The following is a 121,896-nucleotide window of genomic DNA, read 5'->3' as shown; positions in this document are numbered from 1 at the left end:
ACATAATAATATCTCTTTTTGATCCCACGAGTATAAATCTACTTTAAAACCTTACCGGATACGCTTTCAGCCGGATATTTTACAGATTATTGCAAAAAATTTACACGCATTGCTTTTGTTGTTGAAAGTTGACTGCATACAAAAATATAAAATCAAATTTTAATGTCTGGTATCTTGACGATGGCACACTAGGAGGTAAGGCAGGTGTGGTTCTTTTAGATCTATTTAATTATCAGATTTTATTTCCTCGTGTCTTTAAAATTTTATAAATGTGACATATATCTCCATGTTGAAAATTAGGACACCGAAGACAGAATAAAAAATATTACCTTAGCCCCAAATAAAAATCGCTCTATCTATTATGGGCACGGATTTTCAAAGAAGCTTTTGAAGATCTCACCGTCTTCTAGATACCGCACACTCTGCACTGTTAATTTTAAAATTCTTTATTTTGAGAAGAAGACAAAATGTATTAAATTTGAAACTACAAATGTAAAAAGTAGTCCTTCTCAAATAATAATTAAAGACGAGGAAATAGACTTTGTTGATAGTGCGGTGTTCTTGGGAATTACCTTAGATAGTAAACTCCAGTGGGGCCAACACATAGAAGATCTTTCGAATAGGCTAAGTTCTGCAGCGTTCGCAGTGAAAAAGATACGCGATCTTACGGATGAGAATACAGCAAAGCTCGTTTATTTCAGCTATTTTCATAGTATCATGTCATATGGTGTTATTTTGTGGGGTAATGCCGCTGACATTAGTTCGATATTTGTAGTGCAAAAACGGGCTATAAGAGCGATCTGTGGGTTGTCCCCACGGGAGTCAGTCCGAAATAAGTTTAAGGAATTAAATATTTTAACTTTGGCAAGTCAATACATTTATGAGAATATTTTGTATGTGCGGAAAAATATAGATATCTTTAAAAAGAACAGTAGCTTCCATAATTATAGTACTCGTAATAAAGACAAAATTAGCGCACCAACCACAAGGCTGCATAAAACGAGTAATTCTTTCCAAGGCAATTGCATACGTTTTTTCAACAAAATCCCTAGTGAGATACAAATATTGTCAATAATAAATTTAAATCGTACACTAAAGTAAAACTGCTTGCTAAGGCCTATTATAATATAAATGAATACTTAAACGATCATAGTGCTTGGAAGAATTGCTTCAGTATAAATAGGTAACGCGACAGAATCTCTCGGCTGCATTTTCAGACTATGGGGCGATCGTCGACATCTACGACTTTTTTTAAATGTAAAGTGGGAACAAACCGTGATTCATGTGGTATCAAATTATTTCAGTATAATTAGTATTATTACTATTTTCTTGTGTAGCCAAGTGCACATTTCAAGGATCGTCATGCTCACTCAAATGTCATTGCTTGTGGCGGCGTCCATGCGTCGGGTTGTCTCTCTCCCTAAAATATGGCGAGGGGGCCAATGCCTGGCCATGCGTCTCGTGAACGGGTGCTACTTGTGGTGACTGGTCGTACTTGAATTCGTGTTTGCGGTGATATTAGTTGTTTATACTACGTCTTTGCGTGTTGTTCTCACGAGTACGTAAGTGCGTGCTCCTATTTCACCATGCCTCCTGCTGATAGAGGACAAATCTTTGTTTTTATTTTTTTTTTATTTTTTATTCTTTATTACTCAATATGTCATATGGAACATGGTGTAGTGGTTGCAGCTCCTTACAAGCATTGTGTAAAAAAAAAACTTGGCGATTAAAAAGAGTGGCGGAGAGTTTATTGCCAGTTCTTCTCTTCCGTTCTACGCCCTTGATTTGAGAACTGGCAGTAAATGTAAAATTAAATTCATTTAATATTTCTTTTTTTGACGTTCATAAGTGTACATTGTTACCTACATGAATAAATAAATTTTGAATTTGAATTTGGTATCTATTTTTAATGTTCGTAGTACCTTCTTGGAATCAAGCATCGTTTCTTCCAAGGCGCTTAGGCGGATTGAATTCGAACAACAGACCGCGTAAGGTTGGTAGTTGTGGGGAAAAGGTAAGCCGGTCATTGGCTTAATGCTTATCCTTCGCCACACCCTGGCACCCTTTTGGTCCCTGAATCACTTCGCATTGCCATCAGCCTCCGCTTAGTATGTAGGTACCCATAAGTGGTCCTGTTGCTTTGAAGTAAGTAGAGTTGGACACCATGGCCTACATTGCCAAAACAGTGCAGGTCGTTTTTCTTGCCACGTTGCGCTAAACGACAATATATGCCGCTCTCTTGCCTCCATCAATGTGTCGGGAATTTTGGAGCCAACAGGCATCGAGAGACGATGGCAAGCGGCCGGATCGGGTGTCTTTGATCCGGATTGGACGGGCTTTAATATGAGCTTCTTTTGTGGACACATTTGCCCAGTCTTACCTCCTTCGGACTGGAAAGTCTTTAAAACTAATTAAATTTAATTTGGCGCCTGGTGCTTTTCTAGCTCAGCGAATAAGTATCGCAATACAGCGAGGAAATGCTGCCAGGATAAAGATACATTGCCACGGGGACCAAACTTCTTGAATTTGTTTTGATTTTCTTTTTAATAATTTTAATTATTACTTTGTAGGTAAAGGTAATTGTAAATATTGTTCAATTGTATATATCTGATAAAGGCTAATTAGGAAATAATAAAAATTATATAATTTAAAATGCCCTGATAGTAATTTGAATTTGTATTATTTAATAATGACCCACTTACAAAAACATTGCGATGCCGCCAGGTTGGAAGGATTTGTTTCCCCAGTCCAATACTAATATTACTGATATTCGTCCTCTTTGGTCACCCTTAAACCTCTATCTTCGATCTTAAACCAATATTTATTTATAAAAAACCATAAATAAAAATATAATTGCAACGAAAACGGTTCCGTTCCGTTGAATCGTGATTTTGTGCGTAGTTAACCTACAAATTAGAAATTTCGTTCATACAACATACAATTTTCGTTTAAAATGATATCGAAAAGGTCTGTATTGTCATCTTGTCCGATGAATTGCCGGCAGGATGTAATCCCGCACTATTATTTTGTCAGTGGCTTCGACTCACGGCTCAGTGCCCTCACACAAGTACACGTATTGTATTACGAGACGCACGTTGACCTACGAATAACATAGTTCCTAAATTTTTAACATTGCGAATCCGCGGTCCTTAGTGAAACCCTCTCATCTCTGGAGGGATGCAAACCGCGTCACAGAAGCTTGCAAAAGTTATTTCTTCACACGTAGAATTATCCGAATTATTGCGGAAGGGAAGCTATGTACATGTAAGTAATTTTAAAGATTATCATTAGTCATACTTATAACAATTGGTCAGTGTTCATCAAGCGTTGTAAGAGAAATAATGCCAATAAAAATTGCCGTATAATCTTGTACTGTAAGCTATATAGCAATAGGTATCTATTAATAAAAAAAGTTAACTTTTTAACAGATGCGAGATATCTGTTGAAAAGCACTCGAAATGTCGTAAAGTTATATAATGACGTCTGTAATAGTCTTGTAAAACCTAATATCCTTTATATTGGCTTTTAGAGTGTATATACATTTAAAACCTTTAGTCCTAGAGAGCCAGTTACGGTAGTTAATTACTTTAAAATAATAATAAGGTAGTAATTGGGATATTAAGGTATTTTTTTATTATTTTAACGACTGGAAATTAAAATTTTCATTATATATCAAATAAAATTATAATTCTAAAGGCTGCCTCAGTGTGCACAACTGTTCTATGAAAGTCGCAGCAAATACATATATAAAATGAGTATTTGTTACATGAATAACTCGATTTTTGAGTGTTATAATGTGTATAAACTTTGGGTTTAAAATGTGTACACCAAAGACCTTGCTTTTTTATATTAATCAATGCGAATTCGGGCTGGTTCCTAAGTATAAACACAGATTTAATTCTACATATCCCCCAATCGTCCTGTAAATGTATCTCGATTTTATCCAATCGATAACGTTCACGCTACTGGTAACAAACAATTTTTCTATTAGATCATTTAAGACACCACCAATGTGTAATTGGAATAAAATTGCTCCGTTAATTTACATAGCAAGGATAAATTTTCTTTTAATTTTGAAGGTCCTATAAATTCCTGTCACAAAGATTTCGGGATTTTAAAGGTAAAGCAAGTAGTCAGCGTTCGCCCTTGGTTATGTGGCTTACTTTACAGGTAGAGCAATTTATGGCCACTCTAAAGACAAGAACAAATGGGGTCAACAGTGAATAGATAATTGCGGATGATTGATCTTTCGTTTTCAGTTCAAATATTATTAGCAAATATCCAGATTAAAAAAGAAACTACTGTAATAGGTTATTATGTTGTGTACATAAAATCTAACGAAATAAGTCATTAACATTTTAAGTTCGGCTATATATAAAATATACCAATGTATAGAAGCTTTAAAAAATTAATACATTTGAATCGTTCCACGTGATGCTAATTTTTAACCGACTTCTATTTCTTAATGTCATATGCATTAGGGCATTCGCGTCAGAGTCCTGTTGGCTGTTTTTGCGCCTAAATAGAGGTAAACATTCTCTGTGTGACTCCAATTGGATGAATTGTATCCTTGGGCAAGTTAATATGAGACTTCTTTGGGTTTAGACGAGAAAATAATTAATCAACCCTCTTAAGCCAGACGATACATTTATAATTGCTGATAAGCGCAATGCAAAACGTAATGTTTGAAATATCGGTTACGAACATTTACGACACGTGATAAAGTACACGAGTACAAATTATTCATTACTTGATAAATATTAAAACCCAATTATAATACTGGGATATATAAAGCCACCCACGTGGCGCAATAGTGAATTATGTAATATCGATTTCTGCGGGACAGATTTAACAAAAGGTAAGGGTTGTTTTTTCTTCTCAAACTAAACTGAATTTAATTTTCTTATCATATTTTCAGTCAGACACATTTACTATACAATAAAAAATAAGTTTTACTGTATAAATCATAAATCGGAACATTTCGTCGAACTTACATCGCGTGATATAAGTGACGAATTGACATCGTGCTACGCCTGAGCGAACGGACGCCTGGCCGAAATCGAGTAACTCCGGAACACTTTATAGTGTCGTTATTGATAAATTGCCGCTGAGTCAATTTTCCCCTGTCCAATCCGTCGCTCTGCAATGTACGTAAACGCTAACTCAATTGTCTATAGTGACAAGTAGACAATTTAGAAATAACTCAATAACGGGGCTCTATATACTTTGCGGAGATAAGTGTTTGTAAATAATATTATGTTACAATGTATAAAGAACTCTACAGAACTACTATGAACATATTAAAATAGCAGTAAATGTTTTGTACTGGGAACTTGCATGAAATGTTGTCTCCTACATACACGCCACCAAATTTGCTAAAGTCTACGTACATTGGCTACGAATTCAAATCAAAACAAAAGTAAATCGGCAAGAACCCATAAGTGACCAAATGAGTTAATGAGGAAATAAATAAACACTTGTGTTGACCAATGATTAAGAAAACCAAGAAAAACATTTAAATATTTTGGTACATCCTCTCTGAATGCAACAGAACATCTTTTTTTTTTTTTTTTTTTTTTTTTTTTTACTTGGGGAAATGCTTTGCGCATACCCTTCCGCGGCGCGACTGCTTGGTGCAGAAGGATTATGTGGGACTCGCCATTGTGCATACCCACTAAAACCCCAAGGTGCCACCAACAATCGCCTTATGCGGGATGCGGTAACAGCAGAGCCTTATCCGCTTCCCAACACGCGATGCGGCGGTTGCGTCCGCCTCTTCCCGCCCATTGTTGATTTGTGAGGATGCTTGACACAGCAAGCATCTTTCACAGACCGGGCCATACGCATTTACAAATAGCTAGGGGAGATCGGGTCCAGTACTTGCAGGGATGGGTCATCATCCCTTCTTTTAGACGCATGGACCCCTGCTCCCCGCTTAGGCACTTTTTAGGCGGCGAGAATTTGGTGAGCGCGTCGCGCGTTTATGCGACGGGCCTGCGGTTTTCTTCGCCGTCGCGGATGGGCATCGGGACAAAGCTCCCTGGTCCTTTCCGCCTCTTCTTTTATTTTCATGACCGCCTCGCAGAAATTATAAAATATTTTCCACGGGCCGTCATTTCTCGCGCTCACTAAAACCTTCAATACATTTGGAAGTGTTGCGTCCTCGCCCTGGAGTGCATCCAGCAACGGTCCCCTTTCCACGTCCCATGCTGGGCAGTCTCTCAGCGTATGCTGGGCGTCATCCGGGCTGTCTCCGGCACAGTGGTGGCAGGTTGGTGCCTCTTCACACCCTACTACTCTGTGCAGATAACTACCGAAACATCCGTGTCCGGACAGGATCTGCACAAGACGATAGCTGAGCTGGCCCCAGCGCCTCCTTACCCAGTGTTGGAGCAGGGGTCTGAGGGCTTCTATAGTATATTTACCGGCAGTCGCTCCCGCCAGCTCCTTTTCCCACTCTGCTAGCATTTCTTGGGCTTCCAGGGCTCGCCAAGCGTTTATTTCTTCCAGTGTGGGGTTGCTTCCTCTTTCCCTGGTTTCGGCTCTCCGCCAATATACTTCGCTAAAAGCAACCGCGTCGAGATGCCAGGGTGCGGTACCGGCTATGACACACACTGCGTCATAGGACACAGTGCGGTACGCCCTCGCAACCCTGGCTGCGATCACTCGCTGCGACTGCCTGAGAATCGTGCGATTGTGCCTGGTAAGTTTGTCGGCCCATATTGGGCACCCGTAGAGTGCTTTCGCCCGGATCGCATTTGCGTAAAGGTGGCGACACCCCCCATTCGGCCCGCCGAGGTTCGGCATTATGCGCGAGAGCATGTTTGCGGTGGCGGTGAGCTTAGGGGCAAGTGCTGCGAAATGTGGTCTGAAAGTCCACCGTGGGTCGAGAATCAGCCCTAGGTATTTAAGCGTGGTACCAACCCGGATGACTACTCCACTGACAATTATGTCTGCGCCTTGGGGTGGAGCTTTTCTGTGTCCGTAGAAGCATATAGCTTCTGATTTCTGAAGGGCGACCTCGAGGCCGATCTTTTTGATTTCAGAAACCACCCGAGCTACTCCAGCTGTCGCTCGAAGGCGCGCCTCCTTAAAATCTTGTCCAATAGCGACCACGAGGGTGTCGTCTGCATAGCATATCGTTGACACTCCCGGAACTAGTTCCCCTCGCAGCACTCTATCGTAACCTATGTTCCAAAGGAGTGGGCCAAGAACCGAACCTTGTGGAACGCCGCACTTGATGAGGTGGCTCCCTATGCTATTTTGTTTCGGGAAGATGACACGACGGCCGTTAAGGTACGATGCTACACATCTTCTTATATGGGCCGGTAAGCCGTGGTGGCGCAGGCCATCCAGGATACAGTCCCAGGGCAAGGAATTGAAGGCGTTCGCAATGTCTAACGACACCGCTAGAACTACTCTGCCCCGTGACACCTGCTCCTCGCACACTCCTCGCAGTTGCGCAATTGCATCGATCGTTGACCTGTTTTTTCGGAAACCGAATTGAGCCTCATGTATGTTCGGTCCTATAGTTTCCAAATGGTTATAAATTCGGCCGGCAATGATACGCTCGAAAAGCTTACCGGCTTCATCTAGAAGAACTATAGGACGATACGCTGATGGTGACTCCGGAGGTTTTCCACCCTTTTTTAGAAGAACTAACAGACCTGTCTTCCATGTCGACGGAAAAAGGCCCCTTTTAAGACATTCCGTGAGGAGGTTTCGAAAGCGCATGTCAAGACCAGCGTCGAGGGCCAGAGCCAACACTTGTCCGTGCATGCCATCGGGGCCGGGTGCGGTCTTCTTAGAGGACATGCGTGCTATTGCCGTCTTAAGCTCCGAAGGAGACACTTCAGACACTATTTCTCCGTGGTCCAAAGTCGTATCATGTGGGGTGCTCGAGGCGTCACGTTTAGGAAAGAGTTCTGTCACCACTGTACTGAGCAGTTCCGGCTCCATGTGTGTCGTGAGGGGTGGGGCTCGCGAGCGTAGCTTGTTTGTAACTATTTGGTACGGGCGCCCCCATGGATCCCGCTCGAGCGTGTCCAGCAGTTCTTGCCATGCTTTCTTTTTTGCTTCGGCGATACCTGTTCGCAGCGCCAGTTTTGCAGTTCGGTATGCGCTATATGCTTGCCGTTCCTCTACTGCGCGAATGGGTCGCCTTCTGCGAGTCCTCGTGTAGCCTCGACGAGCTGCAACACAAGCAAACCGCAACTGGGCGAGTTCTGCCGACCACCAGAATACACTGGTCCGGTGAGGTCCAGGGCGGCTTCTTCGCATCGCAGCATCCGCGATGTTCGTCAGTGCGCCACGAAACCACTCTGCTTCTTTTTCAGGCTCTACGGAGGCTGGGCTGGGGCACCAGGCCTGCACAATCGTTGCCAACTCCGCCTGCTCCTTGTTCAGACTCTTAAGTGCCCATTTTGGGCCCAGTTCTGTCGAAACCGGAACAGGATTTGCCGACGGAGGGAGGATGCAGAAACGGATATACCGGTGGTCCGAAAGCGTCTCAACCTCCGTCAGGACCTCCCAGTCCTGGATACAGCATGAGAGTTGGGTGCTCGTGAACGTGACATCCACAATCGACTCACCATTTGCTCGAACACACGTAGCATCAGAGCCTTTGTTAGCCACTACCATACAGTGCGCTGCTGCCCAATCCATCAACGCATTTCCCCGTGGCCTGGTCACCGGCGAACCCCAGGCCGCGGACTTCGCGTTCAGATCCCCAGCGATGACTAAATGTCTCGGGTGACTCCATTGCACCAGGGTTTCCAGTTCGTTTAGGAAGGCCTCAAATTCAGCTAGGGAGCGATTGGGGGAGAAGTAAGTGCTCACGATACACATGTCGCTACCCAACTTTGCTGCCACATAGCCGTGGCCTTTTCGGACTGGGCCAATGCAGGGCGAGCTGTCTGCCGGAGTAACGATAATTGCGGCCAGACCGTCGAGGTCGCCAATGCAGTTCGTTTTTTCGGGTATTGAGTAAGGCTCGGAAATAATGCCAATGTTGATATTCCACTGCGCCAGACTCTGGTACAGTAGGTCTTGCGCAGCAGCGCAATGGTTTAAGTTGCTCTGGAGAATCCGTAAGGCCATGATAATTTACTGCGGTTTAAATAACCTCCATGCGCGCATTGTTACGCGGAGACTTTGCGGGCGACTTCTTTTTAAGTGAGGGGTGGCGTCTGGAAAATTTCACACTGGGAGCCGTGCAACTATTTCCCCCTAGCCTGTGATCCGCTTTCCTACCGGCCTCGTCGCAGAGTAGGCACTTGGGTTTTGCACTGCAGGAGGCTGCTCTATGGTCTGCTTGACCGCAGCGAAAACATAGTTGGCTACGATCAGTGTCGGACATGCAGCGGCTAGCTACGTGCCCGACTTGTAGGCATCGAAAGCACCGTAGCTCTCTTGGCTTTGCAACACTAATATTTGCCGCTACCCAGCCGACGAGGAATCTCCCCGCTAAGAGTTTCTTAGTGGCCGTTATGGGGCAGTTAACCCAGGCTGCACCAAGACCCGATCTGTCCTGCCGTATGTTGCTGATCCTAATTTGATCAGCCAGGCACTCTCCTTTTGCCGCAATCGCTTCGCGCAGTTCGTCCGCTGTGATAGAGTCGTCCAGGCCAGAGATTCGGACATCGGCGCATCGGATGGGCCGACTAATCTTGACTCCACTGTCACTCAGTACTGTTTTGAGGCGCTTGGCAAGAATGTCAGCCTTTTCCCCGCTACCAGCTCCAGGGATCTGAATTATAGTGGCTCCGGTTGCCGCTCGGCGAAACTTAACACCCTCAATGCCAGCCTCTTTCAGATCTATTTGAGCGCGCGCTTCTTTAAGGGCAGCGGCATAGGTTACACCCTTAGCTTCGGCGTCTTTAGGCAGAGTCAGCACAATTGCAGCGGTGCGAGGTACTTTAAGCTTGGGCAGCGACCTGGCCGGGGGCTTTTCAGACTTTGAAGCTGTCACATTTTTTTGTGTTACCGTTGCCGGTTTTCGCCTTTTTTTGGTAACCATCGTCCAACCTTCTTCATTGTTGGTAGCCAAAGAGGGTCGAGTGGGTGGTAATACAATGGCACTTGCAGGAGAGGAGGCAGGGGTATTTCCTCCAAACATTTCCTTTCTCGGCACTTTTGCCAAGCTGTTTTGCTCTTCCTTTCTAGTAGCTTGCGCCTGCACGGTTGCCTTCTTCCGCTTTGTCTTCGGTGCTGCTGAGGAAGTGAGGGGATCCCTTGACCTCGGTGATTTGAGAGGGGGCTTCCCTTTTTTGCTTTTTTTACTATCTACAGTTGGAAGGGGAAGGAGTGGCGGCTCCAGGTTAGGTATTGAGCCGAGATCCTTTAGTTGAGCATTAATATGCTCACCTACCTGGCGGAGGATACGAGCCTCCATTTCTTCTACATTGACAGTTGGGTGGTCCTTCGGGGCCCCCTTCAAGATCAGCCTCAACTCGCGCATCTCGCCTTGTAGTAAATTAAGTTGTGCACGGAGGCGTTCATTTTCTAGCTGCAAAGCTCGAGTTTCATCCGAAAGCGTTTTCTCCGCCAGACTGTCAGCATCCTTTCTGATTGCTGCAACTGCCTTTTTGAGAGCGGCGACAAAGGTACCTTTTAGGTTCATAGAACACCTGGCCACTTTATCTACGGCAGCCAGGTTTTCTTCGATGCGTTTTCTGGCGTTTCCGACCGTACCCGTCTCGGTGGGTTTCTCGTTAAGAACCGCGAGTTCCGCCTCGGCTTCACTTTCTCTCTCCACTCTTCGGGCTCTTTGGTACCCCGGTTTCGTGCGTTCACGCGAAAGATTAGGGGTGTCGCTGCAGCTACTCTCCTCGTCGTCCTGTCTCGTTCTCTTTCGGGGACGCCAAAAGCGCGACTTCTCCCCTGGGGTGCAAGGGGCCTCACCTAAGCCTCGAGGACGCTGTTGAGTGTGTGTCGAGCTTATGCTCAACATGGAGCCGGTTGAGTCTGAGCCCATATCGTCAGCCATCGCGTAGGACCAGGTTGCACTTTGCACCGGTGATTGACATCGAGTGCGCTGGACGGTCTCATTGTTCTCCCTTTTTGCGATCTCTCCTTGTGTAGAGGGCGTTTTAGAGGCGCCTGAGCACCCCTCCAACGGCCCGCTACGATCCGTAAGCTTGATCAGTATTTCCGTATTATTGCCAGGTCGTGAGTTTTTGGGTTCTGTCGCATGGTCGTGGTCCGCCCCCAGAATACGATGCGGACCGGATGCCATGACCTCTTGGTCATGGGAGGGATTTGACCCTCCTGGGGTATTATTATCTTTTCCGTTACTTTCCATGCTTTGTGGTGCTTTTAATTTAATTTAAGGAGGGGTAGCTCCCCTCCCTGGTGCCCTAGTGACCGGGTTTAAGCCCCCCCGGTCATGCATCCCATCGCCGGGAACCGAAACTTGGGATTCAGGTGACCTGTATACGGACAAAGTATACATGAATAGTACACGTTGTAGTAATAAGAATTAGAGATAGCGCGGGTACGGCGGACCAATGTAGGCCGAGAAAGAGACAGCCGCGCATAGGACGCACGGAATGAATAACCGCTTGTCCTCCACCTTGGCGTCGCATGTACCGAAGCAACACAAGAACATTTATACAGACGGACGTGAAACACCACTCTCCCCAATCCCCTTTAAGGGAGTAGGAAACACACATAACACCAACACAAGTAAACGCCGCTCCCGGATAAGGGAAGCGGGATACAATAAGTGAGCACGCACACAACGCTCCGCAAATCAGTCTGTTGAAGTCCTGGAAGCACGTTGAGACACGAACAAGACAAAACACAGATCGCTAAAATGCCCAGGCACCTAAAGCGCCATCTATCCGGCCGCATCTCACATGGTTCTTCTAATGAGAACCTGTCGGGAGCGGCTAATTACGTCGTGGTGGTCCCATTTGCTTTCCAGCAGCACGTTCAGGTATAAGCCCCGTGCTGCCGGTACTGAGCCCTCCCGCCACGACAAGGCTGGACCCCGCGGAACTACGTGTTCCGCGGTGGGAGGGAAGAACAGAACATCTACTGTAGACTTCTCTATCGCTTCTTAACTCATATGCATTATACACATGAAAGTTATTTTTTAGCCGTACTGCTATGCAATTACTTGTCGCCATAAATATGAATTTAAGATAGGTATCATATTATGTATTAATAAACAAATTTTTCTCTCTGTTTGTTGTAATATTTTCGTTTTATTTTTTATTAATTAATTGTATTTCTTTTAATATCTAAGGTTAAAAATATTAAAAAGAAACAAAATTATAGCAATATAAGCAATATATATATATACATTACATTACATTATAAATAAGTTATGTCATAAGTTACAAACTATTACACAATATTGCACGTCAATAATTTTGGACAGTGACAAGAATTCATTTTGTTTCCACCATTCGGCCATGAATCCTTCACATTGTCAGCGGAAGTAGATATACAATTTATTATTATTTACTATAATTGTTATGTAGGCTCGTGGTAAATAAAACTACCGGATATTTACAAATCAGTTATATTAGCAGGAACATGACAATGTTACGTATTATTGCTATAGTTATAATACTTTTGGACTTGAATTACAACTTTGGTCATACATGTCGAGAATCTATTAAAACTAATATTTAATTTATTTCAATAACTTAAGACGTTGGAAAACATAGGAAATGTCCCTTTCTAAAAATATATACCAGATTTTTTTTGAGTCTATAAACATTTTTTAACCTTAACTTATATGAGTTTAACTGATAAAATTTGGGCATCTAAATGTTTTAACAATAAGATTGAATTACTTATACAATCAATTTAAATTTTAATTTAATGACTGCCAAATATCGCCTAATATGCCAATAGGTCATTCGCCAGTCCTAATAGTCCTCATTAGATACTCAAATGTCCGGTTCACATGGTCTGCTCTAATAACAGATAATTGAGTCTACAGTCTATATCCAGGAACAATACAGGATATAAACCTTAAGTGAAAAAGTGATTATATTTTGAGATAAAAGTGTTTTGAGTTTCGACAAATCTTACTTCGATGTTTTTATTCGGCAGAATAATGAAAATGATATAACTAAGTTAGGATGTAATCAAGTAAATTCGAGGTTAATGATCACTTTAACGCGACAAAGAAACTTGTTTGTATTTTTATTACAAGGTTTTACTGAAATGTTAAACCTGTAAATATTTATAAAAAATAAGGAAATGTTAAAAACTTAATGTTAAGAGTTCTAAACTTAATAACACAGAAACACATTTTTTGTAGGACACTTAGATTCATAGACCAGTTTAAGGGAATACCTATATTTATAAAGATTGTATATTTATTCAACTATGTATGATATTGACATCCGAAACCTCTCTCGAATAAAACAATAAAAATATAATTGTCTATGAATAGGAAAGCAATTTTACTATTATGGTAAAACAATATGTTGTAGTTATTCTTATACAGATATTACGCAAAAAGTTTTCGTGTAAATTAGTAAATTCGTTTTACAGGTCGTATTTACGTATACAGGGCGTCCCACGGCGATGCCACACGGAGGGAAAGTACCTTAAATATTAATGATAGGATATTTTACTGAAAGAAGACATCGTTTAATTTTTAATAATAAGTAGAACTGCATTCACAGATTTTTTAAAAATCGCCTACCTCAACCGGGAATCGAACCCGCCAAATGTGACAGTAAAATTACATGTATTTTATAATAGCGTTTGAAAGGGCTACACATAAGCATTATTTTTCCTTAATAACCTAGCATATTAAATGAAGCTAAAAACATAAAATTTTACATTTTATTAAAAAAAAATAATTTATCAAATGCTCAAAATGTGATCCGTTCTGTTGTATACAAATTCTCACTCTTTTAATAATTTCTCTCCCTTCATTTTGTAACTCCTGCACACTGTTGTACCGATTCCTGTAAACTAAATCTTTTTTTTTTAATGAGCATTTTCCTTCCTGGATCGGCACTTTTGGACAAATTAGATGGCCACCGAGATCCCCAGATCTAACCCCACTTGATTTTTTTTTATGGGGTTATGTAAAAGATTTAGTTTACAGGAACCGGTACAACAGTGTGCAGGAGTTACAAAATGAACTTAGACGTATTATTTCAAACATCCACCATGCAAAAATAAGTAAATCGATAGGGAGAGAAATTATTAAAAGAGTGAGAATTTGTATACAACAGAACGGATCACATTTTGAGCATTTGATAAATTATTTTTTTTAATAAAATGTAAAATTTTATGTTTTTAGTTTCATTTAATATGCTAGGTTATTAAGGAAAAAATAATGCTTATGAGTAGCCCTTTCAAACGCTATTATAAAATACATGTAATTTTACTGTCACATTTGGCGGGTTCGATTCCCGGTTGAGGTAGGCGATTTTTAAAAAATCTGTGAATGCAGTTCTACTTATTATTAAAAATAAAACGATGTCTTCTTTCAGTAAAATATCCTATCATTAATATTTAAGGTACTTTCCCTCCGTGTGGCATCGCCGTGGGACGCCCTGTATATTAAAAAAAAATCCTACAAACCAAACAAGTGTTGAATGTGAAATGAAAAAAACATTTTCTAGTGTTAATGTTCAGTTTAGTAGAGTTTCTTTTATGTAAGTGTAAAATATTGTAATCAGGCTGTTATTCGACCATAGTATGTAGATTTTTAATATAAGCCTCCGACTTAATCACTATCTCCTAAACGTCACACGTTTGTTTGCTAAGTATTGACTATTTTAAGATTTTATCTTAATTGTTTATACTTTAATAGCTTCCACAAAAATGATTAAAAACACAACCGTGTTTTTTAGTGTAATTCTATTATGGCGCTTCTAAACGGGCCATGTTTTTCTGCAATTGATGGCTGCACTATTGGCAATTAATTGTCCGGCCATCACAAAAATGTTTTAATGCAGATGATGGCCGAGCAATCTATGGCCGGGCCATGTGTTGCAATATGTCAGCAATAGTATGGCCCATGATGCAGACTCCTAAACGGGCCACACATACCGGCAACAATGGCTGATGAAATCACACTTGTCGCAGCAGCTTATATTAATTTTAAAAGAACAGAAAAAGAAGAGATTGAGGATTCGACCTTATTTAAATAGGCGTGAAACTGTAGACAATTTGAGTCTAGCAGTAATAAGCCTTGATAATAAATTATTCAAGAACTTGGCTAGAATTTCAAAAGGCGACTTTGACTTTCTCTTAAACAAAATTGGACCAAAAATAAAAAGAAATGATACAAACATGAGAACAGCAATACATGTTTCATCGCCATCACGAGATTTGCGATAACTCTACGGTTTTTGGCAACAGGAGATTCATTTAAAAGTTTTATGTACCTGTTCCGTGTTAGATGTTAGATTTCAAGTAGAGTGTTAGATTTCAACTTTTATACAAGAGGTGTGTACAGCTATTATAGAAGGATTAAAATAATACATCAAGGTAAGTTAACATAGGTTTATTAAATATGTTACGCATAGGTAGTAACTATTATGTACTTTTTAAATTTAATAATAATAGGTATCTAGTAGCAGCATATTCGTTTTTATTTTCGCCAGCATCGCGTATAATATTTTGAGCCTTTTAGTACGTGGTTTTGGAGTAGTATCGACGGCTTCCAAAGTGTCGGTTGTTTCTGATTCTACGACTTCACGTGGGTCAGCACTGATGTCAGTATGTAGTTTCAGTCGCCTGTGAATGCATAAAATTTTTAGTATATCTTTAAGCCTTTCAGATGCCGTCAGGAGTAACAGAATAGAAACAAGTTGCAAAAGATTTCGAGGGAAGAAGTTCAATTTATCAATCGATATGATACATACGTAATACAGAGATATGTACATTTATAATGACTAAAATATTTTATTAAAGATACTTACGTTAGAAGTTTTCATTTTCACTATGTAATCCTATATTCGTGGTATTTTGAGTAAAGAGAAACGATATCGCATCTTAAGCAAACCACTTTACTGTTTTACCGCCAGCACTACCACTTTTCTTCTTTTTCTCCTCATTATTTGCGTAAGTTCTTAGGCTTCTGAATTTTTTATAAGCCTCGTTACTTGTTATGCCAAACTTTTCAGCGATTTCATTCCATGCATCTTTTTTAGAATTTCTATCTTTGTATGAGCCGGTTTTTATATCCCACAACTCGGGGTGCAAATGTATTTCTTCAATAAAATCAGTAATTGTCTTGTTAGACCAGTAACCATTTTTACGTAGTTGTCAAAATGCAGCTGATCGCAAAACACAGAATATAGCAACAGGCACACTTCACTCATAGCAAACTTCATGTCGCGTAGAAAAGGATACACTATGCCATAACAAAGAGAGTGACTGAAACAACAATAGAACTGGCTGTGCAATATTGCAGTTGAATTCGATAGCCTAGCGATCGTTCGGCAACCCATCGGGGCCATATCGGCCATAAGTGGCTACACAAAACATGTTTGGCTATATGGCCGGGACATTACTGCAACATTGCATAGTGTGGCTGACATTGTTTGCAATGTTGCCGGGCCATGTGTTGCAGCCATCAATTGCAGCAAAACATGGCCCGTTTAGAAGCGCCATTAGATAATCAAAAAGTAAAAAAACACAGTTTAGTTTTTTTTGATGATCTTAATTTATACATGAATATTTAAAATTGCACAAATTGACGTAGGGACTGCTTTCAAGCCATCGGATGATGAATTGAAAATGTAATGTAAACATAAAAAGAGAGGGAATGAAAAATATATATATATATATATATATATATATATATATATATATAAATAATTTAATATTCTATATATATACATCTATAATTTAATATTATAGATTTTGGTTTTGTCATCCAACATTAAAAACAATTCGCGTGAACATCTACTTGTGTGGTGTTAAATCTCGAATCCTTAACCAAATAATATTTAAATGTTTTCTCGTTGTATTTACTGGAAGATTGCTTCTGTTGACACGGCGAGGCCTGCTTTTTGATATATATCCGTCGCAGTATCATTATTATTCACACTCGCACGAGTGTGTCTCCGTCGAACCAAGTTCATCCCATTCTTATTCACTCTCGTTCATAGCCAATTCGTTGGCGGAACACTCAGACTCCATCAGCCAAGAAGAGGCTCATCAGACCGACCGGTAAGTGACCTATGTTAATTTGCAAAACACGACATCTACCAGCTACTGTTCCGTCATTAACACGTTTAGACTCGTGAATTATCTTAGCCTTTACAATTTAGATCTTAGTGTTATTGTAATCTTCCATGAATCACCTGTCCTTTGTGAATGTACGATGTTATTTGACAAAGTTGCTATTCATCAACGTTATTTGTTCATTATAAAACAAATACTGCAATTAAGGTTTTGTGAATATTTTAATTATTCAAAAAGAGATGTATTTACGTCTTTAATGTAGGTTTTTAACCTTATACAAGGTGAGACAAATTTCGTTGATACCAATTCATTATCCATCTCATACAGAGTTTATACTTTTATGTATTTAAGTGCACAATAAAAAAGGCCGGCAACGCACCCGCGACCCCTCCGGCATTGAGTGTCCATGGGCGGCGGTATCACTTAACATCAGGTGCCTGCCCGTTTGCCCCCAGTTCTATGAAAAAAACCAATATCACTGATAGATTACAATAAATAACTTAAAATTGTAATAGTAATCTACCCTGAGGTTGAAAAAAAATTTAAATACTCAATGCGTCTAAACCATAAGTGTTCAGTAAAAACGTGAAATATGTTTGAAGAGTATGTAGTTCCAAGTTTAGTCGCAATATTTTCGGACTGATATATTTATGTAACCGCGTCGTAGGTAACATTGTTAGATGAGATGATATTTGCTTTTACAAATTTACACAAGATAAGTGTCATTTGTTGACTAGTAGTTCGGTAGCTGACAGGCTGCATCCTTCAGTTGATCACGCATAGCTCAAATATGGACCAAGATAACATGGATCATTGTGTCAATATGAATTTCGACATCGCTGTATCTACGTAGATTTCTATCTGGTTTTATATAGTAAGCATTTTATTGAACAGGCATCATGTATAAGGTTAACTATTATCTAGTTGACCTTGCTGACTTGGTTAACACGCTTAACCAGGGCTCAGGTTTCGATTCCCCGTGTTTCCCATTTTTGATGTTCGCAATAGAATTCCTAACGAATTTTATTACATTTAAACTAAATTAATATGTGTGTTTGTAGATGAATCAATCTGTTATCCACGAAGGCTGAATATTTGTATAAGAAACAAAAGATGATCATGATTGATAACAGCATTGTAGTTAGTATTTATTCATTATAAACGCTATTAAATACACTCTTTTCTTGTACTTGCGTCTCTTTCTGTCAATCTGTATTTACACTATGATGAAAAGAGACAGTAGAGTACTTATGTAGAGACAATGCATTTAGACTCATTTGTTTTTTTAATAAGACGGCAATATTTTATATCCCAAAACTAATGTTCTCCTTTCATAAGTAACAAATACGTTTTAAATTACGTGGAAATAATGCAAAAATATTACATGTAATTTTCCGAAAATAATTCACTAAATTCATATCGTCTTTGTATTTAAACAGGCTTAAGAAATAAATTAGCTATTACAAGACTAACTTATCATATAGTTAGCATGTGTATTGGAGGGATTTGCATACCTACTGATCTCATTAGTAACAAAACATAAAAAGATAGTAATGAGGGTTCAACTAGGTCGAGGTTTTTATTTTCTACCCCTTTTTTTGAGAGTAAATGGAATGTTAAACTCATATTTACTTTGAAACCTAAAGATTAAAAGTTTTTTTAACACAATAACTAATTAAAAATAATATTTTAGGTTAGTTTTTAAATAGAAAATAAAAGCAAATCAAGAATAATTAAAAGTCTGATTCATAACAATAAAAACTTGTCTAAAATATTTTCATATAAAACTATTTTTGTCATCAACACAGATTATAATTTATGCAGATCTGGTAATAAAAGACCCAATTTTGTTTTAGTCTTTTAACATTAATGCAGGTACACATACATTCAAGTTTTGACCATTTTAAATATAATCTTACAAATATTTATTGCAAATATATAACTACAGCGGTCATTGGCCTAGTAGCCTTAATTACTTAAATAAATATATATTTGGAGAAAGTATAACGTCAATAAATATAAGAATGAGTTTTTTTTTTTTTTTTTTTTTTTTTTTTCTTGGGGAAATGCTTTGCGCATACCCTTCCGCGGCGCGACTGCTTGGTGCAGAAGGATTATGTGGGACTCGCCATTGTGCATACCCACTAAAACCCCAAGGTGCCACCAACAATCGCCTTATGCGGGATGCGGTAACAGCAGAGCCTTATCCGCTTCCCAACACGCGATGCGGCGGTTGCGTCCGCCTCTTCCCGCCCATTGTTGATTTGTGAGGATGCTTGACACAGCAAGCATCTTTCACAGACCGGGCCATACGCATTTACAAATAGCTAGGGGAGATCGGGTCCAGTACTTGCAGGGATGGGTCATCATCCCTTCTTTTAGACGCATGGACCCCTGCTCCCCGCTTAGGCACTTTTTAGGCGGCGAGAATTTGGTGAGCGCGTCGCGCGTTTATGCGACGCGCCTGCGGTTTTCTTCGCCGTCGCGGATGGGCATCGGGACAAAGCTTCCTGGTCCTTTCCGCCTCTTCTTTTATTTTCATGACCGCCTCGCAGAAATTATAAAATATTTTCCACGGGCCGTCATTTCTCGCGCTCACTAAAACCTTCAATACATTTGGAAGTGTTGCGTCCTCGCCCTGGAGTGCATCCAGCAACGGTCCCCTTTCCACGTCCCATGCTGGGCAGTCTCTCAGCGTATGCTGGGCGTCATCCGGGCTGTCTCCGGCACAGTGGTGGCAGGTTGGTGCCTCTTCACACCCTACTACTCTGTGCAGATAACTACCGAAACATCCGTGTCCGGACAGGATCTGCACAAGACGATAGCTGAGCTGGCCCCAGCGCCTCCTTACCCAGTGTTGGAGCAGGGGTCTGAGGGCTTCTATAGTATATTTACCGGCAGTCGCTCCCGCCAGCTCCTTTTCCCACTCTGCTAGCATTTCTTGGGCTTCCAGGGCTCGCCAAGCGTTTATTTCTTCCAGTGTGGGGTTGCTTCCTCTTTCCCTGGTTTCGGCTCTCCGCCAATATACTTCGCTAAAAGCAACCGCGTCGAGATGCCAGGGTGCGGTACCGGCTATGACACACACTGCGTCATAGGACACAGTGCGGTACGCCCTCGCAACCCTGGCTGCGATCACTCGCTGCGACTGCCTGAGAATCGTGCGATTGTGCCTGGTAAGTTTGTCGGCCCATATTGGGCACCCGTAGAGTGCTTTCGCCCGGATCGCATTTGCGTAAAGGTGGCGACACCCCCCATTCGGCCCGCCGAGGTTCGGCATTATGCGCGAGAGCATGTTTGCGGTGGCGGTGAGCTTAGGGGCAAGTGCTGCGAAATGTGGTCTGAAAGTCCACCGTGGGTCGAGAATCAGCCCTAGGTATTTAAGCGTGGTACCAACCCGGATGACTACTCCACTGACAATTATGTCTGCGCCTTGGGGTGGAGCTTTTCTGTGTCCGTAGAAGCATATAGCTTCTGATTTCTGAAGGGCGACCTCGAGGCCGATCTTTTTGATTTCAGAAACCACCCGAGCTACTCCAGCTGTCGCTCGAAGGCGCGCCTCCTTAAAATCTTGTCCAATAGCGACCACGAGGGTGTCGTCTGCATAGCATATCGTTGACACTCCCGGAACTAGTTCCCCTCGCAGCACTCTATCGTAACCTATGTTCCAAAGGAGGGGGCCAAGAACCGAACCTTGTGGAACGCCGCACTTGATGAGGTGGCTCCCTATGCTATTTTGTTTCGGGAAGATGACACGACGGCCGTTAAGGTACGATGCTACACATCTTCTTATATGGGCCGGTAAGCCGTGGTGGCGCAGGCCATCCAGGATACAGTCCCAGGGCAAGGAATTGAAGGCGTTCGCAATGTCTAACGACACCGCTAGAACTACTCTGCCCCGTGACACCTGCTCCTCGCACACTCCTCGCAGTTGCGCAATTGCATCGATCGTTGACCTGTTTTTTCGGAAACCGAATTGAGCCTCATGTATGTTCGGTCCTATAGTTTCCAAATGGTTATAAATTCGGCCGGCAATGATACGCTCGAAAAGCTTACCGGCTTCATCTAGAAGAACTATAGGACGATACGCTGATGGTGACTCCGGAGGTTTTCCACCCTTTTTTAGAAGAACTAACAGACCTGTCTTCCATGTCGACGGAAAAAGGCCCCTTTTAAGACATTCCGTGAGGAGGTTTCGAAAGCGCATGTCAAGACCAGCGTCGAGGGCCAGAGCCAACACTCGTCCGTGCATGCCATCGGGGCCGGGTGCGGTCTTCTTAGAGGACATGCGTGCTATTGCCGTCTTAAGCTCCGAAGGAGACACTTCAGACACTATTTCTCCGTGGTCCAAAGTCGTATCATGTGGGGTGCTCGAGGCGTCACGTTTAGGAAAGAGTTCTGTCACCACTGTACTGAGCAGTTCCGGCTCCATGTGTGTCGTGAGGGGTGGGGCTCGCGAGCGTAGCTTGTTTGTAACTATTTGGTACGGGCGCCCCCATGGATCCCGCTCGAGAGTGTCCAGCAGTTCTTGCCATGCTTTCTTTTTTGCTTCGGCGATACCTGTTCGCAGCGCCAGTTTTGCAGTTCGGTATGCGCTATATGCTTGCCGTTCCTCTACTGCGCGAATGGGTCGCCTTCTGCGAGTCCTCGTGTAGCCTCGACGAGCTGCAACACAAGCAAACCGCAACTGGGCGAGTTCTGCCGACCACCAGAATACACTGGTCCGGTGAGGTCCAGGGCGGCTTCTTCGCATCGCAGCATCCGCGATGTTCGTCAGTGCGCCACGAAACCACTCTGCTTCTTTTTCAGGCTCTACGGAGGCTGGGCTGGGGCACCAGGCCTGCACAATCGTTGCCAACTCCGCCTGCTCCTTGTTCAGACTCTTAAGTGCCCATTTTGGGCCCAGTTCTGTCGAAACCGGAACAGGATTTGCCGACGGAGGGAGGATGCAGAAACGGATATATCGGTGGTCCGAAAGCGTCTCAACCTCCGTCAGGACCTCCCAGTCCTGGATACAGCATGAGAGTTGGGTGCTCGTGAACGTGACATCCACAATCGACTCACCATTTGCTCGAACACACGTAGCATCAGAGCCTTTGTTAGCCACTACCATACAGTGCGCTGCTGCCCAATCCATCAACGCATTTCCCCGTGGCCTGGTCACCGGCGAACCCCAGGCCGCGGACTTCGCGTTCAGATCCCCAGCGATGACTAAATGTCTCGGGTGACTCCATTGCACCAGGGTTTCCAGTTCGTTTAGGAAGGCCTCAAATTCAGCTAGGGAGCGATTGGGGGAGAAGTAAGTGCTCACGATACACATGTCGCTACCCAACTTTGCTGCCACATAGCCGTGGCCTTTTCGGACTGGGCCAATGCAGGGCGAGCTGTCTGCCGGAGTAACGATAATTGCGGCCAGACCGTCGAGGTCGCCAATGCAGTTCGTTTTTTCGGGTATTGAGTAAGGCTCGGAAATAATGCCAATGTTGATATTCCACTGCGCCAGACTCTGGTACAGTAGGTCTTGCGCAGCAGCGCAATGGTTTAAGTTGCTCTGGAGAATCCGTAAGGCCATGATAATTTACTGCGGTTTAAATAACCTCCATGCGCGCATTGTTACGCGGAGACTTTGCGGGCGACTTCTTTTTAAGTGAAGGGTGGCGTCTGGAAAATTTCACACTGGGAGCCGTGCAACTATTTCCCCCTAGCCTGTGATCCGCTTTCCTACCGGCCTCGTCGCAGAGTAGGCACTTGGGTTTTGCACTGCAGGAGGCTGCTCTATGGTCTGCTTGACCGCAGCGAAAACATAGTTGGCTACGATCAGTGTCGGCCATGCAGCGGCTAGCTACGTGCCCGACTTGTAGGCATCGAAAGCACCGTAGCTCTCTTGGCTTTGCAACACTAATATTTGCCGCTACCCAGCCGACGAGGAATCTCCCCGCTAAGAGTTTCTTAGTGGCCGTTATGGGGCAGTTAACCCAGGCTGCACCAAGACCCGATCTGTCCTGCCGTATGTTGCTGATCCTAATTTGATCAGCCAGGCACTCTCCTTTTGCCGCAATCGCTTCGCGCAGTTCGTCCGCTGTGATAGAGTCGTCCAGGCCAGAGATTCGGACATCGGCGCATCGGATGGGCCGACTAATCTTGACTCCACTGTCACTCAGTACTGTTTTGAGGCGCTTGGCAAGAATGTCAGCCTTTTCCCCGCTACCAGCTCCAGGGATCTGAATTATAGTGGCTCCGGTTGCCGCTCGGCGAAACTTAACACCCTCAATGCCAGCCTCTTTCAGATCTATTTGAGCGCGCGCTTCTTTAAGGGCAGCGGCATAGGTTACACCCTTAGCTTCGGCGTCTTTAGGCAGAGTCAGCACAATTGCAGCGGTGCGAGGTACTTTAAGCTTGGGCAGCGACCTGGCCGGGGGCTTTTCAGACTTTGAAGCTGTCACATTTTTTTGTGTTACCGTTGCCGGTTTTCGCCTTTTTTTGGTAACCATCGTCCAACCTTCTTCATTGTTGGTAGCCAAAGAGGGTCGAGTGGGTGGTAATACAATGGCACTTGCAGGAGAGGAGGCAGGGGTATTTCCTCCAAACATTTCCTTTCTCGGCACTTTTGCCAAGCTGTTTTGCTCTTCCTTTCTAGTAGCTTGCGCCTGCACGGTTGCCTTCTTCCGCTTTGTCTTCGGTGCTGCTGAGGAAGTGAGGGGATCCCTTGACCTCGGTGATTTGAGAGGTGGCTTCCCTTTCTTGCTTTTTTTACTATCTACAGTTGGAAGGGGAAGGAGTGGCGGCTCCAGGTTAGGTATTGAGCCGAGATCCTTTAGTTGAGCATTAATATGCTCACCTACCTGGCGGAGGATACGAGCCTCCATTTCTTCTACATTGACAGTTGGGTGGTCCTTCGGGGCCCCCTTCAAGATCAGCCTCAACTCGCGCATCTCGCCTTGTAGTAAATTAAGTTGTGCACGGAGGCGTTCATTTTCTAGCTGCAAAGCTCGAGTTTCATCCGAAAGCGTTTTCTCCGCCAGACTGTCAGCATCCTTTCTGATTGCTGCAACTGCCTTTTTGAGAGCGGCGACAAAGGTACCTTTTAGGTTCATAGAACACCTGGCCACTTTATCTACGGCAGCCAGGTTTTCTTCGATGCGTTTTCTGGCGTTTCCGACCGTACCCGTCTCGGTGGGTTTCTCGTTAAGAACCGCGAGTTCCGCCTCGGCTTCACTTTCTCTCTCCACTCTTCGGGCTCTTTGGTACCCCGGTTTCGTGCGTTCACGCGAAAGAGTAGGGGTGTCGCTGCAGCTACTCTCCTCGTCGTCCTGTCTCGTTCTCTTTCGGGGACGCCAAAAGCGCGACTTCTCCCCTGGGGTGCAAGGGGCCTCACCTAAGCCTCGAGGACGCTGTTGAGTGTGTGTCGAGCTTATGCTCAACATGGAGCCGGTTGAGTCTGAGCCCATATCGTCAGCCATCGCGTAGGACCAGGTTGCACTTTGCACCGGTGATTGACATCGAGTGCGCTGGACGGTCTCATTGTTCTCCCTTTTTGCGATCTCTCCTTGTGTAGAGGGCGTTTTAGAGGCGCCTGAGCACCCCTCCAACGGCCCGCTACGATCCGTAAGCTTGATCAGTATTTCCGTATTATTGCCAGGTCGTGAGTTTTTGGGTTCTGTCGCATGGTCGTGGTCCGCCCCCAGAATACGATGCGGACCGGATGCCATGACCTCTTGGTCATGGGAGGGATTTGACCCTCCTGGGGTATTATTATCTTTTCCGTTACTTTCCATGCTTTGTGGTGCTTTTAATTTAAGGAGGGGTAGCTCCCCTCCCTGGTGCCCTAGTGACCGGGTTTAAGCCCCCCCGGTCATGCATCCCATCGCCGGGAACCGAAACTTGGGATTCAGGTGACCTGTATACGGACAAAGTATACATGAATAGTACACGTTGTAGTAATAAGAATTAGAGATAGCGCGGGTACGGCGGACCAATGTAGGCCGAGAAAGAGACAGCCGCGCATAGGACGCACGGAATGAATAACCGCTTGTCCTCCACCTTGGCCTCGCATGTACCGAAGCAACACAAGAACATTTATACAGACGGACGTGAAACACCACTCTCCCCAATCCCCTTTAAGGGAGTAGGAAACACACATAACACCAACACAAGTAAACGCCGCTCCCGGATAAGGGAAGCGGGATACAATAAGTGAGCACGCACACAACGCTCCGCAAATCAGTCTGTTGAAGTGCTGGAAGCACGTTGAGACACGAACAAGACAAAACACAGATCGCTAAAGTGCCCAGGCACCTAAAGCGCCATCTATCCGGCCGCATCTCACATGGTTCTTCTAATGAGAACCTGTCGGGAGCGGCTAATTACGTCGTGGTGGTCCCATTTGCTTTCCAGCAGCACGTTCAGGTATAAGCCCCGTGCTGCCGGTACTGAGCCCTCCCGCCACGACAAGGCTGGACCCCGCGGAACTACGTGTTCCGCGGTGGGAGGGATAAGAATGAGTTTAGCAGAAACGATTCTAACTAAATCATAGAATACTAGATACGGTCGCGAGGCTAACACTTTATTATGTACGATAAACTGTAGATCTTACTACTTTATATATATCCCTTACTCTCGTGTTACTTTGCAAATAATAAAGGAGACAAGAAATACTTAAAATAATTCTACGTAAATTTTATTGTCTTTGGCAAACAATTATGTAATGTTACAATATTATCCAATCACACACGCACTAAGGTTGATTAAGAATCAAAACTTAGCGCTAAGAGTGACTCGTGTGTGTCAAAAAGTATTGGATTTTAAACATACTGCAGTCGTACTTCCCTCTATGATTTCTGAATCTTGCCCTTACTCGAATTAAGTTTTTTCAGTATTTTTTACCATGATTTTATTTTAATAACAGCGTAACCATGGCAACAAGCAGGGCGACAAATCATGTTGTAATTATTACAATGTTAAAAATAATAAAACTCACTTCTATCACTAAATGAGAGCTACGTAGACATTACCTTCACCTTCACAGACCGGTCTACTCATTCACGAGACACCTTCGGAGGTCAGCTCGATTGATTACTTTTAAATCAGTGTCATGTCGACCCGTCTGTTAACCAGTTATTGCATTTCCTAGGTACCTATAAACTATTGTTACACCTAAATTTAGTGGTTAAAAATATTACGCTAGCAAAAATAAAACGAATAAAACTGCAACACGCGTAAATACACATATTAATTTTTATATATTTTACATAACCATGAAAAGAAACGAAATGACCTTTATTTAAGAAGTTAAGATATAAAAAAACAATACCATCAAACACCTGTAAATCTAATCTTATCTATTTCGTTACAACATAACGACCTTTCGTCTGAAAAGGGAGTCCATATTTGTTTCTTAGTGGTTATCGTTTGATACCCAAGGACAGCTCGATTCCCGACAAAATAATTATTGTTTCGCATAGGAACACTAGGCTTCTTGCCTGTACATTATGTATGACGCGTGGACATATTTTTTATAGGGCTTTTAAGTATTGTTTTTGTTGCTAAATGAATTTAATAACTACATACAATTTCAATTGAACAGTGCAATGAAACTACTGTTTTGTCGTTGCAATTATGCGAAACTGTACTTCATGATCCACCAAGCTGCCGATGTTTGAACCTTGAGTCAACCGCTACTTTCTAAGGACAAAGCTTTGTTTACAAAAGTTGTTTTAATATATATCACTTTTACATGTTTATTATGCTTCTTAGACTTCAGACGAAGTTTTAGTGTGCTCGTGGGAGTTAGTTATGAAGACAAATAACATTATTTATACAAAATGGATCTGTAGTCAATCTTCAAAACGTAACACTCCAGGTATGTCCAAAAAGCCTGTACGCTCCTTAGTACAAAATAAACTCTAGACCTATTTGTTTAGATCTTAAAGTAGATACTTATTTAATTAGGCTATTAATAACATAACATCAACAATTCTTTAACCACAAGCAATTATTACGCGATTCGTATATTCATTTAAATATAGTCATTTTAATTGAAGTAATTATATTTTAATGAATACTCTAGATAAAGCATAATTGAAATATCTTTATTCCAATATAATATTAAATCTATAATAATTAAGTTTCATTATTTACAAATTAACTCTAATTAGTTTATCTGTCCTATAAATTATAATTTGAGTAGTAACTTTGTTAGAAATCTTCATTTAAGCATAACACTTAATACATTTAAAGGTGTACAACTAACTTCATCATTGCAGCAAATTTATAGAGTTTTAAAGTTTAAATTACAGATATTAGGGTCCCATTTTCAAATTGGTTTAGTCTTTTTAAGTTATCATTCACAATACAATGCGTACGGATATTATGTTCGTTGATTTCGCAATTGTTTTCATAAGCAACCCTTTGTTCGTTATTACAACGCTGACAATGGTACATTTGTAAAAGTGTATTATTTTAATTTTATTAACTCATAAGAGTCCTAATATTATTCACATTCTTCAAGAAGAAATGTTGAAATATAATAGGAAATGAAGCGAGTATTACCCATACTACTTTCATAACCATCATGCTAGAGACAGACATTTTAAGTTGCCACAAACATGTGATACCAATGTAATGTATGTAAACGTCTCGCTTATTTTGACGCTGAACCTTCAAGAATCGGAAGATGCATTTTGTGTATCGAAAACGTCCTCAGGTGGGGCGGACAGTAAATTTAGCAAACAGTTTAACAGAGCCTCGACATAACCCGTTGCGATCTCACTTTGATAACACGTCTCAGAATCGATTATAAAAATAAAATTGTGAGCGAAATTTTATTGACTGCCAAGGCTCTATGCACTTCTGTAGGACTGAGAGTGACGTGAAATGGTTTACCCAAGTGATATTTGATAAACGTTTTGTTCTTGTGCCTATTTGAACTTGAGGAGATATGCCATATTTATTCAAGTGCTAACTTATATGCTGTTCCATTTCTGGTAAGAATGCTACTTGTTGTATGCTAATTAATGCATCAAGGCATATACTGCTTGTAATATTTTTGGACTGTAACTTCTTAAAATCGATGTTTGTTAATCTGTCGATATGCTTTAATAGCAGGAAAGCCTGTTTATGTGAAAATTAAACACAACGAGCAAAATTTAGTATTATCGAATAAGTGAATTTTTGATAATAGACTGTTATCAGAAATAAGTAGTATTTATTTACTAAATTATGTGTAATAAAAATAACTGAAATATTAATAATGTAATTACAATTACACGTTCCAATAATGACACGTATTTCTTAAAAAAAATATTTTAAAATTTATTTATTTTTTAAATTAAAAATAGCAGTGCAGTGTTGGCCTAGTGGCTTCAGAGTGCGACTCTCATAACTGAGGTCGTAGGTTCGATCCCCGGCTGTGCACCAGTGGACTTTCTTTCTATGTGCGCATTTAAAATTTGCTCGAACGGTGAAGGAAAACATCGTGAGGTAACCGACATGTCTAAGGCCCAAAAAGTCGACGACGTGTGTCAGGCACTGGAGGCTGATCATCTACTTGCCTATTAGATTTAAAAATGATCATGAAACAGATTCATTAATCTGAGGCCAAGACTTAAAGAGGTTGTAGCGCCACTGATTTATTTATTTTTAAATTTAAAAAAAGTTCGAATAAGAATATAATGTTAGTGAAACTCTGGTGAAATGACATCTCTCATGGTACACCTAAGGAAATTTCCTTAGGTGTACCATTGTAGTATGTAGCATTGTTGAAGTGTCTACTGCGTCTACTCTAGCACTCGGTTGTACACACTTATCACATCTCTTGCGTGGCCCTTCCCTCTAGTACTAGAAAGGGATAGATAGACAGGGGGGTTGTTCGCCGTGGCGAGGCCTGGACGACTTATTTCGTGGTTTAACTTGGCTAACACATTCTGTTACTGCTTCTCTTTATAGAGAATTAAGAAAGCCTAAGGGTGTGAAGTGAAATATCTTGGTTTGAAACACAAGTCCACTCCTTAGCTGCAAGATTTAATTTTCCGGATATTAAATACGTTTTGTTTTAACGGAATCGTTTTATGAAAAATCATAGTTATTTCTAATAATTAAATTATTAATATTTATAATGTACATTAATGTTGATGAATTTTGGTTACGATATCCTATTTCAACCCAAATAATGTTGCGCATATGAATTAAATATTTAGCTTTTTTTATACATGACCCACTTTCACTGTTAATATTGTGTTAGTATATTTATGGTCAGCATTTTAGCGAGGTGAAAGTACCGTATTTTTTTTAACACGTATAATTGAAAATGTAATAAATTACCAATATCCGACAGAAATCTGATCACCTGACTTAACCAAGATAACAATCGCATCTACAACATTATTTTTTAATATTCTTAAGAATAAATAAAAGAGATCCACGTTTATTACTGATTGCTGAATTTTTATTTTTTTAATTATAATTAATTACTGAATGAAATTTACTTACTCGTAACAACAAATGTTTTATTAACGTTACAACTTCTTTATTTTTGCCAAAAAACAGTGATTCAATTTTTATGGATGATGTAAAATGTCGCTCACATTTTACATCTATGAAACACCTTTAAGGCTGACAGGTTCATAGTACGTAGGTACTTTAGATTCTAAACTATACAATACTGTCACAATTAAACTTGTTAGGTATATAACATAGTTTATTAATGTATATTTTAAATTTATGAAAGCCATTGTTTTAAATTATTTTCAAATCATTAATATTTAAATCATGATTCTACGGTGTCATAATTAATACCAATTAAATATGCAATTATTGTTACTCTTGCATATTATTTAAATAATCAATTAACATTTATGAAATATTAATAAGATTAAAGCAATCTCAATTACTAATATTTAAATAACTTTAAATAAATGTGTTCCTATTAATTCTTCCGTATTTGTTGCGTTATCGAAAGTTTGAGTAGTCAGGTATGGAAATAAACCTACGGTTAAATCACTCTTAGCACTTAGAATGCTTCCTTTATGTCAAACGTTTTCAAATTGATGACATGACTCTGAATTTTTTTCATTTATTTATTGATCGTTACAAAAATCGGTAAAATTAAAATAATTAAATAATAAGGAGGGCAGCGGGCGGATTATTCCACCAGAAAAAGTCAGAATCTACACGACGACATATGGGAGTAACAGTTTTCACTAAGTTTGTGTGTTAATCTCTCTTAACGCTCCTATCTACCAATAATTATGACGAATAATTTGATTAAGTTTATCCGTAAATTTTCCTAAAACAAGTATGGATAAGTGCACACACGTTTAATTAGCAATGTTAACCTTCAATGAAAATTAAAGCAATTTAAATATTCCGATAAATAAAAGAATAAAGTTACGCTTATAGAAAATTTAATATCGTCTTTCTAATATATCTTTTTCGTTACGTTTAATTGTTCACAATAGAAGCAATATAATTTGTTACGAATAATAGTCAAATTAACCTTCAATAGAATATTTAATGTAATTATGTGTGTGCAGTTTTATAAACAATGTAAAGGAAAATAAGAAGAAAATATGTCCGGCGTTATAGAAATTTGTTATAGAAGTTTATCAAAAGAAACTGTGAAGGATGAATTGTGGAAGTTCCTCCAAGGACTTCCTCCTAACAGGCGCAGACGAACTAACTAGTCACCGGCAGAACCCGAGGGCCCAGTGACAAAGGACTAAAGTAGAGAAGTCATATCTTGCTAGCAGGCGGAATAACTGCGTTGGCGCGTTTCAGGGTATGGCATTATCGCAGTGACTGTAGCCGTAGATTATAGATGTCGTTACAAAACGTCAATTGTAAGGATAAAGCAACTTACCAATGTCGTTTTAGGCAGTTTAACGTGTGACCTGGATTTCAAGCGGAAGAAGGAGTGTAATCTGTAGCTATTATATTGTTTACATCACTCTAATCTAATTCTAACATAAATAAATATATAATTTACGCGTTTATGAATATACATAATATGGTTTTATTAATAAATTATATCAAACTAATAACTACGATGCAAATTATTACTTATTAAGTACTTTGTAGCAAAATCTAAGTAAATGGCGTCGCCAAGAAGGTGTTGGTTCATAGAGTTTAAGCTGTTAATCGTGGGTTCGCTTCTGGCAAAACAATTGTTTACGATTTGTATGTCACTTACTTGACTTAAAATTACATAGACGAAAAATCTCAACCCCAAGTTTCGTGTTTATGTAACTGCAAACGCATTACGCTTTCATTCATGATTCACTGAGAGATTTAAAACTTCAGTTCTTTTTCATACTTAGAATGCATCTGTCATACCACAATCACTTCCTGCAATCAATTGCTACTCTATAGGGAAGAACATAGTAAAAATTTCATTACAAGAATGATTCACACGTTGTAGAGGTTGTTATGATAAACTACTTTGTAATTGAATGAATTATTTTTCTTACGATTTTTATCAACGAATGCTTGTAGGATACGCGTGTTTCAATCTATTGTAATTAAAATGAGAATCTGATGACAATCAGTAACTCGACATTCGTGTCAACTTTAAACATTTTTTTACCTAATTAAAATTGTGAAATAAAAAAATCTAATCAGTAAAAACTGATATCCCTCAACTAAAGAGCTTTTAAGACATTTTCTGCACCTACCATGTATTTGTGAAACTGCGATTAGCGACTTTTTTGTTGGTAAGCAAGGTTATCTGCTTAATCTTTGTTCTCAGAACCATTAATAAATTAGACAATTAGTATTTGGAGAGATACAAATGAACCTGCAATAATTAGCATGACATAGGCGATGAGTATTGATTAGTATGACAGAGGCAAGGTTTGGCTAAATATATATAGAGTGAAGAATACTCCACTTTTACATACAAGTATTAATTTGACGACAAAAATAAAAAAGTCGGTTTTACTTAATACAAACTTGAAGGATACAAAAGCCATTCATAAGAGGTAAAGTCTGAAGCAAATTTAAAAAATCAAAATAACAGTTAACACTAATGACGAAACTAAAATATAAAACTGAAATGTTTTTTAAATTAGTGCAAAGTTTTAAGGAATTTATTTAAACACACAATCCACAGCCACAAAGGAATTTTGTGCAACGAAAAAACGAAACGCTTTACAAACAGATAATAGCAGTAAATTTGTCGATGGTCTAATTTCAAAAAGGATTGAATTTTTAAGCGGTAACGAGATTTGTAACGGATCTTTAACCGTTGCTTGAATATTATGTTTATGCAATATTCGTGTGCCTATAGCTGTTTTGCTGATGTGTCCTTGTTTATGAACTTTTTTACTAAAAAGAGTAAATGAGCAGTTCGATTTTCCTTTTGGTGGAATAAACTTTGAAGACAAACAATAAACAAGTAATTTAAAAAGCTTATATGTATAAAATTTCGAGTTTACATGGCATCTAAAGCATTGGGCCTTAAACTTTTCTAAGCCTGAAAGTCCTTGTTTCGATGTCAGGTTATTTTTTTTGAAATCATTATTTAACAACAACAATTAAAATACCTAATCATATTTTGCATTAGAGCGTTGTAACATATATGTTAATAAAAAAATAAAGAGAATACAAACAAATTATTTGAATTAAAACTAAAAATAATGACAGCTCATCATCTGCTTTGATACACAAATATAAGCTCACTATCAATGTATTCATCAGTGTCGGGCACCCTTGTTGCGATCTAGTATTTACTGGTGCTTTGCAGACGAAGTAGGTTTTACTGTTGTACTAACATTGAAAAAACCGCAATGACTTAGTTGCATGATAATTGCCAAATCGCTATTGAGGACACCTATGTATAATAAAATAAACAATTTCAAAATTCTGTACATGAAGTTGTATATATGTAGAAAGTATATACTAATAATTTGTTTTTTGAAATCAATATTACTACGCAAAATGCAGTGTTTTTTTTATTTTGCAAGTAACTTTAGCTCTGTAGACTCTATTGCGCATCATAGGAGCGACAGAGGGCTATGTAATAAATCTTAACAAAAGTTCGCAATAACTGAACAGGTTTTCAATGTTTATTTTTATTGTTTAAAAGCCGGTCTTATTACCTAGTGGCGAGTACTTTCCTTTAAATACATATTCTTGTGACAAGACAATTTCGTTATTAAAAATATTAGCTTTTTAAAATTATAAATTAATTTTTATTGAATGAATATACAGATATATAATAAGCCATCGATCAAAGTACAAAAAACAATAATCATGACCTATTAGTGAACATACCTATGCAAATAAACAATACAAATTACCTCATTTTACGTATCTATGGTCACCATAAAAGTTTAATTTTTTTTTTTTTTTAGACGAGCCGGGCGCCGTTGGAATCGAACTCCGAGCCAGTGATCGTGTGGTTGATCGCAAGCCGCAAACATACATAGTTGCCCGCACGCATAGGATGGTAGAAACTGACCCTGGGCCCAAGAAACCTCACAGTAAGACTTCATTCATTTATTAATATTATCATGAGCTTTTATATGTATGTGAAATGTAGGCCCCAATTCATATACAATCCTCAAATTTTTGTTCTATGACTTGCCGGTTACCTTACGATATTTTTACAAGTTAGCAAGTCCTAAAAGAAAAATGTTTGTTCGCAAACCGAGTTTCTACACGTGACCTCAGGGTTTAGAACTGTGTCTAAAAAAGTTAGAAATTTAACTGTATAATCTATCTTGTGAAATAATTATTAAGGCTAAGGGTCTGTTTCACAATGTCCGCATAAGTTCCAAATAAGCTATTTATTACTTATTTGTAGGATAAACAGTATTTTTGCGTTTCACGACTGCCAGATAGCGCTATTAGTCATGAAATGCCAAGTATCTTATTCGGAACTTTTATATTTCGAATAATTTATGTGTTGCATAGCTATTTGGCACTTTATCCATACATTGTGAAACAGGCCCTAAAAGTTTTATAATTTATTTATAACTATGACGTTCGAATCAATAGAGATTTTCCATTTTTCCAAGTAAACATGCAGCTTTTAACTGTCATATTGACCTTGCATTTAACTCGTGACACACACCTATCAACATAGATTACATAAATTATATTAATTAGTTTTTTAACTCTTGTCTCGCGCCAAAACGCAAGCACAACTCACGCACATAGCTTATAAAAAATATGTTGTCTGGGTAACTATATTCTGTAAATTTTTGCCCATCGGATTAATGTTTGAAAAAATACTTATGGCCATTTAAAAGATTAATAACAAAAAAAGTTACATCAAAAAGTAAAGTTTTATCTTCAGACTTTTTAAAGTCGATTAAAAGTGCAGTATTAATAGATATAGTTTAAATTGTTTATTTCGGAAAACAAGGTTGCATAACTATGTTAGTAATTTAAGGAAGCGTTCCTCATGTATTCCACTCAAAACTCAAAGTTGTGTGTCAAACTCCAATGGCAAGTCAAACATATATGAGGTTAAAGCACCACCAGTTTGGAAATTTTCTTATTGTGTATTTTTTCTTCTTTCGGGTAGTTCTAAAGCTATTTAAGTACTTTTCTAATATTACTATTTTTTTCTAGATTGTGATGTAAAAATTGACCACCAGCTTAACGGACCAGGTTCCAAAACTACCGAGATTGGTAAGTGATAAAAATTAATATTGAATAAGCCGTTATATATGTAAACTATACTAATCTAAAATCTTTGGGTTTCATCAGTTGGTTTCAATCCAATTTAGACAAGCCAATTGAATGTCTAGCGGTTACAAACGTCATTGCTCCTAACCTTTTTCAATGAGTCGTAGTTTGAAACGTAACGTTTTTTGACTGGATATGTTTTGAAGTTTATCCATTTTTCAGTCGGCCACTCCCAGGTTGAATTATAGACTAGTTTAGTAAATTCCTCAAAAATTTAATACATATTCCCAAATTTCAACCTGGGACAAAATTGTACTCGTGAAAAATCGTTTATTCAAACTACATTTTTGGTCTTAATTACTATGATGTCTAATTAGGTTTTTTTTTTAATTCTATGAATATTTACAGGAATCTCCCCACTAAAATCTCCAACAAAATTCGACCCGGAAAAAGGCGGCCACACTGAGAAAGCTGACTTTGAGAAGGCGATCGAACTAGCCCGTGAGTAAACAACAACAAACGACACGTGTTGCTTACGAGAATTATGATAAGCCTTCGGGAATTGTTTTGATCAGATTCGAGGTGTTTCTTTATAATAATTATCCAAGTCAGAGCATAAATGTTGAGTATAAAGAGAACTTTTGACCAAAAGTTTTTATGACAAGTGTGGTAAAGATATTAAATATGTATTCCGAAAATCGTATTCTAGAAATAGTTGAAACTTTTAAACTAAATAGTCTCAATTTCATATACTGACAACGTTACAATAGTTGTAATGGATTTGTAAGCTTCGAACACAAAAATCGTGCGAATAAGAAACTTCAACGACAGTCATAATTATTTAACTAAAAAAAAGTCACTAAGACAAACAAGTTGTAAAGTAACTTGTTAAGACGTACACAAAAACTCACATAAACTTCAGCGTGTCCGTAATGAATAAAAAAACATTAAAATTGAAAATTCCCAGACCTTTAGAAGCCTTCAAGTAATGTTGTTATGAATGAGTAATTAATGAATGAGGCGTGCAGAGCGCTCACGTAGCATTTCCTTAGAGTACGAGACTCGTAGGCCTTCTAAGAAATAGTTTGACACGAGTAAGCTTTGTTTACGTACGTACAGGATACAGTGGCGTGACAATATTATGGTCGGGTATCTGCAGAATTCGAAATACGATAGTTTTTATTGGGATGTTCTCATACTAAGCGTTTCAATTAACAACAAAAACAATTAAATTTTATTGCAAACGATTTCGAGGATCCAATTTAGATATAAATTATTTATTCTTCACAGACCTATCAGATGTTTAAAGTGATTTAATTTAAGTGAAAAAGTTAATAGGACGAGACATGTGTCAGCTTTCTATTACAAGTTTTAGGATCTAATACATTGGTGAATATGATTTAGACACACAAACTTAGGCTAAACAAATTCACTGCCCTTCTATACACACTTAATATATTTAGATACAATTTTTTACACTGACGAAACAACTGCATGTTTAAAGCACTTTTATCTTAATAAAAAAACTGTCACCATAGTAGCTTATCTTTAAAAAAATCAAAAACACGCATTACTCGAGCGAGTTTGCTTATATTGCCAAAGCCGCGGACATATTATTTGAAGAAGTCTAATATGTATGAGGGGCTGCAATTAATTAACCAATTACCGTCTAAAATTCATAATATTAGCGGGTTTAAACAATTCAAAAGGATATTAAAGTTACATATCAGAATGAGCCTAGTAGACTAAAATTAGGACGGCCGGCGACGGCGTGTGTCTCGTTCGTATATCAAGTTTCTCATGTAAATTATTTTTTTTTGTAATGTGAAATAAAGTTCTTAAAACATTGACTTTAAAAAAACTTGATATATTCCTTCAAGAAGGTACATATACAAGATTTTGAATATGGAATTTCAGACTATGGCCGCTTCCATTACCTGCTGCTGGCCGTATGCGGCCTCGTCAGCACCTCAGAGGAGATGGACGTCATCTCCATGTCTTTCATCCTACCATCAGCACAGTGCGACCTAGATCTTACCACTCAGACAAAGGTAAGGGCCATTGAGTATTTTATGAAAAAAATTAAGGTTTTAAAACTTAAATCAATGGATTGGCCTTGGTTTTTATGACTTAAGTTAAATTTACTATATAATATAGGTAAAGAATAGATCTTTCCAATGTGCGTCAGATTACAATGAACATCTGTACAATGTAATTAAAATGACTCAACAAGTGTGTATGAATACATTTTAAACTAGCTCCTAAATATATATATTATTAAGATTTTATTAACCTACCAGGAATTGATTTAAATATTTAAAAAAACGTTTCTAAGAATAACTATTGTCAATGTTTGAACAATATGTGTTAAAAAAGCTTGTAAGGTTGTGGTTTTGCAGTTAAACCTTTTGGGAAATCCAGTCATCGTGTACATGACGATTTCGTCAATGCTTCAATTTATTAAAATGTGTCAGTTTTACGTTTCATGACCATCAGATGTAATAGTGATATCATTATGTAAACAACTTTGAGCCGTGCAAATTTTAGAACTATAAAAACAATAATATATTTATTTACGTAATATATTGTAGCTACATTTGATTTAGTATTTGGCGGACATCTCTTATTTAAAGGTTAGTTCATCTCATACACAAGTATAGTCTAATTGTCGCAGCTAGTAATAATATATTCTATATATTAGAAGCAATATGTTATATATTAGTAGCGACTTAAAACTTAAGAACACAATTATTTTTTACTCAAAGATTTTCTTACAGAAGACCATATTATGTGACGTTAAATATTTATATTGTTTGCATACAGGGATGGCTAAACAGCATAATCTTTATCGGCATGATGGTGGGCGCGTACGCGTGGGGCTCCGTAGCAGACACTTTAGGTCGCAAGCGGGTCCTCATCGCTATATCGATCATCAACGCCTTGGCCATCGTCGCTTCCTCCTTCAGCCAGAACTATGAGCTTTTCATGCTGTTCAGATTCATGAACGGAGCAGCGTAAGTATATTCATGATTTTAAGTGAATATTTCATGCATTCAGTTGCTGACAAGTTTATATTTTAATAGATAATATTTTCGTGCCGCGACGTTTTTACCTAAAATGTAAATCAAATCATTTATTTGCTCGTGTCAAACGTATAATCTAGATATTCTTTCACGCTATAAAAACACTTTGCCTTTAAAAATGTAATCACCTTCCCCTTGATAATATGAGTAGCGATAATAATGTAAATATTATTTTAATTATGCTGAAAAACACGGTTTCTTGCGCAAATACGTTTCACGCTATTAAATTTAAGAGAAAACATTGTCACTTAATGGCTTATATTATATGGCAAAACATATAATAAAATTTTCTCTTTTTATGCAGTTTGGGAGGTTCAGGCCCGGTCATCTGGTCGTACTTCGCAGAGTTTCAGCCGAAGAAAAAGCGTGGTGCTATGTTAAGTTTTATGGCTGCTTTCTGGACTCTTGGCAACCTCTTCGTGGCGGGACTCGCTTGGGTTATCATACCAAGTGGTGCGTAGCCTAAATACCTATAATTTAACCTATTATAAAAGGTATATCAGATTAATCTATAATCTGATATACCTTTTTTTAATGAGAATATATTTTGACAAAAATCTAGAATATACCTATCTATTAATATTGTTATATTAATTTTAAATGAAGTTTTGTCTAATTTGTAATCTCCTCTTGTTAAACAGAGATCGGCGTACAATCTGGTGCCTTCATTTACAACTCGTGGCGTATATTCCTGCTTGTGATGTCACTACCATCGTTCATAGTGGCTGCGCTCTTATTTCTTTTGCCTGAATCACCGAAGTTTTTGATATCCACCGGTCGTCATGAAGATGCCTTAGAAGTCTTTAGAGGAATCTATATGATGAACACTGGTAGGAGTAAAGAGGAGTACCCAGTTAAGCAACTACTAGTAGAAGAGCCAATGCATCCTAAACAAGAAAAGCAGATTGAAGCTAAAGAACCGAAGTCTAAGTTAAGGAAAATGTTAAGTGATATCGTGGAACACAGCAAGCAGTTATTTGTACCGCCTATTCTTAAGTTTACGGCGATTTCTATCACAATTAATTTCACTTTCCATATTGGGTACGTTATATTTTTATAAAAAAAATAGTTTAAGAACATAAGCAATTTTGCTGTATTTTGAACTTATGTGTTACTTGAATGTACTTTGAAGGCCTGTGAATGAAATATGTGCTGGATTTTCAATTTATTGACGAACACAGAAATCAATTCAGATATATAATCTGAAGTTACATATTTAACTAATTCTAGAATGTTTCTATTAAGGTACTACGGACTAATGATGTGGTTCCCTGAGATGTTTAACCGCTTCGACGAGTGGTCCCGCACACACGATAACGCTGAAGCCGACATTTGCCAAGTGACAGCTTACGTCACCAAATACGGAACACATTCTGCGGAAGCTCGCTGCGACTCCCACATAAACTCTGATGTCTTCATGGAGTCATTAATCACTGTTGCAGCAGCGATACCATCTAATATTTTCGCAGTTCTTGGAATGGATAGACTAGGCAGAAAGTTCTTCTTAGGTATGTCTAATTTTAGCTTGTAATTTGCCTAGTGCTTGCGTGTTGAGAAAAAGTTCTCATACGTACATATGTCTTTAGAATAAAAGTGCGAAGTTCAGTAAACCCTAAAGAGGAGACACATTTATTTTTATTGACTTACAGTGCCCAACTAAAGCCAGGTTACACAACTTCCAGTGAAGTGTAATGTTCACCTTAATTTCAGTATTCGCAACATTCTCAGCGGGCACATGTTCTGCTGCCATGTACTTCGTGTACAATAAGACTAACAACTTGATAGTCAGCGCCATCTTTAGTTCGGTAATATCTTGCGGCAACGCGTCACTCGACTGTCTCATCACTGAAGTCTTCCCTACAAACTTACGGTAAGAGAAGTGAAAGAGGTACTTTAATATATGGCATGTAATTGATTGATAATTGACAAGATTCTATTTTCGCTACAAACTCTCCATATACCCGATTACTGAAAAGTTATATTGAGAAAATCAGTTTCTTTGAATTTTCAAATATAGAATTTTGTTTATGTTTTTTTTTATTTTGTGGCCCAGCCCTACTTCGGAGCGTGTTTTAGTACTATAGGTAACATTTTTAAGATGTTCATTACAATTACAGAGCCACTGGAGTAGCCGTGTCTATGGTAGCGGCGCGTCTGGGAGGTATTATCGGGAACGTGGTGATCGCCACTCTACTGGATACCTACTGCCCTGCCCCTACCTTCATCGTAGCCGTGCTGTTGGCCAGCGGCGGTCTGATGTGCCTCTTCCTGCCTAACACTACACGACAGGCTTTACAGTAACACACTCTACCGTGAGTCATAAGCGATAACGTATTAGCTGTATCATATTTCTAAAGAAATGTAAATTAGGAACCACGTCTCAAATCCATGAACCCTGAACTTCTACGAACAACTTTAAATATTGTTTATAAAAAGCATTCGGTATATAGCACCGTTTTTGTGAATTAATAAGGTTCATTTTGTGGTTTGATCTTGTTAAGTTTCTTTCACGGACAATGTCTATATTATATTTATTTCGAATGTTATTTATGATAGCATTGACGGAGTTCGTCAGGATTCATTATTCACTGTATTAATACGTTATTAGCTATGCAACTCGTTGTATTCAAACTTGAGTGTTATCGATAAGTAGAAAGTTATTTTAACAGTTTTAAATGAAATAAGGTAATTTCAATTAATTTATCAACGTCTTCAACAAATTAAAATTGTTTACGTCAAAGTCATCAAATATTATTACTTTAACTTTAATTTAAACGTTAAAAGAAACTTGCCCGTCGCTCTACCATTGAGATTGAATTATTAGACTTACGTAAAATACGTCTCTATAAAGTATTGGAAATTTCATCAGTCATAATAGAGCTAATCTTCACAAACTATCGATAGTAACTCAATTTGCATTGTGAGCCTTTCGTATGTGATATTTTTAATTATTGATGTAGATAGTTGTACAAAAACTTTTTTACTAATTATGTAACAGTATTTAAGAATCGTTAAAGATTTGGCATTGTTTAATAATCTGTTAACCAATCTAAAGAGTATTTTAGGTAAAACTTAAGTCAGAAACTGTACAATTATATTGTTACCTACACATATTTAAAAACGAATTTATAAATTAGTTATTGTTACTTTAGTGTGTAGTCATAGTTAAGTTTAACTCAGTAACCATACCCGAAAAGTATTGCAGTTTAAAAAAATGACGTTTTCGAAAAAGTAGAAAGGAACTTATTTACACGGAATATAAAACATTATACAAGAATTCAAGTGTTTTTGCTTGACCAAACAGTTTAATACCACGTAGTACCTATCGCCTGTTAGGCGACTTAAAATGTTCAATGTTTCATATTATTTTGTATATCATAGTCGCATACAATTCCTTATAGGGATGAAACATTATATGTATGTCAAATAATGTGATATTTTCAGATACACAAAAAAATAATTATACATTTCAGGATTTATTTATATAACTGCTTGTCAAGCCTTGAATTAAAAAGAATTGTGAGAATAGATATTTAAACAAATAAATACTATAACATATTTCGAAGTTTTATTTTTTCTATTATGTCTTATGAACTACATTTTAATTATACTTTAATGTTCTTTATTCATTAATCTTAATAACAAAATATGATTGATTCTCTTAATAAATCCACCGACCTGATTCATATCAGAGTTCGGTTTCCAAAATGCTTGTCGTAGTTACTCGTACTAGTACTTAGGCGTTCTTTCATAGAAAATTACGATAACCTTTATGTATAATAAACAATATATTGCCTAATTATATTATATATATTGACGTTATGTTTAATACTAAAACAAAATCAATAAATGGTTTAACGAATTAGTCGTTCAGTAGAAAGCAAACGGATAATAAACATAAGAGATACAAATAAAACGATACATACAATGTTTTTATTTATTAAAAACTTACAACTACATAGATGTTCACATTATGATATTACACATAACAGTGCACTTGAAACTCAGTTTACAAATTACATCAACAAATATTGTACTTAATATTTCTAGATTACGATAATCATATTCTAACAATTCGATTACCAAATTCTGTCTATAAATGAGAGAGTATCATCGAGACTATATTTATCATTTATCGTATGACTTAGCTACATATTTCCATCACTTTATTTGCTTAAATGAGATTATATTGGCTGTATCGACATCTAGTGTCATCGTGAACTAATTTAATACTCGTAAGAGGCTAGTTAACATATAAATAATTATGTCATATTCATAAACACTTTGAGAGTGATTAGTGTATAGCTTTTACACTTGCGTCACAATAATCTAGTAATCTACAGCTATTGAAGGTATAGTAAGTTTGTAAATTAAGATTTGGCTGTGTAAATTAAAAACGTGTTACTTTAAAAAAAGTTAAATATATATAAAAGTATGAAACATACTTATTTCATAATTATTTACACAATCAACCTTCGAACTTATAAATATGGTGGTCTAATATTCTTGTCATTTCAAATTGAACCTAGCACTAGTAGGCTTTAAATATTTATTAAAATCCACCATCAGGCAAATAAACTAACGCAAATATATAGTATTTCCATAAATGTTTCATAATTTATAATTATGGTAATAATAATTTATAAATGTCTCGATGTGTAAGTATGTAATGCTAATTTATTCACAATTTTGATTGACATAAAAAAATATTACAATATAGCTAACTTTCATATATTAAAAATATGAATCAACAATATCATATAGTTATAATAAATTTTTAATTTACATTTAAATTCCTTAAGAGTAAACATGCATTGTGCATTTATAATTAATATAAATGATGAGATGAATAGCTCCATCAATGATCAGTCACACTTTATGAAATATTTACATATTTTGTGAATGTTTCTAACACGCACATTATATTAAGCCATTATCAATACCAATTTGTCCTTTCAACTGTGTAACATTAGCATAAAACCAGATCACATGAATACATGAGTCGGAAAACTTTTTTGATCAAGTGGTGTCTTCCTATTGCACCTTAGCGTCCATAGCTCTCTATCAATCTTGTATTAGCATTAGTTAGTTATTAACTTAATCTTTTAACTATTATTATGAGACAAATCACTAACAGAAAGCTGAATTGAGGGCTGCAGTGGGATCTCCACTGAAGTTTCCGATATATCTGATCCGGGAGTCAGCAACCTTCGGGGCCACTGACTACCGTCTTCCGTTTCGGATTCTCGTACGTCGATAGACGAGGGCGAACCTACTGTCGATTCTACAGACGATATCGTTCTTTCCGTTATCTCGTCTATTAATATAGGCATAGATTTACCTACGGAATCCTCTTCCGTTAAAAGAGGCATAGAAATAGGGCCGACCATCGACACATCACTGTCTTCAGTAACCGCAAAAGTCATCTCTGTACTGGGCGATGGCAACAGCGACGTTCTGTAGTTACTGTTACTTAAAGGGTCTGTAGTTTTAGGTGCTATGCGCGGATCTGTGACGGTAATCGGCAACTCCAGAGACGTAGGTACAGTATGAGGTGTCACGCCAATCACAGCCAAACCATCTTCTAAATTAGAAGGCACGGCTGGTTCAGAGTCGACATTTGACGGTACTTCGACAGGTGTCATGATTGGCTGATTTAGCGTAGTGCTAGTTTCCGACACTCGGCAGTGAACGGAGACGTTAGCATTGAGATCTCGAAAATCTGGTGCCTCGTCGCGTGTGGTGTCAGCGTGAAAAACATCGCTGTTAGCTAGTGCTGCCTCTAAAATATCCCTTCTCTCGGGTTGAGGAGGTATGACGGGAATTGTTTCCGGCATTGGAACTAGTTGATTATTTTCCAAAACTAATGGGCGGTTATCAATAGCAGTAAAAGTGCCATTTTCCTCAACACAAAGATAAAAGGACCCCTGAGGCCCCCCAAAATGCTCTCCGGGCACTGCCAGCAGTTGCCCATCGGACAGAGGCGCCGAAGGAGGTTGTGGGCTTTGTTCTGTCGGAACGAGAACACTCTCAGCAGGACGAGCGATTGCTGTTGTCGGAAGTAATTCTTCGAAATTGTCCATGTTTGAATAAGGGGTAGAAGTTGCATTGGTAGGGACATTATTGTTGGTTGCAAGTGGCAGATTGGTTGTGGTAGAACATATTGGTGTAAGGGCCGGGACAGGTACAGGAATTAGGGCAGGAGCAGGTGCATGTACAAGAACAGGTGGTGCTGGGGCAATGTTAATTTCATGTTTAATTTTTTTTGTCGGAGCAGTCGAATCGGTCTGCTGCTTGCGTGCTCTCGGTTTCTGAGCCGGAACTATCGTCTCGGTCGGTGACATTGTAATTTTCTTCTGAACTATAACCTTTTCTTGTGCAGGAACTTTTTGTATAATTTGACCTGTTCTTTGCAAATGTTCGAATTGAGATGCAGTCAATTGCATTACCGTACCAGATTTTTGCAGGAAAATTAATGGTTCCGGCGATTGTTTCTGAATCATAGGAGCGATCTTTTTAGGTTCAGCAAGACGCTTTGTAGCAGGCCTAATTTCTGGTAGAGGAGCGATATTTTGAGTAGAAGGTGCTAATCGTCCACCTACTATGAGTTGCCCTTTAGAGGTTATAATAGCACTTTTTTGTGGCTTTGAAACAATCCTTGTTGGAGTCTTTGCAGCCGCTACGGACGTGATAATGCTTTTTTGCTGTGTAGAGGCATTTGTAGAGATAAGGTGTGTAATCGTTTTTAACTGCGAAACATTTGCTTGTTGTTTGTTTGGGAAAAGAATTTTCTCATGTTCCGGCGTAAGAACTATTCTTGATTCCGTACCTTGTTCATTGGTAATAATCATAACAGTATTTCCAGGAGTCTTTGAGTCTGCAGATGACGGTATTAGCTTGGCCGAAACAGGTTTACTCTCAGATATAGGTACATTTACTGGTCCCTTCTCGACTACAACGTGTGCTTTTCCAGTCTGTGGGTCAATGACAATTTTCTGGGTTCTTGCTGGTCGCGGCGAGTTAGTTTTAGGTAAAATAACAAATTTCTCAGATTTAGGACTATTCTGGGGAGTTTGTATTAGCTTTTGAGGTTGTTTCATACCTTTATTAGCAGCATCAGACTTGGTCATGATTAATTTTTGTTTTCCCGTAGCTTTATCTATCACTAACATAGTTTTGGAAGACCTTAATTTAGATGATTTAGATAATATATTTGGAGTCAATTTATTGACATCATTAATAATATGATGGGTAGACATTCCTTTATTATCCTGTTTATTCGAAGACGACGTAACTGTTATTTTTTCACTTGTGATAATTTTTTTATTGTTTATTACCTTAGACGACGACGAACTAATTATATTACCATCTGACATAACGATAGGCATCTTTTCAATGCTTTCTGGCGTTAAAACATCGTCAGATAAAACAATCGGCATAGAATTTATATCAAAAACGGTATCAGCTTGGTTTCCTGACTCTTTAGATAACTTGTTATTAATTATTGTAGGAACTGATGTTATTTGTGGTTTAATCTTCTGCAATTTGGGAGCAGTTTTTGTAATTTTTCTTATTTTTGGCTGAATTATAATAGTGTTTTTCTCCGTTTGGACATTAGGTGATGTTTGAATAGTGTAGCTCTGTACTGCAGATCCATCGGCGGTAGCTTTATTGGTACGTGACAAAATAATTTTATCAGCAGTTGTGACTTCCGTAACATTATTAAGTAACTTGCTTGGTGTCGTACGTCTAATGATAATTTGTTGTTTAGCTACCTGCTTAGGTTTGATCACTGATTTGTTAGCATGAGTATTTAAAATTTTTCCTTTTGGTGGAGGAACTACTTTTTTATTAACAATCGCATTATTTGTAATAGTGACTCTAGAAGTACTGGGTTCTTCCAATATTTTTAAGAGTTTCGATGTTGTTTCAATTTTTGCTGTGTTTCCATTCTGTTTATCATTTTCCTTCACACTTTCATTTAATAGTTTAATAGGGGTTTTATCACTGTATCTTTCTTTTTTAATATTAACAGGGTCAACGGGACCCGATTCGTTTTTGCATGGAGTTGTAATCTCAGGTATATTTATTTTATGATCAATTGATTCTGACATTTGTACCAAGGATTGAGCGGCATTCAAATTTTCACTTTTTTCTTCTTCACTCTCGAATCGGATGTCTTTCGATAGTAATGGAACAGAAGTAACTGTTTTATTATCTTCAATAACCTTTTCATGCAAGTCGGTGTTAAAGTTTTCAATAACAATATCTTTCGAGATAACATCTTCAGTTGGTTTACTTTCAAAATTTTCTGCTGACGATATTTCATCTGTATAAGCTAAAGATATATTTTGCATGGTTGTCGAAGGTAAATTAATTAAAGCTTCTGCAATTTGCAAGTCTGATTCAGATGGTGTATTTGGAATAACTTTTAGTGTGTCGTCGTCTTTATGGTTAAAGTCATCTTTATTTTTCTTTTTATCATAACCATTCCCCTGTATTTCTTCGGAAATTGGTTCATTATTTTCTACATTTTCATCGGTTTTCGGTAAATCATCCATTTGGATACCAACTTTTGATAGATGAGGTTCAGAAAGTTGTTGAACAGTTTCTGTTTCAGAAGTAAAAGGCTTATCTGATGTGTTTGTATTAATTTCTGTGGCTTGATGAACTGGGGAGTTAATCCTTGGTATCTCATTGTCTATGCCATTTGATGATATCTCGCATGTGTTAATATTAGAAGTTACAGCACTTTCTTTGTGGTCATCTTCAAAGAGGTCTTCTGGAGGATCATCACTAATAACTTTTGTTACTCTATCAGCTTCTCTAGAAACGCTGAGTAAGGCATCAACGGCAGAGGCAGTAGATTCACTCATATATGATTTATATTGTCCTTCAATAACTTCTTGGCCAGTTTCTACATCTTCCTTCATATCCTCCTTATCTGTTTTTGTGTAAGTAAATTCATGATGACTTTGGATAACATCTTTGGATTGCTCTTTTTCAGTAAATGATTCTTCTGGGCTGTTATTTACTTCAGTGTTCAGGTTTTCAGCTCTTGACATGATTTCAGTGGAATTTGTATTACTTACTTCATTTGAAGGAATATCATTAAAACTCTCTAATAGATTGATTTCAGTTATATTTTTTTGATTAGTTATTTTTTCTATTGTATTCTGAAGAATCAAATTTTCATTATTAGAAGATTCCTTTTCCTCGCCGCCATCTTGAAGTTGTTCTAACTCATACTTTTCTTTTTCACGCAACTGTGCTGCTTCTGCATTCATTTTTTTAAGTTGAATTTTAGGAGCTAATCTAGCAACCTTTACGTGTTCTATGGGAGGGGAAATAATGGGCTCTGGCGATGGCGACCTTTCTGAACCATTTATATCATTATCAAGCATGTCCAGACGCTCGGCTGCATTTAATTGTTCTGCGACATATTTTCCTATTGCATCTTGACTTCTTGAATGTCTACTACGAAAAAACGTTTTAGTTTTAAAAATAGGTTTTTGACTATTAGCCTCACAACTGACTTTTTTTTCGGGTGGCTCACCCAATCCCGGAGAATTTTCAGTTTTTTTATCCGGAGATTTTACAATCGAAGGTTCCGGAAAATTTTCTTCCACTTTTAAAGGCTCAGGAGCAGATGGTAACTCGGGCACATTGGTTTTTGTTAGTAATTCTGCTACTTCTCTAGCCACATCACTTTCATCTATACTGACGCTCTTCCTGTCTTCTTTTCTTTTTAACGGTTTCACGCGTGGAATTTTCCTCCCCACATCTGCCTCTACAGGCCAATCTTCGTCCTCACAAAAGTCATATTTAGCATCGTTAGATGATTCTGGTTTATCTGAAGGTAAAAGTTCAACCTTTTTGTTGTCTGTCGTTTCCTGTTGTTCACATTCACTTGCTACTTGATCAGTAGGCAATTCAGCAGATGTAGGAACGGCTGGGGAACCGGCAGCCACAGGAACATCAGGAGAACTAGCTGTGGCAATGGTTTCTTCCTCATTCAAATCCTCATCTCCATCGTCCCAATCAGCTAATAAGCTGCTCTTAATTTCTGCGTCAGTTTTTACTTTTTTTGCATAAGGTAAATTGTTGTCAATTCCATTATTTTCTGCATCTCGTTTCTGTCCTTTTTTATCTGTTTCTTTATCTATTTTATCTTGCCGGGGTTTACGAGGCTTCGAAGATTTTGGAGTGGCAGATGCAGATTTTAGTGATCTGCTTGTTTTTAAGGGTTTCTTTTTGATTGGTGTAGGTATATAAGGTGTAAATGTTGTGCTGTGAGTTTTGTTATGTAAAATGAGAACATTCAGACGAGAAGTAGAAAAGGGACACGAATGACAAGCATAAATACCAGAACTTGACATTGTGGGAGTGCTACTTGAAGGAATTGATTTTGAAGGACTACTGTCTGTTTCCATTGGCTTTTCTTCAGGTGGTTCTGAACCAGCTCTACTTGTAGACGGCGTCACTTCTTCAGATACGTTTGGCGTTTTAGAACCCTGTACTAATATGTGTACTTGATAATTGGTCTTCTCTTTAAGCTGAAATTTAGCAAAATAAACGATATAATATTGAAGTGGAATTTTGAAACTACAGAAATTAATACAGAATAAGTAAATTAAAAAAAGATTATTACACTGAATTTTAGCAGACATAATAGACTATTAGTATATTGTACTTGTATAATATTAAAATAATATATATCTTATTTACTCTAGTATTGGCTAAGAGAGCTTATTTCACTGATAAATACAAGATACAAGAGCAAAAGGCAGCATTTAACAGCCAAAAAAATCAAAATGGGTATGTCAGTTAAAGTTTTTTAATAACAGGCTCTCATTACCATTAACTTAATTTTATATTACTGTAAGTAATATGTCCTCCTTTGTAAATAATTTTAATTAAATGTTAAAAAGGAAAGCAAAGGCGTCATTCCTTTTAGGTGGATGTATCAGGAACACTGACTACAGGTTATTTAATAAGATAATAATTTTATGTTTAATAATTATAATAAATTACCGTTCTATTTGGTGTTGTAATCTTAGAAACATCAGAAGACCTGCCCTTTGCATTCTTTCCTGAAAAAAAAATTAATTATTAATTTATTTATTTATCTTAATTACAACTTATTTATAAAAATAACAAAAATATTTGAGTAATTGGAATAAGATTTATACTAGCAAACTATCTAAACACTGCTTAATTTGATGTCCCTTAAAAACTGCTTGATTAATTTTAATAGAATCAAAAGTTATTTAGTTCCTTGGCAAATTTTAAGAATTTGAAACAAAAGTGTCTTGCTCGCCAGCATGTGACAATTTGAAGTCCAGGCTTCTCTTCTCCTACTCCTAATTAAAAGCGTTTATCATGCACCTGTTGTTTGTTTACATATAAGAAAATGATCTGTCAATTGTAAGTAAGTAGGTAAGTTCACATTTCAGTCTTCTTTCAAACATTAATAAGTTCCTTTCAAACATCATGTTGATGTTTTAAGGAATCATGACAACGATAGACTGAAATTGCTCACTTATAAAACGATTACAGTCATGGTTTTAAAAAAAAATGTGTATAATATTATATATATGTTATATTAGATTTGTTAAAACATAAAATATAAAATTATGAACTTTATTTGAGTCCTCTCTCCCCCTTGTGGTTATTTTAAACAAGTCAACTGTAATTAGAAAGATTCCAATTTATACCTCTTATATTTTTAAGATGTATAAATGTAAGTTAGAAGGTAAGTTTTATACAGAAAGATTTATTATTAAATTGGTTTCTATAATTTAGTATTAATATTTGTACTCATAGTTGGCAAAATGCAATGCCAGCATTAATTTGGCATTTTTATTAGGTACCTAAAGCTTTTTGGAAAAAACACTTATCTTTACTGTGAGTTTTAGGGTATACATGACAAGGCACATAGCCTCAGATACATTTATACCTTTTTTGGTAGAAGCAGGTGTTTTTCTTCTAGGATCAGCAAAAAGATCAGCATAGCTTTCTTTTTTTGTCTCTTGAAATTCATCTCTTGTCAGTATCTCGATATCGCCCCCTACTGCTGTTTCTGCACGGATAACATCCTCAGGAAACTTCTCCATAGGTCCATGTTTTTTTCTGTACATATCTGTGAGGTATCTATTTATTAGTAAGGTAGTCTTTTTTAGACAGCTTCTATTATTAAATGAATTAATTTTCCTACATTTGACCAGACATGAGTCTATTGAATCCACCATAATATTGTGTGGCCTAAAATTAAAATATTTTAGGCATAGAACTATCATTGATTTTATTCACCTTCATTAGTCTTTCATGACTAACAGTACAAGTACTGTAGTTTATGTTGTATTAACATTACATTTTCTAACTACTCTTGAATTTTTAACAGTGGTGAACATATAAACAGTAAAAAATTAAGTTAAAAAATTAATTAAAAAGCTTAATCATCGCATCTTATCAAGACTTACCCAAAAAATATCATATACATTTGTGAAGTGATTTCATACATCAATTTTTAAGAACAAAAAAGTATAACTACCATATTTTACTTACCTAATCCTTTTAGAATAAATTCATTTTTGCGACTGCATTCATATTTGTAAATTCCACAGTGATTCTTCACATACTCACTGAAATAAATCATATAATGGTTAAATGAAGTTGTATAATGTAAAAATGTATAATGGTCAAGATGGCTATGATCTGTTCTCGGTAGACAATCTCTTTATGATTAAAATTGTTTAACAATTTCCCATAATTAAAAATTAACTAACAGAATGTCTTGTAGTGCTAACTTGTAATAAGTCATCTTTGTTTGTTTTTTTATATTTTAAAAAAAACTATTAGGTATATTGTAAAAAAAGTAGCGCGACGTTATAACTATAATGTTTTGAATTATATAATATATGCCATGCTTACTATGTATCTTCTTGAAAGAATTTTACAACTGCTATTGGTGGCTTCTTAAAAGACGTGATGAAGTCGGCGGGTAGCTTTTCTATGCCAACGACTTCTCCAGGCCAAAAGCAAGATCCCAATTTTACCCACACAACGTCTCCATCAGCATAATTTACTTCAGTTTGGTCACACATCTTTTTCACCAGAATTCAAACAACACACACGACCATATTTCTTCAGTTACCCCAGCAAGAACACTGTCACCATAACATTCCGGTTTTCAAATATTTATCTCAAATGCACCTAACGTCTCATAAAAATCACAAAGAGTTAAATCCAATCAAAATATACTGTTTCTCAATTGTCATAGGTTGCAAAATAATAGTTGTAAATAAATTCACCGACTGCGTACTCATATACCTAAATTGTATTGGTTGGTCAGCCTGATGCAATAAATGAGTTACTTTTAATTTAATTTATTGAAAGTATGCACCAACATAGTTCGAACTCTTCTATAATATTTTTAAAAATATTAATTTTTAAATTAAAAAAAGATTTTTATTTTAAACTGTATGAAAATACGACATGCTATAATAATCTGAATAAAACGACTTACGGATGTAATTAGGAGGACAGCGTCAGCATGCACCAACGTTCAGAAAAATCATGAGATCGGACAATATTACTAGTCTGTTAACGCACAGTATATAGTGACATATTGTAGCCTATGGTTTTCTTTAATTATAAAACTTCATTTTCCACAGACTCTTAACTCATTTAATGTCGATACTTACAGAAATTACTATAACAATTACAATTATCTTTAAAATAAAAACATTTAAAATAAATCACATGCATTTTTTTAAATATTTTTTGTAAGTAAATAAATATGAATCATTAGTAATTTATTAACGAGGCTTAAACTCACTTTCTTGACTGAACTTAAAATAGAATGACCACTACAATTACGGCAATTAATTAATTACCCTTACTTTACTATCCAGTATTTATTTATCTAATTATTCTAATCGATTAAACGTTTACATACATTAAGAGTTTATGGTAATGTTGGATAAGACATATTATAATATCAACTTTACTTAAACTAATATATAGTTCATATTATTCTAAGACAAAAATAAGAATCAGGCAGTTATTTTTATACAATTTATTGTGACAGCGATAAAAATATAGACATTAAAGCCACTTTTCTTAATTATGGATCAAACTAGGTTTGTTACGCTAACATTTGTTATATGATTTAGAACAGATCTAGAACAGAAGTTGTAACTAACTATGCTACTATAAATCTAAAGACTACAATATTATAATATTAACATAAGGAATGCAATAATGATTTGAGTTTTAGTTTAAATATGGAATATGGGTGGAACTTTGCTGAAGTCAATGTTTTTTTATACAATAAATTACAATGAATAATAAGTAATAATAAGAACGTGGAAATTACCTATTCATATTTACATTACATTACATATTTTCCCAGATAAATTTTAATAATTTGGGGATTTGAAACGTTTTAATTAGCTAAAACTGAAACTTTTCAAAACAAAATTTACCTTAAAATATTTTGTAACTTACCCTTTTTCTTTTAAAAAATGTGAACTTCAATTTAAGAAGTAGGTCGGAAACAATAAATAAAAACTAAACTAAGCTACTGGTAGTTCTTATTCCAGAGAAGGTAATAAAATGTCATGAGTGATGGAATACTGTATGCGTACTTAGTATAATATTCTATATTTATGATATTTCGCAAAAACTTTCATTATTAATAATGATACCTCTACGGACAATTTCCCGCGTTTATGCTACAAAGGCTACGTCTTGATTTTTGTCACGTCTCATAGTCATAATGTACTTTCATAATTATAAGTATAAATATAAGTATTTCCTTATCGTTAGCTAATTCCAGCTTTAGCCAGAATACTGACGTACAATTTTAGCCCATTGTTGTGGGAAGTTTCTTTGAACATACGAAAGCGTACGTTGTATTTGTTTTGTTTCTTGCGGCGAGCACTGGGGACATGCTCCTCGTAGGACCAATGGTGCTAATGCTGTAAAAAATTATATTTATAAAAAAATAATGAGTTTAACGGCTATTAATGATATATTTGAAAATAAATAAATAATATAAACGTACTCTTTAGTCTCTTCCCAATTGGATCACAGGGCGCTTCACCAAGCGCACATTTCAGCTGTCGTTGTATGAAACGCTTATCATTGAGAGCGTCATCTAGTGCTGTATCTGAGACTGGCGGCCGTTGTGTCTCGGCGATGCAAGTAGCTACTAATGCACATAACACGAATATGTGTGCGGCCTGAAACAAACAAATAATAATTGTGACTTAAAATTTAAATTATAGTTTGAGATCGCAATTGTTATAATTAATAAATATTTTGTGTAAATAGGTTTTGCTTAGTTTTAACGCATTTGACCTCTTTAGATTATAGTCCGAAAGTTACCTCTTCGTAGAGATTCCTAGAGAATGTACAGAGACTGATTTTTGACCGCTCTAGGCTATTTATCAGGATGCGCCTCCTTATTTTTTTTTACGGAGTGTGGAGCGCTACTCCTGCGCAAGTAACTTTTTACTCTTTTATGTGCTGGAAAAGACCTTTCGCCGCTGCAGTTGGTAACACTCATTGTCAAAAAAAAAATATTATCGTCACATTCGGGAATATGTATGAATTATTAAAACTTTTTATTAACTGCAACAAACCCTTTGGGATTTTGGCAGAAATATATTACTCGGCGACAGTGTCACATTTTAAAAACTGCGCCAAATGGACCGATTCTTCTGCAAAATTTTCTCCTAAATCAGTGGCATATAGTTGTTCTATTTTGGTCTCTTAACTTTGATTTTACTCGACTTTTGAAAGATTTTTAGTACCGTCGATTCTTCGTCTAATTTGAATACTAAAATGTGAAATCTGCTTGTAGCTCTCAGCTCTTTAGTGTTTTGTCTCGGTCTTGTTGAAATCTGTAGGGGATGATGCATCTAGCGAAGACGAAATTTTAGCGCGCCCGCGCCCCCTTACATCGTCAAGCCCTAGGCTGCAGCCTAATTAGCCTAAGAATTAATCAAGCCCTGAGATTGTATAAAGTTAAAGAAAGAATTTATATTAATTAAAAACAAAGCCTTCATAATTTATATAACATTGATTCAACTACGTATAAACCATTTTATTTAATATACATTTAGGCATGTAGTAACATTTCTTTATGATGTTCTTTACATTAGCATTTATGGGATTTCCTCGAGCGTTCATTTGACCTCGCTTAGTAATATAGTCGTATCCTTTGACACACAATCTAAAAGTCCAAGGCAGATCTATGACCCGAATCTTCAATGACGTCATAGTTTATCTGGGCCTATGGAGTAACATTAATATTTCATAGAATTTTGTCTTTTGTTTCGTATAATTGTAATGATCCCGCTCGATTCACAATATATTAAATATATTGAAATCCAAAAAGCTAGCTCATAAACAAATACAGTATCTGCATGGTGCTCTACTTTTTTAAACATCGTATAAAACTAGAAAAATATTTTTTATTACATCCTAACGACTTAACAATCATTGACACCGTCGCCATTTGGATACGTAGTGTATTACGTGCTTAGAAATTAAATAGTTGAGTAATCTTCGATACGTGTATTGACCTTGACGCAAAGCAAGCGGTTGTGTGAAGTTTTATTAAAATAACCTAGTAAATACAAAGTGAATTCTATTAAAAAGTGTATCCCTTACTATATAAAGGTACTATAAACAACATACATTGGAGATCTTTCCCATACATCCCGATTTATTGAGAAATTAGTGAGATATGAAATAAATATGCAGTGAACAACCGTTATTGATTTGGCGACGAAAAATTCTACGCGTAAGTCAACGTCATAAGAAACTGCGAGCTTATAAATTAGTTCTTATTCACTAAAACACTATACGTATGTAATTGGAAGTACAAATAGCATATGTAAAGTTGGAATTAGACCAAAAATAAAATTGCTGCTAAAGTGAACTTTGGCGGTAGTACAAAAACTACCAGAACAAAAGAACGGTGACCCTATTTATGTCAGCATAAACTCAAAAATACATTTTCGTACTGACTGGGATTAAGCTACGCCCAACTCAAGATTGCGTAAAGAGAGAGGGTCCGGACCAAACTAAACTGTCAATGTCCTGTTTTAAGAATAATACAAAAACTTGGGAATCGTGACTAACTGGTGGCTGAAAGGAAAACTCAAACACAATTCAACCGAAATAATAAGACAACAGGCCAGTGACGGCAACACCTCTGCAGAATTATGAAATTTTGTGTTTTAGAAAGACTTTATGTTTATAACTTTATGTAATATAAATGTAAATATAAATATTGTACAGGAAGCTAGGTCATAGCCCTGTTGGTTATAAATAGCAATATATAAGTTATTGTATTGTTGTGAGGTTTCCAAATTAGAGTCCAGATTTTTAACACATGGATTGAATGAAGCTGTATTAATCCATCTCACTTTTAAATTGATAATTACTGTGCAAAAAGTAAAAGGTTGAATTGTGTAAGTATAAAGTTGTTACTTTATGTTTATAACTTTATGTAATATAAATGTAAATATAAATATTGTACAGGAAGCTAGGTCATAACCCTGTTGGTTGTAAATAGCAATATATTAGGTATTGTATTGTTGTAAGGTTTCCAAATTAGAGTCCAGATTTTTAACACATGAATGGAATGAAGTTGTATGAATCCATCTCACATTTAAATTGATAATAATTACTGTGTAAAAAGTAAAAGGTTGAATTGTGTAAGTATAAAGTTGTTACACCTGCAAACTTCAACTGTCTGTTTTAAACATTTGTAAATTACATAAATTTGTCTAAAAGAAACCTGACTAAGCAACTGGCAGTAACAGTTATTTATGTAAGAAATTAACAGGAATAGTGTAGTATTGTCACTACTAGCAAAACTGTCTAACATTTGTACAATAAACATTCATACATCAACTGTAAGTGAAGAGGTGATGTGCAATTTCTATCACAAAGTTTAACGTCGCTGAACAATAATATAATTATAACAATACTGATACAACCAACACGTCATTTGCGCAGTAGTCAACGGTTGAATTACTTTCCAATAGACGATAGATATACGCAAAGTAGAACGTTTTGTTGCAACAGGATACTACATACTACAGGAATGCAAGAAGATATGTTGAGGTTATTTGAAATGATGAAATTAGAACTCCATGAACAAACCGCAACTATTACTAAGAACGTAACTGAAGGTATCATGCGCACCATAGATGAAAAATTACAACCAATTTTAGAAGAAAACAAATGCCTAAAAACCGAGATACAAAAATTGAACGAAAAGGTTAGACACTTAGAAGATAAAAATAAGAAAAATAATTTGATCTTACACGGTATTAAAGAAACAGAAAAAAATCACCAAGAATTACTTAACACAATAAAAGAAACCTTGAAAAATCTAGATATCAACATCAATAACTACGAAATAAATAACTACTATAGACTGGGAAGGACACAAGACGAGAAAAAAGTAAGACCAATACTTATAACTTTTACGTCATTCCAAAAAAAGATAACAATATTGAAAAATAAAATGAAAATGCCTAAACATACTTATATAACTGAAGATTTTTCAAAGGAAACGATGGAATTGCGTAAAAACCTGCAAGAAAAACTAAAACAAGAAAAACAAAACGGAAAAGACGCATTCATTCGAAACAACAAAATTGTAATAAGAGAAACTTCAGATACAGAAAAAAGAAAGAGAGAAAACTTGACGTCACCTGACAACATACACTTCGGTGGCTCGAAAAAGATCATTGCTCCTCATAAACTGCACAAAACGAACGCATTTGAGTATATGAGGGCAAGATCCTCATCTTTGACTGAAAAACCATCTGAGCAACATAAATTATAGAAATTAGCAGACACCGGTAACGAGAGTAAGATTAAGATAAATAATAACAAAGAAACTTTAAATAAAAACAAAAAAAGCCCCAATACGGCTGGTCACCGAGGGGTTATCGACCGAACCCCCCAAGATCTCATACTAGAGAAAAAACTAGCAAACTTAAAAACTATACGGAAAAACAGATTACGCATAGCAACACTCAACACAAGATCATTAAAATCACAGGAAAAGTTAACAGAACTAGAAGAAGCGTTATATAAAATTAATTGGGATATCCTTGGAATAAGTGACGTACGAAGATCGGAGGAGAAAATTGAAGAACACGAAGAACACATTCTATACTACAATAATGAAACACCAGGAATATACGGCGTAGGTTTCCTAGTTAAAAAATATTTAAAAAAATTTATAATCGAATTTAAAGGAATTTCAGACAGGATAGCTATTTTAAACATCCTACTTCCTGGCCACAAAGACCCGACCTCGATAGTCCAAGTATATGCTCCTACCGAGGTAGCAAAAAAAGAAACTAAAAACGTATTCTACGAAAACCTAAACAAAACAATGGAGAATTTATATAACACCGTTATTGTCATGGGAGACTTTAACAGCCAAATTGGCCAAAGAGAGAAAAGTGAAGATAAAATACTTGGATCCTATACAACCGGCAAAAGGAATGATAACGGACAAAGATTGATAAACTTTGCGTTAGAATATAACTTATCTATTATGAATAGTTTTTATAAAAGAAAACAAAAGAGAAAATGGACATGGGAATCACCAGGAGGCCGAGTAAGAAATGAGATAGATTACTTAATTACGAACAAACCAAAAATTTTCTTAAACGTAGATGTTCTCAACAACTTTAATTTTAATACAGATCACAGGATACTCCGAGGTCATTTACACATTTTGAAGCCAAAGAAATCAAGAAAACATATACAAACCACAAAACAACCTATTACTCTACCCCTACCAAGTAGCGCCTTAGAAATTTTAAAAACCGAGTTAACACCCCTTAAAGAGCTTAGGACGGTCCAGAAAAAATACGACACCTTAGAAGGAAAAATAAAAGACATGAACAGACAACTAGAAAGAGACAAACCATTAAAAGACAAATTAGGATCAAAAGCAAGAGAGTTACTCAAAGAAAGGGCACTTTTATTTGAAAACAGAAAAAACAATAAGCAAAAGATAACTCAATTAAGTAAGCTGATAAATGTAGAAATTAGAAAGTATAGACATAAACGAAGAACAGAAACAATTCAATTTCACATAAACAAATCAGGCGGTATCAAAAATGCGTGGAAAGAACTTCAGCAAAATACTAATTGGATTAACAACGTCATACATTACAAATCAAAAAAATTGAAATCTAAAAGAAACGAAATATTAGAAATAGCAACCGATTTCTACCGTGATCTTTATAACGACGAGCAAAAAACATCAACTACAAGCAACAAGAAAGATTTTGAAGAACCCATTCCAAACATACTAAAAGACGAAGTTCTTAAAGCCATGAAATCACAAAAAACAGGGAAAACACCAGGTGAGGATAACATATCTAATGAACTTTTAATTGGAGCATCTGAAATTATTGTAGACCCACTGACAGTCCTATTCAACGATATTTTAACAACTGAATATATACCTCATCAATGGACTACGTCCACTATAACCTTACTTCATAAGAAAGGGAAAACAGATGATATTTCGAACTACAGACCCATCTCGCTTATGTCTAATGTATATAAAATATTCTCCAAAATAATGTTGGAGCGATTGACAAAGACTTTAGGCGAAAATCAGCCAAAAGAACAGGCAGGGTTCCGAAGTGGCTTTTCAACCATAGACCACATTCACACCATAAAGCAAGTTATTCAAAAATGTAACGAGTATGGAATAAATTACTATCTAGCATTCATAGATTATAACAAAGCGTTTGACTCGCTCAAGCATGGGGAAATATGGGAAGCCCTTGCCTCACAAGGGGTTCATGATAAATACATTCGTATAATTAAGAACATTTACGAAAATATGAAAGCCAAAATACGCACAGAAAAGGTCGGAAAATATTTCCCGATTAAACGAGGTGTCAGACAAGGTGACCCTTTATCACCCAAACTTTTCTCGGCAACTTTAGAATATGTATTCCGACAGCTCGAATGGAACGACTATGGTATAAAGGTTAATGGAGTATTTTTAAACCACCTTAGATTTGCCGACGATCTTATACTAATATGCGAGGACCCAAGAACTCTAAAAATCATGGTTGAAGAACTTGTTCACGAAAGCAAAAAGGTTGGATTATCAATGAATACAAGTAAAACAAAGGTGATGACAAATTACATCAAAACTCCTATTAAACTTAACAACGTTACGGAACTGGAATATGTAAACGAGTATACATACCTTGGCCAAATAATATCTCCCACAGATCTCACAACAAAAGAAATCAAAAATAGAATAAACATAGGATGGAGAAGATACTGGGCTCTAAAAGAGGTCATGAAAAACCCGACTATAACAAACAAAGCCAAAAAGAAAATATTTAATACATGTATTTTACCTGCCATGACTTACGGATGTCAGACATGGAGCTGCACAAACAAAAATATTCAAACATTAGAAACTTGTCAACATCAAATGGAAAGAAGTATACTTAACTTAAAACTAAAAGACAAAGTTCGATTAACAACAATAAGAAAACAAACTAAAATTATAGACATAAAATACCGAATCAAACAACTAAAATGGAAATGGGCCGGGCATTTGATAAGAAGCAATACGGAAAAATGGACCAAAGAAGTTATGGAATGGTGCCCTAGACATAAAACGAGAAGTAAAGGTAGACAGCATCGTAGATGGGAAGATGATATTAAAAAGGTGGCAGGAGCCACATGGATGAGGAAAGCAAGAGATAGATCTTTGTGGAGAACACTTGGGGAGGCCTATGCTGAAAAGCAAGACAATCAAGAAACCGGTGTCTAATGGGAAATTATATGATAATATTTACATTTACCTTAATTTAATTTCGTTATTAAGCATAAGTAGTGTATAGAGTAGAAGTAGGATAAAATGTAACTTAAATGATTGTTAATAAAGGCTATATTTATTTATTTATATTTATTTAATCTTCGAGACATAAATCTTTGGAACCGTAGCGTTCAAATTTTCATGCCATTATTTAGATTTCGAAATATCGTCTTTTTGAAATTATATATTAAATTTTTGCAATGTTGTTTTTCTTAAGCTGTTCTGCTTGCTTGAAGCTATTCGAGCTATCGATCACAATCACGCTTATCCTTAGATAAGGATAAGTGTGATTATTTTTGTACCTAACAAACCCCAAACATCTACGAATTCATACACTAAGACTTCTGCGTTTTATACCACGCACTTATGGTTGAGCCTAGTTAGCTAATTAGCACACACACACACACACACAATTAGTTAGGAAGCCTCAGTGTGTAGATGATATGTAGCCTTACTTAATATACTTAGATTCTCAGATTGAAAATTGGATGGATTTGAATCTAACAGAAAATTAGGAGCTTCATACACTTTTTGACCGAAATGATTTTATTTTTATTTTACTTATTTTCTAATGATTTGTAGAACGAACAATCTTTGGGACATCTTTGGAAAATAAGAAATAATGCGGCCCTGACCTAAGTGTATGCTAGACAATCGTGTGAATTGCATGAAAAAGATAATTAAGCATCTACTGTCTTACCACATCGATATCTAAGATTGTTAGTTTTATCGTTTATTTATTTTAAAATTTAAATAGATTTTTTTAATGATTTACCAGAACTTCATGATAATATTACCTAGGTGGGTCATATCTCTTGTATACACAAGATATACATATGTGAAAATGATAATAAGCCAATGTTCAAATTTAGAACTCTTTATTAGTTATTCACGACAGTCACGGTTATTTATTGGCACGTCTGTCAAACTAGATTAAATAGAAACTAAATAAAAGAAAAACTACACTAAACTAATTGGTTTAATGTGGTGTGTGAATAGACAGACAGGGGGTTCTGTAACTGCTTAGTGGTGGGTACTATCTCATGCTTACAACATGTTAAGGGTGAAAGGTACATATATACGATATACGTTCATACATACGATAATTTATTTTATTTGCTTGATCATTTAGCTCTTTGTCTTATTAGCCTGCAGTACTTCCTAAACATATTCAAAATTTTGTGCAGATTTTAGATACAATCAACGTCTACCATAAAATCAGAATATGTTATACCAATATCTAATGAGATAACAAAATATTGTTGTTTAATTCGTTTGAGATTTTGTTACGAAACCAGTTTTGTTTAACAAAGCCGCTTATCGCATATACGCAAAACCTTGTGTTAAACTTTATAGGATAATGAACTTGGATGCGCTTAATGCTTTGTATTAACTTTAAAGCTCATACATGCATATTTTATAAGGGAACTTACAGATGAATATGGGAAGGAGGCTCAAGAATTGCAAAGAATATGTTTTGGTGCCATACGCACTATTTAAGAGAAATTAAAATATAAATCATGAAAAAGAAAATATAAACCTCAGAAACAAATGGAACTTTAAACACAGCGTACAATAAAATAATCAAAAATTTATTAAATCAACAAAACAAATTATGTTTCACACTCTTTGTTTTTATTTTAGATATCTCTATATTAAGTATTAAAATTTAGTCTTAATGTATGTATAGTGAAATATGAATTTGATACTTTTCCTTTGCGACCTACTCACTCATCAACCTTGAATGAGCGGAAACAATCTATATATTGGGGTTGACATTTTTAAGCCAACTAAATTACAATGGTTTACCGCAAAATGCAGCCTTTGTGTTTAAATTGTTTGAGTATTTATATTGTTATGTAAATAAAGGGCATGACTCATTTGTTCACTTTTAACACCAACCTATCAGTTACATATTATAGGGTCCCAAGGAGATTTGTGAACAAAAATTGTCTAACACAAGTTGCTGGTGTTCTTGAGTCTTTTATATTGAAACACATATACATGGTCTGATAATTTAAATAAAATAGGTTAAATATGAGATCACTTAAATGCTAATGGTTTAAATTGTGAAAGTTGCTTGAGTTTTTTAATCAGGATCGTGCAACGGGAAAAACCCCAATGTTGCAGTTTTTCCTTTTACTTAACGAGAATGGGCCTCATAGGATACAAAAATAGCTCTTATGATTAACGCAATAAGGAAACAAATAATAAATAGGTCATATTTTAATTTAAATACAAGGTATTTAATTAATTTAGTTTAAATTTGTTCTTACGAAATATTTAAAACAGAATTTAATTTTACGGAATTCATTACAAACTTTCTATCTTAAACGTATCTCATGAACATGTTCCACACCAGACATTGACTTAAAAATTGCTATATTGACATGTTTAATTAGTGGAAAGTATAGAACATTGCTCACCTGCATCCTGTCAGTTACTTGAACACCTTTATTCCGGATTTTATTACTTAATATTGCACGTTGAAGTTGTCTGTATTCAGCGTACGCCACGAGAGAATGCCGACCAAACCAAGTTGGTGATGCCGTAACATCTTACTCAACAATCCCCCTCTACATAGGCCCCGTATTACGTGACAAAATAAAAACAGAACTTGTAGTACCCATTTTATTAAGATTTGGCAATAATTACAAAGTGCTTCTTAGAAAAATCACTAAGGAAATCTATTAACAGTCGGTTTATTTAAATTTTATACAAACAATAAATTCAATAACAAAATAGTTCTTAGAAAAATCGTTGCGTCTACTACTACTACTTAATAACGCATTAAATCAATATTCATTAAATGCTAAACTTATACGCCACGGATTAAAAAACTTAAAAAAAATCAACATGGTTTCCTCTTTTTTCTCTTAATCTTAACAGATTAAATATTAGTAATAAGAACTATAGTAATGATCCAAAGTTTTACTATAATTATTAATTACCTTATTAATTCTTTGTAGTTACAAAGTGTCAATATAGGGATTTAAATAAATAGTTAATTAACATGCTAATAAGTAAATATGTATTATATTAGGTTTCCACTTGGCCTTTTCTTCAGCCATATTGACGAACAATCTTTGCCCATTCCCAAGGAAAGTTTCTCTGAACAAAAGCCAAGGTCCGACGAATTTGTCTCGTTTCTTGAATTGAACATTGCGGACATGCTCCTCGCAACACCAGTGGAGCCAACGCTAAAAAACATAACTTTTTGATTGATCTAGTGTTTATTTTTTTTTTAAATATTAGTTGGGTCAGTAAGCGATTGCATTTTTTAAGACAGAAAATTACTAATAAACGTAAATATATAATTAGTTACATTAGTTTTTCTCCTTAAGTATCTTCGAAGGACTTAAAGGCAAAACACATAAGCCACACAAGACTACGTGGGCGGTTATTATTGAATCCCACAATATTTTTTATGAAAATATTGTTGTGGTTAAGGAAAATTGAGTTGAATAAAGAAAACATTGAAATAAATATATATAAACAGACAAATTTTAATTCTTTCATGTTCGGTTTTTATATAATTAAGAGCGCGGTTACACGATGCGTTAACGGTGTCGTGCGGCACCGCTCCGGCGACGCAACATCATCCTACATACAAATTACTATACCATGCCACTCGCCGCGTTACACCGCAAGCGCGTGAGTCGGACTAGTCACTAGTGACCTGCGAGACGAGGCGGGGAGCGAAAAAAAATATTGCCACACTGCATCGCCCGTGTGGCACCCTATAGCTCGAAATAAGTGCGGTGCGGCGCCGCACCGAATCGTTACCGCATCGTGTGGCCGCGCTCTAATTGTGTAAAAAAAATTTAAACGATGCCGATAGCAATAAATTATTTTTAATTTGTTAAAACGTTCTAAATATCGACAGTCGACGTGTTTAGAGATAAGTTAAATATTTGAAGTAGAAATAAACAAAACAATATCTTAGTAAAATGACTATTAGGTTAATATAAATGTATCCTTATAAAACGACACTAGCAATGAAATTATCATTTGGTGCAAATGTTGTCAGTTACATGTAGGTACATACTTTATTTAAGCTTAGCAACTTCAGAACCTACATGGCCTTACAAGTTATAGTCCCCAGACCGCGTCTACGTATGAACGTTTATTTTTACCGGTATAGACTAATAGTGATTTTTGACGAAGGGATCAAAAATCACTATGAGTATAATTAGGCAAATAGACTGAATTATTATTGCAAAAAAGTCCTACCAAAATACAAGAACTACACGCAGGATACACCTGAGAGCTGATAGTTAAATATAAAATACATACTTCGCAGTCGTATACCGACGGTATCACATGGACCTTCTCCAAGAGCACATCGAATATGTCTCTGCATAGTTGGTTTATCAGCTAACGTCCTTTCAAGCTGACCATCGGACATCGTTGCTCCTAATACAACACCAGCACATGCTAATAGTATAATTAAGTACTGAAAAATAATGAATTGAATAGAATTATGAGTATTATTAAAGTTTATTTTATGAAAAAAATATGTTCTGTCCATCGATATAGACTATTTTATTTAAAATGTATGACAAATAGCTTCATTTTAAGTTATTCAATATAATATTTATATATCATATATCGTATGCATGCAAAACGCAACATAACAAAATAAGAAACAATAAAATCGATTTAATTCAATAGATAATTAGTAAAATGTCTTTAGAAATGGCTGCCTGCAGTAAATGTAACTATTAAACAAAATTAATAAAGGATTAATATAATCAAACTTACCTGCATGTCTCACTGAGAATACACGTTTTTTAGCAGGGAAAAATCTTCAGTAATAGTTTTAAATTTAGATCCTGTGAAACAATTTGGGCAGCGGCGGGTCAACGAGTAGATACAGACTGAGGGCAATCTTCATATTAAATAATTCTGGGAATGCTCCCTCCCTCCCTTTGTGTGGTGATTAGGCGTCAACGAGCCTACGATAACGATCTTTACGACAATTCATCCGGTTCTTCATTAAACGATGATGTTTTTATTTAATTATGTATGTGTAGCGGGAAATGGATGTGTTAATGTGCATACTGTACTTTTTTAGGGTAAGTACCTATGCCTACGTTTGTTTATAAACTCTTTAGCATAAAAAATAGCAGCTAAGGAAATTTACGTCCTAACGTCGATTTCCGTAAATTTAATATTATTTGTTTGTTTGACGTAGTCTGCATACTAATAATCACGTAAAGTGAATTCTGGGAATTTTTCAAAATTAATTAATAGTTCATTAATTATGTATAATGTACATGACCAAACAATTAGAAGGGTAGGCAATAAAGTCTAGAAGATTTTATAGCTCCTCCTCTGGGCCAAGGATTCTCTTTCTGGTCATGCTTTCCACGATCTTTTAATAACTTTCTGAAGAATACCTTATCTCTCTTCTGCAATGTTTCCTTATAGCTCCCTGATGTTTTGTGGACCAGGGTGTTACGCTAAGGACTCACGAAGCGGTTTGCACCCGCGTCCGCCGCGGTGGCGGTTTGGAGTATCATTTTCAAAACTCACAAGACTGCAGTTTTGTGCGGTCCTGCGTCGTGAGATATGATTTAATTTTTTACATAAATATCTGTATTCTACAAAGGCTGCGGGCCCGCAACCACGGCGGGCGTCGGTCCAAACCGCTTCGTGAGTCCTTAGCGTTAAAACATTGAATCAATTTGTTATTAGAGACTAGTGACCAGGAATGCCGAATACTCTGTGATTATTGTGAACTAAAACACGTCGAAATGTTACCAGAACCGGTGGGTTCTGGCTTCACACCATAATGCCGAATATTAGTGAAGGAAAACATACACAATATGTTATATTATTCAATATAAAAAAATGGATAAGTAGATATTAGTGGCCCAGTTAAAAAAAACTATTCAGTGATTGATGAAATATTGAAACATGGCAACACTTGTTACCAATTTGTCTAACATTGTGTATTTTATCGCAGTGTCTAGTTTCTAATTAGAGAGAGAAAAATCTGATTTTCTTTTATTAAACAAATAAATGAAACAAACTAAAACTTTATAACATTTTAATTTTTGTAAGTCTTCATCTTTTACGCTTGCCTCATAGAAAAAATCTAATTAGTGACTTGTCAAAGCAATCATATGTTTCACTAATTAGTGATGTCAGTGTTTGTTTATTATTTACAACTTTAGCATTAATCGCAAGTTATTAAGCTGAAACATAATGAATGTCCCTGGAAGCACTGGGGAATCTTCGTGTAAACGACAAGAAAATGGCGACGGCCCTGTGGAACCAGATCGCCCACTAAAGAAAGCTCGTTTTGCTTGGCAAGTAAAAGGAAAATATCACCTAAAGAATGAAACTTGTGAATCAAATACTACGAATACAATGAAAGATAGTGGCCATACCAGTTCGTCAAAAAGTCCTAAAGAACAAAAAGACTTAGTCGGAAACACTGAACAAAATCTTGAAATATTAGGAGACTACTTACTTAAACAGGATTTTAACACACTTGATGCCATAACAGACTCAGATAAAATTGTTCTTCCTAGTACATCTAGTGAAAAGCTTCCTTATCCAAGATATGTTAGTTCCTTTGAAAGTTCTTCCAGTAAAGACAATAGAAGTAGTGATGATGAAAACTCAGCAACACCCATTTCATTGTTACATTCCAATAGTTATAGTGAGGATCAGTGTATTGCCCGATGGCAAGCAAGACAAGTAAGTACTGATAAACAGAGGCCACTTCAATTTACTCAGAAAAATAAATATGAAATATTAATTTGGACAAACTTAGAAATGGTATGCTGTTATGCCATAAAGTAATCAGCTGAACATGATTTAAAAGAGATTAAAAATAAGACTGGCTAACATTTTAAATTATAATTTATAACAATTTGATTTTTTCAGATGGCCAAATGTTTTGTGGACAATACAATAAATCGTGTTTTGGATAACTGGATGATTGCACCATTACCTGCAGAAGTAGATAACAATAGATTTTTAGCATTAGATGTCGCTGAATTTATCAATAATCTTCCAGGAGATAACACAATTGAGAATGAAGGTATACTTATGGCAATATCAGCCCATGGACTTCAAAACACAAGCACAAGTAGCAATCAAGAAGGACAGCAGAAACAAACAATTAATAAAGATATGTTTAATACTCCACCCTGTAGTCCTGTACCATCTGAAGACTTCACATCAAATAGCAATAATAACAATGACCCTAGCTCCTCTAGTGAACTGGATATGTCATGGTCGTATGATGATGAAGCAAAACAGAATGAATCAAATGACATGCAGTTTTCATACTTTCCTAATCATTCAAGTTCATATAAATATTATGGAGAAAATGAACTTGATAGTTCAACAGTAAATAATGACGAAAATACTCTAAACTGTGATAATGTTATGGATAATTATGATTTTCTAGATACTGCTGTTACATTTGCTATTCAAAATAAAGGGCTGGCATCTTTTGGCTCTGAATATGGGTAATAGTAAATGGATCAGGGATCTTAAAGTATTATAAAATAAATCACTATTTAAGGTTATATTTTATAAAATTGTATTATGTATTTTAAAACCTAAACTGCCATAAAACATATTTGTTACCTATAAAGTATAAAAAATGTATGCAACTGTAATCTAAGGAAATGCACACTTTACATCAATTTATGTGTGATTGACGAATTTTGTATATTAATTAACTTTATTGAAAGGATTATTTCATGCTTATTCTGATAAACAGTTATGAAATTGTAAGAAACTATCTTATTAATTATGTTTAATTATTTATTGAGATCTGAAAATTCTGATTATTTTAAGTAAATATTTTGGTGCTTTTTACAATGTATCATTAGACTTTTGCTGAAATTAGTTTTTAATTTAGGTTTTCTTGTCAAGATGTTATATGTTCTAGCAGTATATAAGTGAACTAATAGAATGCAGTTTGTAATTATATTTACAGGCATTCAAAAATATTGGTTGGATACTGAAATTATAGTGATAATACATCATAACTCCTGTGTTGTAAAAATAGAAAGTACAAAACAAATATTTCCATATTTCTGTCAGAGATGCTAATTCTGACATGTAAGTTAGTCATATTCAACACTGGTAATGTCTGTATGATCCAATTATGGTACACAATTATTGCAATTGAGTATTGAAATAAACATTAATCCCTCTTCCGACCTTTAAATTGATATTACTTATATTTGAGATTAGTGTAATTTGTCTATGTCAGAATTAGCACTGTTGCATTATAAGGACAAATACTACAATAAGTTTACCTATAAGCTATAGGACTGTTTACTAAAATAAAAGGATTATAGCAGACTGATTCAACACATTGTATTTTTACTCTAAAACCTTGATTCCATTGTCAAAAGTATCAACAAAGTGTTTTTATATGTAGAACAACTGAATAAAAATTAGGAAAATAACTTTCATTACACTTTGAGACTCAACATTCAACTGAAAGTCAAAACGAGTCTGGTTTGAATGCGAATTGCGAATAGGCTTTTTAGTTATTTTTAAGATACTTGGCATAAAGCTGTCGGTACTGCGGCATATGTAAATTTGCCTTACGAAAATAAAGAGAACTAATCTCAGAAAAACCTTAACTCTCTTATAAATTTGACAAGATAGAGATATGCATAAGTTCATTTTTTAAAGTTGGCTACAAAATATATTTTAATTACATTCACACTTAAAATTTCATTAAACTGCTCTCCGAGACTTTGTTTGATTATTTCTTCTGAATGAAAAAGAACTGGTAGGTATTTAGAGTACATTACAAACTATAACATCTGAAAAAAAAACCGTACTTGATTAAATTACTAGACGCAAGGAATGAGTGAATGTAGGAAAAGGATTAAAGGGTGAGGTAAAATTAAAATCTTCACTAACAATTTTATTATTGCTTGTTATTATTCACATAATACAAAATAAACTATGCACAAGTTTAAGACCACTGACTTAATTCTATTTTGACTTCATAAAATATTCAGAATTACAACGTGTTATTTCATCACAACATGACGACTGTAAAGTTAAACATAAGTATATAATTAATGTACATAGCAGCAGTCTCCCGTAAATAATAATTGTGATGCTCTCACGTATTTTAATAATTTTACATTAATGGCCACATTACACTAGATATATAAATCTGAATAATATAACTGTACAAGTGGCTCCATAATTCATATTATTTACATTAGTTTAATTCGGCAGCTAAACTAGGCGACTTCAACTACTAGTATTTTTTAAAGTGATGGCCATTTTTTTCGAAAATTATTTTTATAAACTAAAATTCATGTTAAACCAGGCCAATTCAATTAAATTTTACAGGTAAAACATTTATAGTATGAAGATGGTAAGAAATTGTATAAAAGTGTATATAATAATACCTATGTATAAAGGTGAGTCGCAATTAAAAATAATGTCATGGTTTTGATAAATAAAATAATCATGTAATCTCATTAAAGATAATGCTACATCCTATATTTTGTAATGCATAAAACGAGCGTTGACTATGAGAATAATCAACAATACTTATTATGGAAATAAAGCCAAAATGTGACGTTACACTGCGGTATTTCATTACAGTTAAATAAAGCCAATATTTAATGGGAGTGTCAGACCAAATGTACATGAAACAAATATGAACAACATAAAAGAACTTGCTTCCTCTTTACCTGAGGTGAACATGTCAAAGATAACTGAAACATCAAATCCATGTAGTAAATAAATTTCACAACCTATCAATAAATTAATATTCGCAAATAAGTGATAGCTGCTTGGTTTAAATATCGGAGTATAGGAAATGGCACAAGGTAGAACATATTATGTTCTAACTGTTTTGATAATTAAAAAGAAATGTCTCAATTTAAAACATTAATACACAATAAGGTTATCAAACATTAAATAATCTTAAAATAAGGCATTATTCACATACAATAGAAAGATTCGGAGATTGACATCAGAGGGTAAGACGGCGTACACCACGCACTTACAATTCACAGCCGCGTGTACCCAAAGTCAATCGAATTCATATAATCTCATTATCTACTCGCTATTATGTTATTTACACAACTTATTTTACAATTTATCCTTAAAAAATCTTCAAAAGTTAAAAAATTGACAAACACATTTTAACACCCCTATAATTAAGAAAGCGTATGGATTCATTATAGTATGTACAATTTCATTAACGCGCTAATATTACATGCAAATAAGGGCACCAAATAATAAGTACATGACTTGCCTAGCACTGGGTTATTTATTTTGATACATTTCACAGACATTTCTTGACTTTGTGGCCTTATTTTTAAGCGTACTGTAAGCTTTAGTCGGTAAAGACTGATTTTTAATACACATTTGTATTTGCAAAGTAGTCTATATTCAGCTTAAAGTATGTTTACAAATACAGATAGTATTAAATGATTAGGAAAGATGCCAAAATATGATAATCTTAATATATCAAACTATCAAGAACTATTAAAATAATTATTGGAAATATAGTTGAAATGTTTAATTCAAATTTTATCTGAAATCTTTCCGCTTGAATAATAAAGCCTTTTAAGTTCATTGTCAAATAATTCATGATAGTGTATGTTTAATTAAAATCCATTTGCAACAATTAAGACCCAAGTTCCAAAACATAGTCAAGCCCCAATTTCTTTTCCAAAATTAAACATTATTCCCATTATCAAGAGAAATCCATCTTTAATACAACCTATGAGGCTATTCGTTGACAACTATCCATATAGGCCATAAAAGGCTATAATAGAATAATCATTGTAAGGATTTTATAGTTTACATGGAAAATGACTTCTATTCTTATGTTGATAAGTCAATAAGCTAAACAAAACCAAAACATTTGATTACAGACAAACACATGAGATAGCTGAAATTGCGTATAGCCCTACAGGTTAATCTTTAACTCTCAGTCTAGACTATGGGTCTTAGTTTAAGTTAATTGCTCATATACATAACTGTTAAATTAATTGGTGAAAAATTCTATATAAGGTGACTTAATTTAAAGCTCATATTGTGTGTGATTTGGTTTGTGCTTTGACATCTAGGGGCAGAGATTTTATTTTTTCACGAGTGTTGTTTGTTTAATTTCTAAAGAGATAGATAAAGTCAGTTAAATTGGTCTCTTTACGTATTAAACCCCTAGCCCTATGGTCTAATCTTCACTAGATGCAATTCTGCATAAAGAAAAATTTTGTAGAATAGTGGTGTGCTTTTTAGTATGTTTTAATATAACTAAAGGCACACTTAACAAGTGTGGACCTGAATCTGAGACTAAATAGCACCAGCTATTTATAACAAGAGAATACCATTTCCGTTTAAATGTAACTATTATATTTGACCTAAGCTATTTTTCTACAAAAATGTTGGATTTGTATTAGCACATCATTAAAATCTATAATAAAACCTGCTGCCACTAGACATACTAGTATATGTACTTTCAAACTAAAATTGAGCTTTACTATTTGCTGAGCAAACTGTTATAATTGTTGAAAGTACACTTAGTCACAATTTTTATAAGGCGGAAGTTGAATCTTAGACTATATGTACACTATGCACAGACTAAAGCGCACATGATGGCGTCTTCATAATATTGCTTAATTCAGATTTAGTTTACTTCCTAATGAAAGATCACATAAGATTGCTTTTAGTATGTATCATTTAACATATATTACCGCTAAGTAATATAAGTTGTGTATACTTCACGATTTGTAATGACTGTAATCGTGTAAAAATGCCAAGTTGGTACAATTAAACCCAGAAACCCAGAATGAGATCCTTCTATGGCCAAAATTCTAAAATCTTAAACCTTGGGAATAGCTAAAACCAAATTTAAAAATGGTTGCAGTTCTCACAGTTTAAAAATTGTAATAGAATATGGACCCAAAACTTATAATTCATTTTCATTTTTTTTCCATTTCATTTTTAATAAACATTTAAAAACAAACTAGATGAAGTGAAATAAATACTTGTGATGAGTGGCAATGAGCATACTCAATGGTGTGGCAGGATAGGCGAAGGTAGGGCGCATCGCTATGGCTTAAATTTTACAAGAGGTATGTTTTTAGAGTGCAGGCACTTGTCACAAACCCACTCCGCATAGACTTCTGCTGTCAAAAGCTGAAAAGCAGGCTCTGTTAGACCCGTGCACCCCCTGAAAATGTGAAATAAAAAGTTATTAATACAAAAATATACTTTTATTTATTTTTTTGGTAATATATATATGTGTATTTATTTAGTTCTTGGCTCTAGTGGTGAGTCTTTAGTGTTTCAGAGTTTTTGTAACAAAGTACATGTAAGAACTCTTTACACAAAGTCACTTCCAAAGCTTACTTTTGTGGCATTTATTTTATATTACTGTAATTATATATACTATTATATATTACTAGTGCTACTACGTACTAGTAAATATAACAAAATTTCTAGCTTTATTCAACTATGTTAGCAAATTTACAAAAAAAATGATGGATTCCTCACCTGTGAAACCAAAAATTGCATCCAGATTCACATAAAATAGCCTGATCATTATCGTGTACTTCTTTGTGACAAACACCACAAGGATATATAGGGGGTGCATTCGGATTCTGTGGGTTGAAAACCATCGGTTGATCTGGTGGATACACTTTCCCCGCACTCACTGGCATTGGCTTAGGCCCAAACATACCCATTCCTTGCCCCATGGGTCCTTGACTTCCTGGCCCTCCCATTGCCATTCCACTCATGCCCGCCAAAGGTCCACAATTACCCATATTTCCTGGGCCAGGACCCATTCCCATTGAACCACTTCCACTCATTCCCATAGGCCCACCATGCCCCATATGGCTATTTGAATATGGCGGACCAGGTCCCATTGAGTTCATTGGACCATTAACACCCATAGGACCACCGCCAATGCCTGAGCCCATTGGACTACCATGTCTCATTGGTCCACAATGTCCAGGCCCCATTCCACTATTTTGCATAGTACTTGGAGACATAATAGAATTGCTTGGGCCCATACTACCATTAGAACAATTCGGTCCCATTGGCCCATTCATCCGGGGAACATTCATACTTGGTCCTCCGCCACCCATGGGCCCATTCATAGGACCATTCATAGATCCGGCTCCTAATGGACTATGCATTGGTGGGCCCATTGGGCTGTTACTCATATGACTACCAGCCATTGAACCCATGTTCATTGGACTTCCCATTGGTCCTGTTGACATAGGAGAACCCATTGGCATAGAGTTCATTGGGCTCATAGGACTCCCCATAGACCTTGATCCTCCCATACCAGGCCCCATACTGTGATTACTCATTCCCATGTTAGGACCACCCATAGGTGACATACCACCCATATGACCCATGGGGCTCATGTTACCCATGGGGCTGATTCCTCCTCTAGGTGGCATTTGTTGATTCATAGGACTTATATTGTGGGGTAAGGGACTCATGTGTCTCATAGGTGGTCCTCCCATACTGTGCATAGGTCCCATCATTCCCATCGGGCCATTTTGATTCATCATGGGTCCATTTTGACTCATCATGGGACCATTGTGTGATACAGTTGAAGGTGAATCATCAAAAGGGTTAGAAGCAACAATTGTATCTCCATACCCTGTCAAAGGAGGAGGTAGTAAATCTTGTACTGTAGGTGGAGTCTGTTGTGTAGTTAAGGCATTGTTGGCATTTGAAGTTTTTCTTCTCTTCTTGGGATTACTTGGTGCAGGTGCAGGAGGTGTGGGTGTATCCATGGGTGGTTTGAAATCTGGGGGGCCCAGACCAGGACCCTGCAACCTGTAGGAGGGCATTCCAGCCAAGTTGTGACTCATATTTGCTTTATTCTGGTACAGCTCTGACAACCATTATGAAGTTTGTTGTAAACTTGTAAAAATTATTTAAAAAATATGACTGTACATAGGGCACCGCATTGTCACAAGAAAGCGCAATAACGTGCCAGAATACTGCTTGTGTCTATTTCTGTAACAAAATATTTATCATGAAAACGTTGAATTGTCACAAAACGTTCGCAATTGTAATAATTGTGATGTATTGGAACTTAATGTACACGTAAAATAACCAACCATGTATATATTATCTGAGCTCGACGAGCATCAATGATTACGATATCATAAAAAGAGTGCAAGATCATGAACCATCTCATTTAATATGCATTAATTAATGCTTCAAGGAATTTTATTGGTTGTGATCAGACTATTTCGATAATTGAATGCCAAATATTGACATATAACTTACTGCATTATCAATTTAGCATCGGAATTACCGATTATTTTTTTGTCTTGAACGAGACCCCAAAGGCGTGCAACATATGATAAAATATCAAACGATTAACACTTTTAGTCAATAGTTCGAGCCGTCAATAAAAGGTTTCCAAACAGATAATTGTTTTACTTTCAAGAATTACACTAACAACAATAATTACTACACTATTGAAGGCATTTTATTTACGAATCACGAAGTACCAAACAACACACGCCACATTCACGATGTATTTTTGTCACAAAATTGCCGCTAGGGGTCAGTATCAGTAATTAAGTGGTGTTACTATAAGATATTTTTAAGTTGCCCGAAACAGTTTACAGAATTTAAATTTTATGTTTATTTTCGTCCATCTATAATCAAACACTAAAAGCCTATGTGAAATTCATCAAGATAATGCAAAATTAAAGTTTATTTTGTTTAAATCTAAATAATTTATAAATAGATTTACTATTTTGTAACAACTTTTAGATATTTACTCTACTTCATGGCAACCTTCATATTATAGAAACACTACTTAGGGTTTTTTTTAAATTTATTTCATAACCGTGGATACAGAGTCCTTCAGTCGGAATCATAGAGATTACAATATCACTACTTAAGGAAATGTAGTAAAATAGCCACATTAAATAAAGATTGATGTTTAGCGATTACAAAGAATTGTCAAAACCCTAAAAATTTCTTTTTTTTAAATATTATGGCAATACTAAAAATCTTTTGAAGTCAGTTTGCCAATGGACTTTGTATCCGGCTAATAAATAAATAAATTTAAAAAAAATGTTGACGTTAGTAGGTTTTTTAGATAAGTCATAAACTCATACTCATAGTATAAGTTTGAGCCTTTGAAGACATTTGGATTTTGGGGTTAAGATTTGTACTTTATAGATTGATAATAGATTATTAATGGATACTTTCTATATCGTTTAATTATGGCTCTTAATAGATTATTTTCGAATCTTGCAATCTCGGCTTCTACTAGTTTCATCAGCAGACGGACTGTGCATGCCAGTGCTGTAACATTTGCTAGTAAGCCAAATCTTGTGAAACCAAAGCCAGGATTTGGTAAAAGTTACAGAAGAATTGTACATTTTCCAGAAGAATACACCGTAAAACCTTTAGAAGTTACAAACTTGGCTGGTAGGGATCCTGAAACAGGTAAGATATAATTGTACAATTTTGTATAAAATAATTTGCTATTAAATAAAAATATTGAAGGTTTCACATCCTTTTTGGTAGGTCGAGTTGTTGCTAAGGGAATAGGTGGTGGTATAAAACACAAATATCATTGGATAGATTGGTTCAGAGACGGACCAACTGAAGGACCACCTCAAGAAGAAAAAGTTATTCAGGTACTGTAAGTATGTTAACACTAATAATGTATATGTTATTATTATTAATTGAATAAAAAATTAAATGTTTCAAAATATCTATCACATTTTAAGAATAGGAGATATTATTTTTTACTGATTTGTTCAATTTTAGGTATTGGAAGATGGATGCAGGACAGCACATATTGCTCTTGTAGCTGTTGGAGATAAGCTCAAATATATTCTTGCTACAGAAAATATGAAAGCTGGTGACATTATTAAAACATCAAGGCTTTTACCTAGAATACCAGGTAACATGCAAAAGTTATAATAATATTATAAATGTATTTAAAGATAAATTCATTAATAGCAACCAAGTTTAGACTAAACACTACATATTAAAGCCTTAAACCAGGGGTTCACATGTTAGTATCAGTTAGTGCTTTATTACAATTACACTACTTAACACTGGATTCTTGAAAATTTCAGTCAATTATAAAATGCTTTGCTATGTCCATTCACATACACTGTTGAAATTAATACTTTATAATTTTTCAATTAAAGTGTATCAATTCATGAAATGTTCTTTATTTTTTCAGTCCGAGCGAATGAAGGTGATGCTTATGTGTTGGGTGCTCTTCCAACAGGAACAATAGTGCATTGCATTGAAAAAGAACCAGGTAAATATGTTTTGATCAAAAATTAAACTTGTTACATGGTTGTATATGTACACTCAATAGACAAAAGTGTCATCAACTAATTAGAATATCTTAAAGTTTTTATAATATTTTGAATATTCAAGTTTTAGAACTTAAGAAATTTTTTCTAATCCCATTAATATTTTTAAAAAAATTTTTTTATAGGACAAGGAGGATTATACATCCATGCAGCTGGTACATTTGGCACAATATTAAGGAGGCAAAATGATAGAATAGTAGTGCAGATGCCTTCAAAAAGGCTTTTTAGTTTTAATGAACATTGTATGGCTGTTGTTGGTGAGTACTATACATTACATACACTATCTAAAACTAAGAATGTAGTATAACTAGGCATCCAGTAAAGGTAAACCTACTATTATTTCTATTTCATACAATTAAAAGTAGAATAAGTTTAAACAAAATGTTTTCTCACAAGGAAACATATATTTTTCTAGGTCGTCTATCCAATGTTGATCATGGTAATACACCAATTGGGTCCCCACAGCGAAACAGATGGCTTGGTAACAGACCACGTTCTGGTCTATGGAAAAGAAAAGATGGCAGACATGGAAGAAAAATCAAGCCACCAAAGCCAGTTAAAGAAATTTTCCACCCGTCAAAGTTTCCTTTGCCTGCAATAAATTTGAACATGAGACCTTAATTGTATTATAAATATTGTAGTTAAATAATATTATTTTGTTTATTTTTTTGAGCTAATAATTCCAATTCACTTAATAGAAGTTTAATTCCGAAATCTACTGAACACATAATTTCTCCACAAAAGCAATGCTGGCAATGGTTAATAGTGATAAATATATGGTAGTGTTAACCATTTTATAAGATTATGCCAGAATTTTATTCAAAGTGTTAAACCATCTTACATCAGATATCTGAAAATGCATTAACTATTTTGTTGCTTAATCTTATCATTCATAATAACAAGTGAAACAAATGTAACAAGAACATACTTTAAGTCTATTTATTTATTTAATCCACTACATTATTCTACCTTAACAGATACTACTAATTCGATAGAACGCCGAAATAAAACCCACACCAATTATCCTATATAAAAAATATATACTTATATGCCTAAATCTTAAAACTAACAATATAGCAAGCAACTCTTGTGAATTCTGCCAGCATACAAATAAAAAGATCTCAATCTCTACCTCAACAACAATACGCTGACACAGCTAGCTCTCTTCTGAGGCTTCTGTAACCATGGGTTACGACCAACTACGTCTGAACAAACAGGGTCGGGAACAAGCGAATACAAGGGATACACTCCATAGTCTCTGGTAGAGGTAGCGAGTGAATTTATTTTGTACTCGCTCTAACATGTATGATGAGAATGTATTTAGCCTTATATGGGGCATTGCGTTGCATTCCAAGTGACTTCTCACTACCGCATTGTACAAAATTTTAATTGCACTCATGTTCGTGAAGCCTCAAGCTATTCGTAATCCGAACCCCAGATTTCTGTTAGGCCTTATTGCATATTTTATCTACGTGGTGCGCAAAACAAAGATTCGTATTAAAACACACTCAGATATTTGACCTCTGAGACTTAAGCCAACGTTATACGACTAATGGTATACTTGTACAGAGTGATCAACCATGCCCTTGAGAAAGATATGATTTTGCATTTCGCCAAATTAAACCCAATGAGGAGAAATACTCCTGCTGCAATTAACCACTTGATCAATGTCTTCCTGCATTTTTGAAGTTCCAATACTTTAGCCGGACTTGACAATATAGCTATCGGCCTATGCTGTTCTAGGAATCCTACTTTAGGAACTGGGATTACCAGACTGCTTTAAACAAATAAATAAATACAATTACAATGATATTTGAAAAAAAAAAAAGTTTTATAATACGTTTTATTGAAATATTATTTTGTAATTATATTAACATACTCAAGCATTTTTAAATAATTAAGTAGGCATGAAAATATCTAAAGATGAAAACGACTAACTGTAGAAGTGATATAATAATGGTCCAAATTTATTCAATGTCATCATCAGAAAATGTCAATATCTGAAAAAATAAAACTTTTATTAATATTCTCCGTCATTCTAAAATATTTTACATTCTGCTTTAAGCTTTTGAGATTAAACCTCGAAAATACTGAACAAAGTTATTAATCAAAAAATAAACTAAAGATCAGATTTAATGTTTTTTAAATTAAGTCAGAGGATTTAAAAATAGAAGTATAAAAAATTCACCTCAGCAATCTCAGCGCTTAAATGAAGTTCCTGTAAACCAGTAATTTCCTCCAGATAAGTACCGCTATTGAAGACTTTTAGAAGAAATTCAATCCCTTCTTTTCTATAATTAGCTATCACTATATCAGAGCAAGCGATACACTGTTTAAATTTGCCACAAGTTGGTGTAACATTTTGGTATGTATGGAGAAAACCTCGGATTGAATGAGGTATTGGGCCAAGAACCCCATCCATAGATGAATCTTCTTGGGTTATATTATATGGGGCTGGGGCATTTATTCTGAAAAACAAAATTGTGGTACACATAAAACTTTAGCATTTTGCACATGTTATAGAATATTTGTGATAAATTTTACGTTTCAAACGATTTATATTTATTATATACATATATATTTTTAATATTGTTGTTGTGTAAAATTGATAGTAATGAATTTGGATATCATTCAAAGTATCTAAAAAACCTACATGGTTCTTTGGAGATTCAAATCCAACCCAAGTTAAGGGTATCTATTTGATTTTTAGGATAGGTTCCACTTTAGGAGATATTTGGCTGTAGATAAATAAAACTCCCTAATAACTTGCCGAGAAGAGGTTGAAGATGTAACTCAGTATATAAGCGTGTATATTGAATCTTGAATATGGAATGAATAATATTTTACAAAAATAGATACATTTGTATAAAAAACTTAGACTATCCTTAAAAGTAGTAATGACATGTTGACTTAAAACGTTCAGCCAATACGCGCAGGGTGTGGTCGTAAGGGATCTTTCGCTACCTGACTCGTGTTTCAACAAAAGCGAGGCGCGGCAAAAATTTGACCCTTTTCTGCGCGCAGCGGCTGAAGCGTTCGGATGTGCTCTCTTGAGATCACTTCGATATGCCTACAGCCTATGCGACAACACTGATAAAACTGTTCTTTTCAGAACACACTTGTATCTTACGCAAACGTACAACTGTTCTTTTCAGAACAATTTATTCGCGTATCAAACGACATAACGTGAACGTATAAACTGTTCTTTTCAGAACAATTTATTCACGTATCAAACGACATAACGTAAACAGCTAATTTGGTCACCTACAGGATTCCCCCTCTAGCGAAGCGTACCGGCAGGCGTATGACGCGGCCTCGGCGAGTTGTCCTTGTAGGTGTTACATTGCTCCCACTGTTTAGTAGTTTCAGGCTGTTATCATTTTGGTGTTTCAGGTTGTCGTTTTGATATTGCTTGTCGTTGTCGTTCTGATGTTTCAGGTTGTTTGATTGTTTTTGTGGTTCTGTTGCACTCGATGTGGTTTGCTTGTTGTCGTTACTTGGTATTGTATTAGTAGGCATGTCTTGCTCAGCGATAGTGTAGGCAGGTTTGAGTCTGTCGATAGATATATTCATTTCTCGGTTAGGCAATTGTAGTGTGAATACCTTGTTGTCTCGTTTAAGCACGCGGTAGGGTCCGTCGTAAGGTGCTTGTAATGGCTTTTTTACGGCGTCTATGCGTACAAATACGTATTCACATGTTTGTAGGTCTCTGTGTATAAATATCGGTTTGGTATTGCTATGAGGTTGGCTCGGCATTGGTTGTAAATTCCGTATTGCGTTGCGCAGTTGGTCGATGTAGGCAGAGTCCATGATTACGTCATCACGGGTTGTTGATAGAAAATCACCGGGTAAGCGAATATTGCATCCGTAAGTAAGTTGAGCGGCGCTTACGCCAGTGTCACTTCGCATAGCGGTGCGTACTCCAAGTAGGACGGTTGGTAGTTCGTTGATCCAGCTTCTTGCGGTTTGTAATCTTGCCTTTAATGCGGCCTTAAGAACACGGTGCCATCTTTCGATGATACCGTTACATTGTGCGTGGTATGAGGTTGTACGCGTTTTTTCAATTCCGAGTAAGCGCGAAAGAGATGCAAATACTCTGCTTTCGAATTGGCGTCCTTGGTCCGTTGTTATTGTTTTAGGACATCCGAAACGGGAAATCCAACCTTCGTACACTGCTTTTGCTACGTCTTCAGCCGATATTTCGCATAATGGGTATGCTTCGGGCCATCTGGTTGCTCTGTCTATCATTGTAACGAGGTATCGATGTCCGGTGGTCGCGGTAGGTAGCGGACCAACGATATCGATGTGCACGTGTTCGAAGCGTTCGGTTGGCGCGAAAGTTGTTAATGGGCTTGATGTGTGGCGTTGAATTTTGGCGCGCTGACACTGTATGCATGCTTTCGCCCACTTGCCGACATCTGCGTTCATTGAAGGCCAAAAGTATCGTTGCGAAATTAGTTTTCTTGTAGTCTTTATTCCAGGGTGGCTAATATTATGTACTGCGTCGAATGCGGTACGTCGGTATTCCTCTGGTAAATACGGTCGTACGTATGGAGTTGATGTTTCGCAGTGTAATTTGATGTTAGACGCGGGCAGGTTGATTTCATTGAATGATAAGTTGCTCTGTAGACTTAGTGCTTTGAGAGTATCGCTATCGCGTTCTTGAGCTTTTGCAAGTAAGTTGTAGTCGATAGGCGATGGACATGTAATAGCGTCTACGCGTGATAATGCATCTGCGGCTGCGTTTTGCGACCCACTGACGTGTCGTATATCAGTTGTAAATTCGCTGATATAGAGTAGTTGTCGGGTGCGTCTTGGTGATTCGCTGTTTGTATTTGTTTTAGTGAAAGCGAATGTCAGCGGCTTGTGGTCGGTGAATATTATGATTTCTCGTCCCTCGAACATTTTGCGAAAGTGTTTGACAGCCATGTAGATGGCGAGTAGCTCTCGATCGTAAGTGCTGTATCGCGTCTGTGCGTCGGTGAATTTCTTCGAAAAGTAGCCTAGTGGTTGCCACGTGTTATTGATGAATTGATTGAGAGCGGCACCAGCTGTTTTATCACTCGCGTCGCTGAATATAGCAAGTGTCGCATGATGAGACGGATGAGCGAGTAAAGCGGCGTTTTTAATGCTCTCTTTACATGCTTCGTAAGCTTGCGTTGATTCAGCGGTCCATTCGATTTTAGTTTTATCTCGCTTCTTGACGTTGTGTAGATATGAGTTTAACGGCGCTTGTATGGTCGCAGCGTCTTTGATATTTTCGCGGTAAAAGTTTACCATGCCGAGAAAACGTCGTAGTTCTTCTACTGTTTGTGGCTTCGGGAAGTCTGTGATTGCCTGTACCTTTTCTTGTGGTGGCTGTATTCCTTCCGCCGTGACTTGGTGACCGAGGAATTTAACCGTTGGCTGGCCGAAAACACATTTTGATGGATTGATGGTAATGCCGTATTCATCTAATCTCTGTAGTACGGTACGTAGGTGTTTGCGGTGCTCTTCCTCGTTGGTTGATGCTACGAGCAAGTCGTCGACGAATGGAAATACAAAGTCGAGTTCACGCAGTACTTCGTGAATGAAGCGTTGGAATGTCTGACCGGCGTTCTTTAGACCGGGGCACATGCGTGGAAACTCAAAAAGGCCAAATGGTGTGATAATGGCGGTTTTCTCCACATCTTGCTCGCTGACTGGTAGTTGCTGGTAAGCACGGTTGAGGTCCAGCGTGGAGAAAATTTTCTTCCCTGCGAGTTGATATGTAAAGTCACGTATGCGTGGTATGGGATAGCGATCGGGCTTAGTTATCGCGTTTAGCCTTCTGTAATCGCCACACACGCGTAACTCTCCATTTTTCTTCGGCACAACGTGAAGCGGTGATGCCCAAGGGCTTTTGCTTGGTCTGCATAACCCTTGGTCAATCATATTTTGGAATTCTTTTCTGACCGTTTCGTAGCGATGCGGTGCAATGGGGCGTGGCCTGCAGTGAAGGGGCGGTCCGTTCGTTTCTATGAAGTGTTCGACGGAATGTTTGGGACTAAGCTTCATTGAAGTGATTCTAGTCGTCCCAGGGAAATCTGCCAGTATATTATGGTAATTATGCTCAATGTCGATACTGCGAACTGTAGGTATGTTTGCAGTACTGAGTTGAGCGTTTGTTACCAGCTGAGTTTTCCCGTCGATCAATCTTCTGTTTTTAACATCAACAATTAGGTGGTGATGCTGTAGAAAGTCTGCTCCCAGTATTGGCTTCGACACATCTGCTACGATGAATTTCCAGGTGAATGGTCTTCGGAGGTTAAGGTTGAGTTGCAGTGTCCTCTCTCCGTATGTCGGTATAACGGTGTTGTTAGCGGCGTACAGTTGGAATGGCAGTGGTTTTTCGTGAGAGCCTTTTTTCTTTGGTAGGACGGAGATATTGGCTCCTGTGTCTACCAAAAAAGTAAGTTTTGTTACCTTGTCGGTAACGAAAAGGCGGTGTGATGCTTCGGTAACGCCAGATTCCGCCGCGGCTAGCGTTACATTTAGTTTTCCGACTGATATTGACCGTGTGCTTGACCGTTGATGGGCTTAAAACTGCATGGCGATGCGCATTTCTTCGCGTCCATACCGTACCGATTATGATAATAGCAGTACGGCATTGGAGATTTTCTACGGCTTCGGTCTTCCATCGGTGATTCACGTCGGCTTTCGTGGTGATTTCTTGATGCATTCCGCGAGCGTTGTTGGTACCAGTGGCGAGAGCGACTGTTGCGATAAGTGTCGCGAGGTTGGGCTCGTAACTCGGCAACTTCCAAAGACAACCTTCTTATCTCACCGATGAGGGTGTCGATGGTTGGTTGTTGCACTGGTGGTGTTGGTGACGCAGGTACGAGAGTTGTTGCGACGGCAGCGATGTGATGAGACGGCGTGTGTACTTCCATCATTTTGTCCGCGAGCAAAGTCAGGTCGTCGAGCGTAGTTTTGATTTTGAATGCTTCGCTGACGGCTAGCACGGAACGGATATGTGGCGGCAGGTGCTCGAGCCACATCATTTATTTTTAAATGTGTTAAGTGAAAGTGATGTGAGGCCGCAGCTCTCGTCGCGGTATAGCGATGGCGAGAGCGCCCTCACCGCAACACCGCACAGGCCACGCCCCTCAACGATGGCGCCACCCGATGAAATGCACCCAACGGTGAGTCCGCCTATTCTATCTATTCAAGAGGAGGAAAATATCGCTCATGGGCAAGACCCGGCTGAGCTGCTGGCCTTCTTGGAAGGCGACCTGCGCCCGGCGCAGCCCGTGTCGCCCCGTGCCGGCTATGAGTCGGATGCGCTGTTTGTTGCGCAGACACTCATAGGCCGGTTCGCAACGGATGGACTCGCGCGCGCCATGTGCGAGTACCTATCGCAGACGCGCAGGCGCCTTCTAAACGAGGGCCTTCTGACTTCGCCGCTATCGAGCGACGAACACGATGCGCTCGTTAAAGTGAAACGAGCGCATCAAGCTCTACGCCGCCCGCCGCCGCCGGACTCAGACGAGGACGCCGCCGGGTCGGCGCCTAAGCGCGTATGCGCGCAGACGACGCCCCCTGGCGTCAATCAATCTACACAACACGCGCAACCGGCGCCGCTCTCTCAGAGGGACCCGCGCCGCCGCCGTTTCGAAGATACGGCCATGGCCACGGCGTCGACAAGTGCGCCCCCCTCCGCCCACCCCGCGCCCCGCGCGGCCCTTGCGACGGCTCAACCTACGCCGCAAGACGCGGCGACTACAAATTTAAACGCGGCGTCATACGCCGCGATGACCGCGTCGCCGACGGTGGCCCGTCGGCCACCACTCGCGCCCCTGCCCGCCGCGCCTCAGACACCGAAATACCCGCCATTTGTAATAGAATCCCTCCCTGACTGGACCACCCATGTCAGGGAGATGAAAAAGAGACTGGGGCGTACGGTGAACGCGCGTGCCTATGGACAGGGGCTCAAAATAACACCAGAGGACGAGGAGGAGTACCGCCTGGTGCAGCGGTACCTTGGGGAGTTGGAGACCAGCGGAGTTAACGTGGTATACTTCTCCTACTCCCTACCAGCAGAGCGGCAGCTGAAGGTGGCGGTAAGAGGCATTCCGGCGGACACGGAACCCGAGGCCATCATGTCGGAGCTGCGAGACCTCGGGTACGAGCCTGAACACGCCCAGCCCATCAGAGCCAGGAAGGGGAGACCAGGGTGTATCTTCCTGGTCATACTCCGCCGCACTCCGGACATCACCCCCGCGATCTACGGCATAACAGAGCTGTTGTGCATTCCGGGGGTGACCATCGAGTCCTGGCGGGGCAAAAGGGGCCCCGCACAATGTCATCGATGTCAGGGTTTTAGACACTCCTCGCACCAATGCCACCGGGCCCTGGCCTGTGTGAAGTGCGGGGAGGGCCACCGTACCGCCGACTGCCCCCTACCTAAGGGGGCCACGCCGAGATGCGCCAATTGCAAGGGGGCGCATCCGGCCAACCACAGCACGTGTCCGGTGCTGAAGGAGGAGGCGCGCAACAAGCGCGCTGGCACGGTGGCACTTGCAGCACGGGGCATGGGCGCCTCCGAGGCGCGCGGTCGACGTCGCGGTGGTCGCGGCGGTCGCGGCGCGCGCGGCGCACATGGCGCACATGGCGCGCCTGGCGCTGGCGGCGGACGTGGCGCGCAGGGCGCATTTGGCGCCCGCGGCGCACATGGCGCACCTGGCGCACCTGGCGCGCCTAGCTCACATGGCGCCCATGGCGCACTTGGCGTCCGCGACGCGCGGGGACCATCTGGCGCACCTGGCGCTCGCGGCACACATGGCGCCACCACCCCAGCACCTACACCAGCTGCCCAAACACGGCGGAGGGACGAGCCGCGCGAACACGCGCAGGCTGACCCGCGTGCTCATGGGCAGCACTTCTCACAGCCGCAGGAGGTAGAGATGGTCACCTACCCCGCGGAGCCTCCCAGCCAACGCCGACGCCGCAGAGGGGGGAGAAGAAGAGGACGCGGGGGGGTACAACCCCCCGCCCCCCCGCGCGCGGAACCTGCCGCGCACGCCGAGGCAGGCCCCAGTAGGGCCGCCGCCGACTCCGCTCCAGTTGCTGGAGCTACCAGAGCCGCTGACCAGCGCGCCGCACGCCCCCGCAGCGGGGGCCCACTGAGGGGCCAGACGCTCCCCAGCGAGACGGCGATCGCTGAGGCGGTTGACAGGGCGGTCACCGCATTGCTGGGCGCCCTATACCCGACCCCGTCTGAACCGACCTACGGAGGACGCCGGTCGCGCAGTCGAGGCGTGAGGCAACGAAAATGAACTTACGCCTCCTGCACTGGAACGCCGACGGCCTTCGGGATAAAGGCCACCACTTGCGTCACATCCTACGCACACAGGACGTGGATGTGGCGCTCATTTCCGAGACGCACCTGCGCCCCACCGACCGACTGCGTGCTGCGGGCTACTACGTCTACCGCGCAGAGCACCAGGCGGCCAACGGGGCGCCCTTTCGCGGACTGGCGGTGATGATACGGCGACGGATCGCTCACCGCGCAATCCCGCCGGTCAACGGCGACAAAATCCTGACGCTGGGGGTCGAGCTAGAACTGGGCGGGCAGCCCACAGACGTGCTAGCTGTCTACGCTCCCCCCGGCTCCAACTTCGCACCGGCCGAGCTGGAGGCCGCGCTCAGCCGGAAGCCGACGCTCCTCGCGGGCGACTGGAATGCCAAGCATATCAGCTGGCAATCCCACTCCAGCAGCTCGCGGGGCAACCGGCTTCTGCAGCATGCCGAGGCTCGCGGCTACCAGGTGTGCGGACCAGATGCCGCCACCCACTACCCGAGAAACAACACCCACAGGCCGGACATTATCGATTTGGTGGTGCATAACCGGCCTGATCTCTACCTGGCGCAGGAGGTCCTGATGGACGAATACCAGTCGGACCACCAACCAGTGCTGTGCCTTCTCGCGGGGGCACCATCCCCGCCCGCACGCAGCTGGAGGGTCACCGACTGGAACGCCTTCGAATCGATACTCGAAGGCGCCACCGCGCCAGGCCCACCGGACACGACACCAGGCGCCGTTGACGACATGGCGGAGTCCATGACGCGGCAACTCCAGGCAGCTCTGGCGGAAGCAACGACCACGCGTCCGCCGGAGGTAGTACGCGAGGACCTAGCCCCGTTCGTGCTGAGGCTGATCAGCCAGAAGCGCGCGCTCAGGAGGCAGTGGCAGCGCAATCGCTGCCCCGTGCTGAAGACAAAGCTGAACCGCCTCGCCGAACGGGTCAAGAACGAGTTGGCCGCCCACGCCCAGCGCTCCTGGGAGCAAGCGCTGGGGGAGGCGACCACCGAGCCCACACGCCTCCACCAACTCTGCCGCCGCCTCTATAGGACTCCAGAGCCGAAGCGTCCGCTACGCGACGGCAACGGCGCCATCACCTATGACGACAACGATCGGGCCGAAATCTTCGCCGAGCACCTCCAGCGCCAATTCTCACCGAACGCCGCGGCATGCCCAGCGCGCGTGGCCGAGGTCGAGAGCGCTGTCGAGGGCTGGCTAGCTCGCCCGATCCCACCCGATGACGACCCCATTGCCTTTTCGCCTTCACAAGTGCGGAAGGCGATACTCCGGCTGCCACTGAAGAAGGCGCCGGGACCGGACGGCATCACCCACCAGGCGCTGCGCCACCTACCCATGAGGTGGATAGTCGCGCTGGCGCGCCTCTTCACGGGGATCATCCGGTCCCTACACTTCCCCAGTACCTGGAAAGAGGGCAAGGTGATCCTACTGCCGAAGCCCGGAAAGGATTACACCCGACCGGAGAGCTACCGGCCTATCACCTTGCTCTCAACTCAGTCGAAGCTGTTCGAGAGGCTGTTGCTGCAGAGGACCTACAAATACCTGCAGCCGAGGCCCGAGCAGTTCGGCTTCCGCGGCGAGCACAGCACCACGCTGCAGCTGACGAAGGTGCTCTTCACTGCAGCCGCGGCCCTCAACAAGAAGGAAGGGGCCGCCGCCGTGATGCTGGACATGGAGAAGGCCTTCGACCGTGTCTGGCACGATGGCCTCGTGCTGAAGCTCGCCGAGTCTCCACTGCCCCGCCGTATAGTCGCCGTGCTCCGCGCCTTTCTCACCGACCGCACGTTCTACGTTGCGACGGGAGAGGCTGCGTCGAGACCGCGACCCATCACGGCGGGCGTCCCACAGGGCAGCGTGCTATCGCCGCTGCTGTACACTACTTACACGGACGACGTCCCCTGCCCGAGCGGGTGTAGCCTGGCCCTCTTCGCCGACGACACGGCGTACGTGGCCACCTCGCTCAACACCAAGGCAGCAGCGGCGAAGCTCCAACGCGCTCTGGACCTCCTGCCAGAGTGGCTGAACAAGTGGAGACTAGCCGCCAACCCTACCAAGACACAGGCGATCGCCTTCGGCCGGAGTTGGTTGCCGCCGCCCCTGCGATTCCTGGACCAGGACGTGCCGTGGAAGACGCCGGTCACCTACTTAGGGGTCACCATCGACCGGAATCTGACCATGCGGCACCACGTCAAGAGGATCGTAGGAAGAGCGAAGGGGGTGTCGAGCAAACTCCGCCCCCTATTCACCGGCAACATACCCATCCGTACTAAGCTCGCGCTGTACAAGCAGTACGTGCGCCCACATCTCACGTACGCGGCGCCGGCGTGGTACTCCTACACTAAGGAGGCCCACCGGCAGAGACTGCGCGCCGTGCAGAACACATGCCTGAGGCGCGCAGTGGGGGCCCCCCGCTACGTGAGAAACGCCACCATAGCGCGAGACCTGCGGATGGAGTCCATCGACGAGTTCGTCGCGCGACTCGCGAAGGGGATGTTCGATCGAGCGGATGGCTCTCAGCATCCCCATCTCCAAAACATCGCGCCATGGCACTCCAGGCCGCCAGATCGCCTGCGGTATCCGCGTGAGCTACTCCCCGCGGATGCCGATACCACCGGACATGACACCAGGGCAGCAGCCGCGGCTTCGACCGCTGGTCGCCTCGCTGGGCCTCCCCCGGGGCTACCGGGGGTCTCACCCGGCGGAGCTTGACCGCGAGCCGCGCAGCGCGCTGCCCGATACCACCGACCACGACACCAGGGTCAAGTCGAGATTACTCCTTGACCCCACACTACCACCGGATTGACACCCCGGACAAGACCCCACCGGCTGCGCGCAGCGAGTCGAGCCATTGTTCCTCGCGCGCAGCAGCCCCCACCAAGGGCTATTAGCCCGCCCCCGTACCGCCCTGTATCAGCAGGGCGCGAACAAACAATCCACCCGATAGAGACCCATACTCGAACGGGTTTAAGCATCCCCCTTGCGAGGGAGGATGTAACAATTACAAGTCGGCTGAAGCGTTCGGATGTGCTCTCTTGAGATCACTTCGATATGCCTACAGCCTATGCGACAACACTGATAAAACTGTTCTTTTCAGAACACACTTGTATCTTACGCAAACGTACAACTGTTCTTTTCAGAACAATTTATTCGCGTATCAAACGACATAACGTGAACGTATAAACTGTTCTTTTCAGAACAATTTATTCACGTATCAAACGACATAACGTAAACAGCTAATTTGGTCACCTACAGATTCTATGCTCAAATTTTTAAATAAGAGTTACGGACAATATATCAGATACATTTTTTAAATTTTTAATTTGCTTAAGGCTTGAACAGTGCTCAAATCGGTCAACTAGCCCTAGTTTAAATTAAATTGTTGGAAGAACTGTCGCTCATATGCTTTTGAAAAAAATATATATTGTGGGTTGAAGCCTACTGTATCGATTGATAAAATCAAAAAAGATAAAAGCAATACCAATTTCCCAAAAAAAAATTTACCATCGGACCGTAGATTAGACATAAATTACAAATTCGCTCCAAAACGGTTTATGCGATTTATTTTAATCTTACACGTATTATTAGATAAAGCATATATTATTATTTTGATAAAAAAAAAATTGTATTAATTCGTTTCCTGGGCATGGAAAGTAATAAAAGGTAAATAAACTCAAGCGCAATGGGCTTCCCTCCGCAATTTCACACCCGCGAGCCCTGCATGCGGCTTGTCTTCAGTCCACCTCAACGCTTTGCGACGGGAGGACTACGCTTGTGTGTCGAAGCCAATAATAATTAAATATTTGCGTATTTTAGTTTTTACCCGCGGATTTTTTTAGAAATGCCAAAATATAAAAAGAAATATCAAGTGAGGCGAGGACATGAACTTCGGAAATTATTGTATGTTATAAGTATATGTATATAAGTACCTACCCTAACAAAACTCAAATTTAGAGTTGTCAAGTTTCAAGTGCAACTTGTACAACCAAGTAAAATAAGTTGCTGAACCTGATACCTGATGGAATCTGAAAGTGGGTACTGGATCTCGAGGATGGTAAGCAGTAGACATACCGTCATTGAGCTCGTTGTAATCAGCTCAGCGAGACGATACTAGAAATGTGACTATATGAACCTGATGATGGACTCCCAAGGTGGGTACAGAGTCTCGAGGATGATAAGCATTAGACATACCATCATTGAGCTCGTTGTAATCAGCTTAGCGAAACGATACTAGAAATGTGACTAAATGAACCTGATGATGGACTCCGAAGGTGGGTACTGGGTCTCGAGGATGGCAAGCAGTAAACATACCGTCATTGAGCTCGTTGTAATCAGCTCAGCGAGACGATACTAGAAATGTGACTATATGAACCTGATGATGGACTCCCAAGGTGGGTACAGAGTCTCGAGGATGATAAGCATTAGACATACCATCATTGAGCTCGTTGTAATCAGCTTAGCGAAACGATACTAGAAATGTGACTATATGAACCTGATGATGGACTCCGAAGGTGGATACTGAGTCTCGAGGATGGTAAACAGTAGACATACCGTCATTGAGCTCGTTGTAATCAGCTCAGCGAGACGATACAAGAAATGTGACTATATGAACCTGATAATGGTCTCCGAAGGTGGGGACCGGATCTCGAGGATGGTAAGCAGTAGACATGCCGTCATTGAGCTCGTTGTAATCAGCTCAGCAAGACGATACTAGAAATGTGACTATATGAACCTGATGATGAACTCCGAAGGTGGGTACTGGATCTCGAGGATGGTAAGCAGTAGACATACCGTCATTGAGCTCGTTGTAATCAGCTTAGCGAAACGATACTAGAAATGTGACTATATGAACCTGATGATGGACTCCGAAGGTGGATACTGAGTCTCGAGGATGGTAAACAGTAGACATACCGTCATTGAGCTCGTTGTAATCAGCTCAGCGAGACGATACAAGAAATTTTACTATATGAACCTGATAATGGTCTCCGAAGGTGGGGACCGGATCTCGAGGATGGTAAACAGTAGACATACCGTCATTGAGCTCGTTGTAATCAGCTCAGCGAGACGATACTAGAAATGTGACTATATGAACCTGATGATGGACTCCCAAGGTGGGGACCGGATCTCGAGGATGGTAAGCAGTAGACATGCCGTCATTGAGCTCGTTGTAATCAGCTCAGCGAGACGATACTAGAAATGTGTTATATGAACCTGATGGTGGACTCCGAAGGTGGGTACTGGGTCTGATTGACTCTGATTTCATTTTCGGGCTTAGATATAACATGCTGCACTCGTAGGTTTCAGAACCAAGAAAAATATTTAAAATTTCAACTGGAAGACGAATCGTTGAAATTGATTATTTTTTCAATAAACTCAAAGAAATATAGTGGTATTATAGTAAATATTACCTAATATTTATTTAATATTAAAAATTAATAAGTTCATATAGTCACATTTCTAGTATCGTCTCGCTGAGCTGATTACAACGAGCTCAATGATGGTATGTCTACTGCTTACCATCCTCGAGATCCAGTACCCACCTTCGAAGTCCATTATCAGGTTCATATAACACATTTCTAGTATCGTCTCGCTAAGCTGATTACAACGAGCTCAATGATGGTATGTCTACTGCTTACCATCCTCGAGATCCAGTACCCACCTTCGGAGTCCATTATCAGGTTCATATAGTCACATTTCTCGTATCGTCTCGCTGAGCTGATTACAACGAGCTCAATGACGGTATGTCTACTGCTAACCATCCTCGAGATCCAGTACCCACCTTCGGAGTCCATTATCAGGTTCATATAACACATTTCTAGTATCGTCTCGCTAAGCTGATTACAACGAGCTCAATGACGGTATGTCTGCTTCTTACCATCCTCGAGACCCAGTACCCACCTTCGGAGTCTATCATCAGCTTCATATAGTCACATTTCTAGTATCGTCTCGCTGAGCTGATTACAACGAGCTCAATGACGGTATGTCTACTGCTAACCATCCTCAAGATCCAGTACCCACCTTCGGAGTCCATTATCAGGTTCATATATTCACATTTCTCGTATCGTCTCGCTGAGCTGATTACAACGAGCTCAATGACGGTATGTCTACTGCTAACCATCCTCGAGATCCAGTACCCACCTTCGGAGTCTATCATCAGCTTCATATAGTCACATTTCTAGTATCGTCTCGCTGAGCTGATTACAACGAACTCAATGACGGTATGTCTACTGCTAACCATCCTCGAGATCCAGTACCCACCTTCGGAGTCCATTATCAGGTTCATATAGTCACATTTCTCGTATCGTCTCGCTGAGCTGATTACAACGAGCTCAATGACGGTATGTCTACTGCTAACCATCCTCGAGATCCAGTACCCACCTTCGGAGTCCATTATCAGGTTCATATAGTTACATTTCTAGTATCGTATCGCTGAGCTGATTACAAGGAGCTCAATGACGGTACGTCTACTGCTTACCATCCTCGAGACCCAGTACCCACCTTCGGAGTCCATCATCAGGTTCATATAGTCACATTTCTTGTATCGTCTCGCTGAGCTGATTACAACGAGCTCAATGACGGTATGTCTACTGCTTACCATCCTCGAGATCCACTACTCACCTTCGGAGTCCATCATCAGGTTCATATAGTCACATTTCTTGTATCGTCTCGCTGAGCTGATTACAACGAGCTCAATGACGGTATGTCTACTGCTTACCATCCTCGAGACCTAGTACCCACCTTCGGAGTCCATTATCAGGTTCATATAGTCACATTTCTAGTATCGTCTCGCTGAGCTGATTACAAGGAGCTCAATGACGGTACGTCTACTGCTTACCATCCTCGAGACCCAGTACCCACCTTCGGAGTCCATCATCAGGTTCATATAGTCACATTTCTTGTATCGTCTCGCTGAGCTGATTACAACGAGCTCAATGACGGTATGTCTACTGCTTACCATCCTCGAGACCTAGTACCCACCTTTGGAGTCCATCATCAGGTTCATATAGTCACATTCCTTGTATCGTCTCGCTGAGCTGATTACAACGAGCTCAATGACGGTATGTCTGCTGCTTACCATCCTCGAGATCCACTACTCACCTTCGGAGTCCATCATCAGGTTCATATAGTCACATTTCTAGTATCGTTTCGCTGAGCTGATTACAACGAGCTCAATGACGGTATGTCTACTGCTTACCATCCTCGAGATCCAGTACCAACCATCAGAGTCCATCGTCAGCTGATGATGATGACTCGGTTTCGGTATTTTAGCAATACTGACATTAAAAAGTTTTAACCTCAGAACGAATTAAACATGTAAAAAAATCATGTATGTACTAGTTAAATAATTGGCAGCCACCATTTTTTCTAGACCAATATTTATTTATAAATTTTTATATTTAGCTAATAATTGGTTTCGTATTCACGTAGTTTTGTTAGACTATTCACTATTTTGTTAGACTAGATGGCGTTAGTAAATTATTGTTTGTAGTAGAGGTCAAATCCTCAAAGTCATCGGCGTATGTTAGAGTCTTAAATATTTTCTTAATATGTAACAGACGATTAAATACTTGCATAAAAGCTTATAAGGTTTTCACAAAAAATACAATAATTCGGATTTTCTTTTACAAGTAAACTTTTTTATTTTTTAAATCCTTATAAAATATATTGAATCAATATTAATATTTTGTTGTAATTTTTAAATTTGTCATTTTCAAAAGGAAGACAATTTTTTTTGAGTACCGGTACACAAGTATTTATTTATTTATTTATTCACACTTCGTTGCTAGAAGAAACACAATATATATAAATTACAAGGGATGCAACGGGCGCCCTTATCGCTAACAAGCGATCTCTTCCAGGCAACCCTAGTAAGAAAAGAAAACAATAAATAAAAAAATGATGAGTGCAAGAAGTGCATAACCAGAAGTTATATAAAAAACAAAATATATTTATATTAATCTATTGAACCTTAATCTAGAGAAAATAAAAAAAAAACAATATTAATAACTAACTAAAACTAAAAAGCTAATCTTACAGATTTAAGAATAGCAAATAGTGAATTACATTTACAAAACGAACAGGAGATACAAGAATTACACAGGTCACGATTGATTAGGATATGATAAGGTTAGGAAATATTTATATAGACGAGTTTTAAAAGACGATAGGGAGGAAGCCAATCGTATAGACTCAGGCAGCTTATTCCACAGCCTAATGGCGGAAATCATAGTTTATAGTTTGGTATAGGTATTTGTTAAGTATGGGTTGTTATGGAACCACTTAAAATGGTAGCTGATTCCAGCAGTGGTGGTAAACGCCAGGAAGTATGAGTCTTGTAAGCCAGAATTAATTGTGCATATAGTAAAACCTATGAATAGTTGGAGTTCTAACGCACTTACCTAGTATTGCGCGTTTTTAGGTCAAAACTATATATTGTATCAGGAACGCTTGGATCAAAGTGTACATTTTTTTTCGGTAGATGGCGCCAAAAATCGCATTATAATCGGATATCATAGTTACCCGAGTGGATGTTGCAACAGCCCAACTAGGAGTTCAACGGCTAACCCGCCAGCGATGGCCGCTACTCCCGGCCGAGTCACTGTACATTGCTGGTCCAATGTACGGTCTTTTACTGACTGTAAATGAATATTAATTAGTTAATACTATTTGAATAAAAATAATTTTACCATACAAATAGTGTTACAACGCCAATATCGCGACTCTACGAACCGCTAGCGCAGATAAATTTAAAGTACTTACATTACCGGGCGCTGTGACGTCATTGCAAAAATAGCACCCAAGTTGAGCACCATCAACATGCGAGTTCTTTACATCATACGGCGCTGATGCAAGCCCTAGCCCATGGCGCATTACTAGGTAACTATCGAAGCCTAGCGCTGCATTTATTGCTATCTAAGAAAATTGAAAAATTACTGTGGCTTAAATTAGTTTTATTATTTATCATAGACCATCTTTTTGACCAAAAATTTCTCCAAAACTTAATAATGAAATAAAGATCTTTTAAAAACTTATATTTAATTTTGAATATACCTTTCCATAATGTGCAGCAATCAAAGTAGGCAGCCATCTTGCTTCCCTTGTGTCCAAGAGGAGAAATATTACATCATGTTCTTGTATAGCATCAATTATTTGTTTTATATTAGAAATGGTTTCTTCTTTAAGAGAGTCACCAATTGGATGACCAGGCATCGGAATGTGTAAAGCTGATCCATGGCTAACCTGGTAGTTGTTTTTATTATTTTCTTTTATAACAATATTAATTCAATATTTTATGTAATAAATATACCAAATTTAAACTTTTGTAGTTTCACTTAATTTAAAAATAGTGTGGTGGTTCTGAATAAAATACTTACAACACTTGGCAATATTTTCTTAAGATTATCTGAGGCAGCATTTGCTTTCATCTTTCCACCATTTAGACAGTCCTCATAATTAAACAAAACTTGTCGCGATGGATTAGAAAATGACACTTTTCCATTGTCTATGAAAGTTATATGTCGGAAACCCCAAGCCTGTAGAACAGAAAATTATTTATAAGCAGTATGTTTAAGCTTATGCCTCAAATAACTATTGAATGTCTTTCTCTAATCGCATTTATCATTTACCATATAGGCAAGTCCACATGTGCCTTTATAATTATCACACTATAATATATTGTTATTTTAATAGAAATTGAATCCTAGACCAAATTCAAAGACTTCCTCTATATATTTAACTTATTTTTTTAGAGAGTGCACCAATAAAATAAGAGCGAATAGGTCATGAGGGGTGTTTTTAAAAAGTGTTAGTTATACATTACCAATAAATCTCTTGCCACATGACAACCCAAAGTTCCTGCACCAAGTAGCAAACATTTAGTATTTTTCATAATATCCACATTAAGTTCGGGAACCAGTCGCCATTGCATCAACCTTATATTTAAATCTGATGATGTATCAGCTAATCTGAGGTAATTAACAGGACAGTTTATTATAACATTTAAATAAAAACTATATAAGTATTTTTTGCATTAAAATTCATAAGTAACAATAAAAAGCTTAATATGTTTTATTTGTAATTAGTAAAGAAAATTTATATAATATATTATTAATTTAAATAGCACAAAATAAATATTTACACATGAGAACATAAATTCTAACCGCAAAGGGTCCATAGATGCAGACATATTTGCTAACTTTGGCCCGAAATTGCCCTTATTGTTTCGTTCCCATCCCACCCAACCTTTACCTGATTCAGGATTCTGAAAGACATATTTTAATTTAATAAGTTGATAAATAAAACCAATAGACTTCTGAATATATAGGTTGCCATTGTAATTTCACTCATTAAATCATTAAAACTAACATGGTAAATAAAAAATTTCAATTATATAACTGACCTGTTGTGCTTTTATAATAAACACTCTACTGTTTTCAACTGAACCATTTTTATCCACCCTTATTCCTACAACTTTTGTAACAGTTCTAGCTAATAATGGATTATGTTCAAATACAGCAGCAAGAAGTATTCTCAGTGGCCATCCTGGATTGTCAGTATTACTTGGATCCATAAATGCATAATACATATTTGTGTATCCTTGACTTTTTTCAAATACATCTGATACTTTTAGTACTTTTAATTTGTCTTCCTCAATAACAATAACAAAGAAGTACTTCTGTGTTGTTTCCAAACTTTTTAATTCCTCTGCTATTTCATCTAGTTGTTGATTATTAAAATGTGCTGAAGCTAGGCTACTTTTTTCTTTAAGATATACTGTAGGTTGACTGGGAGTTGGAAATGCAAACCAATAATAGTAATGAAACTTTTTCAAGTCCTGTAATATTTTACCCTTTTTTCATAAATGTATTAATAAAATAATTTATTACTACTAAATTTAAAACAAAACTTTTATTCGATGAGCTAATTATGATTTAAACTTACAGCAAATGAAAGTACGAAGAAGTTTAACAATGAACTGGGATTGTTAATCCATGATCCAGTTTTTATATTCTGCCATAAAACTTCACCTAAGCTGTTTAGAAGTGATGCTTTGTCAATATTTTTGAAATCTTCAATTGTATTCTTGTTCATTACAGTTCCAGTTACATTCAAATAGCAGTGTTCTTGTTCTGGTGTCCTTAAAAAGTCATGAACTTTAATATAATAATAATGTATTAGATGTTTTCTGTTTATAATAGGGACAAAACCAAAAATTCAATAGCATATAGAATAAAATAAAAATATGGACAGGTGTATGAAGATGAACAATTCTATATATTGTTTTAAATAAATAATCCAAGCATTTCTTAAAAATATAAAACTTACGTGTTGAAAGATGTTCCATCAACTTCAAAAACAGGTCCTATATCATTTCGATATGTGAAGCGACCAAATATTTGTTTTGTGCTTTCGTTTAATCTATCAACGTTAATTTTTAAATTAGTTAAAGTATGCCAGAATGAAGGGTGTACAAAAGACATAAAAGGTACATATTGAATGATTTGATCATCGGCTGACGACATTTTAAACACTAGTTATATAGGAGAGGCTGTCTCTAGTAAAATAAACAATGCGTTGCCTTTCCAAAATAAACATCCCCTGTCTAGTCCGTTTGATAATTTATTGTAATCACAAAATACTCGAGAGTAAATAAAATATTTTATGTTTTTCATGTATTTATATTAATTATAATTTCAATAACCATAATGCAAATTGGCTGTTTCTATCTTTTAAGTTGCGAACAAATACTTTTTGATTTGGCTATTGCATTTGCAAAAAGAAATCTAGCGCTTCATAAAATAAGATTCAGGGTGAGATTCAGAGTTGAGATTGGCGTAAATCAGAATTCAAAACAATTTTGACATTCCAGAGTCTTATAATTAACACTTATTGTGTATTTTAGTCTGTGCATAAAAATACAGATATCTGGCAGCATATAAACTGAATTTTTGAATTAATGTCATATTATTCCGTTAATTTATAATGCTTTCTTTTATTCATTTTCATTTTATTTTATAAATTTTGCTATCGTTATAGTTTAGTGGTGATATTTATGTAGTAGAAAAGGTTTTTTTAATCGTCGAAATTACTGTGAAAAAAATCTGTAAGTATCTCTGTTTCTTCCTGTTAGAGAAATGTTTATTTTATAAATTATTAGTTTAGATTGCTTATTGTAAAAGATATCTAAAGAAATCTGACTTATTGCACTTTCCTCAATACGCGTTAAATACATGTTATACCACCGCAATCCGCACTTCCTAAAAAGAAACAATTTCGGAAACAGCTGAGTAGCTTAAGGATCTTTCCTTTTCAGAGAATTGAGTTATCAATCCCTAATACCTTTATTTTATAGATAACGAATATGGCTATTAATTCCCCTGAGAACCAAAGTAATGACTCAAGGAATTGGCAAGTTTCTAAAAAAGCACCTCTTAGTTATAATGAAAGTATAACTAGTAGTGCTAGTAGTAAACGACAAAGGAAAAATTTTGTATCGCCCTATCTTAATAGCGACAAAGTCAAGCTTCATTCAAGAGTGACCGAAAAAACGGTAGTACAAAGAAAAACTACAGATTTTACGTCTTCATTTCCCTTAGCTGTTAACATATATAAAGCTAACTCGGATGAATTTAAAATTTCTAAGCGGGCTTCGAAGAAAGGCAAGAAATGCGTTCACACTTTACTCAATGACCCTACATCCCAACCGCAAATTTGCACTGTTAGTGATATGAACGATTCAGAATACAACGAAACAAAAATTTCAAGAAAACCTAAACCTAAAGTAAAAAAACGAAGGGTCAATAAAAATAACCAAGACAAAAATATCGAGATTTATGACAGAGATGCGAAATATTGCTCCCAATTCAATATTAATTTAGATAGTAGTTCGTCCGATATGTTTCAACACCTAACCGGCGATGGAAGAAAGGTTATAAAAAAGCCAAAAAACATTTATGGTAGAAATCAAGTCATTGATAATGATGTATGGGCTGTGCTTAGGAATATAAATAAAATGCAGTTCATACCTTCTCCACCAATGTCTGGTACAAGTATAGAATCATTAAAAAATATGTCTTCAAGGAGGCGAACTAGTGATCGCAAAGACGCCAGGTAGCTTGCAAAGAATTTAATCCGAATGTTTTTGCAAAATAGCAATTTATTATTATTGTTGTTATTTTTAGCTTCATCGAGACCTGTCGCACTGAAGAGTTTGCATATATCTCTTATGATAACACTTCGCTTAACAGTCCCTCTAGATCATCCAGTTTTGATCGTGTGACCGTAATAGGTAAGCAAGATGATGTGACAAAAACCTATACTTATACCAAAAGAGGTGTTCGTGACCAGCAGGGTATACGTGAAGTGTTAGGAAATAAAAAGAGTAAGAAGGTGTCAAAAAAAAATTGTAATAACAAAACGGAATCAAACAATAAAAAACTGCAACAAAAACTTATTAAAGAAGATCTGTCACTTTTACAAGAAAATATAATTAAGAAAGATGAAAATCTGTATACAAATTCTGAACAGAAATTAAAGGCACTTTGTGCCAGTGAAGTTAAGCGTAATGCAGCAAACATGCTGATGAAACCTGGTAATTTCTTTGATATTCAATCGAAAACTTCAGCTATCTTTTTTAAAATTGTAATAAGTGCTCTAGGTACCTACTGTATTTTCAGATCCTGAAAAGTCTAGCATCGCATCTGAATCAGAACGCCAAGAGCAATTAAATGGAATTACGAGAGTAGTGTTGTGTAATGGTATAGAACTTCATGATAGTAAAAATGATTGTAAACAGCGAGAAGCCAGAAAGTGCCAATCTAAGTCAACTTCACCAAACGGCAAGAGAACACAAATAACAACAGCTGAAATAAGAAAAAAAATTGCCAGTTTAAAATATCCAATAATAGTAACTGGAAAAGAAAAACTGAGTTCCTATACACAAGTTAATGATTATAAACCTCCACAATTTTTGGGTCTAGATAAACATATATGGCCATTTATGATAAAATGGTTGCCCGAATCGCAAAAAGCTACAATATCTATAGAAAGAAAAGCTTCCCCTGAGATAGCTCAAACAAATAAACTGAGAACAGAAGTTGACGGATTCCAAGATAGAGTCCAACGGAACAATAATGCAAGTTGTAAGTTACATAATAATGACAAATTAAAAAAATATAAAAACCAATTGTCTTCGCAGCCAATCAGTGTAAAGGAAAAACCAATGAGGATATTTAAAGATAAAATGTTAAACTTAATGTATAGTAACAAATACTCGATTTTGCAAAATGCTCAAAGTTATAGCACAAATTACGATGCTGTAAAAGTTAAACATGATTCTTTTAACATTGAAACCCAGACGCCCTCTTCTAATATCTTTATAAAAAAGGATAAATATGCTACACCAGTAGTAGATACAGATTTACCAAATATCAATAGCTTAAAGTCAAAATCAAAGCACTCGTGGTCGAAAGCAAAGTGGGCGAGTGATTTTATAGAAAATGTTATAAGAAAAGTAAAGTGTGGAGTTTACTACGGTCAGGAAAGTAAGAAAATTGTAAGAAGTAAGTACTATCTAACACAAAAATAAATTATTAAATATATTTTAAGATATTCAGTTTCTCATTATTGATTTTTAGGTATATTTTCTGACAGTAAATTAACTCAAACCGATAATTTCCTTACCGGCGTTAAGGGTGATGCTATAGTTGATATAGATGAAGATATTATTTCCAACCAATTAAGTTACAATGGAGTGATCCCTGGTTTTGAAGATAAAATCCAAGATTTGAAATTAGAAACGGTCTCTAAGAGCCAAATTGCAGTTAAACATTGCAACACGAATGTTGTTGTACAGTTTGACATCGCATTTCCGATAGATACTAATGCAGTTTTGCAAAAGAAGGATTCTATATTACTTCTACCTACAGAAATAAATGCTAGCAGAATATATAAATACAAGGCGACTATTACAAATGCTATTTTGCCAGCTGAATTGTGCAGCATATTTCCTAAAATGCTTAGTAATATATTCGATTCGAATATTACTCCACTTTCACCTCAACTAATAATTGATGATATTCAATGCCACGATCTTTTCCCGATAAAAGAATTAACGCTTCACGAATGCCTTAATACGTTTAATAAAGTTTCAATATTTAATATTTCTAACACTTCTCTCCAGATATTACTGCAAAACGGAAGATTTGCTAATGCTATTAATAATATTCAAATTTTTAGACCAAAAATGTTAAATTACCTTCATGGGCATTCAGCGCTTAGTAATCTTTTGCCAGAGATAAAAACAAAAGCTTTATTTGAGAACAATTTGCACTTATATAAAATGCAATTTAAATCAGAGCCTAGTAAAGGCCAGAAATCGGAAACGGCAGGCGATGTTTTTGCCGACAACATAAAGATTAATACATGCACTGCTGTTGTTCCATATGTGCTAAATCAGACTAAAATTTTAGATCTAAGTGATAAAAAAGAATTGAACCCTATTAAAACAAACAGCTATTGGTGTGTTAACTTTGATTTAGGACTCATGAGCTCGTTCAAAGTAGAACGTTTTGGAACTAAGACCGTCGTTTCGCTAAATAATAACACAATGAGTTTTACCGTAAATAACCTAAGAGTGGAAATGATATATAAGTATTGCGAAAATGTTTGTAAAGCAGATTCTTTCTTCTATGACAGCCAAACCGATTCAGACGGACTCCGAGATCAGGATACATTGAAATCTAGTAAAAGGCTGATGATTAAAAAAAATAATAGGAGAAGTAGTTACGTAAAGCTTTGCAAAAAATGCAAATCAACATCAAGTATACCTCATTATAAAAGAAACACTCCGTTGCAAAAGATTGCAAATTTAGATGAATTTTTCCAAGCATTAGGTTCGGCGAAAAGTTTGGCAGATGCCATCGATGGAGATACTGAAAGAAAAATTCTGTTGTCGATTGTTGAGGTATGAATTCTGTCTAATCAGTACAAATTACAGCAGATTTGAAACTGATATGTATCTTGTTAATTTTTTAGATGAAAGCTTGGATAACGGAAATTTCTCCTAGACAAGCGCTTATGATTCTTCTACTAGCAAATAAAAAGGAAACTGCTAATATTATTCGTTTCCGCAATGTCATATTGCAAGGCATTGCAACGAATAGAATCACCAAAATATCAGAATTGGATATGGAAATAGAAGTTATTGAAAGAGAGAATTTGAATAATTCCGCACTAGTAAGTTGACATAGTCAAACAAAAAAAAGTAGTGTGTCGTCATTAGCATGTGAACTTAATTTTAGTTCAGGTTTTTTAATATTATCATTTAGGTTGTGAAACTATCTATCTTAAGTATATAATGTAATAAACTTTTACAAAATCATAATGAACACTGAAATTAGATATATCTTGGTGTCTTCGATTCCTTGAGAATGTCACCTTACAAAAACCTAGTTTTTTTTCTTTAGTACCTACACTTTGCTTTTAGTAGCAAACACATTCACTTTAAATATTTAAACCGGAAAGGTTTCGTTATTTAATTATATAAACTCTGGATGGATATGCCATGTAGTAATGGATTATTGTAATTATAGTTACAAGGAATATCATATGTACCGGCTTCCGCGGAAAATCAAGAGAATTTACTGGAGGAATTGTGCTGGATAGCGAAAACCACTGTAAGTACTACTGTATTGTATGGTTGGTTAAGTCTTTAAAAGCATTGATTAAGCAAGCTGAAACATATTATACGTAGTTTTACTCATTAGTTATCTCTTGTGCACTGTGTCCTCGTGATATTATTATATCCTATGAGAATTCTATATATTCGGGATTACATTAGGTACACCGTACCTACAGCTCCCGTAGGAATTTGGGCTCTTAAAGAGTTTTGATTGGAATTGTATTTCATCGCGCATAACTGAAATAAATTAACATAACAATTTTATTTATAGGCGTCTGACTACCAGAAGCCATTCGATAAAACATCAGAACGGCTACTAAAGTCCCTTCTCGGTAAACGAAAGAAATTGAATGCTTCTTATCTACGAGTTATGGCACGATATGTTGGACTCGGCTTACTTAAATCCAAATGAAGGTGTACCTACCTATTTATACTTTGTCTTGTTAAATAAAAAATTGTCTTGTGATCATTTCCATTTATATTATACACTACTAAATTATGAGCGTTTAAAACTTTCACCTTTTATTAAATTTTAATGTTTAATAAAAACAATTGACATTGCTTGTACCCGCGCCCGCGGTGGCGGTTTGGACTTTTTCAAAAATACAAGACCCACCCAGCCGCCGCGGTTGCGATTATCGCCCGCAAACTTGGCGGTTGATTGTCGCAATACGGGCGGTTTAACCATCAGTTGAGTAATGAGTTCCAGACCGCCATGTACACACACCAAAAACGAGTTGTTGCGTTATACTTATTTTACAGAAGAATTAAAAAAAGGTCTAAAAGATTCTGGGTGCATCTACTGACTGCGGAACGAGATCGTTATGAATTATTTGTTACTCTTATGAGTTAAAGAAAAGGTTTTTAATTGTTTTGGAATGTCTGTATCTAGTTAATAAGAACTTTTAAGAAACTGCTCTTCAACAGCAACAAACTAATATGCTAGATCTTATATATCTGTCCTACCCAATGCGGTGGCCGGCCAACCGATCGCAGAGCGAACCAAACGCACACGCTGCGGGCGTAAAACGCATCGTGAAATGTGATTTAATTTTTTACATAAATATCTGTATTCTACAAAAAATGCAGGCCCACAACCACAACCACGGCGGGCGCAGGTGCTAACTGCTTCGCGAGTCCTTAGCGTTAATACGACATATTATTTTACATAGTGAATCATGATTTTAATTATAACAGTACAATTACATTATATACGTATACAGAATAAATTAATAACTACTAAAACTGCACAAAGAGCAAATTATGATGAAAAAATACCAATTTATCTGCGTTATACATGGCCAGCTTCCGAAAATAATCCTTTGTTTGTTTTATTAGACCCTCGTGTTTGGTAAATCAGGTTGGTCCATTAAACGCCATTGGTGTGTTCATCAAGATCTACATACATACAACGATAAGCCCTGCTTTTGTTCTAATAGACGTTTTTTACCTTTAACTTTATAGGAAAAAGAAACATTAATAAAATTACCATTAACTCTACTGTCTAGAGTTAGGGGTAATCCGGCACATCTATCCGTTTATCGCTAATATAGTCAATTCCACATTGGCCTCCGATTGGTAGCGCCAATTTAAGCTAAATATCCATTAGTTCTTTAAGTAATTAACACATTTCCAATTCATTAATAAAACATGGTCTGCATACCATAAATGAAACCGTTTTTACTTTGGAAGGAAATATTTAGGTTACAGCCACTAAGATATATAATTTCAGGGATTGAGATTTTAGACGCAATAAAAAACTATAGAATTTTTAGTAAGAGTTTATTTTACACATTCACTTAAGTGGTGCGCTCTGATTTGAGCTCTTTGAATCACGAATTGAAGCTGAACGTCTGCGCTTGATCTCTTCTTGGCGACGTACCTGTAAATTAATATAAATATTGCAGTTTCATTTTTAACATCAAAGGGCCCAAATAGCTAAAATATTGCCTATGAATTCATATTATTAGCTAATATAATTTGTGGCTGATTTAATACCTTTATTTACATCAATGGTAAAAAAAGGGGTAAGACACAGCACTTTCTATTACAGCTTGGTACAATTATAATAAATTAAAAGTTATAATTATATGGTACCAACTGTAAAAACAAACTTAAAATAAAAAACCTTAGTGTATTTATTCCTTAATTGATCAGTTTGAAGAAAAACTGCATTAGTCAGTATTTCATTAATTACCTTAGATTCCTTCTTTCTCTGAGCAAGCAACTTAGCATAGTCTGCTTCAGATGCCTTGCGTTTAGCTAGGCGTTTCTTCTTAAGGGCCAGGCGGTGGCGTCTGCGCTGCAGAACCTCAGGTGTTACTAGCCTTTGAATCCTAGGAGCCTGTATAAATATTGTATGTATATTATAATCTATTAGTTATTTATGGTTAGAATAAAAAACAAATAATGCTTTCAACTATAATGCCACTTTTCAGAAATTGATCAATGTTTTTCTTATTATTAAGTCTAAAATTATTGTAGATGTATAAATTACTTAAATGTTTTGCTCACTGTAAAAGTAGACAGACATGATATCTGAATCTTCTGCTCGGAGCTAATTTTATATTCCCTGGTCAAAAATAGAACAAGTTATCATAACCTGACCAGAGAGATATGACCAGGGTTAAATTCAAATTAAATATAATTTCATATGCTTACCTTGTATCTGGGTTTGGCATTTTCTTTGCCTTCTTTAGCAGGCAGCAGACGTTTAACAACATACCGCCGAACATCATCTTGTTTGGTCAAGTTAAATAGTTTGCGGATCTTGGAGGCTCTCTTGGGTCCAAGACGACGAGGTACATTTCCATCAGTAAGTCCAGGAATTTCCTAAGAATAAAAATAATTAGAATTGACATTTCTCTAATGTTGCTAATTTCTTTTAGAATTCTCTCAGATTTACAAGTTTAGAAGATATTAATCATAGGTGTTTGTTCCTTATAATGGAATAACAACAACTCTAAAGTTGTTGCATTTCCAGAGAACAATATAATATCCCCTGCCGCATATAATTACCTAAATTTGAAGATTTAGGAAACAGTAAGAACAGGGTAGAAGTTTAAGGCCAATTGACAAATTACACAAATTGTTTAGGTTAAAAAAGGGTTAGACATATTAATAGGAACTTACTTGAGTACCCTTGCGTACAATAACTAGAGCCAATACAGACAAGTTTGCATCAACAATGCAACCTCGGACTGATTTACGCTTTCTCTCTCCGTCACGACGTGGTCTGTAGCAAGAATGACCCTTGGACATCAATAAACGGACACGACCTGAAATACAGAAAAAAATTAATTACATGGGGAGCCCAATAGTCAGATTGTCTGATATAATCTAAATAAATACTACATAACTACTCTATATAATAAGTATGGTTATATATAATCATTAAAATTTAATTTATGACACAATAAGAACATTCCACTACAATTTTAAATATTACGTATTTAATAGATATTGTTGACTTACTGTTTGTAAGAACTCCCTGTTTCATAGGGAAACCTTGCTTGTCGTTTCCACCGGCAACACGGAGTATATAACCTTTCCATTCGTCACCTAGTAGGTCAGCTTCAACCTCAGCGCCCATACGCTTCTCATAAAAGATACGAAGTTTGTGTTCATCCACCACTTCAAATAACTTCTGGCATCCCGTTGCCGGGTACGAAACGTTTAACTATAAACAACAAAATAAGGTTAAGATGTTGACACCACATAGTAAGATTCCTGTTAACATCAATACACTTTTTCATTGAGAAGATGCCGTATTAATCCACTTCAATTTTCACTACACATTTATCAAGAAAAACTGAAGCATGATGATTGTAGATCACTTCATCGCACTTTACCCAAAGTATCCCAACACCTATTAAAGATATTATTGTTTAATTTAATAGTAAAGCAAAAGAAGGTAATTCATTGCATAATATTTTGTTTAATTTTACTTATATTTATTAATAAAAACATTTTTTGAGAACCTTCATGACTGCAGCTAGCTTCTTTGAACGTCAGCCATGAAAAAGACTCAATTGACAGCTGTCAACACTTAACACTGGATCAGTGTTGCCAACTTGGATTTTGTAAATTACGTAGGCCAGATTAGAAAATTACGTAGATTTAGTAATAATTGTATAGGAAAAGTTCGTAGATCTACGTAGTATTTTGATGAGTGAAATAAAGAGGGTAGGGTAGGTAAAACTGAATAAAATGAGTGTGCTCTTTTAATGTTCAATATTATTTTCTGGTAAATTAAATATGTACATGTTTTTAGCACAAATCCTACCAAATACATGTATTTAATAGTAAGAATTAGGTATTACTTAATTATATTTTTAATAAAAAAAACTAAACCGCCTTTAAATCGTCGGAACTGGACCAAATTTGAATCATCATAATTGGTTCATCCAATCGAAAGTTATGAGGTAACAAAACCAAATATATACACAGTGAATATGAGAACCTTTTTTTGAAGTCAGTTGACAAAATTGTTTTTTTTTACCTACCTACAGCATTTATACGGATTTGTGCTAAGAGTGCTTTTAATGCAATTCTGAAAGCGGCCAGGTATCAACGAACAACATTTCATTTTTTATTTATTTACGTACTATACTGTACGTACCTTGTACTGATTCTGTTTTCGGTTAATAGCCACCATCCGTCATTTTTTCTTACTTCTTACTTCTTATGTCTATTCAGCCTAATGAATTTGGATATTAAAAATACGTAGATTCTGCGACTGGAGTTTGTAGGTTTTCAAGAAAGTCCTAAAATACATACATCTACGTAAAAAGACGTAGAGTTGCCAACGTTACACTAGATAGTGCCAGTTTGAAGTAAAAGTAAACGCGAGAAAAAATAAAGAAACACATAAAAAAAACAGAAGAATAAGCTAGTAAAAAACATAATATTTACATAAATATTAAATCTTAATATTTTTATTGTTTATGAAAGAAGATAATACATTATAATACAATAAAGGATAAAGCAAAAGGCAGGATTTAAGTCGGAAATGGAACATGTAGTAATTGTAAGGAATTCAGACAGGAGGTACGGTCATATTGGGAACGAGAAAAGAAAATATGGTCAAGGTCACCAATATCTTCTCCACATTCACAAATATAACTTAATATTACTAAAAAACACGTTACATGAATCCTTGCTAAATGATGAGGTGTACATACACTACTGTTACGCTGTCTTGACTAGACCCCCTGGAAATTATAAAATTGCGTAGACGGCGTAGACGGACTATGGTATAGATCAGGCATCAGCGTACAGCGTGTGAGATAGCGAATATTATAATCCAACTATTTACAAAGGACACGAAGTGTGGCAACTACCTGACGTTAGTAACATGATTCGCAATTTAGTCGGTTTGCACTGAAAAATATGTTTGGAACCACCAAGCCGACCAAGGGCTCGGTGGTAAACAAATAAAACCCGATACGCAAATAGAGACAGAAAAACTGATATTCTGTTGCGCTTGCACTTAAGTATTTCACGTTAATATCTTCTACCTTTAGTTATTAAAGTTATTTTAGAAGCTTATCTAGTTCTATACTCTATCTACGGTAGACGGACTATGGTTATATACTCTATCTACGTAGAAATGACTATTTTAGAACTTTACAAGTTTTGGTTTCAGACAGATCACACAGTTTATATCACAATATATTAGAATTTTTCGATAAATTGACAAAACATTAACTTCTGATAATAATGATCAAATGGAAAATATAATCATAAAATGTATGTACTTGAAAACAAAAAAATATTAAATAATTATTTTATCAGATTTTTGATAATTTATAATAAACATGTCTACGTCATCATTTGACAATTTTGAAAATTAGACTGTCACATTTGACTTACGGCTGTAGTATATAATGTCTGTCAATTTCATAATAATGCATTATAAAGATATGTTTTTATATTAATCATTAAAGTAAAAGTAAAATTGTCATCTCTTATTAACTTCCTTTAGAATGTTTGAATAAATTAATGCAATACGAAAGTTCCTCTTATCGCACACAGTTGTATCTGACGATATCTTTATATATATATATATATATTTAAATTAATAACAGTTTAAATCTATTAAACCTGCTAAATTATTACCATGAACAACGAAGAAAGTATTATATTAGCTAACCGGCAGCATGGAAAATATTTTATGCGTTTTTTAAATGTTTTGCCAGCGTCTCTTTCTTCTCATGATACCACTAGGTAGCTAAATTTTTATGTATTTTTCGTAGTGAATCGTCAAGGCTGTCATAATTTGCTTATATCATAAGGTACCTCGTTATGGTCCTAAGTAGGACTATTGTGAGTAACATATGACTAGTTTCTAACAGTCAGTTACAGTTTATATGTTTGTAATTTATATTTTCTGTGAAATAATAAGTATTTTTAATTAAATTTCAGGGTAACCATAGCATACTTTGCTGTGTCTGGACTAGATATTTTAGGCTCCATTTCTACTATGTCTCTTGAACTTCAGAATAGGATTATACAGTGGATATATAGACTTCAAGTGCATCCAGATAAAGATAGTGAGTAACTAATTTAGAATTCTTACTGTTAATAAGTCTTAAATTTGTTATCATATATAAATAGGTATCTGTTTTGTCAGTATTATTTGATATTTTGTGTGTTAAGTAAGTTTAAGTACAATAATTATATTAAAATTGGATCTAGAATTTTGTTCTACTTAATGCATACTGACATAAATTGATATTTACATTATTATAATACACCATATTTTATATAGGTTTGCATTGAATATGTAATTAAATTTTATAGTATAGTTTGGGGTTTGGGTTCTAAAGTTTAATGGATTTTTTAAACTTAAGAAGTTGTTTTCGAGTATTTTACGATTTGTACATTTACAAAACATTATCACATTCATTATTATAAACATAGCTCTGAAGAAAATGAGGTCCATAGAATTACAATGTGATATAATTTTATTACTCAAAGACACTCAACTTAAACAACTGAGGGGGTGTTTTGGGTGCTGAAATGGCATTAGAATTAATTTAAATGCTTTGAGAAATGAGCAATTTGACACACAAGAAAGGTTTTGGAACAAATTAAACTTGTATAACAAAGTACTAGTGTATATGCATTTTAACTAAATGTATACAATATGGGAACATAATTGTATTTGCCAGTCATTAACACTTCAAGCTAACTAAGAATAAGAACATTGTAGTTAGTTGCTTTTCTTTCCATTTATATTAATGTTTATATATATTATCATTCTTCATTAAAGGCAAGTAACTAATTATCAAATACAATGTGGTGGTGTTGTTATATAATCCTTTATTTGCTACATTACAAATTTTTTGATGTAAATTTTTGGTAAAACTAAAGTATGTAACATAAGCTTATAATATTTCAAAGGGTTCATCCACATAATAAAATAAAAAAGGTAACCTTTGTTATTAATCTACAGTAAACATAATATATGTGTTTTGTCTTGATTTCTGTATTTATAACTTTCAAAAGTAATAAAAAGAAAGAAGATAAGATAATAAGAGGCAGAAAGTAAACAAAATATCCATTAATTATTTAGGAATACATTTATATAATATATTTATGAACTGAAAGAATCTAATCTATAAGCAGTGTTTGCTCTGAATTCAGAGGCAGCACAATGGCAATATTCCATTGCCTTCTCGCCGTTACGGTGATTGAAATTACGTGAATAAATATTCCATGTCTAAAACCAGGCATATATAAAAACACAACTAATGCAGAATTGTGTCCATGCCCTATTCACGTGCCTTTAAATGTTACGTGGAATACAAGGTTTAATTCATAAAAACATATTTGAGTGTCATGTAAATAAAGATAAGCTTCTGTAATTTACTCATTTACCTTTTCAGAATTAACTTTTATTGCTTTCTTAAAAAAATTAATACCCATGAGGATATAGTCAAATGATATATTTTATGATAGTTTAATATAAATAAACATACGTGAGGATATTTGAGTATGCCATATAACTAACGGTGTATTTACCATAATGCTATTTACGTTTTTGATAAAGTTTCACTTTAATTGCGTTACATAATTAACCGTTCTTATGACGATGCCTAGAATGACTTTAATACATAGTATTAGTATATAATTTTTTTTCCATGCATTAAATATCATTCTAGCAATTTGGTATAAGGAAAATATTGAACACTTGTAACTGCATAATTAAGCGCCGATTTATCGATAATTATTACATTATTATTCTTGTAGACGGAATCTATTCCTGCCATACCGAATTTTGTTTCCTTGATTATTATGTGCTAATGTCGTCAAGGACATCTTGCCTTTACTCTAAAAATATCTAGTATACACCAAGATAGGAAATATTTTTAATAGCACGATTTCTCGGCAGATGTGAATCGCGTTAATTCCTTATTAATTAAGAATTCGCATATGTATTTGTGAAAAACCTTGCCATTATAGGTGTATTGAAATCTGTTACACGGTTTTGTATATTTTCAGCCGGTGACATGTCTGCTTGTGGATTTCAAGGATCATCAACTGTGAACATAGATTTCAACTCACGGAATAAGTTGTATAGATGTGGTCATTTAGCGATGACGTATACCGGCCTCTGTATTCTACTGGCGTTAGGCGATGATCTTTCGAGGGTTAATAGAAAAGCAATTATTGAAGGCAAGTTACTATAAAACGGTATGATTAAGTTTCATTCGAAATTCATTGCATACTTCACACGTATCTTGATGAAGGTCATAATCGAAAGGGACTTATTTATATTCTAAATTTAATTTAATTCATAGCAAGTTCTATTAATCTGCAGTAAGTATTGTCTCCATTGATAAACGAAATTAAGATCCGGGCTAAAAGAGACAAGTTTTTTACGGGGAAAACATTTAAAATGTAAAGAAACTTCTTAGTTTCAAATTTGAGACACGCTCGTCTTCCATCCAAAAGGAAAAGTTTCATTTCATAGAATTCAAAAACTAATTGTTAAAAAAGGAATACCAAAAGGACTTTAATACACCGTCATAAAAAAGTGTACTAACAAAAATAAACATTTAGTATTTAAAAATATTACCTCTGTTGTGGTCATACGTTCATATGAAAAACCTTTATTTTTATATATGATATTCTATAATGCTTCTTTTTTTAGTAATTTAGTCACAATACCAAATTACTTAATAAATACTTAATAAAGTGCTTAAGCAAGAAGTTTTACGTAACCTTCAATTATTTTCTTACAAAGATATAAATATATAGCAGACTCGGCCAAGCGTTGCTGTGGCTAAGGTTTTTGTTATATTACATAGTAGTAAATTAATCAAGGGAAACCGTAGGAGAACTTATGTGAAACGTTGGTACCACGACACGGACCTAAACTAAACTACCTTTAACTCAGCGTCATCTGTTAGAATTGTATCAAATAATAAACAAATGTTAATGTTATCGTAATTTTAGTAAGGATGCCTATGTTTTTTGAAAATGAAATATAGCCTATGTCACTCAGGAATGATGTAGCTTTCCAACAGTGAAAGAATTTTTCAAATCTGCCAAGTAGTTTCGGAGCCTATTCAATTCATACAAACAAACAAACAAACAAAAAATCAAACCTTTCCTCTTTATAATATTAGTATAGATACTACCTCTAAATATACAATAAAACCTCTGTTATTAAATAACGATTATTAGTTAAATTAAGTTTATATATTTACGAGAAGGCTCCAAACTAAAAACTAACCACTGAAAACGGTACCCAGGTAACTAGACTTTCTCTGAAACAGCCTGAAATTTTGTACAGCCTCCTGAAAAGAAAATGACTTTTTATAAATTTAAGTTGCCTATCACATATGATAGAGCTTGAAAAAGTCATGAACTTTGCATTTAGGCTTGCTGAAACGTCTGTTGTCGAAAAATCTAGAAAACACGTCCTTTGATGCGGTTATCATAATTTATAAGCACGCTATGTTTTTGTAATAGAGATATATGTGATAGAGATTAATGTAATAAAAAATACATTAATCTCGGTTTTATTAATCATGATTTCAAATTGTCCCAATGTTCCGGGCCTCTTGTCACCTGTATATTTTTATATCACAAGAGAACGTTTATTCCACTGATATGATTTATTATTATATTTATCTATTGTTAATCTGAACTTTATTGTATTTTTAGGTGTAAAAGCGTTACAAACCGAAGAGGGTAATTTTGCTGCAACCCTATCTGGCTGCGAGTCAGACATGCGGTTCGTATACTGCGCGGCGTGTATTAGTTACATACTTAACGATTGGTCCGGGTTCAATATTAAAAGGGCTACGGAGTATATTCTAAAATCTATAGTAAGTAATATATCTTTACTGCATTCCGTCTTCGCCACTATTAGTCTAGCGTTATTTCATGTTACGAACTCAGACTATGCCAGTAAATTGAGCATAAAGTAATTGCTTGTTTCTATTTACGCAAGAGCTCTAGCTGGCTTCAGCGTGTGACTCTCATCAAGGAGGTCGTTGGTTCGAATTCAGGTTGTGTAACAACGGAATTTTTATGCGCACATTTAACATTCTTGTATATTAGAATAACAAATGATCGTGAAACAGATACAGAAGAGGCCCAGACAGAAAGTCTTAATTATATTAAATTTTTTACAATTGATTAAAATTATTAATGTGTTTTACTTTGAACGATTTGCAGGGGTACGACTATGGAATTGCGCAATGTCCAGAATTAGAGTCACACGGCGGGACAACATTCTGTGCGTTGGCAACCCTGAGTCTAACTAACCAGCTAGACCAATTATCAGAGGCCCAGATCGAGGGTCTCAAAAGATGGCTTCTTTTACGGCAAATAGACGGTTTTCAAGGGAGACCTAATAAACCGGTCGACACCTGCTACAGTTTTTGGGTTGGGGCGTCTCTGAAAATTTTGAACGCATTGCATTTATCGGACTATGCGAATAATCGTAGTTATGTGTATGAAACTCAAGACATTGTTGTTGGGGGATTTTCAAAATGGCCGGACACATGTACGGACCCGATGCACACGTATTTGGGCTTGGCCGGTCTGAGTCTTATCGGTGAGAGTGGTTTGTTTGAAATTGTACCTACGTTGAATATAAGTAAACGGGCGCATGAGCATTTAAAGACATTGCATGAACAGTGGGCCAGTTCATAGTTTTAATATGTATTTTTGACTGGTTAGGAGATTTTGGACGGGATAAAGTATTATTTAAGAATCGAGTTAGCATCTCGATTGATAAGATGGTTTGTGCGGGAAACATTTGAGATGTGTAGTCGTAGCAATGTTTAGTTATCATAAAAAAATTCAGGTCGTTATAGTGTGACAGAAATCATTTTGATCAGATAAATATTTTAGAGGAAATATTTTTTTTTATACAAGACGCTCAAAATGTTGTGAGTTGTAAATATAATCTAATTCCACATTAATTTAAATTTATCTATCTAACATTAATTTAAAAATTCTCTTTTCTTGAAGGACCCTAGGTTTAATTGGTCCTTGTTATGTTGGGCGTATCCAAGACGTGTCTATGGTATACAATCGATTTTTTCATTTATTCTTATATATCATACCTTAAATATTTTGTCGTTCATGCTGTTCAAGTAACGACATGACATATAAAAAAAAATTCTATGAAATTTTTTCTAAATAGTTAAGACACGATTTTTGCAGGTTACTTCTTTACTATTGTTATTTTAGACGAGTGTTGTGCGATTCTGTCGATCTCCTAACCAATGTAAAAATCCCGGTGCTGCCATAAAATATGTGTTGTCAGTCCACAATAAAATTTTGCCTACACGCTCGATTAATTGTTGACTCATGTTATATTTTGCAATTGTTAGTACTTAAAGAGTTTAGATATTAGCTAGGTGCTAAATTATATCGTAGATATGCGAACAACGATTTTATTTCGACTTTTTCAAAGATTCATTTTCTTGAGATAGTTTAAGGCGTGCCGTGCCATATGTGACGGGCATTTTATGGAAGTATTTATTATAAATTGCACAAATTTTAGTGTAAATTATACAAGTTTAATTATACTGCAAAATACATTGCTAAATATATATATAACGCACAGGGTGTCAATCAATTTGTAATTTAAGTGTGCATTTTAATGTTGAATACATAGGTATATTTGAATGTTCTAGAATAGGAAATTGGTTTATGGTGCATATTAATTGGCTAATATATGATTTATATACTCTTTAAAATAGGGTCCTAAAAAAACAAAAAAATTTAATTATGTTTTAAAAATGTTAAAAATAAAAGTTTTGAATACCTCTAATTTTGTTGACATTTTTGTTAGACATTAACAGTTTGATTGCTTAGACACTTGTTATATTGTCTCTTTTACTCGTTGCACAGTCTTGATCTAAATGTCACTCATTTTGTTTGACAGATTCGTTGCTATAGCAACTATAGTTACCATTTCTTTGTTAGCCGTAAGTGTCTTTCGTAATATTTCGGAAAAATCTAAATTATTGATATTTTAAAGTAATAATTGGGTCTGTTAATAAAACATTGATCTACTTAGTAGTAATTCTAAAAAGTTAAGTTATAATTATTTAATTAACCTTATATAGTTGCTTTCTTGGTTAATTTGGTCCTAACAGAGATGGCGCTACTATAAGTTAGTAGTAAACCCGGTGATTTCAATATATAGAATCCGTTTTACTTTTACTTTATTCGTTTTAAGACGAATACATATTTTATATAATGGAGTTCCTTGCATTAATAGTTACTGGTAAACTAGTCGAACTTATCATAATCAATAAGATTGTTTTGTTTCTACTTTAAAATCTATGAACTCTTTCATGGAAGTTTAATCTCAAATTTTTAGTATTAAAAGGTTTTGTTCTTATTTGTTGTCACTTTGAACATGAATTAAACGTGACAAGTGTTTATGTATAAGACCGAAAATTTATGTGATGTGATAAATTATTCGACTTAAGTTCGTCCCCAACCATTCTTCAACCGTTCCATAGATGGCGCTTATAAGCAAAGTTAAAGGTTGAAGTGAAATTATAATTATCAGCAATGAATTATCAACTTTGTTTTTTTTTAAAACATTACGTCATTATATATATTATATAGCATTATTATACAACTTTAATTTTTTAATTTCATATTAAAATACATAGTGTTTAATTATTTTACATTGTGTGAACCAATTTTTTTTATAGATAGAAATAAACTATTTAATATTTTATAAAGTTTTTGATTTGCCATAATCTACTTGATGCGGCCGACCTGAATAGCATTAGTTTAAATAAACCATAAAAATATAGATTAAATGTTTTTAGCATCGAGGTCTGTATTTTTCGGTACCTGGAACGCATGAAAAATACATCACTAATTTTATACAGCGAATATTCAATATTGCTTTCATTCGAATTGAACCCTGGACCTTGCGTAAATGCTGCAATAAAACCACTTGCAGTAGCAAGACGACTTTAGCTCAGGACTCACAATGGTACAACTTAATACATTGAATATTAAGAATATTCAATGTAATCATTGAATATTATGAATATTAAGAAACTAAATCTAATATTCACTTAAAAGTGATATAAAACTAAACAGGCGTTCCTTGAAGGATCTTTTTATTTTGGCTGAAATCTAATCCAAACAATTATCCCAAGAGTTTCCTTGCTTATTTCCATTAATTAAACAAGAAAACAGATCGTCTAGATAAAAGGACTATAAATCTAAATGATGAATAGGTGAGTTCAGTCCACGGATCAGAATTGTAAATTGCTTATTTGTGCGTATTTGCGACCGCGGCCGAAATCTGGGCTTAGTTTGATAAAATGTATTCGCTCGTATCGGTTGACATTCCGTTATTACTCTCAACTATTTGTATAGATTTTCCCTGATTAATTTGCTTACCGATCCCTTTAATCCCCCTGAATGGGGGTCGGCATTACTATGTCGTTGAGATTAATAATTTTCTGTACCTATCGTACTTTATCTCAAGAACATTTTCGCTTAAATATTCGTGTAACTATCAGTTTTTGTTTGTATAAAACAGGAGGTTTAAATAGGCTAAGGGTTAACCTGGTACCCATGGCCCTCGTGGCCTCATGTGCCTTTTAGGACACCTTAATCGTGGTGCATAAAACGAACGCACAACGAGGTAATATGGGAAGTATAGTATTAAGGACGGAAATATTAAGCTTGTAAGTTATTTTTAAGTATTATTTTAGTCATAAGTTAATACAGAACTTTATCAAGTAAAGTTTACAGTTTTATCTATTTAAGCTTAAAGGAGTCCATCTTTTTTTATTATATAATTTTGCTTTAATGAGTAACAAATAACAATTATTACAACGGTGTTTAGCTAATAGGTATCACTTTTTGACCAAATTGATAATATTTGTCAGGATTATCAAAGTGTAGCGTTATTCTCATTAACTAATATATGGGTTACATTATTCATATACGTGGTATAATTTGTATACGAAATATATTTTTAATTAAAATTACTTAAAATATGAAACCAGATACGAAAATATTTTCTATGAGACGCCTCTAGCCGAGGCAAATTATTTGATACCTCAATAATAAATATCCTATATTAGTCTACAGGTGATTGAGCTTTGTTCAATATAGAAAAACAAAAACATATCCGGTTTCCTGATGTATTTTAAGTAATTTCAATTATAGTTTAAAAAATGGATTTGTAAAAAGTATCCAACCATGAACACAGGATAATAAAAATATCAGTTGAATTTCCTAGAACGGTTATAAGGTGTAAAATTCCAACCAGAAAGGGCGGAAAGTATAATAACATAGAGGATTTATTGAATTCTGAATGCTGCGTCCATACGGAAAACCTTTGAAATACGAGTTCTGCCGTTCATTGAACAGCGCTTACCTAAATCTTAAATGCACAAGTGTGCTGAGGAGATAGGATAGTTCCCGCTAATACTTCGGTAAGTCGAGCCCCAGATTTAGTTCCCCCGAGCTCGTTTCCGTAGATAACTGGAAACCATACTGCTCGTATAAGTAATGAAGCGTCGTTTTGAATAAAGCACGGATTTCTATGAATTTGTTCTCTTTTGTTAACGTTTTAAACGATGACTTTGCTCTTAGGGGCGCTTTTTTAATTATATTTGTACTATGGTTTTTAAACAAACAAACAAAACAAATAAAAATATCTTTATTCATATAGGTAAAAAAGTACACTAATGAACGTCAAATAAATTAAATTAATTGTGAATTATCATTTAGTGCCAGTTCTCAAATCAAAGGCGTAGAACGGAAAAGAAGAACTGGCAATAAACTCTCCGCCATTCTTTTTAATCGCCAAAATTATGTATGTTGTAACTTACATTACTGATATTTGTATTTATATTCCATCTATGTGGTTAATTAATACATATCCTCTAAAGGGGCCACTTCGGCGGTGTGAGGTTTAGGCCAGCAGTTAAAGCCATGAGATCGTTATTTTGAACATCAGAAATGCCTGTTTTTTTTTAAGGAAAGCTCCACGACAAAACCGGGTTTCTCAAAAAAATCATCAATGAAACACATTCATGTTGGATTCTTATTAAAACTCTGAACATAACACTCAACAAATAGTCATACCTTTATATGTAAACGTTATCGTTATAAACTGAAATATGTGAAAAGAGGTTAAATTAAGATTTAATAATATTTATGTAGATTATATTGAAAAAAATAATATTGGAATTGTAATATTAATTTAATGTTTAAAACAGAATTGAATCAGACACCATACCAGTGCGACGTTACATGGAATTTTGATACTCCTTGAACTCTGAGAGGTTAATTCAAACATGCTCTTAAGTAAAACAATCTACTTACACGGGACCAAATTCCTGGTCAGTTTTAGATTTGATTCCGATTTAAATTTTTAATCGATTCAAACATATAACCAAATCGATAATTCCAGAAATTTACATTATAATCCACAAAGTGTGAACATACTAAAATCTTCTGTATAATTAAGTAATTATATAAGTATAGATTATAATCTATAAGTATAGATTATAATCTATAAGTATAGATTATAACTCTATAGAACTGAAGATTTTGAAATTTTTAAGTATCTATAGAAGCTATTATTTTCTTTTATTATTTTGATCGAAATTTTGTTATAAATTATTTGAATTCGTTACGGATCGCATCGAGTATCATTCGAAAGTTAAAAGTATTTATTAAGTGTTTGCATCGAATTCGATTGACTCGGAACTTGAAACTGTTGGTAGACCTGTTGTATATCAGTACACGCTCGAGAAAAACATGTTTATTTAATCAAGTACACGCAATTTGGGTTATAGTCCTTAGGGAATGTCCTTACGAGACCAAAAGCAGTAACTTTGAATTGGTAGACTCAGGGCCCCTTTGCACTCCAACCTTTTCGGACCTTAATTACAACATCTGAATAAAATAACTACTTAGGTACAAATTTCTGTTGATGTACGTTTTTACCTGACCATTAAGGTAATTAAACTCTTAAACGCGCTTGTTCAGGACTATATCACTAACTATGTAAAACTACAAATTGTATCTTTTTATATTAAATGTATTACGTATATTGTGATGGTTATATCATGTACCTCAATGCACTATTTATTGGAGTAATAAGTCGTGGATAATAAAAATGTTATACGATGATTTTTTTATAGGATAGAAAAAAGAGTTATCCCAGCTCATGGACTGCCCATGTTTAATGGGTGCTTGTTGCATGCTGGGAGGAGAATGTTAGGTTATAGACTAAATAATAAAGAGTTTAATCTGTATCTTTAAATAGAATATAGGTTTCATTAAATAATATAGGATAAACTCCATAATTATAGTGACTTCAATTAAAACGGACATTGGAAGAGAATATCAAAGAGGAAACTCAGATTTATGCGATTTTGAAAATTAAATTAAAACTTAGTTCATTTGCATTTATAACCGAGTCGAGTATAGATGACTAAAATGTCGAGTACTGATTGGGAATTCATAATTATTTGCAAGTGGGTATGCCGCTCTAAATGTAAATTTAAAGACATTGAGGCGTGCGCCGGGTGAAATGGATAATGTTCTTCACGTTCCGAGTGTAAAACGGATTGTAACACTGAGAGGTGTGTGAAAACAATCTCATTTAAACACGTTTATCGGTAGAAATCTAATGTATTCGTATCTTTTTAAGATTTTTGTTTAATCTACCGAAAATAGGACAGAAAATATTCTGATATTTGCTATAGTACCTATTCATTTCATTATTGTATTAGGTTTGATTGTAGGTCACTAAAAATTGTTTTACCATAAGAATGTTACATTTTTATTACCTAACAAATAAGTGTGCATCGGAGCGAAGACGGGACTGCATATGTTACTACATAATAATTATTCACACAGTTTTATTATGATATAAATGGGCTCAATTAAAAAAAAATCAGTTCAAATACCTGTCTAATTCTGCGCTAGGTCGAGTGCCACTAATACGTATCATACATCTTAATACGTATGTATATAAATTACGCGTTACGTTGTGTATCCGCTTTGGACACCTAAACTACTTAATCGATTTAAACAAATTTGCACACCATGTGCAGTGTGATCATATCTTATATATGTATATATACAGACGAAGAAAGGCAAAGATATACTTCACTATTACAGTTGCGTTACATTTGATCATAAGAAACAAACATTCCTTCTCTTTATATTTTCCACCCTCCAAGGCAGGGGATGGAAATAACAAAAAGCACTTGAAGAGTTCAGTCAAATTGTTTGTTAAAATTCCTAAATCCAAAGTAATTTAATTTTCGCAACACACTATGTTTCAATTCGAAATGATGGTTCAAAGATCCTCTAAATCTATTATATTGTTGTTTACTGTTCCGGAACAAACACGGAAGTTTAAAGTCGAGGCTGAGAGCCAAACTTGATAAGATCTTAAACCTTTATAAAGTTGGAGACTGACTAAAATCGATTCGTCATACTGATACACACTGCTGGTACATTTATTATGGATTTATTAAGGAAAACATTTTAGCAATGAAATGCTCATTGTAAGCGTTTGGCTGTTTAGAAAAAAAATCGTAAGTGGAAACCAGGAATACAGAACTGGAATATTGATTAGATCTTATTTTCATAATTCTTATCTTTGCCTAAAAGTGTCATATAAAAATGAATTTTATTAGGCTTGGTAAAGTGCCACGCCTACTTAAATCATATGAGTCAAAGTAAGTAATACACGGCAATAGAAAGTTCAATCTATCAACGTACAATTAATCAAGTATCAATAAGCTTCCGCAAGTCTATCTACAATCGATGAACTGGCAAAGGTAGTAAAGATTTTGGTGTTTAAATCAATCCCAAGAAGAGCTAATTTATCATCATTGACAGCCCTTTCACATTGAGAATTTATTGGGCTAGGTTAAAAAGATATGAAACAAGTTAGCCGCAAATTATACGGTGTTAGTATCCTTCTGTCTTAATTATTTTATTTTCATTATAACCTCAGCACTATAACCTCATTGGCACAATCTCTCTTTCTACCAATTCTAGACTACAGCTTAGTAAAAACGACCACCTCAGAAATATTTGTATCCGTTTCATATTCGGACTAATAAAATAGGGCCTAATCCTTGTGTTCCGCAAGCGGCTAGGCTGGTTACCCATTCCTCAGCGGCGTGATGCTTACGTTCTTCATCTCTTTTTCAGTGTCTACATATTATGTTTTCATTGATTTGTTTTGTTCCATTCTTTTTGTCTAAGAACATCATATTTAGTTTTGCCCTCCTTACGCAACACTACCAATATCGTTTTAATCTTTATATTTTGGAGCAACTATAAATTAATTCCTAGTATGACCGTCCAACGAATTACGAATTCCAAAGCTAAAAATTATTTACAACTAGAAGCGATTACTCCATATTTAGGCTAATCGAAACTTCATCAAGCTATTGATGTGATTTAAATACACAGTCATGTATTTTGTATATTACATGAATGATATTTGTATTACAATACTGTTTAAATCTGTGGTTAGTTAATATACGTTGTTATCAGTACGTCATTAGAGGTAGCCTAGTTTTATTGGACTGAAGGCACAACCTTAAATTTGAGTGTGACGAAATAATGATTGTTACGCATTGATAAACAGAGAAATAAATAAATAGAAGAGAATTATTAACCGGAGTAAAATATTCAATGGGTTCCAATTTTTCGAACCCACGATATCTAACAGTATCAAGAAGTATCTTTGTGTGTATAAAAATCCTATCCCCACTTTTTCATTACATGAAAAATGCATTTACGGTTTCACAAACAATTCTTTTGTGGCTTACTTCGTGTCGTTGTGACGTGTCTTGACGACGCTAGTTTATTGTGTTTCGAGCGTTGCTTTTTATATTCTAACGCTTTATCACACTTTTGATTGGACTGCTGATTGCTAGGGAGAGATATAAGTTATAAAAAATACCGTTTTAAGTTGTCATACACTCGTATATAATATACACTCGGCGTCAAAAAAATCGCACTCTTCCTAAAATTCGTGTTAAGCGATTATAACTACTAAGATCTTTGCTGTATCATTATTAGTATCATTTTAAAGGTAATGATATGTATAATCTTGTGTCACAGTGTTTGTGGTATGTCTTCTACATTATTATCTACATTATACGATTTTTATGGTTATTTACAGAAATTTAATATGTAGGTCTTACATATAAAATTTCTCACACTATATTTAT

General features: G+C 36.8%; 10 protein-coding genes and 1 long non-coding RNA gene across 14 annotated transcripts; 6 read left to right on the top strand and 5 right to left on the bottom strand.

Moving 5' to 3' along the window:
- Nucleotides 1-15,357: 15,357 nt before the first annotated feature.
- LOC123689218 lies at nucleotides 15,358-15,915 on the top strand. The gene is made up of 2 exons (XR_006750244.1): nucleotides 15,358-15,474; nucleotides 15,767-15,915. It is a non-coding gene; the product is annotated as an uncharacterized LOC123689218 (long non-coding RNA).
- A 1,102-nt stretch (nucleotides 15,916-17,017) lies between these two features.
- Nucleotides 17,018-41,090, top strand: LOC111004423 (synaptic vesicle glycoprotein 2B). 2 transcript variants are annotated; one of them, XM_022275452.2, is made up of 11 exons: nucleotides 17,018-17,163; nucleotides 33,522-33,650; nucleotides 34,747-34,806; nucleotides 35,212-35,304; nucleotides 36,721-36,854; nucleotides 37,627-37,817; nucleotides 38,191-38,339; nucleotides 38,528-38,927; nucleotides 39,132-39,394; nucleotides 39,597-39,756; nucleotides 40,004-41,090. In XM_022275452.2, exons 2-11 carry the CDS (start codon nucleotides 33,614-33,616, stop codon nucleotides 40,185-40,187), a joined length of 1,671 nt encoding a protein of 556 aa, XP_022131144.2. In that variant the 5' UTR covers nucleotides 17,018-17,163; nucleotides 33,522-33,613; the 3' UTR covers nucleotides 40,188-41,090. The 2 variants fall into 2 exon arrangements, with proteins under 2 accessions (XP_022131144.2, XP_022131145.2); XM_022275453.2 differs by lacking the exon at nucleotides 17,018-17,163 and adding an exon at nucleotides 27,942-28,157.
- A 719-nt stretch (nucleotides 41,091-41,809) lies between these two features.
- LOC111004430 lies at nucleotides 41,810-51,234 on the bottom strand. Its single transcript, XM_022275461.2, has 5 exons — nucleotides 50,820-51,234; nucleotides 50,454-50,530; nucleotides 49,846-50,028; nucleotides 48,921-48,979; nucleotides 41,810-48,442 (listed from the first exon to the last, which is right to left on the bottom strand). Exons 1-5 carry the CDS (start codon nucleotides 50,990-50,992, stop codon nucleotides 42,992-42,994), a joined length of 5,943 nt encoding a protein of 1,980 aa, XP_022131153.2. The 5' UTR covers nucleotides 50,993-51,234; the 3' UTR covers nucleotides 41,810-42,991.
- Nucleotides 51,235-52,515: 1,281 nt separating this feature from the next.
- LOC111004427 (ejaculatory bulb-specific protein 3) lies at nucleotides 52,516-62,351 on the bottom strand. Its single transcript, XM_045628380.1, has 3 exons — nucleotides 62,220-62,351; nucleotides 52,957-53,134; nucleotides 52,516-52,870 (listed from the first exon to the last, which is right to left on the bottom strand). Exons 1-3 carry the CDS (start codon nucleotides 62,223-62,225, stop codon nucleotides 52,731-52,733), a joined length of 324 nt encoding a protein of 107 aa, XP_045484336.1. The 5' UTR covers nucleotides 62,226-62,351; the 3' UTR covers nucleotides 52,516-52,730.
- Nucleotides 62,352-65,735: 3,384 nt separating this feature from the next.
- LOC111004426 lies at nucleotides 65,736-68,139 on the top strand. Its single transcript, XM_022275457.2, has 2 exons — nucleotides 65,736-66,504; nucleotides 66,694-68,139. The coding sequence occupies exons 1-2, from the start codon at nucleotides 66,007-66,009 to the stop codon at nucleotides 67,285-67,287; spliced, it is 1,092 nt and encodes a 363-aa protein (XP_022131149.2). The 5' UTR covers nucleotides 65,736-66,006; the 3' UTR covers nucleotides 67,288-68,139.
- A 560-nt stretch (nucleotides 68,140-68,699) lies between these two features.
- On the bottom strand, nucleotides 68,700-74,412 carry LOC111004424 (protein pygopus). Of its 2 annotated transcripts, none has more exons than XM_022275455.2 (3): nucleotides 74,102-74,412; nucleotides 72,313-73,797; nucleotides 68,700-71,989 (listed from the first exon to the last, which is right to left on the bottom strand). In XM_022275455.2, the coding sequence occupies exons 2-3, from the start codon at nucleotides 73,647-73,649 to the stop codon at nucleotides 71,869-71,871; spliced, it is 1,458 nt and encodes a 485-aa protein (XP_022131147.1). In that variant the 5' UTR covers nucleotides 73,650-73,797; nucleotides 74,102-74,412; the 3' UTR covers nucleotides 68,700-71,868. The 2 variants fall into 2 exon arrangements, with proteins under 2 accessions (XP_022131147.1, XP_022131146.1); XM_022275454.2 differs by having other exon boundaries at nucleotides 74,074-74,411.
- A 495-nt stretch (nucleotides 74,413-74,907) lies between these two features.
- On the top strand, nucleotides 74,908-76,793 carry LOC111004438 (39S ribosomal protein L2, mitochondrial). The gene is made up of 6 exons (XM_022275471.2): nucleotides 74,908-75,252; nucleotides 75,334-75,446; nucleotides 75,580-75,715; nucleotides 76,004-76,084; nucleotides 76,268-76,399; nucleotides 76,558-76,793. Exons 1-6 carry the CDS (start codon nucleotides 75,027-75,029, stop codon nucleotides 76,761-76,763), a joined length of 894 nt encoding a protein of 297 aa, XP_022131163.1. The 5' UTR covers nucleotides 74,908-75,026; the 3' UTR covers nucleotides 76,764-76,793.
- A 1,185-nt stretch (nucleotides 76,794-77,978) lies between these two features.
- LOC111004437 (ubiquitin-like modifier-activating enzyme ATG7) lies at nucleotides 77,979-97,318 on the bottom strand. The gene is made up of 11 exons (XM_022275470.2): nucleotides 96,805-97,318; nucleotides 96,421-96,616; nucleotides 95,879-96,313; nucleotides 95,640-95,740; nucleotides 95,300-95,444; nucleotides 94,854-95,012; nucleotides 94,531-94,719; nucleotides 94,240-94,392; nucleotides 94,000-94,115; nucleotides 78,331-78,610; nucleotides 77,979-78,142 (listed from the first exon to the last, which is right to left on the bottom strand). The coding sequence occupies exons 1-11, from the start codon at nucleotides 96,999-97,001 to the stop codon at nucleotides 78,110-78,112; spliced, it is 2,004 nt and encodes a 667-aa protein (XP_022131162.2). The 5' UTR covers nucleotides 97,002-97,318; the 3' UTR covers nucleotides 77,979-78,109.
- A 148-nt stretch (nucleotides 97,319-97,466) lies between these two features.
- LOC111004462 lies at nucleotides 97,467-102,620 on the top strand. 2 transcript variants are annotated; one of them, XM_022275499.2, is made up of 8 exons: nucleotides 97,467-97,582; nucleotides 97,793-98,589; nucleotides 98,661-99,070; nucleotides 99,156-100,040; nucleotides 100,116-101,443; nucleotides 101,515-101,715; nucleotides 102,072-102,155; nucleotides 102,432-102,620. In XM_022275499.2, the coding sequence occupies exons 2-8, from the start codon at nucleotides 97,841-97,843 to the stop codon at nucleotides 102,570-102,572; spliced, it is 3,798 nt and encodes a 1,265-aa protein (XP_022131191.2). In that variant the 5' UTR covers nucleotides 97,467-97,582; nucleotides 97,793-97,840; the 3' UTR covers nucleotides 102,573-102,620. The 2 variants fall into 2 exon arrangements, with proteins under 2 accessions (XP_022131191.2, XP_022131190.2); XM_022275498.2 differs by having other exon boundaries at nucleotides 97,470-97,582; nucleotides 97,832-98,589.
- A 1,305-nt stretch (nucleotides 102,621-103,925) lies between these two features.
- LOC111004447 (40S ribosomal protein S6) lies at nucleotides 103,926-106,249 on the bottom strand. Its single transcript, XM_022275481.2, has 6 exons — nucleotides 106,141-106,249; nucleotides 105,635-105,839; nucleotides 105,293-105,438; nucleotides 104,822-104,992; nucleotides 104,358-104,504; nucleotides 103,926-104,042 (listed from the first exon to the last, which is right to left on the bottom strand). Exons 1-6 carry the CDS (start codon nucleotides 106,144-106,146, stop codon nucleotides 103,956-103,958), a joined length of 762 nt encoding a protein of 253 aa, XP_022131173.2. The 5' UTR covers nucleotides 106,147-106,249; the 3' UTR covers nucleotides 103,926-103,955.
- Nucleotides 106,250-108,092: 1,843 nt separating this feature from the next.
- LOC111004458 (geranylgeranyl transferase type-1 subunit beta) lies at nucleotides 108,093-115,289 on the top strand. Its single transcript, XM_022275492.2, has 5 exons — nucleotides 108,093-108,388; nucleotides 108,587-108,714; nucleotides 110,669-110,842; nucleotides 112,340-112,503; nucleotides 112,856-115,289. The coding sequence occupies exons 1-5, from the start codon at nucleotides 108,282-108,284 to the stop codon at nucleotides 113,333-113,335; spliced, it is 1,053 nt and encodes a 350-aa protein (XP_022131184.1). The 5' UTR covers nucleotides 108,093-108,281; the 3' UTR covers nucleotides 113,336-115,289.
- Nucleotides 115,290-121,896: the final 6,607 nt, after the last annotated feature.

This window comes from Pieris rapae, chromosome 5 (assembly GCF_905147795.1).
Source record: "Pieris rapae chromosome 5, ilPieRapa1.1, whole genome shotgun sequence".
NCBI classification, from domain to species: Eukaryota; Metazoa; Arthropoda; class Insecta; order Lepidoptera; family Pieridae; genus Pieris; species Pieris rapae.
Note: the sequence above shows the minus strand (reverse complement) of the source record. Positions and strands in the feature narration are given on the sequence as shown.

Coding starts and splice junctions, on each gene's coding strand:
- LOC111004430 (XM_022275461.2), bottom strand. CDS start 50,992: ATGTGTGACCAAACTGAAGTAAATTATGCTGATGGAGACGTTGTGTGG. Junction 50,531..50,819: donor TTCTTTCAAGAAGATACATA/GTAAGCATGGCA, acceptor GATTTATTTCAG/TGAGTATGTGAAGAATCACT. Junction 50,029..50,453: donor ATTTATTCTAAAAGGATTAG/GTAAGTAAAATA, acceptor GATACCTCACAG/ATATGTACAGAAAAAAACAT.
- LOC111004458 (XM_022275492.2), top strand. CDS start 108,282: ATGAACAACGAAGAAAGTATTATATTAGCTAACCGGCAGCATGGAAAA. Junction 108,389..108,586: donor TCTTCTCATGATACCACTAG/GTAGCTAAATTT, acceptor ATTAAATTTCAG/GGTAACCATAGCATACTTTG. Junction 112,504..112,855: donor AGTATATTCTAAAATCTATA/GTAAGTAATATA, acceptor AACGATTTGCAG/GGGTACGACTATGGAATTGC.
- LOC111004423 (XM_022275452.2), top strand. CDS start 33,614: ATGGTAGAAACTGACCCTGGGCCCAAGAAACCTCACA. Junction 36,855..37,626: donor ATCTTACCACTCAGACAAAG/GTAAGGGCCATT, acceptor GTTTGCATACAG/GGATGGCTAAACAGCATAAT. Junction 37,818..38,190: donor AGATTCATGAACGGAGCAGC/GTAAGTATATTC, acceptor CTTTTTATGCAG/TTTGGGAGGTTCAGGCCCGG.
- LOC111004447 (XM_022275481.2), bottom strand. Junction 104,505..104,821: donor ATGCCAAACCCAGATACAAG/GTAAGCATATGA, acceptor ATATTTATACAG/GCTCCTAGGATTCAAAGGCT. Junction 104,043..104,357: donor AGAGAAAGAAGGAATCTAAG/GTAATTAATGAA, acceptor ATTAATTTACAG/GTACGTCGCCAAGAAGAGAT.
- LOC111004427 (XM_045628380.1), bottom strand. Junction 52,871..52,956: donor AATTGGGAAGAGACTAAAGA/GTACGTTTATAT, acceptor AATTTTTTACAG/CATTAGCACCATTGGTCCTA.
- LOC111004438 (XM_022275471.2), top strand. CDS start 75,027: ATGGCTCTTAATAGATTATTTTCGAATCTTGCAATCTCGGCTTCTACT. Junction 75,447..75,579: donor AAGAAGAAAAAGTTATTCAG/GTACTGTAAGTA, acceptor GTTCAATTTTAG/GTATTGGAAGATGGATGCAG. Junction 76,085..76,267: donor TTGCATTGAAAAAGAACCAG/GTAAATATGTTT, acceptor ATTTTTTTATAG/GACAAGGAGGATTATACATC.
- LOC111004462 (XM_022275499.2), top strand. CDS start 97,841: ATGGCTATTAATTCCCCTGAGAACCAAAGTAATGACTCAAGGAATTGG. Junction 98,590..98,660: donor AGTGATCGCAAAGACGCCAG/GTAGCTTGCAAA, acceptor TGTTATTTTTAG/CTTCATCGAGACCTGTCGCA. Junction 99,071..99,155: donor AAACATGCTGATGAAACCTG/GTAATTTCTTTG, acceptor CTGTATTTTCAG/ATCCTGAAAAGTCTAGCATC.
- LOC111004426 (XM_022275457.2), top strand. CDS start 66,007: ATGAATGTCCCTGGAAGCACTGGGGAATCTTCGTGTAAACGACAAGAA. Junction 66,505..66,693: donor CCCGATGGCAAGCAAGACAA/GTAAGTACTGAT, acceptor TGATTTTTTCAG/ATGGCCAAATGTTTTGTGGA.
- LOC111004437 (XM_022275470.2), bottom strand. CDS start 97,001: ATGTCGTCAGCCGATGATCAAATCATTCAATATGTACCTTTTATGTCT. Junction 94,393..94,530: donor TTGCTGCACATTATGGAAAG/GTATATTCAAAA, acceptor CAATTTTCTTAG/ATAGCAATAAATGCAGCGCT. Junction 78,143..78,330: donor TAAGCGCTGAGATTGCTGAG/GTGAATTTTTTA, acceptor TTATTTTTTCAG/ATATTGACATTTTCTGATGA.
- LOC111004424 (XM_022275455.2), bottom strand. CDS start 73,649: ATGAGTCACAACTTGGCTGGAATGCCCTCCTACAGGTTGCAGGGTCCT. Junction 71,990..72,312: donor TGCAATTTTTGGTTTCACAG/GTGAGGAATCCA, acceptor TCACATTTTCAG/GGGGTGCACGGGTCTAACAG.